The 144,179-nt window shown below is 45.8% G+C and overlaps 1 protein-coding gene across 1 annotated transcript; it reads right to left on the bottom strand.

Moving 5' to 3' along the window:
* Positions 1–42,969: 42,969 nt before the first annotated feature.
* Positions 42,970–142,098, bottom strand: LOC142803126 (cytochrome P450 2J6-like). The gene is made up of 9 exons (XM_075888229.1): positions 142,050–142,098; positions 122,553–122,847; positions 118,976–119,103; positions 83,408–83,514; positions 60,265–60,566; positions 59,266–59,381; positions 45,462–45,723; positions 43,699–43,886; positions 42,970–43,291 (listed from the first exon to the last, which is right to left on the bottom strand). Exons 2-9 carry the CDS (start codon positions 122,765–122,767, stop codon positions 43,101–43,103), a joined length of 1,509 nt encoding a protein of 502 aa, XP_075744344.1. The 5' UTR covers positions 122,768–122,847; positions 142,050–142,098; the 3' UTR covers positions 42,970–43,100.
* Positions 142,099–144,179: the final 2,081 nt, after the last annotated feature.

The following is a 144,179-nucleotide window of genomic DNA, read 5'->3' as shown; positions in this document are numbered from 1 at the left end:
GCTGCCCAGCCCACGATGGTCATGCATCAACCCAGGGAACCACCAATTTTTCATGGGTCATCGTTCGAAGACCCGGAGTCCTGGCTAGAAACATACGACCGTGTGGCCGCCCTCAATCACTGGGACCATGACGAAAAGCTGCGTCGTGTGTTCTTCTATTTGGAAGACACCGCAAAGACGTGGCTCAAAAATCGGGAGTCCACACTTCGAACGTGGGATGTTTTCTGTGGCGCATTCCTGCAAACGTTCGCGAGCGTCGCTCGCAAAGAGAGGGCCGCTGCTTTATTAGAGACCCGGGTTCAGCTACCAAATGAAAATATCACCATTTTCACAGAAGAAATGACCCGACTATTCCGTCACGCTGACCCAGACATGCCTGAGGAAAAAAAAGTTCGTTTCCTCATGTGAGGGATCAAACAGGAGCTCTTCGCGGGACTGATGAGAAACCCACCAAACACCGTCCGAAAATTGGTAGCCGAAGCAACCACTATCAAAAAAACCCTGGACATGCGCACCAGACAGTATAATCGTCGCCTGACTGCAGACTGCGCTGCTGCTCAAGCCAGTAACTCCGGAGACCTGCGTGAAACGATCCGAGCGATGGTGCGGGAAGATCTGCGCAAGCTGTTTTCTTCGGCGCAACCTCAAGTGGATTCGATCGCCGACATTGTGCGAGAAGAAGTTCGGCAATCGCTTCAAATTCCTCAAGCACCGCTGCCCGAGCCGGAAGCTATGAGTTACGCCGCTGCACTGCGCCGCAATGCTCCTCCGCGTGCACACCAAAACGCCGCCCCATCGCACTTCCGTCGACAGACGCAACCCCCGCCACCACCCCCACCGACGTCATGCCGTTCGCCAGCGGCCCAACGCAGTGCACCGAGGAAGACTGACGTCTGGCGCACCCCTGACCATCGCCCACTCTGCTACCATGGCGGCGAGGCCGGACACATACCGCCGTTGCCGGTACCGACAGATGGGACTCCGTGGCTTCGCCGTCAATGCACGGCGTGCACAGCCACGAGAACGACCACGTGACATCGCCGACTACCTGACAGGAACTTGGTGGACACCACGAAGCCCTTCGCGTTCACCGTCGCCCAGCCGCCGCACGTCACCGCACCACCGGCAGTAGTCTGGCCCTACGCGGGGCCGGTCTCTTAGCGCGTATCCGGGAAACTAAGGGCAGCAACCGGTGTAGGTGCGATTGCTGTGCGACGAACTACCGAAGATCCTCCTCCGACGACGACGCCGCGACGGAGCTTTCCGAACATAACGCCAACCAGGCAAAGCCCTGATGGTGAAACCTCACTTACCGAAGGTGACCTGACGACTCCACATGGAAGCAGCGGAACAAGCCGACGCAGCCGTGACCCGACGCCACGCCCTAACCTTAATGCGAGACGGCGAACTAGCGACCTCGACGTTCTTATCGACGGCCACTGTGTCACCGCTCTCGTCGATACTGGAGCCGACTAGTCCGTGATCAGTGGGTCATTCGCCGCGAAGTTAAAGAAAGTTAAGACAGCTTGGCAAGGCCCTAAGGTACGCACAGCCGGAGGTCATCTCATAACGCCCCCAGGAATCTGCACAGTGAGAGTCACCATTAATGGCCGTATTTATCCTACAGATTTCGTAGTCCTACAGCGTTGCTCGAGAGATGTCATCCTTGGCATGGACTTCTTAGGCCTCCATGGTGCTGTCATCTACCTAAAAACAAAGTCGATAACGTTATCCACAGAAGAAGCACTACCGCCGCGCAAGCCGTCAGGAAACCATGCCGGAAGAACAGTCACTATTCCGCCTCGCTCAAGCGTCATTATTTCAGTCGGCGCTCCTAAATCACCTGGCTTGGAAGGCGTCGTTGAAGGCAGTCAGCATCTGTCGGTCACTCGAAATATTTGCATCACAAGAGGAATTGCAGAGCTGCGGGGAAGCCAAGCAACGGTTCTGCTCACGAATTTCAGCAATGAGTACAAACATGTGAACAAAGGAACAACAGTCGCATACATCGCAGCAGTTGTCGAAGCCACCAGTGCTTTCGCCCTTGCCGATTTTGCGGAACCTGCTCAGAGGAACCAAGCCCCTCCCATAGCTTTTGATGTCAATCCCAGACTTCTGAACCGTAAGCAAGAACAGCTCAAGGTCCTGCTCCTGCAATACGAAGATTGCTTTTCGTCGTCATCAAAAATTCGGCAGAGCCCAATCACGAAAGATCGCATCATAACCGAAGAAAATGCGAGACCACTCAGTCAGAGTCCGTACAGGGTTTCGACGCGAGAACGTGAGGCCATGAAGAGACAAGTTGATGAAAAGCTGCGGTATGACAATATCCAGCCGTCCAAGAGTCCATGGGTATCCCCCGTGGTGTTAGTGAAGAAAAAGGATGGGACCCTACGTTTCTGCGTCGATTATCGCCGCCTGAGCAAAATCACAAGAAAGGACGTGTATCCTCTCCCACGAATAGACGACACACTTGATCGGCTCCATAACGCCAAGTACTTTTCGTGAATGAACCTCAAGACTGGCTATTGGCAAATCAAAGTCGACGAAACAGACCAAACGAAGACGGCGTTTATAACACCGGACGGCCTCTTCGAGTTTAAGGTGATGCCCTTCGGTCTTTGCTCAGCGCCTGCAACCTTTCAACGCGTTATGGATACAGTACTGGCAGGATTGAAGTGGCAGACTTGCCTTGTGTACTTGGACGACGTCGTCGTGTTTTTCTCGAGTTTCGACGAGCATCTTCGGCGCCTTGAAGCTGTACTTCAAGCCATCAAGACGTCCGGACTCACACTGAAGCCAGAAAAGTGCAGATTTGCGTACGAGGAGCACTTGTTTCTGGGGCACATTATTAGCAAGTCTGGAGTTCCTCCCGACCCACGGAAAACAGCCGCTATCGCCGACTTCCCGCCACCCACTGACAAGAAGGCGGTGCGCCGATTTCTGGGCCTGTGCGCCTATTATAGGCGGTTCGTGAAAAACTTCGCCCGCATCGCCGATCCTCTCACTAACCTTACCAAGGCCGACGTGGAGTTCAAGTGGGAAACGCCACAGGAACACGCTTTCCAGGAGCTTAAACTTCGCCTCCAGACGCCTCCGTTACTTGCCCATTTCGACGAATTTGCCGAGACAGAAATACACACTGACGCAACTAACGTAGGTCTTGGCGCCGTTCTTGTGCAGAGGGCTGACGGACTTGAAAGGGTTATTAGTTACGCCAGCCGATCGCTATCCAAAGTAGAAGCCAATTATTCCGCAACAGAAAAGGAGTGCCTCGCCATCATCTGGGCTACGTCGAAATTTTGCCCCTACCTGTACGGCAGGCCCTTCAAAGTTGTGAGCGACCACCACGCCTTGTTTTGGCTAGCCACCTTGGAAGACCCTTCAGGTCGCCTCACGCGATGGAGCCTGAGACTTCAAGAATATGACATTACTGTCATTTACAAGTCCGGCAAGAAACACTCCGCCGCCGACTGTCTCTCTCGTGCGCCTGTCGACCAACCACCACCCGACGACCCGGATGACGACTACTTCTTGGGAACGATAACTACCGACGACTTCGCTGAACGACAGCGGGCCGACCCGGAACTTAAGGCCCTAATAGAATACCTCGAAGGTAGCACCACCGAAATTCCGAAGGTATTCAAGCGCGCACTTGCGTCGTTCTTCCTGCGAAACGGTCTTCTACAAAAGAAAAACTTTTCACCGCTTCGAGCTAAGTACCTCCTTGTGGTGCCTTCAGCTTTGCGACCAGAGCTCCTGCAGGCCCTGCACGACGATCCGACGGCAGGGCACCTCGGTGTTTCTCGCACGCTCGCGAGAATACAAGAAGGGTATTACTGGCCACGTCTTACCAACGACGTTACTCGTTATGTGAGGACATGCCGGGACTGCCAGCGACGCAAGGCACCGCCGACAAGGCCAGCGGGACTTCTGCAGCCAATTTAACCACCTTGCCGACCTTTCAAGCAGATCGGTATGGACCTACTGGGGCCGTTCCCGACTTCGGCTTTCGGAAACAAGTGGATCGTGGTAGCTACCGACTACCTCACCCGATATGTCGAGACAAAAGCCCTTCCCAAAGGCAGTGCATCCGAGGTAGCTAAGTTCTTCGTCGAAAATATCGTCCTACGTCACGGCGCCCCGGAGGTCCTTATCACCGACAGAAGAACGGCATTTACTGCCGACTTAACTCAAGCGATCTTGGCATACAGCCAGACAAAGCACCGCCGGACGACAGCGTACCACCCACAGACCAACGGCCTCACCAAGCGGCTTAACAAGACGATCGCCGACATGCTGGCAATGTACGTCGATGTCGAACACAAGACGTGGGACGTCATTCTTCCGTACGTGACCTTCGCATACAACACGGTGGTGCAGGAGACGACGCAGATATCTCCATACAAATTGGTCTACGGAAGGAGCCCGGCAACGACGCTCGATGCCATGTTACCCAACGTCACCGACGAAGAAAACCTCGCTGTAAGTGAGTACCTTCAACGCGCCAAAGAAGCCCGACAACTCGCGCGTCTCCGTATCAAGAATCAACAGACGACCGACAGCCGCCGTTACAACCTTCGACGACGCTTCGTGGAATACCAGCCCGGTGAACGTGTTTGGGTGTGGACGCAGATACGCTGACGTGGAGTAAGTGAAAAGCTTCTGTGACGGTACTTCGGACCGTACAGGGTGGTTCGACGTCTCGGCCCACTTGATTTCAAGGTTGTCCCTGACGGCATCACGAACTCTCAACGACGCCGATCGCGACCTGAAGTCTTCCATGTCACGCGCCTCAAGCCGTTTCATGCGCGTTAGCTGAAAAAGTGTTTTTTCGTATTATTGTTGTATCGTAATTTATTCATTGTACTTTCTTGCATTATTGTTGCACCTTCATCTTCAGCTAAAGCATCGGGACGATGCCTTTTACAGAGGGGGGCAATGCCACGTTCCATTTCCCCAGTTTTGTTATCGTCCGAAAACACTACACAATTCTCAGCGCAAACCGCGCCTGCATTTTTTGAGAAGCTTCCGGACGGTAGTAGATCATTTCGATAAGATCAAGCCTACCCTGCGAACTGTACAGACTAATCTGGAACCTACGCCACCGCCAGCGATAACGCTAGAACATTCAGTGGCGAGAGTATAAATGCCGACGCGCTTCGCCGCTTGATTGATATGTGGGGTTTAACGTCCCAAAACCACCATATGATTATGATAGACGCCGTAGTGGAGGGCTCCGGAAATTTCGACCACCTGGGGTTCTTTAATGTGCACCCAAATCTGAGTACACGGGCCTACAACATTTCCGCCTCCATCAGAAATGCAGCCGCCGTAGCCGGGATTCGAACGCGGGACGTGTAGGTCAGCAGCCGAGTACCTTAGCCACTAGACCACCGCGGCGGGGCACGCTTCGCCGCTTGTCAGTAGTTGATCGACGGCCGACGCTCCGTTCACTGCTATCTGTGCAAGACTGCTACTGTAATCGAACTTCCCGTTTACCGGGTACAGGTTCGCCAAAATAAACAGTTATATCCCAACATAAAGACTCCTGTTATTGGACACGTCACGACCCCGTGACAATATATTGTACAATGCAATAAAACGGAATAAAAAATATTGTTTTTGTTGCATAGCAGACTTCTGTGTAAGCATGCGCTCCATTGCACACGCTTGTCGGTTTTTTTTTGCTTGTGATTCCTCCGTCGTTACTACTGCTTGTTATAAAGTGACGTAATTTTTGGGTGATTTATGCAAATTCTTTCCGGTATTTTCTCCTCTAGTATTTTATGTGTTTTTTGTAGTCTACTGTTTCCTGCATGTGTTTTACATGCTGTAATTACTGTTCAAGACAGTCTTCATAATCGTTCTACAGACAAATTTTTTTTTCAAAGTGTATTCTTAGTTTGTAACTATTGTCTCCACTCCTGCGAATGGCTTGCAAACCAAGCTGACAGTAAAAAATAAATCAAAATAAATACATAAATAAATAAATCTTGCATCGCCTTGTACAAACATGCGAACGCCTGCCCTCAAAAAGCGTGCGCCCTGTCATCAGTCACTTAGCTTCGCAAGTTCACTTTTCTTCGGAAGATGGCGCTATAAGGGCGCACTAGCAACTTCAAGGCGTTGAAAGGGACACAGAAGCGCACGGAAAGGTGCATGTTCCTATATGTTTTCTGATTTACATTGTTTCGCATGCACCATTATTGTTTTGTTACGGAATCCTTTTTTTTCAAGCTCCCCGTGTACTGCCACTCTCCTTTTTGTTACCAGTAGTTCACTTAAGCCATGTATACGCCTGAACTTATATTAGAAAAACAATTTTTGTTTTTTCAAAATGCAAAAAATACTTTTTCAAATACTTATGGTTGTGAAATCAACGGCATTAAAGTTACCACAGATCACGCTATCAGTCTAAACAAATTCGTCGTTTCATTTTAGTGTCCTTTTGATTGCTGCTTTTGCTGAAATTCCAGCACCGGTGCCATTCGTTTGGAACGAATAATAATAATCTTTTCCTTGACAAACTTGTCAAGCAACTTGCAAATAAAATAATTTATAAAAATATTGGTCCGATTGAGAATCAAAGCCCGGGCATCCGCGAGGCAAGCTGGTGTTTAACAACAGAACCGCATCACTATTTTTTCATTAATGGTACACAAAACCGTGCGCTACGTGAAGTTTAAAACTTAGGCCGTATGGCTAGCATCACAGAATAATACTTCGAAAATGAAATATTAAATGCGTCCAAACGCTATGCATATTAGCCATTCCTTGACATTATGCAGCAATTTACGTCCTACAGATATTCCTTCCTATGTATATACAGTGCGTAAACGACAGGCTATAATTTCAGAAATGGTTTTGTGTGTAAGCACTTACTAGCACAAACTTGCTCTTCGAATTTATAACATCCTCAACGACTATACTCTAACCATAGATCTCCTAAGTTCCGTAATGAGGAAGCAAGCATATCAAAAAGTAATAAACGAATTATTATTTTCAAAAGACTATAGTTAATTAGTGGTAGTCCTCTCAAACGCTGGTAATGAGCAGAAACTGTTTCCTTGTTTTCCAGGGCCTAATTTTATGCATTTACATGTGCTGCTGAGGTCTTTTAGTAAGAGGTCAGAAGGACAGTATGCTCACTTTTGTTGCAGCCACTTTCTTTCCTTGCTGTGTTTTCTAGAGATTGAAGATAACTGTTGTAGTGGTCCTTGACAGGCTTCTGCGAATAGTATTGTTTAGGTTTGAAGCAAATTTGAAGTGAATAGTAATTTTGTCCTAAAGTTTTGAATTTGTTTCGAATAAAATATATAATGTACGAAGAAAAATGGGCATATTTATTGTGACGTAGCTGACCTGCACAGTAACTTTTTAAAATTGGAATGGGGCCTCTATGTAAGTGCTTTCTTTTTTTTCGTTCAAAGGAAGTCAGAACAAGTTTGATAAGTAGCAGGATTTGACTTTAGGATGCAAGGGATAACGTGTGGAATACGTAGCAATATTCGTTACAGTTTGTGTGTATAAGTATGCAAAACAAGCTTGTAGCTTAGAAAAAATGATCAATCCAATTGAGGATCATATGTTCTTTAAAAGGGTTTTTCAAGAGCTTTTCAAGTAGCCATGGAATAGATTCACTAAATAAGTTCATTGCCTCACGAATTAGCCAATGCCTTAGCTTTTAAAATCTGTCCAGTATGAGTGGTGTTTTGTGATTTTCCACATGCTGCGATTGCATCCTCTCTTTTTGTCCTGACGAAAGCGCTTGGAGCAAAACCGGGATAGATGGCATGGGGAAAGAAAATACATGACGTGCGCGTCGTCACCTTGACTCATCTTTCTCTTTTCTTTTCCTTTGAATACTTGAAGACGCGGCTTTTCAATGTAATCGCGCATGTACGTGTGGAAAAGTCGCGGCCACCCGCGGCATCCTAGTAACGACCGAGCGCCCCATTCTCAAATCAGCCAATGGCTACTACAGTGGCTGTGAGGAGTGATTTCTGACATTGTGGCATCATTTTCCGGGAGAAGAGAGCAATTTTTATCTGATTTTGAGAATTTATTGTGAGAACTAGGTCGCATGCTGCACTATAATATATAGCTCACGTGTTCTTGGTAGCCTTGATGACCGATGCTTGCTGAGCAGGCTCAAAAAGTGTTTCAGGGCCCCTTCAAATTTGAAGTGAGGCTTCACGGCAGAGCAAATTTTTTTTTCACAGGTGCTTTCACGGTTTAGCACTGCTAAACGGCAGGAAACTACCCTTACAAGCAGTTACATGAGAATTACTACAAACCTATTCGTTCCTATCAAATACTTCGAAATATTCGATAATTTAAATTCGGATAGAAGTGAATTCGAATACTCTACTACTCGATTGAATATTCGAAGCATTCGAATATTCGCACTTGCCTAGTCCTTGATGTTATGAAACCTTTGACATGACTGTCTTTTTCGCAGTAAATGTTCATAAATGCTATGTATTTTTGGCCTGATTTTGTGATAGAAGCGGCGATGGCGTAGTGGTTATAGCATCCGCCTCGTATGCAAAATGTCCGTGGCTCAAATCCTGGTGCCACGCAGTTCCCAACCAGAAAAAAATCCGTATCGTGATGGAACTGCATTAAGAGGCCTGGGGTGCGGCCTCACCGGTCACCACCGCCGGTAACGCACTTCCTCACCAGAGCAGGATTGGCCCCCCTTGTGCAGCACCTGGCCACTACCTCCCACATGCATACGTCTATTACCTCATGACCCTCAGTTTTCAGCAGCTGCGAAGCAACTGACCACGGTGGTGCTCAGATCTGCAACGCAGCAGAGGGTGCTAAGAACCTCTGGTTCCGGACAGGCCACCATTGGAACCTGAACTTGGCGAACGTTTAACTCTAGAACCTTATCTAGTGAGGAAAGTCTAGCTGTACTATATGACGAGCAAGAGGGTGTTAAATGGGATATAACAGGGCCCAGTGAGGTTAGAAGGACAGATCAGGCCTATATGGTGCTACAGAATGGGCACATTCTTTGCTAACGGGGCTTGGCTTGCAGCAGAGGGCTGGGAGTGGGGTTTCTAATTCACAGAAACATAGCTGGCAACATAGAGGAATACTATAGCATTAAAGAAATGGTGGTAGGTATCGTAACTAAACTCAATAAGAGATACAAGATGAAGGTGGTACAGGCTTATGCGCCTACATCTAGCCATGATGATGCTTCAGTTAAAAGCTTTTATGAAGACGTGGAATTGGCAATAAGTAACGTGAAAACACAGTGTACTATACTGATGGGAGACTTTAATGCAAAAATAGGGAAGAAGCAGGCTAGAAACCAGGCAGTAGGAGATTATGGCATCGGTACTGGAGACGCCAGAGGAGAGCTACTAGTAGAATTTGCCAGACGCAATAATTTACGGATTTTGAATACCTTCTACTGAAAACGAGGAAACCGTAAGTGGACATGGAGAAGCTCTAATGGCGAAAATAAGAAAGAGCACACCCAGGCATCGTGCGGAATGTGGAAGTAGTTGGAAAGGTACCATGCAGTGACCATAGAAAGGTACAGTCTCAAATTCGCCTTGACTTGAAGAAGGAACAACAGAAACTGATACGCAAGAAGCCAATCAATGAGCTAGCACTGAGAGGGAAAGTACAAGAAATCAGAGTCTCGCTTCAGAACAGGTATTCAGCTTTTATTCGGGAAACCAAACTTACTGTATATACAATGAATGATAATCTGACGAGTATCACTACGGAGTGTGCAGTAGAAGTTGGAGGCACGGTAGTTAGACAGGACACTGGCAAGCTTTCCAAGGAAACGAAGAATTTCATTAAAAAGCATCAAAGCATGAAAGTCTCAAGCACAACAGACAAAATAGACCTGGCAGAGCTTTCGAAGTTGATTAATAAGCGTATGGTATCTGATGTAAGAAGGTATAACCTGGAGAGAATTGAACACGCTCTGAAAACAGTGGAAGCGTCAAAGCAGTGAAGAGGAAACTTGGGATAGGCAAAAATCATATGTATGCACTAAGGGACAAAGAAAGCAAAATAGCTACCAATATGGATAGGATAGTTAAAGTAGCGAAGGAGTTTTACAGAGATCTGTACAGTAGCCGGGACAGCCACGACTTTAATACTATAAGAACTAGGAGTAACCCAGATGACACCTCACCAGTAATGCTAGGAGAAGTCAGAAAAGCCTTGGTGAGCATGCACAGAGGCAAAGTTGCTGGTGAGGATCAGGTAACATCAGATCTGCTAAAAGATGAAGGACAGATCGTGTTAGAAAAACTAGCCACCCTGTTTACGAGGTGTCTCCTGACAGGAAGAGCACCACAGTCTTGGAAGAATGCTAACATCATCCTATACATAAGAAAGGAGATGACAAGGACTTCAAGAATTACAGGCCAATCAGCTGGCCCTCCGTGGTATACAAGCTATTTACAAAGGCAATTGCTAAGAGAGTTAAGAAAACATTAGAATTCAATCAACCAAAGGAACAAGCAGGCTTTCGAACAGGCTACTTAACAATCGGCTACATTCATATGGTCAATCAGATAATAGAGAAATGCTCAGAATACAGCCGATGACTAGACATAGCCTTCATTGATTATGAGAAGGTGCTTGATTCAGTCGAAATATCAGCAGTAATGTAGACAATGCGGAATCAGGGCGTCGATGAAGCACATATAAACATCCTGGAAGAAATCTACAGGGGATCAACTGCTACCATAGTGCTTTCTAAAGAAAGTAACAGAATACCAATAAAGTGGGGTGTAAGGCAGGGGATACAATCTCCCCAATGCTATTTACCGCGTGCTTACAGGAGGTTTTCAGGGGCCTAGAATGGGAACAGTTAGGAATTAGAGTTAATGGAGAGTACTTTAGTACCCTGCTCTTCGCCGATGACATTACATTGCTGAGTAACTCAGGGAACGAATTGCAACTCACGATTATGGAGTTAGACAAGGAGAGCAGAAAGGTGGAGCTTAAAGTTATTCTACAGACGACGAAAGTAATGTACAACGACCTCGGAAGAACGCAGCGCTTCTAGATCGGTAATAGTGCATTTCAAGTTGTAAAAGACTAATTCTACTTAGGGCAGGTATTAACCACGAAGCCGAACCACGAGATTGAAGTAACTAGAAGTATAAGAATGGGGTGGAGTACATTTGGCAAGCGCTCTCAAATTATGACAGGTAGGTTGCCACTATCCCTCAAGAGGAAGGTATATAATAGCTGTATCTTGCCGGTAGTTAGCTATGGAGCAGAAACGTGGAGATTTAGAAAGAGAGTTCAGCTTAAATTGAGGGCGACGCAGCGAGCAATGAAAAGAAAAATGGTAGGTGTAACCTTAAAAGACAAGAAGAGAGCAGGGTGGATTAGAAAACAAACTGGGGTTAATGATATCATAGTTGAAATCAAGAAGAAGACATGAACATGGGCCGGGCATGTAGCGTATAGATAGGATAATTGCTGGTCATTAAGGTTAACTAACTGGATTCCCAGAGAAGGCAAGGGGTTAGGGGGAGACAGAAGGTTAGGTGGGCAGATGACATTAAGAAGTTCGCGGGTATAAAGGTGCAGTAGCAAGCACAGGACCGAGTTAACTGGTGGAGCATGGGAGATGACTTTGTTCTGCAGTGGACGCAGTCAGGCTGATGATGATGATGATTATGATAGTTAATTAAAGAAAGATGTGGTTCCGTATTACTGTTATCTGTTGTTTTGTTTTTTTATTTCCCTACTTTTCTCTCCTGACGTGTGGCTTGCGAGACCTACAGGTTCTGTCTAGTTGCATCCCATTATTTATTTCTCAAGTGATTTCGTTATATTTGTGCTTATGTTTTCTTTTTTTAGCATTTTATACCAGTTAAACTCTGTAACATAGATATTGTTGTCTCTTTTCATTCTTTGCGCTTACTTTGATAGGTTATACACCTATGTGAACAAGTGTGGAATTTGATTTTCAAGTACACTTTTATATTTGTAAATCTCTCGCTGCGGCTGCTGCTTGCTGCTGGGTGATTGATTGATTTATATGTGGGGTTTAATGCCGAAAAACCCCCCATATGATTATAAGAGACGCCGTAGTGGAGGGCTCCGCAGATTTTGACCACCTGGGGTTCTTTAACGTGCACCCAAATCTGAGCACACGGGCATACATGGCGCCTCCATCAGAAATGCAGCCGCCCCAGCTGGGATTCGATCCCGCGACCTGCGGGTGAGCAGCCAAGTACGTTTGCCACTAGACCACCACTGCGGGGCTTGCTGCTGAGTGGCCTGCCCCAGTCAGGCAATGTTTGATTTTAGCCGTCTCTCCTTACACAATTTATGTAATAGTTCTTGATAAACTAATCAAGCAAGCAAGCAAGCAAGCAAAAAATTCAGCTTATACATGACAGTAATTTGATACGTGGCTGCATACCGATTTGAAAAGAGAACAGAACATGAAAGCCATAGGCAGAAATGAGTCTCCTTAACGGACGTAATATCATATGTGGCAGAACCGTAGAATAAGGCGAGACATCGAAACAAGTTAATTACACAATGAGTGCGTGTTTTGGTAACCCACGAAGTAACAAATGCTTAAGCCATATATATATATATATATATATATATATATATATATATATATATATATATATATATATATATATATATATATATATGTTTGCATGTGGCCTCACGAACATGTTGTAGGGCGTTAACTGATTCGCAAAAGAAACTATTCCGACATGGTGGGACCTTAATAATTCTGCTTACAGTATATGTTCTACGATAGTTTGAAATGGTGAATGGAATGTGCAGACTCCTTTGTTTTCTTGCGATACGGTTTAAGAATGCACCGGGAGCCGAAGCGACAAAGCAATTGAGGATGCGCACAGAAACTATAGGCGCTATTGCGTTCTAAACTTCAAATCAAGTGTATCTCTCAAGCTTTTTCGAGGACCATCCATCCATCCATCCATCCATCCATCCATCCTTCCGTCCGTTCGTCCGTCCGTCCGTCCGTCCATCCGTCCATCCGTCCATCCGTCCATCCATCCATCCATCCATCCATCCATCCATCCATCCATCCATCCATCCATCCATCCATCCATCCATCCATCCATCCATCCATCCATCCATCTATCCATCCATCCATCCATCCATCCATCCATCCATCCATCCATCCATCTATCCAGATATGCACCACAGGTAACCGACAGCTTATGTATACCTAAAAGCAACTTTGACATTACGTGATGGAATGAGGGTGACGTGAGGGATCGTCTACGTCCGTGGCATCGTTCTTGAAATGAGGGTGACGTGAGGGATCGTCTACGTGCGTGGCATTGTTTTTGAAATATCAATCGACCTTGTGGGGCTGTGTAAGGAAAATGTGCACTGAAAATGTGTGACTTATGTTACAGGTAGCTCCTGATGCAGCCAGCAGGTGTTTGAAAGGGAACGTCCACGCGGCATTCACTCACTAGCTCTCGGCAAAGGCGGCAAAAACTGCGGAGTACTAGCGCGATGCCACTAATAAGCGGTGCCACCACTCCCCGCGAACATGTATATGGAAAGCGACAGCAACAAGAATAGAACGCGAGAGAGCAATCGGGCCATGTTGATATTGTTTTCCTATTGGGTTCTCGGTGAAAACCTAAACATATAGTTTTTCCAGCGGCTTCAAGGCTTGTCGGTGAACCCTCAAGCAGGGCCGCAGCGAAAAAAAAAGAATGACTGATCTATGTTTTAAGAAATCGGTATAATACGAAAGTGAAACGTGCCCTTGCCGAGGTAGTTTAGCGTTTTTTGTTCATTGTTTCGCCACAAGGTTGAAGAAATGAATCCTACAGCAAGGAATTGTAATATCACGCGAAGATTGACAGGTAGCTCCAAACTTGTAGTGCACACCTCAAGCAGAAAGCACGCACAAAATGAGCATACATAGGACGAGCGCGAACAAGCAACTGGCGCAGCTCGACACTTAGAGCACGTTGTTCAAACAGATATAAAGACGCACAAGATCTGCGCACTTTATACACAAGAAGAGAGTGAAAAACTGACACAATCCCATTAGTTCTTCGTGTGTGAGCTGCATGTTCCTTTCGTAAATGCGACCGCGGCAGCAACGGGAGTGACCTTTGTGCTCTATCAAATCGCGAGTCTGATAAGCGCGTAGATGAGAGGTCCGTGGGCGCAGCGCTTACCGAAACGCGATCAGCGCCGGGCGAAGAATGCACCCAGCTCGTTCTCGTCGCGCCATTTTGCTATTAATGGCGAAAACACGCTGAAGCTACGAAGGTCAGAGGTCCGCTAAACGGCGTATGGTGTATATAAATTGCTCACCGTCAACTTGTGGGAGAAGGTTCGCTCTATGGGGCACACTAGGGGTTAGCATCACGCGCTGAGGAGCGTGTGGTGGCTGGTTCGACGCACCACTGCGGAACTATTTCTTCTCAATTTGTTCTTTGCAGTCAGCTAGTGTATATTTCAGAACGTTATATCCGTGGCGGAAATACGTCAGTGGAGCAGTGGTAGACCCCGGCATAAAACACTTCCGTGTTAAAATCAGGACTCCCTTGTGCTCACATCTTTATTTACATTCACCTCCAATTTTGCTAGCGGCAAAATCTACTCTTTCTCTCACAACCAAAGACACCACCGCCACCAGAATTTCTGTGAAATGAGCTGTATAACGCTGTCGTCCAATATACAAATAGTTTAGTTGCTGAGGTGGTGCATATAAGTACTGCTACGACCGGCTCGATAACGCTTGCTGGCAGGCGCCATTGTGCGGGGACCTGTCGGTCAAACGGTCGGCGCTTAAACGGATGCGTGCACCGCCACATTTTCCCGGGGAGGCTTATGCCTGCGTATTCAGGTGAGCCAGAAAGGTCGACGTGGATGGTTGCAAGCATAACGACGGCACAGTCTTGCACACTCATTTCTGTCGTAGTGTTTTAAACGTGGCATGACAGTTCTAGAGAGGTTGCGACCAACCCACAACATTTTTTTACTCGAACGCAGACATAAAAGCTGTGAAAGATTTAGTCTTTTCCACAATTTAAAATGAGATGGTGCCAATTCGTTCATGCCTTGGTATCAGGCGTTCGTGGGGCAGGAAAACTAAACTATCAGGGTACGCAGGAAACAAGAACCATAGGATAACAACCGAGAAAAGGCAGGCGACGATTGGTAGGCGTCGCGCCGCTGGTTTACAGGTGGTTTGACCCGTACCCGAGACGAAACTGGTGAACGCACAAGCATACACGTGGAGCGGAACAGCGTGGACACTACCTTGTAACAAGTAAGATACCAGGTTCAAGCCTCTTTTTTCAACTGAAGAAAGTGTTATAGACAGTGTTTTGCCACCAATGATACTGAAGAACAAGCTAAAGAACATTAAAGCGTACAACTACGGCCTCTACACTTTGTTTTTACCCCCCTTTCCAGCTACTTGCTGCAATAACTTCTCGTTTTTACGTGCGATTCTTAGCTCATGCGTGCCTTTATCTACTGGTGGCCTTCGGAGAACTTGTCTAGGGAACGTTGTTGTGCCTGTTTATAGTACTTGCACGGCGCACAAGCTTTATCTCGCAGGCTACTATATGGTGCATGCTTGTAGCTATATAAATCGTCAAGCTCACTGGAACGAAGAGAAAGTGGTAGGACACACCTTAGAAATGATTGACGACATGACTTCATTTTTTTCTTAGCCTCTACGTAGTGGTTGAGGCATGTGCCTATGTTTCTCTTAGCCCTCAGCTTGTTGAGAAGACAAATAATGCTGAGTGCGATATTACTTGAATAATTATGAATATAAAAGGTCCAACACCGTTTTTAGGAAACCCAGACAAATAGTAATAACAGTGTAATATATTAGCACATTGGAGGAAAATAAATTAAAAACAAATGAAGATACAGGTGCCGATGAAAAATGCTGAAGAACACGTGTAGATTTGAACCATAGTCTCTGTGGTTGTGAATCAGGTTACACTTATGCCGAGAACGAGTAACAGAAACCGAAGTGTTAAGAAAAGTTTCACTAGCAGACCAGACCAACTTCGGGCAGTCCAGGAGGCCCTCGAGGCGGCGGAAAGCTTCGGGCTCTCTGTGCCAAAGTGTTAGACACCTTCTACAATTGGCGTCGAGCCGATTGTGCTTCAGGAGCGCTTTTGGGTAATAAAGTTTCACGACCACCGTCACCGAGAACAGTGAACATTGATTATTTTATTGCACAGAAGGAATAGCCATTCGCAGATTTATTGATGCATTGAGGAAGACTATATTCTTTTTAATGCGACGATGTGATAGAGACAGTGCGTACGGATTTCTCGTTTTCTCTTCTGAGAAATGCCTTGTGCACTAGGAAAGTACGCGTGGGCTGGAAAAGTTTGATCTGCCCTAAAGTATTTAACAATGGTTAGCTAAATCACCGGCTTGTGGTATTAAGCTAACGAGAACATGGTGCTACGTTAATCTGCCAGTGATAAGACGTGTATGGCTTATGCACAACAGCCACTTCGGCCTGCAAAGGCTTTCCAAAGTTGCGATGAACTTTTTTCATTCAAACTAATTTCCAAGAGAGCAAATATATGTTGCAGGCTCCTAACGAGAAGTGTCTGATGCGTGCAGAAGTATTTGGACATATTCAACAAATACAATGAAAGAGCCATCAATAGGTCTTCTGCTGCGAGCTACTTCAGAGCAGACGTGAATAAAATATTTTATAAGACTGTTCTCTAAAACACTAAAAAACTATTGTCATGTCTCATTGGGTGAGTGAATCACTGCATTTTCTCGTAGCTATTTTGACAGAATATATGTGTTTCAAGAGCTTTATGGCCTAATGTATCTATGGCCTTGATTAAGATTCAATGAAGGCTGACTTTATTGCATTTCTTTATGAAAACCCCTGTAAACAAATATATATGCAAACGCTGTGACAATCACCCATGTGCTGCCAAGCCCTTGCATAAAATCTCCGGCTGGATATGGAGTTGTTGAGCGCATTTTATTTTGCCTTGTTTCTTCCGCCGTAAAAGATATTTTCGCCATTTCTCAGAAAAACTTTCTTGCACAGCTATCCTCTTTTTTTAACGCATCTTGAGCACCTGCATATATTCATCTAAATGGGAATAGGGTTATCTGGCTGAATAATTGCTCTCTAACACATCATGCTGAGGCAAGTCATTGGAAATTTTGTGGGAACACATCCTGACTCACTGAAATATCAAACTGGAATACGGATACCTAGCAATGTCATTGAAGAGTCCATACTCGAACATGCGATGCCAAAATGTCATACTCTGCAAGCTGAATCAAACGTGTATTAGCAGCTAAACAGGCACCCAGCGAAGTGCATTGTGAAGGTGCTTAGTCTTTTCTTACCTATACGAAAGAGAGCGCCACAAGTGATGTCCTTCTACTACTGTTATTTTATTTAATCTTCAAATGCTCGAATCTGTTCCATCACGACGCGCTGTACAGCGTATGTCTGCTGGGTGCATTTCTGCGCACCAGCAGGTGAAACTAGCAAAAAGCCGCGACAGTGAATGCAATACACAGCTGAATGAAGCTAATTAATTCCTGTGCATAGGTAGGTTTGAAGTGACATCAAGTGACTTACATGAAGTGACATCAACTTTAGATGGCTTACATTAGTTCGCTATATTTCATGGTGTCAATTTGCAGTCCGAGTGTTTCACTTTCTATATCCTGCAAAACTAAGAAATGGTGTTTTGTGTTACAAAACTGTTTCTTTACTGCCCTTTCCCCTACGCGTACGTGTCCGTGTCACGAAGCGGAACATTTGCATAGTTACACCTCCTAAAGAATACAACTCGGTAATCCTCACATTCTTGAAAAACCACTTTTGTTTGTTTGTTTGTAGCATCTAATCCACTTTCCACCCACGTGCTAGTACGTTGGTGTCATGTCTTCCTCGCCTTTGATACCTATCCTACAAGCTGAATCTTCTCTGTACCACTTATTTATACTTAAAAACATCAGTAGATATCAGTACTAAGCGTGGAAGCCATCGAAATTTCGCGCTTTATTAGACGGCTGCACACTGTTCATGCGGCTCCACTTGTGCAGTTAGAAACATAATATCTATAATATTAGAATTAGTAGGAGACCGTCCCATAGAGATGTCGTAGTGCACGGCTCCCGAAAGTTAAACCACCTGGGGTACTTGCTCTACGTGCACCTAAATCTGAGTACATTTGCATCGAGCATTTTCGCTTCCATTGAAAATTCGGCCGACGGCCTGGATTCGATCCCGGGACCTGCGGCTCAGCAGTTGACCACCACAATACACTAGACCGACGAGGTGGCTCAGTGAGAAAGACAGCAAATGAAACGAAACCAACAAAACGAGTTGATCACGCGTAATATAGTTTGCAAAACAAGCAAAAAAAAAAGAGTCAGCGTCTACTTTGCAAAACAGTGTGGAAGATAGTTACCTATTGGTGTTTTGCGTAGAAGGTCCGATGGAGACTATATACTACAATGACGTCACCTGAATCACTGTCCTTGCGCCCCGAAGTGCACCAAAAAGGAGAGACAGGCCAGGAACAAATAACATGCTCGTTTTAGTTGCGAAGTTTTTTGTGGTCGAGGCTTGTCCGTGAGCGTTGGTGTTGAGCGCCGTAGACACCGCTGACAATGACGATGATGCTGATTACGATATTGAACAAACGCGTTTAAGACCACGTATTTCATTTCTGCCATCCCTGCACAGCACATGCAAGGTACCCACTATGCACCATGACGATGATGCTGATGATGTTGATGATTCTGGACAATGACTGGCTTGTGTAGTGAGTGACGTTTTGACGTTCTCCGCGATGCATTTCGTATGACCGGAAAAAACCAACAAACACCAGGAAAACGTGTCGAGATTTCGTCTTTGCCAACTTCAGGTTAGATCCGATACCACAAAGCAGTGATGAAGAAGGCAAAATGAAAATTCACAACTAAACATGACATATCAGTTATCACCAATAAACGTTGTATATAACTGCACACTACTTGGCACTCATTCGTTTGCATGGGTGGTCAATGTCACGGGTGACTTACAGTAACACCAAACGATCCGACTGCTTCGCCCACTCATCATCATTGACTACTCGTGAATAGTTCGTGATTTTTGTTTTCTTTTTTAGAGACTGGTGAGGGGCCGTTTGTGGAGAATGCACTGTCAAATATATAAGTGCAGAGGAAACGCACGTCCTCTTTTGCATTCTCGGTTTTCTGCTCCTTATTTTCTTTTAAAAGCACAGCGACAGTGAACCCTTCGCATAATTTGCAAGTGCGCATCTTTGCACTGCATAGTTGAACCGGCAATGACGGCACTTGTCATGCTTCAAGGAGAGCCGTAGTTCTAGTTGGAGGTGTTGAGGCTTCTCTAATGTAAGTGTTTATCTCACGACAGGTGACTACATTTTACATGTCATTGCGTAAGCAAACGGTGCTTGAACAGGCTATTTGAAATAATTTAATAGTCGCTATTATTGTCCAAACTACATCCCAGAAAAACGCTTTACAATTTTGAAAATGGCCTATTCAGTACGTGAACAAGAGTTCATGAGCTTTGTGAGACTCCTGGAGCCACATTTGGATTGCAAAGGAATAAGAACACCCCGCTGTAGAGCTATATACTCCCGCTTATGTTTGTCAGCCCAGTCTGTGAAAACATCACAGAATCTTCTGTTGTCACATGCCTATAGGGACCTTGTGGTAGTTCTGGTAAGGAAAGTCTAAGATTCAGTTACCTGCTATTTCGCGGTACACAATTCACATGCGACATTCGTGTGTCTGTTTTCATCGCTTTTCTCCACGTGGGCGCAAACGTTGCACTATTTGCATTGTGCAAACTAGCCATAGGGAATTAAGATTGCCAAGTGAGCAAAGGCAGTGCGACCACTAACTGGCTCGTGGTGCTCAACGACACAGATCTATATCAACCCACTTGTTCTGCGTTCTGTTTTACGTGAAATATGCGCCATCACCCATGCAAGCATGAAGCAATGTTTTCTCAAAGCGCTGCCGTCGATCACTGTTTTTGGTTTCCACACATTCAGTTTTTATTCTTAGAAAGCTAGATTACACAGTAGTTCGTTAGTGACTCCACCTCTGCCGCAGAAGACTTGCCATTTTGATTAACAAAAACGTGCCCGATTACTGAATCTATTAATGGCTCGTCTAAACGGGCTTATGTGGACATGTGGACTTCCATCTTGCTTGCACCTGGTCTTGATGTATGTATTCCGTAATACGGTCTTGTGGGGTTTAATAGGTGCAAATTAGGTTCTTACTCACCCGCCTGTACGTGAAGCCGAGAGCAGTCTTAGTCTTGATAAGCCCAGCTAAATTAGTCGTGTTTATCAATGGCTTATTGTTGAGGATGTGTTTGAGTAGGTTCCTCTTATGCTTCTTCTCATGTGACTACCCCTTTTAATATACATGTCATTCGACGTATTGAACAGCAATTTGTTTGGTGTAGATTTTCATTACTTTGCTAAGCGAGATGAACTTAGTCTTGAGTGTACGACTTAGTGTTTGCAGTTTTCATTTATTTGTTAAAGCATGCTTGGACACTAACAGGTGTGCAACTTGCGAGTAAATTTTTAACCTCAAGCTGTGCCACTACTTTTTGTAGCACTTAATAAGTCTTTTAAATTGCGTAAATCAGCGTAGCTCCCGACTGGCGGAGCTCTGTCATCTGTGGTCTTTGAAAAAAAAATGATCTGAGTTGATGGATTCATATTCAATTGGTAGTTTGAGTTTAGCCCAAATATTAATCTTAACAATGAAATAGTCGCATCCTAATTGTTTCGGAGGGTTGCGCCTATATGTCCTCGGTGTCTCGTTCTTCAAGTTCTTTATATCCAATGTGGCTCACCTTTCTTTTACCTCCACATTTGATTCACTGTTAATTAACATAGAAATATTTTACATCACCTTGGAACTCTTGACGCGTTTCAATTACGTTTAAGTTTAGACGTTTCTTTAAAGCTTTTAATCATTTCGCACATTTTCACTAGTAATAATCCCCAAACCTACTCCCTTGAGAATTTCTGCAACTCACAGTCTTCAGTAAACCTGCTAGACCAGCCAACATGTCGGTACCATCCATGCTCACGCCACGTGGAATTGAATTTTCACGGGAGAAGCTCGTTGGAACCTGGCTTTTTCTGCCGTTGTGGTCATGGTGTGAAACCGCTGCTATAGTCGAAACATATGTGAGACACAATAAAATGTTTAACAATAAAATTCAAAGTAGACCTGGGATATTTGTGAGTTAGGAGATTGCTGTTCACGGAGTAAATAACCTATATATAAAAGTATTCATGAGTTTATCTCTACTAAAATGTGCCTAGAGTGAAGCCGCTGCCCCTCCAATTAGGGACGCGTTCGCTGCTTCTGTTAACATCTTAGCTTGCTCATATATAGAACAGCAATATACCTTTATTTGAATAAGAATAAGTATTCTTATTCATAATAAGATAATATTAAGTATTCGTATCGGTCTAGTAAACTTTAAAGTAATGAATGTTGTTTCTCAAAAGACAATAAACTTGCTGGTCAATGAAAAAGTTGTAATGGAGAGCCCAACATTGTTGTTGTTCAAAATTATTTAAATTGTTCCGACAGACCACAGAATGGTATTCCAGAAAGAAAAACGAGTTGCAATATATTCACCAGAAAAAAAATTACAAATGTCCAAAAATTGCGTTTTCAATAACCTTGTCACTATTGCGCAAGGGGTGTATCTCGTAACAATACCATTCATTAACAACTTTTTTTCTTACTCGGAACCGACGGGATATAGAAAGCACAGTGGAATTAGCCCGCTGGTGCAGGAGTCGGGTAAGACATGAACAATAAACGCACAAAACTGATTATCATAATATTTTTCATAGATATGTCCTCGCGCACTGCGTATAAAGCCTTTCAGCCTGTGGGCTTCCTGGACCATAACTAAGAGCCTTGGCAACGTAAGTATATTTTCAGTAATTGCTTTAGTGCTCCACAGGCCATACACCCACTTGCCACCTACGAATCGGAAGTGGCATTTATCGAGAGTAACTGCTGCAGCCTTGTGCGGAAAGGCAAGTCCTGTGATGGCGCCCATGCGTCTGTCGGTTGAATGGCGGCTCACAGTTTTGCTTTCAACTTTATTTGAAGCACCTTCCACTTCTTCCTGTTGTGGCGAGCCGACCGTTAGACCTTAATGTTGTCGAATCACTTCCTGAACTGCAGGCGTAATGCCAAGGCTGCACACTTGCAAATGATGCGGAAATATAGATACATGTGTGAGCCGTTAATCTTGCTGAACTCTGAGACGGCGAGATAGCTTTCCGTGTTCATGCTTTTGCCATTGAACTGCCTGTATTTATTCTCCCTATACTTTCGCTTCAGTGGGTTCACCAAACACCAGTTATAGCTTGCGCAAACTATTGACGTTAGGCTGCTCGGGTACTTTGCGCTGTCCTATTTGCAGCATTAGGGCATGCAGTTTGCTTAGGTTCTTAAACTCGTTTATTTCACGCCTCTAGATGGCCTCTAGATGCATTATGTTAAGGGAACAATGCATGAATTTTTGAGAGCGCGTACAGTGTACGGAAAGAACAGGTATAACGGCATAAAGAATTGAGAACAACACAGATGTTATCGTAACATGCGGCAAAGTCGCATGTTTTAGGTGCTGTACCACACAGAAGAAAGGAAAAACACAGTTCAGATAACAGCACCGCATTTGCACGTTAAAATTTCGCAAATTTAAATGCGAATATTATAATTAAGACACACGCGTAACATAACTTGGCTATTACAAAAATATTCAATAGTTAAAGTGCAAAATAATAACAATAAAGGCTATGAAAACAGTGCAACAGAAAATAGTTTTAGCCAATATTTACTGAGCGGATGCTTGAAGTTTTCTAGGTGACCTACAAAATATATTGCGCTTGGAAGGTCGTTTTATTGTGAATAGCTCTTGAAAAACCAGAACGTATAAATGATTTAGTGTTCTCGTTATTGGCCACGAAATTGACCTTATTTTATAGACGTTGTATTGTCGATCTTCAAGATGCGAAAATAATAAATCAGTGTTGTACTTATATTTATCAAACAATGATACAATGATATCCTAACGATCACACATTGGATGAAGTGATAAGACGGGTTTAATTTGTGTGATGCTGTTGTGGGTAAATGAAATGAAATGTGCAGCTATATTTTGTACACATTTAATTTTTTCGAATAGATAATTTTGATGGGAAGACGAAATGAGCGCTGCCCATTCAAGCTAAGGTAGTACGAATGTCATGTAAGGTAGTTCACAATTATTGTTAGTAGAGTGATGTAAATTCCGGCATCTCATCCTAGTAAAGTGAAAGCATTGCCATAAGCGTATCCAATGCGGGTTGACCGCGAGACCGTAAAGTTAAACACCAGCATATTTATATTTTGTATCATTCAAGGTACTCGTGATATTTATATGGTGAAAAGTACTAGTACTTGTAGCTAGCAAGGACGACGAGACAACATGATGTCCAGAACAAGAAGTGATATCGGTTTATTCAGTCACTGATTATATAGACACACGACAGCGCCGTGAGTATCTGCGCAGGTCCGATGCGCAGTCGAGATGCAAATAGCCTTGCCAGATACATCCTTTCCGTTAACAATGAAATTACATACCCACCGAAACGGTGGTAAGTACATGGCATTTCAAAAAATGATATCATACACTTGGTTAAAGTCCTTGTCATAATGAAGACGCTGTGGTGGCTTCACGGTTCGAGTCGACCTTCTCAAAGCTGGCGTCGGTGGTGAAGTTGACTGACGCACCACAGGTGGCGAAGGGTCGTCCGACGTCGGAACTTCACGACGTCGGCCATTCGCTGGCGAGGTTGAAGTTGCCACTGTCGGATGGCTAGCAACGTTGTTGTCCGCTGAGCTGGTATCAACGTCGTCGTCGCTTTCCTCGATGAACCGTTCGCCAGTTTGAAGTAGGTGACGACGGTTGCGCCTTAACAGCTTCTGGTTTTCCGTTTTTACAAGGTAGGGCTTTGGATATGGCGAACCTACCACTTGAGCTTTCCGGGACCATGCAGCGTCTCTGAGCCTCACAACGTCACCCTTCTGCAGAGGAGGCAAAGGTCTTCCCCCTTGGGCCTGGCTGTGCTTTTTGACGTCGCTTGCGGTCACCGTACTGAAGTCTGGGAGCTTGGCGCGAAGGCGCCTTCCTTGCAGTAGTTCACCAGGGGATCGCCCGTCCTCCAGTGGGGTAGAGCGGTAGGCAGCAGGCCCAGCTAGAAGTCGTCGCCCGAATCAGCAGTTTTTTTAAAGATGCGCTTCACAACCTGCACACCTTTTTCCGCAAGTCCGTTTGACTGCGGATAATGAGGGCTTGAAGTGACGTGCGTGAAGTCGTATCTCCTTGAAAACAAAAAAAAATCATGGCTGGAAAATTGTGGGCCGTTATCAGTGCATACTTCGACGGGCACGCCAAATCTGGCAAAGATAGCGCTCAGTGCTGCGATGGTTGATTGCGCCGACAAGTCAGGTAGTTTCTGAACTTCCGGAAAGTTTGATAAGGCGTCAAAGACAACAATGTACGATTGATTGATATGTGGGGTTTAACGTCCCAAAACCACCATATGATTATGAGAGACGCCGTAGTGGAGGGCTCCGGAGATTTCGACCACCTGGGGTTCTTTAACGTACACCCAAATCTAAGCACACGACAACGATGTACGAGTCCCCCGCAAACGAAAAAATATCAGCTCCAACTCTGCCATGCACAACCTGGCGCGGGCCGCATTTGAAGTGGTTCCTTAGGCTGTTTGTAAGCATACTTGCGGCATGTAGGACAAAGTTGCACCATGGAAGCAATCTCAGCGTTAAGCCCAGGCCAAAACACGAAGCGTCTGGCCCTTTGCATTTTTGCATGCCGAGGTGACCTGCATGGATTTTTTCAAGCATAGTTTTTCGCGTGCTTTTCAGAATAACAACCTTCGACGCCTTTAAAAGTATTCCGTTGACAAATGAGAGTTCTTGCTCAAAAGGCTTTAGTTCACCTTGTACTGGAAGCCCCGCCGACAAACTTGCGATCACCGACTGTAGGTAGCAGTCACGAGCCGTTGCCGCTTGCAGTTCTTTCTGCGTTGCTTCTGTGACACGGTAACCTAGAAGCTGGATTGCGTGAACTTCCACGTCGGTAGTAGCACCAGCGTCGTCTTGGTTGTCAGCAGTTGACCGGGACAACATGTCAGCAAGAACAAGGTGCTTCCCAGGAATATACTGCAAAACAAAATTATACTTGAACAACCTCAAAAAGAACCGTGGAAGGCGAGGTGGCATGTCACTAATTTCTTTTTGAGCAATTGACAAGAGTGGTTTGTGGCCCGTTTCAATTTCGACTTTCTGGCCGTAGACGAACTGATGAAATTTTTCGCATACAAAACAAATTCTTAGGGGCTCCTTTTCTATCTGTGCGTACAGTTTTTCTGCCTTAGTCAGTACTCGATATGCGTAAGCTACGGGCCGCCACACGTTATTGTGACGTTGCAGAAGGGCGGCACCAACGCCGTCCTTCGATGCATCGCAAGATAACTTTTTCCCGTCGTGGGTCAAATATTGCGAGCACGGGAGCGGTGGTCAGAATTTGCGCGATGCTTTTCCACTCTTTGGCGTGGTTATCTGTCCACTCAAACTCAGAACTGGCCTTGATAAAAGTTCTTAACAGAGCCGTTCTTTCAGATAGCTGAGGCACGAACTTTCCAAAGTAGTTCAACACACCCAGCATACGTTGAACATCGGCCTTGCATGTTGGCACTGGCATTTGAACCAAACTTTTTACGAGCCCTGGATTTGGGGATATGCCGTTCGCACTTATAATATCACCCAGAAACCGTAGCTCTTTTATGCCAAACTTGCACTTGTGCAGATTAAACAGCTATTTCAGCAGTTTTGAGGACTGCAACCAGGCGCTCATCATGCTCTTCCTTCGTTGAGCCCCAGACCAGGATATCATCTATATATATGAGCACGCCTGGCAGACCGTCAAATATCTGACAAAGTGCCTGCTGAAACACCTCGGGTGCAGATGATGTGCCAAAGAGTAGCTTTAGAAAACGGTATCTGCCAAAAGGCGACGAGAACGTACAGATTTTTGATGTTGTATTGTCTAAGGGCACCTGATGAAAGCCGGCGTTTGTATCATAACAGCCAAAATAAGTAGCACTGGTTAGCCGTGCTTCCAAGTCCTCGCGTCTGGGTAAAGGGAAATGCTGCCTCTTGATATACTTGTTCACCCTTCTGGGGTCCATGCAAACCCTTAGAGCACCGTCTTTTTTTTTACCAGTACCAGAGGGCTTACCCAGTCGGTTGGCTCATTTTCTTTGACGATGATGCCCCCTAGATCATTCGCTGTAGTTCCTTCTTCAGAGGTTCCTGAAGTGCAAGTGGAACCCGGCGAGCAGGCTGAACGACTGGAACCGCGTCTGGATCAAGGACCATTCTTTACTGCGTTTTCAAGCAGACGAGCCCTGAGAACAGGTGCCTGAAATCTTTCAAAAGTTCATACTCAGACGAGGCATTGACAGCGTCCACCATACGTCGAACCAATCCAAGCGCTTCACTGGCATCGAGCCTAAGGATGGCTTGGCGCCCATTCTTTACGACGAAGAATTTCACGCTTATCTCGGTGGTTCCAACAGACACTTTCTGTGACGTTGTTGCATAGCTTGAAATAACGCCCCCGTTGTAGGCGCGCAACACTGACGTGGTAGGTTGCAACGCTTTTTTGGATCCAAGCTTACGGTACGTTGTAAATGGAAGTAAGCTTGTCTGCGAACTGGTGTCCACTTTGAACGTCCCTTCTCTGCCATTTACTCGAGCCTTGATTGTCCAGTCTTTCTTGCGACAATTTTCGGAGCCGATTTAGAGAATCTCAAAGTCATTCTCAACGAGATTAGCTACTTCGCTAACAGCGGTAGACTTCTGGCAACAACTTGCGAAGTGGTTGCATTTGCGGCAAGAATGACATAATTTACCATACGCGGGGCTTTGCTTAGGTTTATGTTTGCGGTTGCACTTTCTGCAGCAAATATCTTGATTATCGCGACTCTGCTTTTTTTTCCGCTGCTGCCGTTTTTTTCGTCACCGTTTCGCCACTTGAAACTGCGTCAATGCTGTCTTCCATCCTATTCGAAACTAGGCTCCTTAGTGCCGCTGCTTCTGCCGCTTTACACATTTCCTCGGCTTTTAGTAGCGTCAGGCCTCTCTCGGCAAGCATTCTTTCACGCAGCTTTGGGTCGTTCGTACCAAACACAATTTGGTCTCTAATCAGTGAATCGTGCTGATCCCCTAAGTTGCACTGTGTCGCCTGCTTCTATAAGTACCGCACAAACTTCTCAAAAGGTTCTTTCTCCGCCTGGCTTCGTGTACGAAAAACATATCTTTCGTGAATTTCATTGCTCACCTCAGAGAAGTAGGCGTCGAACTTCCGCATGACCGTGTCATAAGATTCCTTGCTTTCTCCGGGCCCGTACTGAAAGTTGTTGAAGATGTCGAGCACTTCGTCTCCCGCGAAGCTCAGCAAGAGCGCCACTTTCGAGGAGTCACTTCTCGGGGACTTCTCGGCTGCCGTTGCTTGCAGAAAAAGCTCGAACCTTTGCTTGAAGCACTTCCAATTTTCAGACAAGTTGCCCGATAGGCGCAATGGCTCCGGCGGCTTCAGTAGGTTCATGGCGATTCCGCGCCGTTGCTGCCGTGCTTCGGTCTGCGGTGGCCACTTCTGACACCATGTAGCTAGCAAGGACGACGAGACGGCATGATGGCCAGAACAAGAAGTTATATCGGTTTATTCAGTCACTGATTATATAGGCGCACGATAGCGCGCCGTGAGCATCTGTGCAGGTCTGATGCGCAGTCGAGATGCAAATAGCCTTGCCGGATATAGTACTCATGCGATTGAAACAATCGATTTTAAATTAAAAAAAATGTTAAAGCGGCCCTGCAACACGTTTTGAACATGGTCCAAATACGCGAGCCAAATATTAATGCGCAGCATGCGGCCTCGAATGCACAGTAAAGTCTACAAGCCAGCTAATACCTGCTTTCGCTTCTCTTAACAAATGACGAAAGAAGCTAAAATATTACTCATTACAGCCGCTGTGTCAGTCATAGGCTGACTTGAACATGGCGTGGTCTGGCGCTACATAAATCGCCGCGGGACGCCGCCACTGAAAAACCACGTATTCGAAGAAAAAAAGAAAAGAAAAATAGGGCTGGAGGCTACGAGGCGCGCATAACATTTTTCTTTCCCCGTGCTATCCCTCCTTGTTTAGCTCCCAGCGCTTTCGTCGGAACGAGAGAACATAGAATCCGATTGCAGTGTGCGACAAATCTTTGTAACTACATTCGCACTGGGTTGTATGTGAAAAAAAATTGCGGCGGTGAATTTCTGAGGCAATAAGCTCTTTTGGTGAATCAAATGCAAGGCTACATGAAAAAGTAATGCAGGGCCCCTTTAGGTTTTAATATCATCATCATCATAATCATCATCATCATCATCTCCAGCCTGACTACGTCCACTGCAGGACAAAGGCCTCTCCCATGTTCCGCCAGTTAACCCGGTCCTGTGCTTGCTGCTGCCAATTTATACCCGCAAACTTCTTAATCTCATCTGCCCACCTAACCTTCTGTCTCCCCCTTACCCGCTTTCCTTCTCTGGGAATCCAGTTAGTTACCCTTAATGACCAGCGGTTATCCTGTCTACGTGCTACATGCCCAGCCCATGTCCATTTCTTCTTCTTGATTTCAGCTATGATATCCTTAACCCCCGTTTGTTCCCTAATCCACTCTGCTCTCTTCTTGTCTCTTAAGGTGACACCTACCATTTTTCTTTCCATTGCTCGCTGGGTCGTCTTCAATTTAAGATGAACCCTCTTTGCAAGTCTCCAGGTTTCTGCTCCGTAGCTAAGTACCGGCAAGATACAGCTGTTATATACCTTTCTCTTGAGGAATAGTGGCAATCTACCTGTCATAATTTGAGAGTGCTTGCCAAATGTGCTCCACCCCATTGTTATCCTTCTAGTTACTTCAATCTCGTGGTTCGGCTCCGCGGTTATTACCTGTCCTAAGTAGAATTAGTCTTTTACAACTTGAAATGCACTATTACCGATCTCGAAGCGCTGCGTTCTTCCGAGGTTGTTGTACATTACTTTCGTCTTCTGTAGAATAACTTTAAGCCCCACCTTTCTGCTCTCCTTGTCTAACTCCATAATCGTGAGTTGCAGTTCGTTCCCTGAGTTACTCAGCAATGTAATGTCATCGGCGAAGCGCAGGGTACTAAGGTACTCACCATTAACTCTAATTCCTAACTGTTCCCATTCTAGGCCCCTGAAAACCTCCTGTAAGCACGCGGTAAATAGCATTTGGGAGATTGTATCCTCCTGCCTTACACCCTTCTTGATTGGTATTCTGTTGCTTTTTTTATGAAGCACTATGGTAGCAGTTGATCTCCTGTAGATTTATTCCAGGATGTTTATATATACTTCATCGACGCCCTGATTCCGGAGTGTCTGCATGACGGCTGATATTTCTACTGAATAAAACGCCTTCTCGTAATCTATGAAGGCTATGTATAGTGGTTGGTTATATTCTGAACATTTCTCTATTACCTGATTGATAGTATGAATGTGGTCGATTGTTGAGGCTTCAATAGCCAAGTCTTAAATGAGAGAAATCAAGTTCAAGATTTTTCTAGAGTACTGTGTGATCGTCGACGCTCCGTTTAAATCACACGATAAATAACGCAGTCATCTGTGCAACTGACCAAACGTGGGAAAACATTACTGGGCTAGTAATTATTTTATTTAGGAAATAGTAAAAGCTCAACCCTTCCTTTTGACATGATGATAGTTATAGCATGAGAACAGAACGACGACAAAGGGACAAGAAAAAGACGTCGTTCTGTTCTCGCGCTTAATCATCATGTCAAACGAACTAGCTCAAACAGCCCCACTTCTAAGTATCTTTTGGCAGTAAAGTGAGAAAGTCTAGGTTTAGATATAGTCATTTGAACACTCATGTACGATGTGCGACAACACTCAATGCTTTTGAATAGTGCTGGCAAGCACAGTCTGTTCATGACCAAGATTTGGGGACGTGCTGTAGCGCCATCTTTATGCAACTACAGTGGTGACCTGCCGTGAATTATTGAAAAATATGCAACAAATATTATGGCTGGGAAAATGATGTACTTACCAAAACAACTTGTGGTTATATACAGTGCACACCCTCTGGAACGTTCTGTGTAGATCACAATGTCGCATTCGAAACCGCGTGGCTCCTCTAGTATTCAATATTTTACGATGCGAACCCACGTGTTTTCAATGGGATGTGTCAAATTGTCTTGAGAAGGCACAATCTTTCTAGCGTGATCAAGGACACTCCGAAGGGTCTGTGTTGTGTATAACCGGTAGTTGTCTTTGAGAATTAGCTTTTTTCATCACATATGATTTTGTTTTTGGTAACATTCCATCTAGTCAAGGAAGGACGCTGTTGCCAACCTACAGATACCACCACGCACAGATGTCCCTAAATGCAGCTTAACATGTAAAGCGGTTGGTCATAGCGTATTTGCGTTTCGCATGAGAAATTTCTTCGAAAGTTTGTTAGCTCCCAAGTGGCCACAGACGTTGCATGATGTGCTATGTCCTCGTATTTACAGCAAACAGTGTCACTGATATTGAACGGTGATTTACCGGTGAGAATTTGTTACTTGACCTAAATATGGACATAACCCTAGTTATCTTCCAGGGTAAAGGTAGATTCCAGGTGCCTGTAGGCATTGGATGCAGCAATGATCTGTTCTATCACTGCCACAAACTAGCGCTCAAGAAAGCGCGCGGCCCTAATTTCCAGCAGCTGTGTGAAAAGCAGGCGCCTGGCAGACGTGACTAAAAATTTGGGGGACCCTTAAGCTTCGCATTTAGGAGTTGAACACGATAGCGAAATCCAGCCCCTAGTGCACCCTTACACTGTTAAGTGCATACTTATTATGTGTTTTGTTACATACACACGCACGCACACAAACACGCACACAGCAGATTGGACCAGCGCGCGCTATTATCGCCGAATGGGCTCGTTTCCGTCATGACACCTGTCGAACAAAATGCGTTAAAGGGGCCCTGAAACACTTTTTCAAGTAAACATGGAATGAATTCACCAGAAGAGCTTATTGAATCGCGAATTCAACGCCGCAAAAATTTTAGGAATCCGTCCAGTGCGAGTGGAGCTAGAAAAGCTTGTCGCATGCTGCCATTGCATTATTTCTTCTCTCGTCCCGACGAAAGCGCTGGAAGCTAAGCAGGGAGGGGTGTAAGAGCAAAGTAACTACCGTGCCTCGCGACCTTGAACACTTCTTTTTCTTCGAATGCGCGGCTTCCTCAGTGTAATCGCGTGCACACGCTTTAACAAGTAGCGACCGCTCACAACTATCTCGATAACTTAATTTTTCGGTCACTGATACACGAATAATTTTTCGCTTACAACCAACGGGGCCGATGCCAGCGGCGGGTTTTCTGCGAGACGAGCGTTTTACCGCTATCGCGTTAAAAGCCGGCACCACGAATAAACAAGCATAAAAACATGCTGCGCGTGCGTCTCCTCTCATCCTCACAACAGCCGCCGCCACACCGACCAAGTCAAGGGCGAAATGCCGAGTGAACCCTAGAAATATCTTGAAGGAAAGAGCGTGGTGCTGCAGAGTTGCGTTACGTTACCAGAATGGTCTCAGCCTTCCCCAACCTTCGCTGGGTGGCGCGCCGACGCAACTTCAGAAACCCAGGGCGAGTGTATATAAGCAAGCAGCAGAAGGTGACGATCAGGAGATGAAGAGGGTATTCCGGCTGGTGTGAAGGCTTGTCCTACGGTGACAAAGCAGGAGATTATGTGCATTTTCCACCAGAGGGCGAAGACGCACCTGTAGTAGCAGTGCGTGAGTGGCCGACGTGTTACCGGCGAAGAAGTTTTGTTTTCGAAGTGTGGCCAGTTGACGACGCGAGAGTGTTCTGGAAGGGAAACCTCGGACGCAGTGGTACGACTACCGAAGCTGGACTTCAAGTGTTCTCTTGAAGAGAAGCATTCAAGCTTTGTTCCATGAACTTCGGACAGAATATGTTTGACGAACATTTTAGTCTATAAGTTTCTTGGTCAGTTAAAGCATGGAACTACATTGTAGCCTGAGCTATTTGTGCTTGTTTGATTTTATTGGAGTATTTTGTGAGTAGTTTCTTACTGCATTTGATAACTGCCGAGTGAGAATGTTTGTGTGTCCTTTCTTCTGCCTTATCTGAGAATATATTTGTTGCCTTATGAACTCTCGGCACTGCTTCGTTCTTTAGGCCAAAGCTCGTGCTTGCTGAGACGTTAGAAGAACCAACACTAAATTGCCAACGTTTTTGTGCTGAATTTTGGGGGCCCGACACGTTCACTCAAAGAATTAGCCTGACGATCGCCTCCCTATTTACGGGACTAGTGACAATCATTTTAAAACAGAGAGATGTTAGTCGTATAGAACGGTTATCTATTATTGTTTGTTACTTCACCTAAATATAATATGACTTCAAGTATGGCTAATGCGTTAACTATATTCAAGTGTAATGGTAGCAGGCATGTTTTAATTATTGTATGAAATTGTGGGTCAGAGTTAGACTATACACTATGCCCGCGTTTGCCAGGATTTTGAAATGAACGTCATCGATGCCACATGATGAGGTTAGTTCGACGCTCTGTATTAGGCTTACCGCGCCATTACTTCTGTAGGTGACGTACAGGCATAACTCAATTCTCCGACTTCCGAAAGTTTAAACTGGTTTTTCATAGTGAGTAAAAAAAAAACGGTTGAACTCTTCCTTTATGAATCGGTATAAAAGCAAAATGAAACGGTGTCATCGCTGAGGTAGTTGAAAATTCATTGTGCGCTGTTTCGCCACAAGGCCGAAAGAGTGAATGCTGCCGTAAGAAATTACAATATGACGCGAAGAGCGGCAAGCAACTTGGTACTTGCAGCGCATACCTTAAGCAGAAAGGATAAACTAACTGACTACAGGACGAGTGCGGAAAAATAACTGCAACAACTGGACATTTCCAGCACGCTGCTCAAGCAGAAATAAAGACGCACGGAATGAAGTCACATGTATACACAAGCATGACGAGCGGGAATAGCGGTCACGATTCTTACTTCGTGTGTGACCAGTGCGCTCATTTCGTGAACGCGGCCATGGCAGCGAGCGAAGTCACCTTCGTGACATCTTTTACTGCTGTAACTTCAAAGCAAGCTTGCTGTAGCTGCAGAAGAGGTACAAAGCACCCGGATACTGAGGTAAGCCCATGCGCAAGTGAGTCACCACGCGACAGAACATCGATACGATCTTGACCAAGCCTTCTAGAGGCGCGCACATGTAGCGACGTGCGGGGTGGCGCGGCATGACGACCTTTTGAGCCCGCGCAATCAACGTGTCCCTGTCGTGGCCTTTTGCTACTGAAAACAAAAATGCGCGCAAAGTTCTGAGCTCTGAGGACCGTGTAAAACGGCCCGCCGTTAACAGGTCGGGAAAGGTTCGCTCTGTGGTTCAGTGCTTAGAGTGGCGTGCTGTGTGCGCGAGGTGATTAGCTGGACTCCCCCCCCCCCCCCGTGGAACTTTTTCTTCTCATATTCTTCTTTGTGATCTGACAATGACAATACTTTAGAGTGTCATATTCATGACAATACTTTAGAGTGTCATATCCATGGCGAAAACATGTCATGGAGCCGTAGTGGACCCCGGCATAAAACACTTTCGTGTTTGTTAATTTTATTATTCTCATTTTAAGAAGTAAAAGCAGGAGCACTGCCAACATCTGTGAGCATAAAGAATGTTTAAAAACATGCTACCGTAGTCATGATGTGTGCTTATGATGCGCCAAAACTTCAAAAGGCATGGTGTGTACCGAGTAAAGCATTGATACTTAGCTAAATTTAGGGAAGAACAGTAAACATTGAGGCTTTTCTTGTACATGTCTTAAGCTGCTTGCCTGTGCAAGCAGCCTTAGACAAGTTTTTTTGTGTTGCAGATTAAACGTATCAACTTTCTGGAAGATGGGTGCGTCTTGCGATTAGTCATTTTTACTGGGGGAACACGCTCGTTAACGAGGGCAGTTTCTCTTTAAAAGAGTCGAGTTGTCCTTAACCAATCATCTGTTAAATGAAGGCAGTAGCTCGTTCAGGTAAGAGCACTGCAATGCACATTTCTCTGGAATAATTTAACACCCTGAAGGAGGTGACAAAAACGTCGCTTCAAAAAACTGTTTGTGGTGATGTGACGGGTAAGCTGGCGGGACCAGAGGCAGCGAGAAACGAATGTGGTGCGAGGGCAACGCAAATCTATGTATTTTTTTGTTTTTCATGTTCTTTGCAATCACCCATAGTATTTGAAAGGAGCAGCTCGGTGCCTTGATATGAAGGCTATGTCATCATTGAAAGGTCAGTTACCCTCAAACACGAACTCCCTTTAGAATTTTCAGTGGCATGCAGGGAATCACTGGATGCGTTCGCTGAATGGCAAAATGAGGCTCATTTTCCTGAGGTATCTTACAAACAGAATAAACAGCGTAGACAGCAAAAACAGCTGCTGAAGTGCTATCGCGACAGGTGTGCCTTAGAGATGTTTGAGGTGTATGCAATAAGCGAGAAAGGGGAGACGTGTATCAGCGTATCGTCTCTTCAATTATTATACAGCGATATCAGCTACCCGACATCTCGTTTACGGTTCAAAAGCAATGCGTATTATTTGTTCATGCTTTCTTTCGTTTCTTCTGCTTCCTTTCAACAAAGCTTAAGATAAGAGTCTGCGCCAGTCCTCGTATGTCTATTCGGTTTTGTCTCGCATCTACGCTGTTTTTTGCTGCCTTGAAAAATGTTGGCAAACTCCACGTCCAGTGGGAACCGATGGTATGCGAAGCACGAATGAGGAAGGTTAATATGTCACTTTAACATCAGGACAGCGTTACCAGTACGCAGTAAACACAAGAAGAAATTTATATGCATACTCAGGTATAAGATGCAAGTATGTTTTTTATAGTTGCGTAACGACGGCACCATTAACGTTTGCAATACCAGTACCAGCAATGATAGGCATCTGAGTTATGCCATGAGTGACTTCTATGTCATGATTGTCGTATTTGCGCCTGGCATTTGTGGTCATCGTTCTGCTTCCACTTAATACAAAATGCCACTTAATACAAAATTTGTTACATATGAAGCTAGCAAAGTGACCGCGAGCATGCTATGAGCGTGGCATGTAGTCATCTTTTACGTGACAAGCATGTCATGATTATCATGTCTGAACGTGTCATTTACCTTCATCAGTCATTCACGTCACGTAATACCAAATTTAGTATATGTGAAGCTAGCCAAATGGCCACGAGCGTGCTGCCAGTGCAGCATGTAGTCGTGTTTCACATAACACGCATGTCATGATTATCATGCTTGGACATGTCATTTACTTCCGTCATCTAGTCATGCCACATGAAACGAAATTCTTCATTGTGAAGCTGGCGAAACGACCCCGAGCGCACCACGAGCGTGGCGTGTGGGCATGACTTACAGGCCATGGATGTCATGAGTTCTACCTTAGCGTTTGTCACGTTCACCATGCAGTCATGTCATACAATACGAGTTTTTCAATATATCATGTAAACAAAACCACCACAAAAGCACCAGGACCATGGCTTGTAAATCATGACATTCAAGACATAGATATTGACGCGCGTATGTGCCCGTGGCGGTGACAACGAAGCAGCGCGAGTATCCTTGGCCGAAGGCAGAGACGAAGAAGACGTTGCAGTCTTTGTCGTGTGATCTATAAAGCGCATTTGTTCGAGGGGTTTTGTGTGCTCGTTGATACTGCGTTGTCACACTGGTGGAGGTACGGGGTAGTCTTCATGCTTGGCACCCCTTCGCGGACCTGACATTTGAGCCCGGAATCGCTACCACGCGTCGACACACCAGTCCACCGTTTCAGTCGCCATCTGCTAGGCCTGGCTTCTGAGCTCAATCCCTTGCGAGAAACTGCCAGCAATCGCTTGCCTCCTTCAACCACCGCAGCCACTGCAGCTCCAGTGCACATGACACTACAGAATACCATGATTTCAGATTGTTTTCATGGTGAGACTTGTGAATACGCCCAAGACTGGCTGGAGCAGTTCAAACGCTGTGCGAAGTACAACCAGTGGGCCACCCCAGAAGACAAACTCGCGAATGTGTACTTCTACCTGAAAGACAACGCCCAGACGTGTTACATAAACAGGGAAAGAAGCTTGGCTACGTGGGACGACTTCCGCAACCAGCTGGTTGACACGTTTATCAGTCTCGACAGAAAGCAAAATGCGCAACGCCTTTTGAAAGTTCGATTTCAAAAACCAAATGAGAGCGTTGCTATGTTCGTCGAGGACATGACCCGTCTTTTCGGCAGGGCAGATCCCGAGATGACGAAAGAGAGGAAGCTGCGATATTTATTGCGAGGCTTGAAGGAGCAACTGTTTGCTGGGCTTGTGAGAAATCCACCAACTACAGTAGCTGAGTTCACGACAGAAACCACAGCTATTGAACGGGCCCTACAGCAACGGTACCGCCAGCAGAACCCGGTCAACTTTCGAACGAGTAGTCTTGTTACGGCTGCGGCGAGCCTCTCCGACAACGACAGGCCTCTTGGGAAGTCATCCGGGAAATTTTTAGGGAGGAGCGTCGGCAGCTTGGTTTAATTCCAGCAACCGAACCGACGCTGGCACAGTCTTTTATAGCAGATGTTGTCCGGGATGATGTCCGTCAGGCTCTCTCTTCATACGGCTATGGCGATGTGCGACGGCATCTTACTTATGCTGATGCAGTCCGACGCCCCGTCGTCGTGCCTTCGGCACAGCGAACTTCAATGACTGGACCACCACCAACCCTGCAAACACAGCCACTCTCAGCGCCGACCTTTTTCCAACCTCACCGATTCCTCCTCCAAGACGAATGCCGCATAGCCAACATGCCCCACAACGTGGCCCAGTAGTGAGTCTCCATTTACCTACCAGGGTCAGAAAACCGATTTGTGGCGTACCGCTGACCGGTATGCTTTCATTGTGGCGGAGCTGTGCACGTCTACAGAAATGGCCGTTATCGCGATGCTCAGTGCTCGAGATTTCCTCGCTACCCTGATTACGCTGCGTACGACGATGGACGCATGTACAACGACGCTCCTGTGAACACACCGTCACAGAATCCAGTAATGCCCAGATCACGTTCTCCATCTTTTGCACGGGCCAGTTCACCTGATCGTCACAGTTTTGCCGGCGTCACCAGGGGCAGGTCCCCTAGCCCGCGACGGGGAAACTAGACGCAGCGACCTCGGGGGGGGGGGGGGTTGCCAACATTCGAAATTCCGAACAGCCCCCATTGCAGATAAATGACAGCTCGAAGCCACCGATACCGAAGGAGACGACAGCAACGACTAATTCGACGAATGAGACAACTGCCGACGTAACCGACGTTATCAGCGCTGACCTCGTCGTTCACATTGACGGCCACCAAGTGACGGCTCTTGTGGACACTGGCTCCCACTTTTCTATAATAAGCCTAAAGCTAGCCGAAACACTAAGTAAAGTGAAGATGCCATGACACAGACCCAATATAAGAACTGCAGGAGGTCAGTTGATGACACCGGTTGGAAAGGGCACTGACCGAATTTTCATCGCTGGTTCCGCCTTTGTCGCCACCTTCGTCATTCTTCACGAGTGCTCTAAACAGCTCATATTGGGAATGGATTTCTTGCGCAAATACTGGGCTGTGATTGACTTCCGCGACAGAAGCGTAACGTTCGTTATAAGCTCGCACACTGCTACTAATGAGGAACACCAGCCACCTCGTTTCCGTATTGCCAATGACGACGTCATACTGCCGCCACGAAGTTGCTCCCTCATATCCATGCACTGTGACATCTTACAAAACGGTACTGGCATCGCTGAAAACTTCAAGGGGCTCGTATTCACTAGCGGCATTTCTATTGCCAGGGCTGTCGTCACTGTCATTGACGGATGCACTGAACTCTTGTTGACAAATTTCAGCAGAGAACGCTGACACATAGTTAAAGGCACGGCTATTGCCTATTTCGACGAACTCGCTCAAATAGCAAATTGTCATTTAGTAGAAGGAGCAGCAGCCTCTACTATCACTACACCGACATATGTCGAAGTTAGTCCAACGTTATCTCCCATTGAGCGAGACCGCCTTTTCACGCTGATAGACAAGTTCCTCAGCTGCTTCTCATCCACATCAAGAGTTCGCCAAACGGCACTGATGAAACACCGCATCATCACGAATTCCAACGCCAGACCCATCCCGCAAAATCCTTATCGCGTCGCTCGAAAAGAGCGTGAAGCAATTCAAAAACAGGTGAAAATGATGCTGGAAGATGGTATTATTTGGCCATCCAACAGTCCTTGGGCATCACCAGTAGTACTCGTCAAAAAAAAAGGACGACGGCTCGCGTTTCCGCATCGACCATAGGAAGCTAAATCAGATCACAAATAAAGAAGTCTATCCTCTGCCACGTATTGATGATTCATTCGATATACTACGAAACGCACGCTTCTTTTCGTCCATGGACTTGAAACGCGGCTACTGGCAAATTGAAGTGGATGAGAGAGATCACGAGAAGACCGCATTTGTTATGCCCAACGGACTATGAATTTCAGGTACTTCCTCTCGGTTTGTGTTCTGGGCCAGCAACATTCCAGCGTCTGATGGACACGTTTCTCTCGGGACTTAAGTGGCGAACCTGCTTGGTGTACCTCGACGACGTGATTGTCTTTTCGGTGACTTTCGAGGAACACTTACGAAGGCTTGAAGCAGTTTTTGAAACCATACGCTTGGCCAGTCTTACTCTGAAACCCAAAAAGTGCCACTTCAGCTTCCACGAACTTCAATTCCTCGGTCACATCGTGAGCAGCCACGGGATCTGACTCGACCCGGATGAAATTGCCGCCGTGGCAAATTTCCCGATGCCAGCAGACAAAAAATCAGTGCAAGGTTTTTGGGACTCTGTGCTTATTACCGGTGGTTTATTGCCAATTTTTCGCGCATCGCATGGCCATTGACAAAGCTTATTCGAGAAGATATTCCCTTCACATGGGGCGAAGACCAGCAGCAGGCATTTCATGAGCTTCGTCAGCGCATGCAAACACCACCCGTGCTCGCCCACTTTGATGAAGACGCGCCAACAATACTTCATACAGACGCTAGTAATATGGGTCTTGGAGCAGTGCTTCTACAGCCAAAGGACAACATGGAAAAGACGATCGCCTACGCCCGCAGGACGCTGTCCCGATCAGAAGCTAACTATACTACGACAGAGAAGGAATGTCTTGCAATGATGTGGGCAGTCCTGAAATTTCGTCCTTATTTGTACGGCCGCCCATTCACCGTTATTAGCGATGACCACTCGCTCTGTTGGTTAATCAACTTGAAAGATCCATCTGACCGTCTTGCACGCTGGAGTCTTCTGCTCCAAGAATTTGACTTCACTCTTGCCTACAAGTCAGGAAAACGACACACCGATTCCGACTGTCTTTTTCGATCTCCTGTTGGGACGGCATCGCCAGATGACGACGACGACACGGCCTTTTTGGGAATCGTGGACTCTGCCGCCTTTTCTCAACAGCAGCGTGACGACCCTGAACATCTACCACTCATAAATTACATAAAAGGGCGAACGAATAGCGTGCCGAAGTGATTTTTGAGGGCTGCCGTCGTACTGATTGCGAAATTACGTTCTTTATAAGAAGAACTTTTCACCCACCGGCAGCAGCTACTTGCTCGTCGTTCCTTCTTCGCTTCGCCGTGAGGTACTGCAAGCATGCCACGACGAACCTACCATTGGTCATTTGAGCTACGAAAGAAAATTGGCGAGGATAAGGCAATACTATTACTGGCCAAGACTTGCCGGAGTTGTCAAAACTTACGTGCAGGCATGTCTAGATGGCCAGCATCACAAACCACCATCCATCAAACTAGCCGGCCTGCTGCAGCCTGTCCGAGTGCCGGCGACACCGTTTGGACAAATTGGCATGGATTTTCTGGGCCCCTTCCTAAAGTCTGCCACTGGAAACAGGTGAATAATTGTCGCCACAGATTACCTGACTCGATACACGGAGACAGGCGCTCTGCCACGCGCAACGGCAGCTGAAGCGGCGCAATTTTTCATCGAAGCCATCATTTTAGGACACGGTGCTCCCGCAACATTCATCACCGACAAAGGCTCTGCGTTTATGGCCCAGCTTTTAGACACCGTTTTCCGACTAAGTGGTACAGCTCACAGGAAGACAACGGCGTATCATCTCCAGACCAACGGGCTCACCGAACGTCTCAACAACACACTAGCTGACATGATAAGCATGTGCGTAGATGTAGAGCACAGGAACTGGGATGACATATTGCCCTACGTCACGTTCGCGTACAACACGGCTCGTCAGGAAACCACTCGGAAGACACTCTTGAGTTTCCTTCATGGACGCGAAGTCACGACAACGTTAGACGCGATGCTCCCTCATGAAACAACACGGCTCGTCAGGAGACCACTCGGTAGACACCCTTCAGTCTCCTTTACGAACGCGAAGTCACGACAACGTTAAACGTGATGCTCCCTCATGAAAATGATGGTAATGAAATGACGCCGATGTTTACCCAGTGAGCAGAGGAAGCCAGACAACTTGCCAGGTTCCGAATAACCAATCAACAAGACGATGACGCCAAACATAACCTCCGGCACCGAACCGTCACATACAACGTGGGCGCCAAAGTGTGGGTCTGGACACCTATTCGTCCGCGTGGGCTCTCCGAAAAGCTGTTGCGTCGCCGAACCTTGTAGGGTCCGAAGTACCTTCGCATCAGTGACGTCAACTACGAGGTTGTTCCGGACGGCGTTCAGTGTTCAAAGCGCCGCAGACAATCACCAGAGATTGTTCACGTGCTTCGGATGAAGCCTTAGTTTCAGTGACTAACGGTGCAGTTTTGGTTTTACCTTGATTTTAGAAGGTTTAACATCGGGGTGGTGTTTTTTTAAAGAGGGAATAATGACGCGCGTATGTGCCAGTGGCGGTGACAACGAAGCAGCGCGAGTGGCATTCGCCGAGAGCAGAGACGAAGAAGACGTTGCAGTCTTTGTCCTGGGATCAATAAAGCGTATTTGTTCGAGGTGCATTGTGTGCTAGTCGATCCCGCGTCGTCACAATATTATTTGCATGTTATGACTAGAAATTTATGTTCGTCTTACGGCCATGTTATGCCATACCGATTTTGGTATAGATCATTTCTCGAAACAGTAGGAGAGCTATGTGTCGTAGGTGCCTAGATAGATAGATAGATAGATCGATAGATAGATAGATAAATAGATAGATAGATAGATAGATAGATAGAGATAGATAGATAGATGCAACGAATGTCACCGAAATTTGCTAAGAAATGCGTCAGTTAAAATAAATCAAGTAGCTCACCTTTAACCGTTCTTTCAGTTGGTACACCTTATTGGTAGCCTCAATGCGTGTCTGTTTCAATGTGGTCCTACTTGTCAAGCACGTACTTCTCTCAGTGCACACATTAAAGCTGCTCAACAAGTAATACTATAAATGCGGGATCAGCGTATGGATAAGTAAAACAACAGCTACTGTTGTCGCTTATAGAGATGCCAGTGTGAGAGGCACCATCATTCATACCGTGATTGTATGTCCATTATTTCCAGAGGCTGACAAGACATGCTCATATTTTGCTGATCCTGCCCCACCAGCTCACCTTGCTGAGCTGGCCGCCATACGTGATGGACTGGCAGCGCTGCTACCTCTTCTACAACCAGGCAGACGCTCTCAGCTCATCATTCGTACGGACTCGACGCAAGCTATTCACGATATACGATTAATGTATCACTCTAGGTTACTCCTGGATACTATGCACGTTTTTTATGCCTCCGCATCTGTGCAATTACGTGTTCAGTGGGTTCCACTGGCCGCTTTGCAGGATCTTGTAAAAGCTGATTTGGCAACCCACCCTCAAGCTACACCATACTTGCTATCGCATTTTCCTGATGACGCTCAAGGTCAGATGCTCCGGGAAAAGGAAATCCTCCGACGTGCCACGTGAGCTCTTATACCTCTGTGTGGATCAGACCTCCCTGGTAGTTTATCCTGCCGAGAGGAGGTTACGTTGCGGGGGCTTCGTGTTGGTGTGGCGCTTACCCCATCCGAGACCACCCTTTGGTGCGCAAAAGTACCGAGGCCCGTATGGCACATCATGGTGTGCGAACGCACTGCGTACTCTGAGAGGGCAAAACAGTAAGTGGAGACTAACTTAAAGAGTGTGATGAAGTTCAGCTGCAATGCAGATAGCTATCAGCAACTTCGTTGACTGGTTAAGCACCCGAGTTTAGTCTTCTGAGCAGTCATGATAGACTTCAATCCTGCAGTCACAGCTAACTTCAATGTGCTGAATTTTGATCAAAATAATTGCAGCAGTCAGGAAACATATCTTTACTTATTGTATTCTAAATGCAAGAACAGACGTTTTTTTCTTCTTTTAAAGACTGTGTACAGTTTTAGGTGTTGACTGTTTAAAAAATGTCTCGTACTGTAGGCCGGTTTCCGAGAGATGGTCACATAGCGCATAAAGCTATTGCCAAACAGCTTACGCTGGCGTTTCCAGACCCAAGCGTTGTCTTGAATTTTTCATTTAGGTTGGAGCATCGTAATATGAAAAAAACATATTATCAGGCACGGTTCATTGTTGGCGATTTAGAGTTTATTGTTTACTTCGCAACATTTCTTCAATGGCAAATCAGTCACTTATATCAGGGCTTCAAGTTATCCTAGTTATTGGGCGTTTCTACGTAATAAATTGATTACAGCAGGGGTGAATATTTCATGACGTGCACTGAAACAAGAACGGCGCGAAATGAAGCAAGAGTTCACGAAGGCATCAGATCTCATGTGGTGTACTTTATCGCACAATGCACTAATCAAGTGCCTGGATGTCGAAGTCGAAAGATGAGTTTTTGTGGCTTCGGTCGGAGGGAAATACCAGCTACTTCATCAAACACAAGACCAGGTCGACTAGGCGGTGCTTCAACGACAAAGTTATTCAGCACGGTGGTCAAATAGAGAAAGGCTTCCATGCTGGCAATTGATTCCCCTGGGCAGGACCGCTTGCCTGCAGAGAAAGTGTTCAAAGTGAGCGCTATATATGAAACGGGCAGTTATAACCAATGAAGTTGCGAGATTCGGCTGGTTATGGAAGTGTAGAGTTAAACCCATCAGCAATTGAAACCCTCGACAACGATATGCCAGCGACTACCAAATATTTTCTTGTCACCGGTGAAGGCCCACAGGAACGGACGCCTCTCGCATTTCTAAAAACGAATTGTTGCGAAACGTTAGAGTCTTTATAACCAAACAGAGTTAACTGCCACGTTCTTAGTCTATGCGTCTGTATTTTTGTAACAAAAGCTGCGATTTCCAATATCCAGGGGCTCTCCAAGACCAGTTGAGCCTTGTTGTTGTGGTTGTCACTATTATTCTTTAAATGTTATTTCAGCGACAATGCAGAAGACATCGTACCGCATGAAAAGGGAATGAACTGTTGCGGCTTTACGGCACGAGTCCCACCATCGACTAGGAAGCGTTCTGGCCTGAATACCTCTGGGTCTCCCCAGACCGACTTGTCGTGGAGGAGAGACCAGAACGAGACGATCACAATGCTGCCACGGGGGATGATGTAACCTCCGACCTTGATGTCTGCAGTAGCACTGCGTTGAGGAAAGAAAGCAGGGCGTCAAAACATTTTCATGACAGGTGCCCTGCAGTGTAAAACAGCAAACCATCAGCGCAGCCTTTTCCTGCAAGCATCATTAGGCTGGTTCAATAAGTGAGCCATTGTAGTTTGTCAGTCTCATAATTTATTGTGCATTATACTTTTACATTCACGAAATGATTTTCAGGATTGGTACTTAGGATTTACTGCAATATACTTTCTGTTGAGTCGACTTTGGTATATTTATTGGGATATATTTGCGTTATTGTGTTCTGTACAACCGCCATCTACACTATCAGTAGCCGCACAAAGAGTGCTGCAGCCATTTCTACGCACATGGGTCGTAATATAAACCAAAGGCAATAATAAATAAAAGATCGCAAACCGGAGGCTCACTTTGAGTTTTTCTTTTTGCACTCTCGCTAAAGCCCGTGCCGAAATACGATGAATAAAATATGCTGTACTAGCACATGCGTGAGAAAGCCGTCGATTAGCTCATACAAAGATTAAATCGAATGCTTTAACAGGAATTGTTCAAGTGCACCGCCGCGTTTGCCGGCTTGATATGTTCGCCTATTGCATGGACATGCGCAGAAGAATATCCGGTGCTCTGTTCCTTTCCGCCTTCGGGCGAATCTTCAAATTTTACTGAGCGTTCTTGTTGCCGTAAGTTATTTATTGTATCCGTGTCTGCACGCCCCGTCTTTATGAATATGTTTTTTTCGCATCTGTTTTCTATCATGGGTACAAGACATTCGTGCGGTTCAAATAAACATATTAGTATTTTTTTAAAACATGAGTGGGCTGTAGCTGATTGGCTAAAACACTTGTCTACGAAGCCTGGGGGCCCAGTTTGGAGTGAAAATTCATTTTAACGTGATAGCTCGAACGAGCTCGTATCACAGAAGTTCCAGTGACCAGTGGTGTCAGCGCCTAGGGAATGTGTGTGCGTGTGTGCGTGCATTCTCCGATATCATTGTTGAGATTTAACGTCCCAAAACCCTCATATGACAATGAGAAACGCCGTAGGAGAGGGCTCCGGAAATTTCGAACAGCTGGTATTGTTTATCGTGCCCATAATCTAAACACACGGGCCTCAACAATCTTTGCCGGAATCAAAAACGCTGCCGCAGCAGCCGGGATTTCATTTCGTGAACTGTGGCTCAGGAGTAGACCATCGCAACCGTAAGATCACTGTGGCGGGTATTTTTGCAACTCGATCAATTGCGTGGTCAAAGTATTATACTTGCCTAGGTCTATGCACATATTTATCGGACACAGCTCACTTGCGTCAGATAAAACGATGGTGGGTTTGGATACCACTGTCTCAACTGCTCGGATATCACTGTCGCGTTCAAATATACAGGCGAAGCTTGGGGATGTGAGAATTTGTTTCTACATCTATTTTCAAAGGGTATGTGACAGAGTGATAACGGACAGTTTTACTCATCACGTAGGCCTACTAATGTATTAGACAAAAGAAAGAAGCAAGCAGAAGGGTAGAAGGCAGAAGGTTAACCAGAAACACTATTTGACAAACACTTAAGAAAGTATGTCAATGAATACTCACTGTCTCATCGGGTTCAGTGGCGTTGGTGGCTTGAATCGCATGGTTTCCCATATAAACGCTTGCGTGTACGTCAGCTCTCCGCGGTCTTCCCAGCGGACGTGCGCACGCTGACTCTTTACGAGCAAGCAGTCGATTTCTCTCTGCATCCGATGTTGCAGCTCAGGCTTTGCCGCACACATTAGAAGCAGCCACTCCATGGTCGAACGAACTGTCTCACTGCCAGCGCCGAAGAACGTGGCTACGTTACCCTTGAGAACGTTGCCTGCGTGAATAGGGTAGGGTGCGACAAGCATTGTTTTTATTGAAGCTTATCGGTGTAGACAATAAAATATACTCATATTTCAATTCGGTAGCGCACCCCATGGCTTCACCATCATCATAAACGTGCCTAAGCTGTCGTTATTTGGTACCTAAGTGCTCACGTAATTTCGGCATCTAAGCGCTGATATAGGTTGTTGCGTCGACAAAAGTACGTTCTTTTTAGCTGGCTGTCCCGTGAATGTTGTTAAACTCTTTTGATAAACTTTTAAACACACTTCCTGTGCGCAAGAGCATTGGTGAACCCTGCTTTTAATAAAGCATGCTGTGGATGTGCGCAAACAGAATTTTCGTATTGGACAATATAGGGTATAGGGTTGTATATTCAAGAAAATAGGGCGACAAAATATAGCCGAGAAAACTCAACATGAGTGCTGCTAGCTTCGATCACAATCATAGCTTATTCAGCTGCTCAAAAAGCAAGACCTAAAGTAACAGCTGATTTTAAAGTAAGAGTTGCTAATGTGGTAATATCAAACCCACTGTGTGAAATTCAATGACGATGTCAAAAAAATTATGATGAAGATTTTTTTTTGCAGACCACAACACACTACAATGCATACTTAGCCCAGGCTGGCTTTCGACTCACAAAGTCCTTCAAACTTTGAGTGAGGTGAAACACGCTGCAGATACGGAACCAGTGTCTTCTCTGTTATTTTTAAAGCTGACAATAAGCGAATCTTCATATCACCACAAGAACTGGAATTGTGCGCAGCGCCTTTGTTGTAGCAACTCTTGATAATAGAGATGTTGCTCTTATGCAGAAGAGCAGTGGAGCCGGCTCCACTATTCTTCTGTGTCCTGTACACTCGCGCATCTCTATTGCAAAATTATCAGTTAAGCGTTGCCAATAGGCTCCCGCTTCGTAGATTAGCCCAATGTAGATTCCATGAGGATGCATATTCTGTATATTCCAATGTATGTTTCGTAAGGTATCCGATGTAAGAAGGTATAACATGGAGATAATTGAACACGCTCTGAAGAACGGAAGAAGCGTCAAAGCAGTGAAAAGGAAACTTGGGATACACGAAAATGAGATGTATGCACTAAAAGAGAAGGAAAAGAAAATACCGACCGAAATGCATAGGATAATTAAAATAGCGAAGGAGTTTCACATAGATCTGTGTAGTAGCTGGGACAACCACGGCCTTACTATAACAACTAGCAGTAATACTCATGGTGCCCCACCAGTAATGATAGAATAAGTCAGGAAAGCCTAGGAGAGCATGCAAAGAGGCAAAGATGTTGGGGAGGGTCAGGTAACATCAGATCTGCTGTAAGAGGGAGGACAGATTGTGTTAGAAAAACTAGCCACCCTGTTTACAAGGTGTCTCCTGACAAGAGGAGTACCAGAACCTTGGAAGAATGCTAACTTCACCTTAATACACAAAGAAAGAAGATGAAGTTTTGACCAATTACAGACCAATCGGTATGCTCTCCGTCGTATACAAGCTATTTACAAAGGTAATTTCTTACAGAATTAGGGCAACTTTAGAATTCAATCAACCAAAGTACAAAAAGAATTTCTAACAGGCTACTCAGCAATCGACTGCATTCATACTATCAATCAGGTAAAAGGAAAATGCTCCGAGTACAGCCAGCCACCATACATAGCCTTCATAGATGACGGAAGGCGTTTGATTCAGTAGAAATATCAGCAGTCATGCAGACACTGCGAAATGAGGGCGTCGACAAAGCATACATGAACATCCCGAAAGAAATTTACAGGGGATCAACTGCTAGCATAGGGATTTATAAAGAAAGCGACAAAATGTCAATCAAGACGGGCGTAAGGCAGGGAGATACAATCTCCCCAATGCTATTTACCACGTGCTGATGGGAGGTTTTCAGAGGCCCAGAATGGGAAGAGTTAGGGATAAGATTTAATGGAGAGTATCTTAGTAATCTGCGCTTCGCCGACGACATCCCATTACTGAGTAACTCAGGGGACGAATTGCAACTCATGATTATGGCATTAGACAAAGAGAGCGAAAAGATGGGTCTTAAAATGAATCTGCAGAAAACGAAAGTAATGTACAAAACCTTTGAAAAGAACAGCGCTTCGAGATAGGTAATAGTGCTCTGGAAGTTGTAAAAGACTATGTCTACTTAGGATAGGTAATAACTGTGGAGCCAAACCACAGGAGGTAAGTAGCTAGAAGAATAAGAATGGGGTGGAACACATTTGGCAAGAACTCTTAAATCTTGACAGGTATATTGCCACTATCTCCCAAGAGGAAGGTATATAACAGCTGCATCTTGCCGGTACTTAGCTACGGAGCAGAACCGCGATGACTTAGAAAGAGTGTTCAGCATAAATTGAGGACCACGCAGCGAGCAAAGGAAAGGAAAATGGTAGGTGTAACTTTAAGAGACAAGAAGAGAGCAGAGTCGATCAGGGAACAAACTGGGGTTAAGAATATCATAGTTGAAATTAAAAAGAGGAAATGGACATGGGCCAGGCATGTAGCTTGTAGACAAGATAACCACTGGTCACGAGGGGTAACTAACTAGATACCCAGAGGAGGCAAGTGGGTTAGGGGGAGACAGAAGGTAAGGTGGGCAGATGAGATTAAGAAGTTTGCGTGTATAAAATGGCAGCAGCAAGCACAGGACCGAGTCGACTGGTGGAACATGGGAGATTCCTTTGTCCTGCAGTGTACGTAGTCAGACGGATGATGATGACGGTGGTATTTCATGACATTACAGTTGATCGAATGGGCACGGGAACATTTGGAACAGAATTTCATACTTTACCACGCTCCCTCCGTACTAAACGTCTTGGCCCTGGCACCCCTCTATTGAAAGTCCTACGAAAGGTTTCCCTCATTATTGTTATTCACAGCTAATTCATGAAAAAAAAAACACTGACGGCACCTACGTTACCTGGTAAATCCCTCTCCTCAAAATAGAATGTGTGACTGCACTTTCACCACTTTACATGTTCTGAGCAAGAGCGTGCGACCTGGTTGCCTATATATTCCCGTACTCGGACGTGCGTATACGCCGTTATTCCATTTTCTGAAACTACCTACGTATAGGTAATTTTTTTTATTCCAGGCCTCCACGTCATTTATGCTAATTTTATGCGGCCTCACCATTATAAACGATGACAGTTTTACTCTACTTTTTCCTAACGTCTTCTCTTAATCACTGCTGCACGCGTGAAAGAAATCCTATTCGTGCCAGACAAATTTTGTCTCGCATGTGCTCCGGTCACCTTGAGTGTGACAGTAGGTTGCAGTTAATTTTGAATCGTTGTACAAAAGAAAAAAACCAGAACGATGAAGACCCATTATTTTCATTCACTTTTACGTCTCGATATTGAACGGAACCACTCTAGTGGCTGGTACACCTACCTGCCTAGTCCTACCAGAAGAAAGATGTGTGTGTAACGACGAAAATAATTTCTTCTTTGCAAATCACACTTCTGGACTTCAGAAGGAGGACTATGCACTACTGATGAACTTTCACGGAAGGCGTAATTAAGGACGCTATTTCGTCACCACTATCAAGTCAAAACTTAAGACATTGCTACTGTAGATTTAATAAAATTTTAAGAGTGAAGCTATGAAAGCTCGAGGTTTGAAAAAAAAAGAAAACAAAACGGTGGATTCCACGTAACTTGAGAATCGATGGTATGTGTAGAATACAAATGGAAGGCGAGTGGTTTTTATTTTTTTGATACACAGCGAGACGGTATGAAGTGGCGCTAAATATATGCACATATGCAAGCACACGTATAAGCCAAACAACCGCTTATGTTTTATATTTGTAGTTGTTCACTGTTGCGCTATATTACCAACAGCAATATAGACACTTGCAACACTAGAAGCGGCAAGCTGATATAAAGTGCTGGTGTTTCCGCTGAGACGCGTGATTAAAGTAACCCTGAAAATTGCTGCACCAATCAACTTAAGTGGATGACACCTAGCTACAATTTACGTTGAGCCGAAATGAAGGCTGTAATTTGGAAGTATACTTATGTGTGCAAAATGAGATAGGCAGTACTTCAACCACCATTGATGCTATCCGAACATTAAGGTCCATTTCAAGAGTATATACGAAGCCTGGCGTGGCTCTACGGTAAACGATATTTCCACGCAGAACGCTAGTGTTGGATTCGTGAATACTGCTGTAATCGTCAATTGATTAAGTTCCAACAGAGCCCACAGAAATTCTTCCCGCTTTGCAAGAGCTGCTCCCCAGTAACATAGTCGTGACCACCATTGACGAAGATTAACCTCAACCAGACCTCGCTCTTTTGAGACTCAGGGCGAAGCGACATCAGGCGGAGCTGTAAGCGTCGAGGAATCCAGATGCACCAGGTAGCGGCACACATGCCAACCATATAGCAGCAAAGGCGCGTCGGCGCGAAAAGCAGCTTTCTCGACAGCGGTGGCAGGAGTGGTGTGAAAAACTTGGATCTGGCATGGGAAACAGAGCACTTTGGCGTACGTTCAGGTAGATGGAACGCGGTTACAAGCAACCTGACTCTGCAGCGAGCATTAGGTTATCGATGCAAAGTACGCCACAAGAATATGCAGAGCAGGCTGCAAGAGCATTTTTCCCGAAGTATTATAGCGCATCTTCTATAACCTGCCCCGAAATCGACGAGATTGATCCATGTGCCAAATCCGATATATCCATTCTTTTCGGCATGGCCGAACTAGTAGCGGCGATTCAAACTTCTCACCAAGAAACAACACCTGGTCCTGACGGTATTCCATACGAAGTTTTCAAGAACATGGAAGGTCAAGCTTTTGATGAACTTCTGCAGGCTATTAAATTATGGAAAACTGGGGGCCTCCCATCTGATTGGAAACACTCAGTTGTCATCCCGATTCCCAAACCCGGAAAGTCTCCAAATAGCCTGCAATCCTTACGCCCAGTTTCATTGACTGCTATTGTCTGGAAGCTTGCTGAAAAGATGCTGACCACTCGTGTTTCCTGGTGGCTTGAACGACACACCATAGCTGGACGGCTCGTCCACACAGCTCTGCAACGAAAAATTTTATACCAGACGCGATTTCAACAGTTAACTTTGGCCCAGTTGGCACAGTTGGAGACTAATAACCGTGATGCTATGCGCACATTAACAGTGTTACCTCGCATCACTCCCATACAGACTTTACAGGAGCACGTCCAGGTTAACACAATTTCAGAGCTGGTTTCGCAAAGAGAAAAAGCTGGTGAAATCAAAAGGCAACTTGTACCGGTTGTTGCTACGTTGCATGCTCACTTTCACCATGGCTCTTGCATTGACATCCAGCCCGAGTCTATGGATCCCTGGGAGCCATAGACTCGGGCTGGTTGTCAATAAAACAACAAAGTTACGGCGCTTCGATACATCATCTACAATTAACGAACGCTCCATCATCGAGGCCCCATGCTCTAATACCTGCAAACTATACACAGATGCTGCTATCCTACAAGACGGAGAGAACATCATTCCTCAGTACTACGCATAATTTCGTCAGAGGCCACCAGTGCTATCTATCTACGGAATCCACTCCTCTTGTGATGGAGCTTCAAGCCATCCACGACGCAATCCAGGATGCTACCTCTAAGCTGCCCACAATTAAGCAGGTTGACGTATACACTGATTCCTCAGGAACTATTAAGGAGCTCAAGAAACTACACAAGGCGATGGAGACCTGCGAGGCGATTCATAAGCTGAACCATGATACAGCTGCTTGCGTAAAAGTACATTCGATTCAAGGCCATGCTGCGAACCCACACAACATTGCTGCTGACCAGCAGGCGCACTGCCCTCCAGACATAGACCTTCCAGCCATTCCCCTTCCACCTCAGCCCGTAAACTTACTCCATACCCGTAAAAATGTTCTCTGGCAGGATACACGCGCTCTGATTCCACCATGTGTCTGCTCTCTCCCTCCTAACCTTACTAGGGCGGAGGAAGTTGTGCTTAGGAGGCTTCGGGCAGGGGTGGCCCTTACACCAGCCGTTATATTGTCATGGAACTGGTCACATTTACGAGTTGGTGATACGTGTCCATATTGTCCCTCTCTTGCGATGCAAGCAGGTACATACCACCTTTATGGACATGTAAATGGTTGCAACCAGAAAGATCCCGTAACCTCGCTCAAGCCGGCCTTCGCTACAGTGAAACAACCAGTTACAACCGCTAGAAACATGAAAACAGATTCCACAAGACACTACTTCAATTCATACACAACACCGGCCTAACAGCAGACATTTATAAAAAATATCATGCCTTAAAGACAAATCTTTGTCGCAATAAATAAAGATTCGTGCTGGGACACTGAAATTTACTGTTTGTATTCATCCGATCAAGGCTGCATATGGCGGCTTTTTGTTAACGCCCAAGCGTTAAAGTTACTCGTGTGTTCTCACAGCTACTCGGTAGAAATAAAATGTATCACCTGTGACACCCACATACCAGTGGCACATACCCACCCCCGAGTATGCGCCACTATTTTTTGGCAAAAGTCTGACAACCTACGCGACGAAATTGTAATTTATAACACAAATTGTCGTTACTAGTGAGTCATATTAGACAAATTGTATTACCCTGCCGTACAAATTTTGGTGTAATCCAAGTTAAGGGGGTGACAATGAGATCACCCAGACGTCGGCAGATAGCTAGATAGATAGATAGATAGATAGATACCAAAAAGTACCTATAGTACGCAAAAAGTTTTTTTCACACTTACATACTCAAAGCCGTTGCTATCATAATCAATGTACACTGCTCGGGTGAAAACCCGGACAAGAAGCATAGAAGGAGAAGCGCAGACTATCAACACAAAAAGATCGCGCCCTACACATATTAATGGCAAACCGAGAAAAAAAGAAAAGATATTTTAGCAAACAAAGTTTGAAAAGCGGAATGAGGCAGAATAGCAGATATATTAGCCACATGCGCCATTGGCCAGATACTGAAGCTCTTTATCTAAAACAGCAATCGATGATTTGCTCACGCAGTTGTCAGGATGCCGCGCCATTTTTTCTGCATCAATGATTATCCGGGTATGATTGTATTTGTATTTATGCAATACAGCTGTATTTTTGAACTGCACATGACAATCACACCCGCTGACATGCTGAGCCAAGAAATCTTAATTGCCATTACGTACATTACGTCCATCAAGCAGAAAAAAATGTCTCTGGAACCTGACAACTGTGTGAGCAAGTTATTGATTCCTCTTCTAGATAAAGAGGTTCAGTATCTGGCAAATTGCTAATGTGGGTAATGAGTCTTCTATTCTGCCTCATGCATGACCTTGAATGTGCTTGTCCTTGTCTGCTGGAGCACTGCACGGGCCCAGGCTGGGATGGATAAGGCCTGGTCGGGCCAGGGTCGCGGTCCGGTGGAGTCCGGGCCTCAGTCAGGCCCATATTAGGCCCTGGTCTTATACACAGGGTGTTTCAAGAAATGTATGCAATTTATTATTTTTAAATTACAGATAAAAGGTATCTCCATATTACCTGCGGAGTTCCCTTTACTTTGGAAGCAGAAAACGTGTGTACAGACAGTAATCAAAGCACTAAATAAGAAAATCAGGCAATTAACCTAATTGTGGCCATTAAGGAAGTGATTGGTGAATGCGCTGTTTGGTGTGTCAGTTGCGGTTTGGTGATCTATATTACCCAAATTTCATCGCTTCGCGGTGATTACCAGTGGCTGCCTTTTGAGAATTAATATGCGGATATAAAATATTCGTAGAAGAAAATTTCATTTCACCCTTTTGACTGGACCGGCTATTTCCAGTCGTTGAAAAGTAATTGCTTCAATTTCTCGTATTACTGCCGCGATTATCGCGGGTGAAAGCTGTGGTGGTTTTTTCATCTGCGGTGACATCACTGAAATCTTCCAAGATGAATAAACTAAATAAAGTCATCATTGCAGAAGGTAAACAGCTGGTGGATGCACTTGTTTTCTGTTGCGTAACCTTCGAACCCGGAGTAAATCTTCTGATTGGGTCGCACCGATTGAGAAAGCAGTGCCAAACAACAGCAAAGTCCGATGGGTGTCGAATAACAAAACGTTAATCTTCATTGACACGAAAATGAAGTGGACTCTCTAAGGACCATCATTCGTCGAGGAGAAAGGTGGACAGTATTAAAACAGTCAAATGTGCGCCCTGTGAACAGATGTCTATCAGGAGAAAAATATCGCTTGCTTATCACAAGGGGTTGCGGAGCGCGATACCTGTGGTATTTCAGAAAATACATTACCGAAGCAAGACATCGACATAAGAATGTTCACTGAAACCATCGATTTCCGAAATGATCGCGATGAAGTTGCACTACGAAAATACATCAGCAGAGGATCATAGCAGTGTTGCCATTTCGTTGGAGAAATGAACAGTAGAACCTTGTGTAAAAAGTGTAAGACCATACAAAAGACGATAAGACACGCAGAGACTATCGCTACTGATCAAATGTCCGAAGTGATCCGTGAAACAGGCACGCAAGAACCGCTGATGTGCGTGACGCCCCTTCAAAGAAAGCATAAGAGTGTCCTTCACTGTACAACTTGAAGACAAAGGCACACTTGCATTACCTCTCGAGAACGCGATAACTTGAGAAGATGCCAACTGGCCTGCATTGCTGCCACAGTATCATTATTATGCACACCTCAATTCCAGTGGACTACATAAACGCCGCCGTCATGGTGGCCTTCATGACATTCTTGCTGAGCTATCAAACGGTTCTGCTCACTAAGACAACACCCACGGGGTAAACAAGTGGGTAGTAATTGCCATGCGTGCGCGCAGTTTACCCTCAATGCTGCCTCAACAGTCACAACACCTCTCTAAAAGACAGTGTGTACCGATCAAAGGTGCTTCAAGTCAAAAGTGTCTTAAGTGTTGCGCCTGTGGCTGCGGGGGGAAGACTATAGTCAAAGGGAATATTGTCATCGTTAAATGTGTACCGGTTAGAGTAGGGGACCTACTTGAAGTATCATGCTTGCTAACAGATCTCTGAAGGCTTTCTGTGCTTTATTCGTTTAGACCTTCACGTTCCTACAAGGAAGTAACGATGAAGGTAGATAGTCGTGTAATGAAGTCGAGCCTTTTAAGACATTTTAGGACTGCTCAACACTCGTTCAAATAAGGGGAAAATTATAGCTGAGCGTTATCAGTTGTGGGAAGGGTTTGTGGAAAGATAATACGGGCGGTAAAAGGCACCTGTGGAGAATATTCAAGAAAGGTTAGTGAAATCGTCTGTGTGGCCGAAATAGAAAACTGCGCGCAACACGGACTGAAAAGACTAAGAAGGGTAGTGCGGCAGAGGATTGTTTCTTTTTGGACTGTTCAAATGTACACCACGTTGTTGACGTCACCACACTGAGTGGCATGAAAGGTTCCAGACTGATTTTCACACAAAGACTATTGCACTGTTAAGCATCAATGGCCGTAACACGAAGACGCAATATGTATCTTCAGGGAAGAACTAAAAATAGTGGCTTGCTTGCAAATAGGTGTGGCACGCTTTGATATATTAAGGAACTTCGGTGGCTGCAACTCGAGAGAGTGGGGAATATAACTGTCTGGAGATCTAAATCAGTGTACGTTGAAGACAGTTGAGTAGTCGACACAATAGCTTTATTATGTGAAGCTGCCCATCCTTGTCTATACCTCTCATCAGCAACTGTAGTACGTTTTTTATTGCATGGCATAATAAATGACGTTTGGAAGAGGCGTCTTACTTTTACTCAACAGCCCCGGCTCGCATTCAGTTTATGTAGACTATGACTACAAATGTCAGCTACTTTTCCCACTATAGGGGGGTAGTAAATATAGCTGTCGTTTTCGAAATACAAAAAACTAATTGCGTGGTTAGCATTGCATACACGAGAGAGTCAGCTACTGCCAGAAGTATATTTTACATCACCCCGCAATTTCTTCGAAAAGTGTCAAAAACATTATTACCCCAAAGTGTACAGAGTAGTGACACTGAAAAACTTCCAAAACAGTTGTGACACAAAAAAGTGGTGACACTGAAAAAACTTCCAAAACATTCAATATAAAATATTGTGTGTGAGGAACGGATCCTTACAAGAACCGAAGAGTGGACAGTGCCTCGTTTATGTTAAATGCCTAACTGGCTGACACGGGCCGAGCCCAAGCCTTGCGGGTGCTTGCCGAGTACGGGCTGTATTCAAAAACACTCGGCCGGGTTTGGCCGGCCCAGAACATGACGTTTTTGGGCCGGGCCATGCCCGGGCCACAAAAATTGGCCCGTGCAGAGCTCTAATGTCTGTTTTAGTCCGTGTTTTAGTACCGTGCAGAATACATAATGAATCAGCAACTGGTCCATTTGACGTTGCTATCAGCTGCACCCATCAGTGGAGACAGTCAGCCCAACCACCTCGCGGTTGTTAGCCGCCGCGCGAGCAGAGTACGAGTAACGAAAGGAACGCGCTTATACCGGAGTGCCACACAGAGTTTCCTAAAAAACTTAAAGGCCCCGCCTCCGCTCAGGGAGGTCAGTCAGCCTAAATTCCCAGGACACAAGCCGGCAACACTGAGAACAAGAACCGCTGTTAATTTACGACTCAAAGAATCACGATCCCCCTTCAAAGAATCACGATCAAAGAATCACGATCTGGACTAATAGAACGCAGCACTAGCGCACATAGAGGAACCAAAAACCCAGAACAAGCAATCCCCACAGACTGGTGCTCAAAGAAACATATGCAGTGAAACAATGGCAGGAAAGCCAACGCGAAACATAACAGCAGAAAATCAAACTCACACGCAACTCGCCGCAGAGTACGAGCCATCGACTCGCGTTAGCCGATGCCTCCAAACCAGCGTGACCTCCCTCTGTAGCCCGAACGGAGGAAAGCCCCATTGTGCCTAGCGCGACCGACACAGCATCCCATCGCTGGCCTGCCTCCGAGAACACACCCGGGCTCGTCCCGCACCCCTTCATATCTGCGTGCCACTTTCCCACCCCCTGTGGCGTTTTTAAATGCTGACGCTCTTTCCGCGCATGTGTAATGCGCATGTGCTCTCCTCGCCCTGCTTACACCGTGCGTGCTGCAGATAAGGGCCCATCGGCCCGACAATCTAGAGGGGACTCTGGCGCTGAGATCGTTCAGCGACCATGGGAATGATGGGCAGTGCATGATTTGCCTAGTCTTCGTACTTGCGGGCGGCGAATCACACTTGCGGCTTCATTTATTGCCGTGTTTTGATTGATTGATTGATTGATATGTGGGGTTTAACGCCCCAAAACTACCATATGATTATGAGAGACGCCGTAGTGGAGGGCTACGGAAATTTCGACCACCTGGGGTTCTTTTACATGCACCCAAATCTCAGCACACGGGCGTACAACATTTCCACCTCCATCGAAAATGCAGCCGCCGCAGCCGGGATTTGACCCCGCGACCTGCGGGTCAGCAGCCGAGTACCTTAGCCACTACCTTTAGCCCTTTGCCCCTGCAGTGAGCTCTTTATCCGGCTTACTGTAAATAAAACTACTGCTACTACTGCTACTACTACTACTGCTACTACTGCTACTACTGCTACTACTACTACTACTGCTACTACTACTACTACTGCTACTACTACTACTACTGCTACTACTGCTACTACTGCTACTACTGCTACTACTGCTACTACTGCTACTACTGCTACTACTGCTACTACTGCTACTACTACTGCTACTACTGCTGCTACTACTGCTACTGCTACTACTGCTACTGCTACTACTGCTACTGCTACTGCTACTGCTACTACTGCTGCTACTACTGCTACTGCTACTACTGCTACTGCTACTGCTACTGCTACTGCTACTGCTACTGCTACTGCTACTGCTGCTGCTGCTGCTACTGCTACTGCTACTGCTACTGCTACTGCTGCTGCTACTGCTACTGCTACTGCTGCTACTGCTACTGCTGCTACTGCTACTGCTGCTACTGCTACTGCTGCTACTGCTACTGCTACTGCTACTGCTACTGCTACTGCTACTGCTACTGCTACTGCTACTACTGCTACTACTGCTACTACTGCTACTACTACTACTACTACTACTACTACTACTACTACTACTAGACCACCGTGGCGGGGCTATTGCCGTGTTTTGGTTTTGTTTCAAAGGAAACAAGGAACTTTTTTGAACTTTCTCACCCGATTTCAAATTGTAAGCCTAAAAGAATAAGGTGGTGAAGCGCAACCGCTGAATATTTCCTCATTTTTGCTTCGCGAGGAAACAGCTCCAAACCAAATGAACACACACGGAGCCAGAAGTACGAAGATTACACCGATCCTTGTTTACTACCTATCATTCCCATGTTCGTTGAAGCGCCTTGCGTTGCTGCTCCTGTAGACGCTAGTGCCACAGTTCTAAGGTGCCACCAGCAGCATGGCACGTTAGTTCTAGCGCTGCAGTTGGCACATTGCTGCATGGTCTGTAACAGTCTGCAGTTTAAGTCCGCTTCCTCTACTCCCACGAAAGACGCAGCATCAGCCAAGAGGGCCACGCGGAACCCGTCAAATCAACCTTCTTCGCTCTTGCTTGAGTTTTACACCGCTTCAGCAGACTTCTTTTTTTTTCTGCACACTGTGATACACAAGAATAACTTTTTGTTGCCTTGATACACATTGTGGTACATTCAAAATGTTTTTTTGGGAGTTTGCACTATTTGGTTGTTTTTTTCTTCCTTCACTCTGCATAAACCTAAGCAAGATTTGCAGTGTTGAAAAAAGAAAGATGGTCTCTGCCGTATGTATAGCGCATGAATCACGGAGAATCTCGAGTCCCTCTCGTTAAAGGGGCCGTGAAACGCTCGCTCTAAAGCGACAATGCGAAGCCACCGGCGTCCACACGAACTATAACTAGGTGACGTCATCATAAGTAATCCTTTGCCTATCGACAAACGCGGAACTTTTCGGTACTTGCGAGTGCGTGCAACTAGGACGCTCATCAGTACCTTTGTCATACGCAATCAGCGCTAACATAAACTCTGACGTCATATTAAGCAGCATCTTTGGGGGACGCGGTTCGCGTATGGCAGACGCCGATGAGCACCTCTTGCGCGTGCTGGATATGCCATTGAGTTCCGCGTTTCTCGATAGGCAAAGCTTCTGTTCAGGTCCACTCGGGCTGATACAGTTAGCGCATATGGCTGCCGTTGGAGCCGCATTGTCGTTGTAAAGCGACCATTTCACGACCTTTTTACATCTTCGGTAAGAGTGCAGCTAAAGAGGTGGCAACACTGACAATCTTTCGGTTTTGCGCAATGGCGGCTGGGCTGCCTGTGTTTTTTCGCCTATGTGAGCATATCTTCCAACTTACCTCCTCGCTCACTTAAAGGCAATCACTTTTTTCTATGCTGATATGATGTCGAGTAAATTAGCAAACACGTGCACTATCTGCGTTGCATGAGAAGGTCAAATTTCTACAACAAACTTAACGTGAGCTCATGCAACTTCATTTTTTCAGCACTCTATAAAAGGTAAAAAGACTTCTTGCTCCAACTCACGAGTGAATGTGTTGTTTCGTTCGTTTTCTCGTTTTGCCATCTCGCTGAGGAATCCGTCTATGTAGTCTCGAACAACACCTTCCTTGTAGGTAACATGGTGCTCGTCAATCTTTGACCTGAAGCAAAACGTTTTAGATACTTACACGCAGGCAGATCACTTCTTTCCGCGAATAGACCTGGCCATAGAAAAATCTGGCATATAACGTATTTTAGTTATAATTTCTCATGACATGTAATCAGATTGCTAAGGTAAGATTCATCACCACCACGTGCGTTGTATTATTGTAAAAATACCCGTTGTGATATATACGTAACGAAATTGTGTGCAAGTGTTTCAACGACTATAGTGAACATGCATTTCAGATTTGTCAGCATTACGACTTCTGTTCTGAATTCAGTTGATTTCGACAGTGAACAAGCTTTGCCCTAGCACAAGCAGTGCGGCATCAATCCGCACGAACAGGAAGTAACATTTTGCTTCAATGACCTTGTAGAATCGCTATGGAATTTATAGCAAGAGCTTTTATAACCAGGAATTATAGTATATTAGTACTCTATAGTGTATGCAGTTATAAAGCGTGAGGACTTTTATGGCAAAAAACTTTATGAAAACAGGAAAAGGTTCTTCTGGCTGCGAAGTTCATAAGTACCCCGTATACGTCAGAACAGTTCAAACGCATTATCCTAAGCAAAGTCCCTTAGTACGTGCGTGTAGGCACAAAACTTTATTTCTCGCGCAATGATTGTTTATTGAGCTGGAGCAGAATAAGTGCAGTTACATAATAAAAAATCTTCAAGTGACAAAAACAAATTATGCTGTGTGCGCTGTTGGTCTAAGCGGCCAGGTCCTCCATTGTTAGCATCAACGATGCTTAATTAAGCGTAAACTTCATGACTCATCTCAATCAAGCACAGTCAAGCTCCATAAATATAAGCCATGTGTATACATCCTAGAAACGGAACATTCATGTGATACCTGTTCATTTATAATACACTTACTCAGCGAAATCTTCCCTGAGCATGAGCGCTTCTCTTAGCTTTTCGCAGGTTCCCACGCGAAAGAGCCGAAGCAACTTTCTGACCCAGGGGAAGAAGTACACAGTTGATGTCTGTGCCGCCAGCGCTGGGATGACGTTGATCAGCTTGTCCAGGTAGACACGCTCTGGGTCATCGTAATCAAAACGACGGCCGAACACCAGAGTAGAGATAATGTTGGACACACTCGGCGTGAGCATCACCCCGGGAATCACTGGTTTCCCCTGGAGTGACAGAAGCTTGTCGACGAGGTGCCCTAGCTCTTCCTGCGAATACGGTGTGCATGCAATGTTTTCTGGTGTTGGTTTCCAGAGTATCAAGACTTCATCGCGTACTTCCTCTGTGCAGCACTTCAGGGATGTCAAACACCACTGATTTGGAGCGCATTAGTAACAGTCAGATTGACTAGGAGGAAAAAAGATGGGACATAAAAACCTACTATTTAGAAGCACGTCACGTTTGTGACAAGGCGTACAACTTTCAACACTTTCAAGTTAGGCGCAAATTTGACAAAATATTAGGAAGACGAGGCTGTAGCACAAAAAGAAACATCCCTGAAAAACTTAAGAGCCAGTGCTACATAACGAGAAAGCTTTTATTGCAAAAACTGGATAACTACCAATTGTATTTTCAATAATAGCTGTTCTACCAGCTTCAGAAGGTGAGTGAAATGGTCTTAGGAAAATGTGGGCGGAAATTAAAAAAAAAAACTAGGAAGTGCAGCCAGCGTAACAGATGTGCGGAGCAAAAAAAAAAAAACAGTAGCGAGCTTTGACTGTTTATGCCGAAGAAATTAAGAAAGGTTGTACGTACCACACACCATTCGCTCATTGTGAAAAAGAAGGCCCGTGCTTCGCACTGCTTTTTTTTTTTGTCAGGTTTGTCGAGGCGCGGAACGTGCTCGTTAAGTTTTCTACAGCTACTCTCGGTATTTTTATCGCTGGTCCAAATATACTGGGCGCTCAAACAAAATATTCGCCGGTAAGCTCACGCAACCTAAAGTGTTACAACGCTATATTTGTCGAGTGGCCGTAGCAGCAAAGTTGATTATTTGTATAGGGTTATTCAAAATGTAAATTCAGTTTGGTTCCCAGAAAATGAATATTCATGAATGAAAGTTTGTGTTCGTAGATTTACATCAATACAGGCATGGTTCACTTTTCTACGCAATCAACGTAAGGTCTGCATAAAATTGCGTGGCTGGAGAAATTTGGAATTCCGAGTTGTCTGGTTATCATTTTTGCTACCCCTCTTGAAGGCAGTTTGTGAACTTCGAGACTTTTGGTAAAAGTCATGAAATTTGTAGAACGCTCAAGGAAAAGAAAACCAAATCTGAGACCATAAACTGTCAGTCGTCCCCGTAATTGTAATTCACGGTTAAATCTTTAACAGTTTGTTTGGTGTTTGCAGAGCCTGCACATCTTTGTCGCACGAACCATGCAACCATTTGTGAATTATTTGTACAATGTTCTCCCCTTTTTTCACTCATCCCTCTAGAAAAATGAACTCAGCAAAGCTGGTCTATGGATCTAAAAAGCTCTTCACCATTTTGTCGCGAAAATCGAATTACAGCTTGCACTTCCCAACTTTCACGAGCAACGATTCTGGCGGACAGTTTAATTTCCGTCGCCCGTCAAGCATTCGACTACAAAGCTAGAATAGCAATTTCAGCACCTGGCTTAAGAATGAGCGAATGGCTCTGTACACATATATCTTTATTTTGATGCGCAAATATTTCAATATGAGCAAACGGATCTCACTTTCTGAAGCACCTTTGTACTTAGCAGTGGTATAGGTCTTCTTCACCGTAATGCCTTTCTGGATAAATCAATAGATAGAAATAACTTTATAAAAACAATATCAAAGTAAACGGGCAGCCTCCAACAAGAAAAATGGAGGATTAGGAATAGCTCAGGGTAGACCCTATCTCCTTTCTGGACTTGATTGTGTCTTCACGTGTCACCTGATAGTCGTGTCAACTTTTCTTCTCTCCACGTTTTGATGCCTTGCTTCTTATCTAATTTTCTGAAGCTGCTGACGTAGCGCTGGCCGAATATGTGGTAGATATTGAAATGCACTTTGCGTGAGTCCTAGGTCAACGTTGCATGAACACGTTTCACAGCAAAGACCAGCCTCTATTCAATTACGTTATCACTAGAGAATTGACTGAGAAGAAAATTCAGCTTTTGATCCTCCGTCCTACTAGCTTGTAGGGCATGAAAGTGAAACTGCTTTAAAAATATCTTGATTGTTCATTGCGAATTTAATGCACACCTCTGTGCTTACTGAGCCGGCATGGCTCTGTTTGAAATGCCTGCAGGAACGTTGACACCTGGCGGCCCTCCTCCATCCCAACGACTAATGTTGATGACTAACTAGCACCCCTGTTGCTGTTCATTGCCTCATCTGCAACTATCAGGAAATATGGGTCGATGACTACCTCGCATTTCTCGCGCGGCATTGTGCTGACTAGCGGCGTTGGGCTGATAGGTTGCTTCGGCGAATGTACGACCATGATTACAATGTGACGCGCGAAACATTAGAGAGGCCTTTCTGAATGCCTTAGAATAGTGTACTGTACCCCCACCACAGACGTGTGAGAATATTTATTCATAATTTCCTCCTTTTTTTTCTCGCTCTTCTCTCTCACGTTTCCAGTCCCTTTCCCCTTTCCATTAACGTTGGTTAGCAGACCAGACTCGTGCTTGATTAACCTCCCTGCCTTCCCGAATTCGCATTCTGTTTGAAGAACGACAGAGGCTGATGTCAAACTTTGAGCCGAGAACGCACGAAGATGTGCCGTTTCTTCCTGGAGCATGGTGAAAGCTGCACTACGTCGGTGGCTAGGCGTCACACGTTAATAATACACGAAATGCAAAGCTCCTAATTGCTCCGTCACTGAATCTCATCAACACGTACACGGCGTTGCACTAATAACATCTGATGGTCGAGCATTTCGTCAGTTTACAAACATAAAAAAAGGAGGCGCTGGCTATGCTATGATTATCGAAACCCTCTTCTGGTGCCATGACGTTTCAGATTTCGTGTTCTAAATCTCGTCGGCCGTGATTATGATGCAGTCATTGGCTTCCCTGCTTCTTCATTATTGGCAATACCACCCCTGCCAAGCAAAAGCGCAGTGAGAGGCAGGAGGTGCGAGCCCTACAAGACGCGTTTTGCAGACCTCCCTGCTCCTGTGCCAATAGCGCATTTCGCAGAGCACCGGGCACCAATAGTCACGGATTATGAAAGTGCGTAACACGCAAACTGATACATTGCATTTGAAAAATTCCGCAATGTTCGCTAAAAGTAACGGTGGCAAGAAATGTTGCTGGCTTCTACAGCCATATAACTGAAATCGCTGAGCATTTGGATTCTATGTGAAACGAAACCATCATTAGCATCAATTGTGAACGGAGCTAACAGAACGATTTTTTTCGCTTAGATTGTAGCCTACGAAGCAGCCCTAAAGACCACATTTTTACCAATCGCACAAATATTCGCACCACGGAACTCTCATTGTTGGAAACCAGAACCAGTGGTGCGGAATATTCCACCTTACGGACGTGAATTCAGCCATGCATTAAGGTTAAAGCATTATGGCGCATTCACACTGGAGAAGTGAAGATAACCTAAAACCCCAGAGAGGCCGGAAAACCACGGCCGCGTGCGTCGAAGATGTTCACGTTCATTCTGGCCCATCTTGCCGCCGCTGCCGTCGCTACCTCGACAAGTAATTCGATTTTGCCTGGTTTCTGAGAACTGAAGTTCGTAATATAGTTATTGACACAAAGTAGCGAAAGGGAAGAGCTCGCACCTTTTCAAACGTTGTCTCGGGAGATACGCCAGCAGAAACGACACAAGCGAACGCACCTGCAGCGGCGGCGCAGTTTCACCCGGCTGTACGCAAAAGAAAGACATGTTGGGGCATGCTTACTCGCTGCCGATGTACTCTATACTTCCAGAGTTCTCGGCGACTGTAATTTAAGTCAGACTCTCGATGAACACATCCTCGTTGATGCCATCAAGCTTCGTCGTGCTGCACGGGTAGTTTGCGATTTGAGCCTACGCGAGCCACCGCTGACGCCTGTGTCGCCATGTTCAATCTCCAATCAGCTAGTTAGTTCACGTGGTTTGATCTAGCACAGCCAAGACTGTGAAGTGGAATCCGGATCTGGTTTCGCGTGGTCGCAAAATCTGTCTCGGAGCTATTCTCGTGCGCCAGCCGTAGAGCGTGGTTTTCCGACCGCTTCGGCGGCGAAACGAGTCAGTTTCCGGAGAGTTTCACCGGTTTCGCTCTCTTCGAGGCCAAGTGTGAACGCGATTTCAGGGACCTCACCGAACGTGAACATTTGTTATCGGCATTCCGCAGCGTCGTCGTCAACGCGATGGCGCGAAAGTAATAATCATATAAGCACGCTAGCATATGACGCCAATGTGATGCTACAAATCGCCCGAATTTGAGACCTCCTTCTTTGGTCAAAGGTGAGCCAATCTTGGAGGCCGTTCAAAACCGGTTGTGGTGAAGAACGTTTGCAGTACTTGTGGAGGCTGTGCGAAACCACATAATGTGAACAGAGCCTTCGGAGAGGTGGTGATGGAAGATTCCTACATCGACTAAGTATAATGATGTCGTCTTAGGCGAAGGCAGAAGATGGCCTCTGAACTTTGTTAAGAAGTCGCCCTTGAGCTCTCTTTTGTAATGTCTGTAACTACATGCCTCCGTAAAGCCTTGACCAATCATCGAATGTGTATATAAGACAAGGCTTGCTGAGGAACTCCCGACTGCCCTTGAATCATGCTTTTGAATCAGCGAAGGTAAAAGAGCCCCTCACTTACACTGCAACCACCAGCGTCACCAAGCCCAGCAACCAACTTCTCGTCATCGAACCTTTCACATACCACCTTTCCCGCCTCTCGTGCCTTTGCATAACTCTTGGAATACCCTGAACAAACGTGTAGCATTTGCCAAGGGCTAGTTACTAAACGTTTGCTGCTACTGCAGTTTTCCTGAGCATTCTGCATGCCATTGTCACCCAACCAGACTGTCGTTTAGAGGCGCGGTGCTGCTCGCGACTCGCCGGGCTCTTATTCGAGCCGTTCCACATTCACCTCGAGCCAATGTTTTCATACCCGATGCCCCTCTTTTTCCGCAACGCTCCGCTGCTCAGCTCGGTACATGCAGGATGAAATATAAGAGCCACAGTTCCTCGATCTAAAATTGCTTAAAAAGCTTCAGGGCCTTGTTTTTACCTTCCTAACGCGTTCTTTTTCCAGATGGTGTCGGAGCCTACGTTTTTAAAGGTGATATGGCTGCGGGTTGTGCAATTTTTGAACTGGTGTGCGAACTGTCGTTTCTCGTCGTCTCGGATAACGGGGCAGCTTAGTATTCTTTAAAAAGTGGAGCTGTGCAGGCGTGGTATCAGGCCGCTGTTTCAGAAGTAAAAACTCTTCTCAATTAACTTTAACTAGGGGATAACCATGTTTAGTATTGTAAAAAAGAGAAGTAAGTGTAAGAAATACTGTAATGGTGAGAACGAAGAAAAAGTTTGACAGATCCTACGTACCTTGGGAGCAGATGTTATGTGAGCAATGGGCGTGCAGTCTGACTGTGTTTAATTTTTTATTCATCGGGGCGTTACGCAGTTGCGGTAAAGATATGTACACGTGTACGCACAGGCATACGTTAAACAGCCTCATCTATCTTATATAACCACTCGTTTGCAGTTGTGTAACGATGCTAACAGCAACATGGATATCAGCGATCCCAGAAACGGTGAGCCGATACGAAGCACAGGTACTCACAAGGATCGTAGCCCTGGACACTGCTACATGAATAAACTTAAGTGGATGACTCCTATATACACTTTGCTAACCCGACAGGACGGCTGTATCCTAGAAACACACATGTATTTAAAAATTGAAACCTAGCACTCCATCCACAACTGAATTTTTCCGAAGATTAGGGTCTATTTGAAAAGTAGTTCCAAGACATGGCGTGACTCAGTGGTAACGTTTTTTATTGGGGTTCGATTGCTGCGGGGGCAATGACATTTAATCTTTACAGTTGTCCTATGAATGCTCCCTCTAATGATCAAGCGTTAAAATTACCCATGTGCGCTCTCGCCTTGCCGGGGTAGATAAAAACTGTCAAGCATCTGTGACACATACCGGCATACCATGGGCACATACCCGCCGCTCGCTATGCCACTAATATTTAGAAACTCTTTGACGACAGCCCTGAGTCGTCGCTACGTGAGAGTGGCCCGCGATCCTACCCTTTTAGAACGGGGTTGGAATTCTTCAGGATCCCAATAAAGTTTTTCATCCCTTCACCTATCTTTGACGACATGTGCAACGAGATTGTGACATTATTCAGGCCCTGACCAGAGATTCATATTCTTCACACTATGTTATCCTCCCATACTAAATTTGGTTTACCCCAATGTAAAAAAATGATGAGAACAGCGAGAATTACGCGGCGAGAAAGACAGACAGACAGACAGACAGACAGACAGACAGACAGACAGACAGACAGACAGACAGACAGACAGACAGACAGACAGACAGACAGACAGACAGGCAGACAGACAATTAAATGCTCACTCTACACAAAGAAATGCTTCACATTAAAAAAAAAGGCAGATCCCACGTACAGCAGGAATCGATAATATGCGAAGCACGAATGATAATTGTTGAAATATCGCTTTAAAATCAGCACAACGTTACGAGTTGGAAGGTAATGATGCCGTACATGACTTACGCGTCATGATTAAAGGTTCGAACGTGTCGTTCAAGTTCGTCATCTATTAACGTCACGTGATACCGAATATAGTATATGTGGAGCCAGCGAAACAGCCGTGAGCACGCAATGAGCGTGGTATGTCGTCATGTTCCTACATGACACGCGTGTCAGGATTATCATGTTTGCACCAGTCATATACTTCGTCATGCATTGACGTCACGCAACACCAAACTTGTTGTATGTGGAGCTAGCAAAATGGCAGCGAGCTCATTATGAAGGGTCCATTATACTCCTATGTAGCATTGACGCGCTCACGCTTGGCACAGCGACGCTATGTTAGCGAAACGCGAGCACTCTATAGTCAGACGCCAGGGGCGACCGGCAGGACCTGCGTCCATCGGTACGGCCCGATGGCAACCGCCGCGAAATGCGACATGCTGCATTTCACGCCGAGGCGCTACCCAGACAACACTGCGTCTCCCTCTTTTCGTTACGGAAGGACGCCGGACGCGCTGAAACGCGCATGCGTCAAAGCAACGCAGCGCGGTGCGTGCCTGCGAGTATATGGCAGGAACGGCACCTAGCCTGGCAACGCCGGCGTGACATGACAAAGTGAACGCCGGCGATCACGTGCACCGCGTCGCGTCGAAATGTATTGGCGTCTTGACTGTGGCATGTAGTGATGTCTTCACGTGACACGCATCTCATTATTAACATGTTCGCACCATTCGTCATGTTCATGTTTGCATTATCATGTTTGCACCTTCGTCGTCCATTGGCGTCACGTAATACCGAATTTAGCATATGTGAACCTAGCGATACAGCCGCGAGTGCGTCATCATTGTGGCATGTAGTCATGTAGTTACATGACACGCATGTCATGATAATCGTGTTTGAATGTGTCATTTACCAATGTTGTTCGTTCGCGTCGCGTATTACTGAGTTTGGTACATGTGAAACCAGCGAAACGGCCGCGAGCACATCATGAGTGTGTATGTAGTCATGTTGTTACATGGCACGCATCATATGATTATCATGTTTGCACCAGTCGCATACCTTCGTAATTCATTCACGTACTGTAATACCAAATTTGGTATATGTGACGCCAGCAAAATGGCCGCGAGCGCGTTATGAGCTTGGCATGTAGTCATGTTGTTACATGACACACATGTCATGATTTTCATTTTAGGGTCGGTCGCTTCTGTTCGCCATGCTATCATGTCATACCATAACAGTTTTTCAACGTGCCATGTGAGCAAAACCACTGCAAGAGCTGCGGGACCATGAAATGTAAATCATGACATTCATGACATACTTGTCATTATTTTCATGTTATGACTAGACAAATATGTTCTTCATACAGTCAAGTTTTGTCGTACCAAGTTTGGTGTAGATACCATTATTGAAACGGGTAGGAGAGCTAAAAGTCGTAGGTGGCTAGATAGATAGATAGATAGATACGCTCAGTCGCCGAAGTTCGCTAAGAAATGCTTCGCATATAAAAGAAGATGGGCTCAAGTCTGGTATAGTGTTGCACAGTATATGCTTACGTGGGCACGCATCAAGCAGCTCCTGCTTTAAAATGGCCAGGCATAGTACGAATAGCCACGCGTAGTACGTTTAAGCTGGTCACTCCGTATCCTCTCTATTATTAATGCAAACCGCATGCCTGGTTACATTCATCACTACCTTTCTTTTGCACCTGTCTCAGTTACACTACTAATGTACAAGACACTGGTTTGTAGCAAGATAGAATACGCCACTGCAGTATGGGATCCGAGTTCAAATAATTTAATCAGTGCCCTTGAATTATTCCAAAACAATTATGTTCATTCTTCACAATTACAGCCGTCACGCTAGCATTTTTGCCATGAAAAACTTACTTGAACTGCCGTTTCTTGCCTTTCGTCGTACGCTATTCCACCTCTGCTTATTTCACAAAATTTATCGTAATATTACAACTCTTCGTGAGGCACTTATTTTTCAGCCTTTTTACCTATCATCTAGAATTGATCATCCTAACAAAGTTGGTGTTATGTGATGTCTAATACAGGTGTCACAAGAGCACTTTTAATCATGATCAGGGTGATCCGGATCGGTTTTCTTGATCGCGATCAACATTATGACCACTGCTACACGGCCCCAGCTAATTCGGTTCGAGCTTGGGTCAGATGAAATGCCGCAGGTGGCATTTGTGTGCCATAAAATACGCCACATACCAAACTCGCCGTACGGTATATCTATACAGCCCTTTTTCAATAATGCTACTCGTGCAAGAACCGATCAAACGTCAAAATCTTTGTGGGCCACTACAATAGTTTTTTCATGAATCCATCATTCGTTAAGAATTCTCTAGCACTTACCTGTATTGCTGTGTGAGATTCTTAACCTTCGCTTTTATTTCTGATGCCCCCACTTGTAGCCGTGTAGTCGTAGCGAAACGTCACTCTCGTTGTACTTGCCAGTGTTTAACTTCTGGCACCTGATGTCTGTTCCAGTAGCTCCTGCCTGTGGTCAGTTACTGCAAAGATCTCTTCATTCATAACAAATTGATGGTGGCGCAACACATACTAGCAAGGAAATACTAGCGGAAATTTAGTCGTGGTGAGCAATTTTTCGAGTAGTGGAAGTGCTTTCCGGTACGCTTTCAGCATCGATGTCCAGGATTTATTTTATTCTGTGCCGCACGTTCAATTTATTTCCTGTGTTGGAGCATGCATTATTGCCAATGATAGCGTGGGCTTCATGAACTCTGTCGGTTTATCAGATGACAATTTCTTGTCCCTGCTTGAATTTTATTTGAGAAGCACATTTATTTGTTTTAACGACCAAGTCTACGTACAGCGCAAAGGCATTTCCATTGGTTCATGTGCAGCTAATGTCCTATGCAACATCTTTCTTTCATCTATTCACCAGACACTTGCTAAAAACCTCGACTCGAAACTTTGTCCCAAAGTTTTGCGATACGTTGACGATTTTCTTGAGTTTTTAAACAGCCCTGACTCTTTAACCACTTGTGACGATCTGAATATTATTTTATCAGTTTTTATTGAGCAGGATAAAGGCATGACATTTACGCAAGAGCTACCTGAAGACAATCATTTGCAGTTTTTAGACATCAACCTGTCATTAAACGCTACACATTTGTGCTGGATGTAGAGCCCCCGTGCAGACAAAGACCTCCTGCCTAACGAATCAGCACACTTAAAAACCTTAAAAAGAGCCATTGCGACAATGTGTCTCCGGTCGGCGTTGTTGAAGTCGTGCAAGCACACCATGAGCGAAGGTTTTCAAGAACAGATTTCAAGGCTGGTTGCAGCCGGTTTTCTTTCGGTGGTCTTAAACAGTGTGTTCGAATCTCTCCTCCAGAAGCTCAAAGGATGCAGCAGACAGCCCGAGGTGGTGCGGAAAAAGAAACCACTAGTTCTACCTTACATGCACAAAATTGCCCACAATTTGAAGAAAGTTGCAAACAGGCGTGATGTTATAATGGTCTTCTCGGCACCCGAAAATCTGTCGAAGCTCTGTGCCCGCATTGGTTCGCAGAAAGCTAACCTTTCATGCGAAAATAAGCACGCCCGGCCAGTTTTGCGTAGTATAGTGGGCGTTATTTATTTAATTATGTTGAGCTGTGGCAAGGTGTATATAGGCCAAACAGGACGCTGTGTTAATGATCGCCTTGGGGAGCATATCCTATCAATTAAGAATGGCGAGGGTTCACACCTGCCGTTACATTGTGCTTCGTGCGGCTGCACACCACTATTCCGAGAGACAAACGTGTTAGGAAGAAACAGGGATATGTTAGCACGTAAAGTACTGGAGGCATACCACATACAAAGGAAGGGGAACGAATGCGTCAGTGTTTCGTCGGTCACTTTGTACAAGAAAGAATACCTGTTTCAAGATAGATAGCTCTGTGCAACAGCTTTTTTCAGTTCAGGTTTTCGTGTGTGCAGAAAAATGGCCGCTTGTGCTGTGCCCCCTCCTTGTGCGCATACTGGAAGCATTATTATTTGAGTGATGCGAGGAAAATAAACAAGTTGGAAAACTGGCACTCTATCCTGTCTCTTTCTCTTTTCCTTACTAGTATCTGTTGCGCCACCACCATTTTATCAAGCTATGCACCAACTCGCCCAACGTGACACTCTGCGAAAGCATATCTCATCTTTCGACTACGAAGTGGGCGGACGTTGCCACGTAGTTGAAAGGCTTGCGACAATCATAATCACTTTGCTTCGAGGTGATCTAACAGCTCCGATTGGGTGAGAGTTTAACCAAGCGCTCAAGGCAACGGTTGACTGCTTGTCGTCTGATTCTCGCGTAACTACACGCAGTCGATACGAATCCTAACGTGTGCAATACTTCAGATGGTGTTCCAACTCGAACAGTTTAGAATTTGCTTTTTATAAACATCTTAAAGCTATTTTATAGAACTCTGCTCGATTTTCTTGTTTATTGTGCTTTCAACAAGCTCGGCTAGGGGGTGCAGACGACAGCAAAATCGCGATATCACAGGCAGATTGTGATGCACGGATCACGATAGTCGTGATGCTGATCACGCCTAATTATGATTAGAAGTAACCGTGTAGCAGCACATTATCTGGACCACGGTTAATCCCGACTGACACTGATCGCGATTAAAAGTGCTCGTGTCACACCAGTATGACCAAAATATGCAGCGATTCATTTGTTTCCAGAACATGAGTAGACTGGAGCCGCTTTCCCGGATCGGTGGCCATGTTGACCGATCACCACTTGTTTCGTTCAACGCCAACTAGCAATGTTTAAATGCCCACACTTACTTGTTTTGTTTGTACACAATGCTTACATTTTGTAATATTTATTTTTTATTTTTTAGTATAAGCTAACATTGTATGAGTACAAATCGTGTTTCACCCCCCCCCTCCATAAAGCCTTTGGCCCAAAGGGTATTACGAAATAAATTAATGAATAACAAGGGGGGAAGGGAAGTAGGAGAGAGAATGTATATAGAAATGAGGACAAAGAAAAAATGAAAGCGAGATGGCAAATCATAGCATAGCACTTTGTACTACAGTTTACGTCCCACAAACTGTGGGTACGTTGCAAGCACTTCCTCGCATAGTATAAGCCACGCTGTACTATACCAGGAACCTGGAGCGCACATTTCGAGTAGCTTCCTCAAGAAACGAAACTGCTCACATTTGAAACACTAATCTATCCAATCCTAGGATATGCATCCATTGTTTGCAATACATTTCTTAAAAACGATATTGACAAGGTTGAGTGCGTTCCAAAAAAGTTATTCGTTTTATCTGCCGTCGTTACGATGGGCACTTCTCGCCCTCTTAAAAACTCTCTGATCTCAGTCTTACTACTGTGGCCACACGTCACCGCAATGAAAGCTTGATGTTCATTCATGCCTTGATTGGGTGCCCGCGGTGGGCCCACTTAAACCAGGATTTTCAGTTTGCCCAACCTTCCTGCACTCGTAGCTGGCATAATCTTAATATGTTCCCGCCTAAATATAGAACTGATGTGTACAAATATAGCTAATTTGCTCCAACAATCAACTGCTGGAATGTCTTGCCTGGGATAGTTCGTGCTTTATCAGTTACCAATTTTTGTCTGCGCTTGACATGTGATGTTATCTACTCCTGCCATAGCCCATGATGGGCTGCAGTATGTATAGTCTGAACGAGGGAGACACCCGCTACGCGCTGTTTGGTTGTGTCATTTACCTTCATCGTCTATACAAGTCACGTGATACGAAATTCGGTATATCTGGAGCAAGTGAAACGGTCGCGAGCGTGCTTTGAGCGTCGCATGCAGTCATATTTTACATGACAAGCATGTCATGATTATTTTGCTTGCACGTGTCATTCACCTTCGTCGTCTATTCACGTCACGTAATATCATATTTGGGATATGTGGAGCTAGCGAAACGACCGCGAATATGCTGTAAGCGTAACATGTAACCATGTGTTACAAGACACGCATATCATGAGTATTATGCTTGAACGAGTCATTCACCTTTTGGCACTACTTACCTCACGCGGTCGGAAAGTTTGTATATGTGAAGCTAGCGAAACGGCCGTGAGCGCATCATGACCGTTGTATGTTGTCATGTTCTTACATGACATGCATGCCATTATTATCATGTTTGCACAAGTCATACACCTTCGTCATTCATTGACGTCACGTAACACCCCATTTGGTATATGGGAAGCTAGCGAAATGATTACGAGCACACTATGAGCGCAGCATAGAGGCCTGTTTCACGGGATACGCATGTCATGATAATCATATTTGGGCGCGTCATTTACCTTCGTTGTCCATTTGCGCCACGTAATGCAAATTTGGTATATGTGAAGCTAGTAAGATGGCCGCGAGCACATCATGGGCGTCGAATGTAGTCACGTTCTTACACAACATGCATCTCATTATTATCATGTTTTCACCAGTCGTGTAGTTTCGTCATCAATTTATGTACCGTAACGCCAAATTCGGTATATGTGAAGCTACCTAAACGAACATTAGTGCACCATGAAGGTGGCATGTAGTCATGACTTACATGACATGCATATCATGATTTCCACGTTAGGGACTGATAGATTCGCCATGCACTTATGTCATACGATCGCAGTTATGTAATATCTCATGTTGACGAAACCACCGCAAGAGCAGCAAGACCATGAAATGTAAATCGTGACGTTCATGACATACATGTCAAGATTTCCATGTTATTACTAGTCACTTGTGCTCGTCGTAGAGTCATGTTATGGCATACCAATTACGGAATCGATACAATTACCGATAAGGCCAGGAGAGGTAGAAGTCGTAGAGATAGGGAGATAGATAGACAGATAGACAGATAGACCAATAGACAGATAGACGTAGACAGATGGACCAATAGTCAGACCGATAGATAGACCGATAGATAGATAGATAGACCGATAGACCGATAGATAGACCGATAGATAGATCGATAGATAGTAAGGTAGATAGATAGATAGACAGATAGAATGATAGACACGCTCAAAGTCGCCGAAGTTTGCTAAGAAATGCTTCGCAGTTGAAATGAGGGTTCATGACATAGCGCGGCATAGCTTTGCATGATATAGTTTGCCACGGGAATGAGAAAGAAAAATAAGGGTGAGAAGGAATAATTTTGTGGTAATAAGGAGAGAAATAAGCAGGCGAGAGGATAAACCATAGCATAATCATGCACCGTATAGCATAGCAAAGTGTGGGAAAAAGAAGTGACGCTGAGGAGCAGTGATATGAGTGTAACGATGCCAAAACAAAAAGAGAGAGCAATATAGAAGGACAAAAAAAATAAACATTCAAGACAAAAGAAGTATAGAAGAAGAATTAGAAAGGAATCTGAAAGTAAAGATGAAAGAAGAGGATGAAGAATGCTGAAGGAAGAATTATCAGCGTTGGCAAGATGGTGGCACTTGCATGGCAGCTCTGCTCTGAACTTTTATTTCACAGGAGTGAAACTGGATGATATTTTTGGTGACTGGGCTAGAGCCTACACTTTGTATATTTACGGAAACCCTGCGGCTGTCTGTCACCGCACATAAGATCAGTGGGACATATCCTCCATGACAACTACTTTTGGCGCTTCTGCCAATCGCTCCACGACATAGCGATCATGTTCTTACGACCTGGCTCCACCAAGTAGGCAAATATTTTTCTTTGTTACCTTCGCGTATATATTATAGTCAAATCCAAATATACAGTTGCCCACCAGCTACAGCCCTAATTTCATTGTTTTGATAACTTAGCATACTTTTTAGCTTATGCTTCCTATAGCGCCTTCCTCGAAGCGCAGTTTGCAGATTCTATCGGTAAACACAAAACTATCCACGAAAAAAAGAAACGTTGCCGTGACAGTGAACTTTCTGGCATTACCTTACAGCATGAAAAGGAAATAGAACTTTGGATGCGTGTTTCCACCATTCCAGTTTGCCAGTAGCTCATATAGATGTTAATTGGTCCGTACACATTTCATCGTTATTCCGCAGTTTACTATTCAATCTTTACGATTCACTCGATCACTGCCCACCGTCTTTACAGAACCAAAGTTTTCATATCTCATGAATGTACCCTATTATTTACTGCACCCGAAATCTTAAAGATGAGACCCTGCTGCCCCCCCTTACAGCATCGATGAAGTTAGTGCAAGTACTCGATGTACTTAAACGTTCTTGTTTTTATATAATCATTCACATCCCTAAATCATTGTGAGGAACTAAGCCTGGGAGAGTCAGTGAGACATAGTAGTCGGCAAGCTTGTTTTGAGCGGTTGTCTTCAGTATTACATCGTATAAGGTTGCTTTGCAACAGCTCCTGTACAATCAATTGGCCCTGACAAAATTTACACGAAACTACAAATCCACTAACAGGTGTCAGTGTGCCAACTATCATGATGATGATGTTTGGTGCTTTGTGGCGCTAGGGCCATTTGATGGCCAAAGATTGCCAGTTCATGGAGCAATATATGTGGACAAGGATTGTGATTTGCGGCTGTATAAGGGCCTTAAACGTTCTTCGCCCTAAAGCGGGTAAAAACCTAGAAGTAATAAAATTATTACCATGCTGTGAAAAGTGCGTGGTGTTAATGGATGCCGAAAGTTTGATGATAAAAACCATGGTGGACATGTGTGGCATTAGCACAAGTGCCTCACTCATTCACACCCTTGCGTCCAAGGGCTGTGAGGCAAGTGCTTTTTTGAGTGTAGCAACTGCAGCAGAGACCTCTCTTGAGAGGTCGTGCTACGGAATGCCTGGGTATATGATATGAGACGTATCAACCTCTCTTGAAAAAGCAAACAGTGATTTATGTGTAAAAAGTGGTTTACTACCGATGAACATTGCAAGGTGAAGGGGTATCTGCTGTCTGTAGGGTAATGGAAAGTGTTTCTTAGCGTGTTTAATTCTTTACATTGCATCAAAATTTGAAGTATGGTTAGTGCTTCTCCACATCTGTCACACAAAGGTGGATCGAGCCCAGACAAAAGAAATGAATGAGTTGTGTGTGTATGTGCTGTTCTTAACCTTGTATTTTTTCTGTGTTGCGTGATTTTGATAGCGGCGGCCAATGACCAAGTTGCGGCTTGATGACATGCAATTTATTACCTGTGTGTGTCCCATGTGCTCTGCCAATAAACCCTCAGCTTTAGTTTTAGAAAAGGTTTCAAGTTGAGTGCAGAAACTGGTATCGATGCATTGGACGCGGGTTTGTTGGCGGATCCAGCTAGCTGGTCTACCAGAACGTTGCTTTGTTATTTGCGGTGTCCTGGCAGCGGACAGACTACCACATGCTTCTTGGATGAGTAGCCTGTGGATAAGAGCGAAGAAAGCGAGACAAAGACCGGGTTTTTTTGCATTTTAAGATTTTTCAGAGCTTTTACTACGCTTTGGAAATCTGTGTATATTATTGCCTTGGGTAGTTTCATTCGTTTATAGTGTTTAACAGCCGCAAGTATCGCATAAACTTCGCCGGTGAAAATACTTGAATCAGAGTGCAGAACGCTGACTTCCGAAAAGGATTGGCCGATGGTTGCGTATGAGACAGAAGTGTTGGACTTTGAAGCATCCGTAAGAAACTCGGGACTTGTGTATTTCTGTTTTAGTTCTAGGAAGTAGATCTAAGAAGTATGCGATAGTATAAAACTGTTTCCAGTCGGCTCTGTTTATGAGCCATTCGGGAACTCGTGGTGGACACTCACTTTCTGTAGTTGCGCTCAAAACTACGGGGAAGTCGTCACTTCCGTACGGATTACTGATGTTTTTCCACTTTAGTAGAGTCACAAGAGACGAAGATACTATGCTTAGGTCTATGGAGGAGTAGGCATTATTAGCGATAATATAATAGGTTGGTTCTTTTAAGTTTAGAAGATACGCGCTCGATGAAAGAAGGAACTGTTCAATCAGTCGACCTCACGCGTCGCAATGAGAGCCACCCCATAGCCTGCTGTGGGCATTCAAGTCTTCGAGGAGAACATCAGGCTCCTGAAGTTGGTCTGTAGCGCCCTCGTTCGGGCGGCGCGCAAACCGGAGAGCGCGCGATGGCGACAGAAGAAAATAAAGAAGGCGCTAGGCCGTGGCACGTGAAGCCATGGCTCACGTTCCTGGCTGGCATCGGTTATCGTTCAGGCGTGTATTTCTTTCGCTCCTGTGGCACAAGCCTACAAGTGGTGACCCGGACGTGATGGCCCAAGAACTCGAGCTCAGATGCGCCGAAAGTACACTTAGAGGCATTCACAACGAGGCCGTACTGCTGAAGACGTTGGAACAGAGCGCGTAGATGGTGCTCATGATCTTCAGGTGTGCGGCTGGCGATAAGGACATCGTCAAGGTACGCAAACACAGTAGGAAGACCCCGTGTGACCTCAGAAATGAACCGCTGGAAAGTTTGAGCCGAATTGCGGAGTCCAAAAGGCATCCGCGCGTATTCGAACAACCCAAAGGGCGTCGTGATGGCGGTCTTAGGTATGTCGGCGGGCTCGATAGGAATCTGGTGGTACGCCTTAACAAGATCCACTTTGCTGAAAATTGTGCAGCCGTCGAGGCGCGATGTAAAATCTTGGATGTGAGGTAGAGGATAGCTGTCGTGGACAGTCTTGGCGTTAAACGCTCGATAGTCCCCACAAGGACGCCAGTCACCAGGATCACGCTTTGGCACCAAATGCAGCGGGGAAGCCCAAGCGCTTGACGACGGGCGGATAATGCCGAGCTGCAGCATGTGGTCAAACTCCCGTTTAGCAATAGCTAGGCGGTCTCCTAACAGGCGGCGTGGTCGAGCGGCTGCCGGTGGACCCCGGGTGACGATGTGGTGTGTCACCGTATGTTTAGGCGGCTGAGTGAGGTTGCATGGTTTAGTTAACTCCGGGAAACTCGCCAAGATTTTTTCGAACGGTGAGGAAGGTATCAGCATGCGGATGGCCATTGGAGCGATGTCGGACAGGACTCCCGAGATGGAGAGACGAGTCTTACCATCTATGAGGCGGCGCCGCCGCACGCTGACGTCTAAATCGAAGTATGAGAGGAAGTCCGAGCCGATGATCGGTTGAACCACGTCTGCGATGACGAAAACCCACCGGAAAATGCAGCGAAGGCTGAAGTCGAGGGTGAGAGATCGGCAACGCCTCGTCTATAGCCCATACGTTGCTATAGACGAGGCGTTGGCAGCACGAAGCACTTGCCCTTGTGACTTTGAACGATCAGCCTTAGTCGGGGGCACAACGCTAATTTCCGCGCCCGTATCTATAAGGAACCTGGCGCCCGATAGCTGGTCCGTCACCATGAAAAGGCGGCTGGGACGAGAAGGGAGATCACACGCCGCCGTCAGTGATCCCGGCAGGCGTTTCCCTGCCACGAACATTGGGGTGTACACTTCGTGGCTCGGTGTCGGAAACGCCGGTGGTACCAGCAGAGGGGTGGAGGGCTGGGACTCCGAGCATCTCGTGTGCGTGGAAGAGCTCGACGACCAAAACGAGGCGAACGAGTCTCCTGCAGGGGGCTCCGGAGTGCGGCAATGGAGGCGGCGAGTTCGTCGATGCGGGCCTCAAGGCGCGAAATCGCCGTGTCTGCTGGTGGTAAGACAGCGTTGACAGATGGGGAGGTCGCTTCATGAACCTGATCGGCGAGCTCCGCCAGGCGGTCGAGATTGACGTTGCCGGCCGCCGCGAGGACGAGGCGGATTGGCTGAGAAAGGCGTTGGAGGAAGAGCTCGCGAAGCAACGCTGAGTCGGCAGAGACGTCGTGTTTCCCAAGAAGCTGTCGCATTCGGCGCAGTAGTTGGGAGGGGCGCCTGTCGCCAAGGTCCCCCTCTGCAAGGAGCTGCTGTAGGCGGACGCGTTCCGAAGGCATGAATCGTTCCAGCACCTTGGTTTTAAGGTGCTGATATGGCGTAGTGTCCGAGGGGTTGGAGAGGACGTCGGAGAGCTCGCTGGCAGCGTCAGGAGGAAGGACGGAGGCTACGTGGTAGTAGCGTGTCGTTTTCGAGGCGATGTGGTACAGGGAGAATTGCGCCTCGACCTGATGAAACCAAACTTGCGGGTCCTGTGGCCAGAAAGATGGGAGACGCAGTTGCACGGCCGAGACGTCCGTGAACTCCGCCATCTGGCTTATATATCGGAGTTCACGACTGACATCCGCCACGTGAAAGGAGCTGACAACACCGCCGCAGATGCCCTTTCTCGTATAGCCGCGGTTGACTCTCCACCGCCAACCATCGACTGGGCCTCATTCTCCTCAGCACAGCAGGATGATAGAGAGCTTGCCGCTTTTCGGGAGAACCCCCGTTCTCTCCGACAACGCCTGGTGCCTCATCCATTATCATCTGAGCGCTTGTGGTGCGATGTTTCAGCTGACCTTCCCCGCCCTTTCGTTCCCGCTTCATTACGACGCACCGTTTTCCACTCCTTACACGACATCTGTCACCCTGGCATTCGGGCTACTCAGCGTCTTCTCACCCAGCGCTATGTCTGGCCCGGAATCAACGGTGATGTGCGCGCTTGGACGCGCATGTGCCTGCCCTGCCAGATGACAAAGGTCTCCCGTCATACTAAGACGCCGCCCCAACCTTTCCTTCCACCCGGCCGTCGTTTCGACCATGTTCATCTCGACATTGTGGGCCCTCTGCCAGTGTCTCAGGAGTACCGTTATATATTGACCATGGTCGATCGCTTCACACGCTGGCCAGAGGCTGTTCCAATTCAAGATATCACAGCCGAGACAGTTGCCCGCGTTTTCATTTCTACGTGGGTATCCCGTTTTGGCTGTCCTGGCACCGTGACAACAGACCGTGGACGTCAGTTTGAGTCCTCGCTGTTTACTTGCCTTAATCGCATCCTCGGAGCCAGACATTGCCGTACCACGGCTTATCAAACCCTGCGCCAATGGCATGGTGGAACGCCTTCACCGACAACTGAAGACCGCCTTGACTACCCACCTCAATAGAGCCACCTGGATTGATGCCTTGCCACTGGTGCTCTTAGGTTTACGAGCTGTCATCCGGGCAGACCTTCAGTGCTCAACAGCAGAGCTGGTGTATGGAACTTCACTACGGCTTCCGGGAGACTTCTTTACGTCAACGAAGCTACCAGACCAGCCACAGCAATTCCTACAACGCCTCCTCGACTGCGTTCAAGACCTCCGGCCCACTCCACCCAGACCTTCCGAACACAAGACCACATTCGTCCACCCTGATCTGGCCACTGCAACACATGTTTTCGTGCGCCACGACGCGGTCAGACCACCTTTGACACCAGCCTACGACGGACCATTCCGCGTCCTTCACCGCACCCCCAAAACTGCCACTCTACTTCAGAACGGCCGTGAAGAGACAGTCAGCTTGGACCGACTCAAGCCGGCGTACCTGGAGACAGCCCTAGAAAGCCTCTCATCTACGACTGATCTTCCGTTGGAATACCACAAACGGCATGTCACATTCCGACTTCCAGTCTACACGGGGGGCAATGTAGCACCCTCGTTCGGGCGGCGCGCAACCGGAGAGCGCGCGATGGCGACAGGCGGCGCGCAAACCGCAGAGCGCGCGATGGCGACAGAAGAAAATAAAGAAGGCGCTAGGCCGTGGCACGTGGAGCCACGGCTCACGTTCCTGGCTGGCATCGATTATCGTTCAGGCGTGTCTTTCTTTCACTCCTGTGGCACAAGCCTACAGGTCTATAAAGGTCAGGAAGTCATGTTTTTGTAGGTGATAGCTCGGAGGTAAGTAAAGAGTACAAATTGTGATCAGTTTGTTGAAAAGCACAGCTAGAACAGCCACAGCCTTAAGCGATGATCTGAATTGAAAGTGTGTGCGTGCAATCTCTCGATTCTTTATAATGGCAACACTTCTGGTTGATGTCATATCATCACGGTCCTTTCAGAAAATAACGTGTTTGGCGTGTTTTGAGTTTAGGTGTGTTTCTTGTACACACAGAACTTTTGGTGAATGTTCATGTAAGAGTTATTGGACGTCTTCAAGGTTTCTGGGGAGGCCCCTGACGTTCCATTGTATAATTTGAGTGTTCATGATAAATGTAAAGTGATGCTGTGCGTACGAAAAGCGAGTGACTGTTTAGACAGGGAGTCTGAAGTAACAGGGCCGTCACCAGGTCCTGTTGTCTGCGTTTTTGTTTTCTTGCCGCGCTCCAAGGAGCCAAGCCGCTCTTTCGGCACCAAGAGTACCGATGTATCCATTGCCTCCTTGGAGGCACTGGATGCCAGCTCGCGCGAGCTGGTAGTTCGAACTCTTGGCCTCGCCTGGTGAGGTGAGGCCTTGAGACCCGAGGACTTTGGAGTCTCCGGTCTCTGATTGGGAGTAGGCGGTGTAGCCTGGGCTACAGCCGCCTTAGGGGCAGGTGCCACAACCACCGCCTCGGTATGCGCGGGCCGAAGGAGTGGCGAGGGCTGGTGCGGCGGTGCCCCCTGACGCGCCGCATCAGCGTATGTAGGTCCATAGAATGGTGAGACTGTTCGCCGTGCTTCTTATGCGAAATACTCTCCTTCACCTTCAAAGTAACTATCTCTTTTTCTTTCTTCCAATGTGCGCAGGAGCGTGAATATGCGGCATGGTTTCCTTCACAGTTTACACAGTGTGGCGGTTGTTTGCACTTCTCAGACACGTGGCCTGGGACTCCACATTGTGCACAAGTGTGGCAACCACGACAGCTTTTAGAGCCATGGCCATGACTTCTGGCATTGGAAGCACTGACGAGGATTTGGTTTGTACGGCCGAAGAGAGGTCTTCGTGTACCCTGTTTAAATGGATTCTGGCAGTTTACTGGAAGCAAACGTGAGTAATAGCTATTTCGTTGGTGTTTCTTTGTTACCTTTTTTGATGATGATTCCCTGTACATTAGTGACATTTTTGGATCTTCCTGCCCTCCAAAAGTTCATTTTCGGTCAGGTCAAGCAAGTCTGCGTCAGATACCACTCCACGAGTTATGTTCATTGATCTTTGTGGTGTTACGGTGATCGGTACGTCACTGAAAGTTGAGAGGCCGTCTAGTTTTTCATATTGTTCTTTGTCCCGAATTTCAAGGAGGAGGTTTATGCTAGCCATTTTTATTGCCTCGTATTCAGCCCCGAGAGTTTCGGTAAGACACTTGGCAGTTACGAAAGGAGATACGATCCTGGTTCGCTTTCCGGTTTTCTCACACTGAATGACGTGGAAGTGAGGAAGTGTTTCTATTAGCTGGTTAAAAAGATGTATGTAATCAGTGCGTACCCGCATTAGGCCGGTACGATCAGTAAGTGGGGAGAATGCTGCTTGCATGCCGGCCTTATTTTTATTCAGCAACATTGCGGCCACCCACCACGGAGCCCCACAAGGGGACGCTGCAAGTTTGCGAACTATGAAAGCTTGCAGACGTCAGCCGTACAACACTGCCGTAACCCAATGCACCTAGACCAAGGTAGGCTATTTGCACAGGGTTAACCCTTGCTGCCAGGAAAATTGGAAGTAAGCAGAAGAGAGAAGTAGACAGGACAGACTGAAAGTGAAAGATAGAGACAAAGTTGTAGGGCAGAGCGATGGGTAAAGACGACTGCCGATTTCCTCTGGGTGAGTCAGTCTAGGGGCGCCGTCTACGTGAAGCCGGGGCCAAAGGGGTGTGTTGCCACTGCCGGGGGGCTGTAAAGGTCCCATCACCCAGCGTCGGCATAACACCCAGGATCCCCTTTTCTGCGGACACCACGGCTCAGGCACGCCCGTATAGGCGTGGGAGGGACTCGAAACTCCCCTGTTAGCTCGGGTTCATGGTGTCGCTACGCACCAAACGCCTGCTCTCACAGACGCTCCTGCGCGGCACTACAGCAATTAGCTTTAACATTTACGGACTTCGTGGTGTTAATTGACACCACCACACATTTCTTCTAGCATCTCGGAAACGTAACCAATACTGCTCATTATTGGGGGAATATTTTTTCAATGGCCCTCACTGAAAATGAGATCAATATTGCGGCATGTTTGTAGAAGTTGCAGCCACAATGAAGAAAAAGCGTGAGCGAAGTCTTCAGCGAAGCCGAGGCGCGTAAAGTGACGCGGGGAAGCGCCATTTTCGGGACGTCGTACCGACGCTGCTTCAATGGGTATGAGGGTGACAAGTGAGACATTGGCTCCGATTTTTGTACACTTATGATTCGCAAGAGTAAACAAGCCCTTTTTCTCTATCACTAATCACTGAACCGTATAACCTAATTTGATGCCACGCTAATAATTCAAGAATGCTTGCACTAATGCCTAAATTTTTCTGTTTATGGTCTTCTGAGGTCCTTACTACGAGAAAAACACGCACTAGAATTGTATCTGACCCAAATAAAAAAAATCTAGGCCTAAAATCATTTTAAATTATTACTCACGCGTATATATCTTTCCATAGTAGGCTTGGTGATTCCGAGCTCATTGAAGAGCTTTAAGGAGAAGCGGCGCTGGATCTTCCACAGTGTTCCATTGGCCACAAGGAGCCCTGCGAAAACAATGCTCACTCGTAGTTGCACTGCAGTGGGCATAAGGCCAATTGCATTCGGTATGCAGAAAATTTATACGTTTACGCAAAGAATATAGCTAGTCTTACTCCATTACACAGCAAACAAACATCTTGCTTCTATTGTTTTTTGTGCAAAAGTACAGTTCACCACGGGCATCGCCAGGTGGGTGCAAAAGAGGTACTTGACCCCTCAAGCTTCACAAGCACTTGCTCTCACTCAAGCTACACCCGTGCTCTCCCGGACCCCCAGGCGCTATTCAACACTTGCTTGCACTCACCAAGAGAAAATCCAGCCAGCTAACATTATTGTCACTGCCACATTTTTATTCACAGAGTTAGAATCAGTTATAAGGTGCATGCTATTTTATATGTGCAATGAATAGATCTAAACACAACAACACTCCAAGCATTGGCAAAACAACGATGCAATAATGCCTCATAATAAACTCGTTAATCTATGATGCATTAGTGTTTTTATCTTTAAGTGTTACATGCATTAATAAATCACCACCCCAAGCGTTTCACATCGCGAGTTGACTCGGTGGCGCGGTTTGCCAGCTGTGCCGACCATCGACGCTTGCACTCCCGTTTTTGATTCAGCGTGACTTGGAAGGCTGCCGAGCATAGGCGTACCAGCCGGGGAGGTGGGCAAGGAGGGTGCGAGCCCCCCCCCCCACTGAAAAAAGTTCTAGGGGAGAGGTAGGGGTGCTGAGCCGTCCCAATTTCGACAGTGGTGACTTTTAGCGACACGCTGGGGAAACGAACAAGCATGGCGAAGTTTTCCGTCACAGCAGTAATCACTAAAATATGTTCTTATGGGAGAATAAAAATGTTACTAGGCAATGTTACAACATAGCGAAATTTTGCCAACATTTCTGCTGCGATGATTTTCCTTGTAGGCTCTTTGTGATGTGGGTCACCTATGCGGTGCTTTCGCGTCTTGTGCTCCCGTATTACAGAGCACGCAAGCACTGAACAGGGGTCCTATAATAATGCATCACTTTATTTATTTATTTATTTATTTATTTATTTATTTATTTATTTATTTATTTATTTATTTATTTATACATACTGCAGCCCCCAATTTAGGGCTATGGCAGGAGTGAGCATTTACAATAACAAACAGACAGGTCAACAGAGCAATAAAACAAAAGAACACTTAACGCAAATCAGCAAGGGCAAGTAAAAAAATTTTCCAGCGGAAGGGAGCGAATATCACCGGACAGTTGATTCCACATTTCGGCAGTGAAAGGAAAAAAAACTAAATTTGAATGTGTTAGTTCGACAATGGCAAGGCTTGATATTAAGGTGGTGATTACTTCTAGTTGTGGACGGCGAGGCAAATGAGATGTAAGTATTGTGGGACATGCGATAGACCGAGTTAATAAAACAGTGAAGCAGTTTCATAGAATCCTTTAGACGGCGCATGCGTAATGTGGTTAGTTCAAGAGAAGACAGGGCAAGGGAAGGTGAAAAGTAGCGATCATAGCGGTTACAAATAAATCTGATAGCTTTTTTTAATGGCCTCAATTCTATCGATTTCACCCTGCTTGTGTGGATTCCATACGGGGCATGCGTAGTCAAGTATAGGACGAATCAATGTTTTATACATTAGTAATTTAGTGCTTTTGGGGGATTGGAACAGTGTTCGTCTTAAATAACCTAACTTTTTTAAAGATTTTGTGCAGACAAAGTTAATATGCTGAGACCAAGATAAATTGCTAGAAAGAACAACACCAAGATATTTGTATTCTGTTACTTTTTTTAAGGTGGATCCGTTAAACGAAAACGTGAAGCAGGAAGGGGACTTACTATTCGTGAAAGACATAAGCATAGATTTGTTAAAATTTATACTCATTTGCCAGGTTGCACACCATTCACAAAATTTAGTAAATGAGTCATTTAGACGATAATGGGCTTTAGGAGAGTTGATGGGTTCATACAAAACAATCATCCGCGTACAGACGAATTTTACAGGTGATGTTATGAGGCAAATCGTTTATGTACAGTAGAAACAGTAACGGGCCAAGTACAGAACCTTGTAGAACGCCTGAATTAACACTAACAATGTCGGAGTCAGTTGAGTTATAACAAACGTATTGCGAGCGCTCAGAAAGAAAATATCCAGGTAACTAGTTGCGGGTTGTTTAATATGGCATTTAATTTGCATAGTAATTTAGAGTGAAGTACAGTGTCGAACGCTTTCGAAAAGTCGATGAATAGTGCGTCAACCTGATTACCAATGTCCATATTACTAGAAATGTCGTGCACAAATTCGGTTAGCTGCGTAACAGTACTATAACCTCGTCTGAATCCATGTTGGAAGCTAGACAACAAATTGTTAGATTCGAGAAATGCAATATTATGTTTGTGTATAATATGCTCTAATAGCTTGCAGGAATGAGGGGTAAGAAAGATGGGCCTGTAATTGCTGAAAACTTGCTTGTCACCAGATTTATGTAAAGGTACTATTTTGCCATTTTTCCAAGGTCTGGGAACGGTTCCAGATTTTACGGATTTATTAAAAATTATTGTAAGGTATTGAGAGGTCCAAAGGGAGTAGCGAACGAGAAACATGTTGGGGATACCATCGGGTCCATTACACTTTTTAGTGTCCAAATTAAGTACGAGATTTAACACGCCCTCTTCAGTGATCACTACATCACTGATTGGAGACGTTGGATTCAAGGTGGAAAAAGAAGGAACAACCAGATTGTCGACTGTAAAGACAGACTGAAAGAACGAGTTAAAATTGTTCGAAATTTCCGCCGGATCATCAATGATTCTATCGTTTATTTTGAAAGAATTACAAGAAGCATCGCGAGGCAGGACCGAGCGCCAGAACTTGCGGGGATTGTCGGATAGTAAACTTTGAAGTTGAACACGAAAAAAGAAATCTTTAGCTATATTTTGCTGCTCTCGAAGTTCCCTCTTGGCCTCAGTAAACCTGATAATGCTTTCTGGATTGCTCGCTGATTTGCAGCGAGCAATCCAACTTGTTCATGCTTTTATTCTGCTGTGACTTGTTGATGCGGCTAAGGATGAGAACGAGCAAACTTTTTTACGGACTCGTTGAACCATTTGCTGCTCCTGAAAGATTTTTTTTTCAAAAAGGATAGATCATCACTGCTGCTCCGTCGAAGCTGTTGCAAAATAAATGCGACTATTCGTTCTTGATGTTGGAGTTTTTCCGTACTAAAACGCCAAAAATTATTTCCGCTTTAATTTATGATAAACCTGATCAGCCTTGCTTACAGTAGCTTCGAGCCATAGAGACAGCTTCCAGAGCGGCCACGAATAAAATAGTCAACTCGAACTCAGTAGGAAGCTCAGCTATTGGTACATATCCATTCTGACGACTAACATCCATGATAAATTTATTAAACAAACTATTGTGGTATATGTAGATGTTAACCGCCAAGCCATAACCAGAGAAAGAGGCATGATATCAAGATGAGCTCCACTCATTGGACGTATAAATTGGGCGAAGGGCGCCATTCGTAGGGCTGTTAAAGTGTGATTCAACTTCGTGGTATTTAGGAATGCGCGTCGTGTCACCTTTGTGTATGCTAATGCATATCAAATGCCGAGCGTGTCGATAAAGTTATCTCTCCTTTGATATATATATATATATATATATATATATATATATATATATATATATATATACATTATTAAGACATCGTCAACGTGGAGCGCCTGAAGGCTTATTATGACCCGCTCATAGTAACGAGCTGTTAGGTGGCCAGGCGGCTCCCTCTTCGACCCCGGGGTAATTGTAGTGAAGCCTCCGAACGCTGAAATGGGTCGAACTCTTGAGTACCTTCTAGCGGGGCTACCCAACAAGGACGCCGCTCGCGCTGAGAGCCCGTGCTTGGCTTTGACTGTCGCCATTGTATATTCTCGCTCGTTGCCGGCTAGTAAATGCCTTAACAACATATATAAATCTACACACACACACACACACACACACACACACACACACACACACATTATATATATATATATATATATATATATATATATATATATATATATATATATATATATAAGGGAAGAGGGTGTATACTTAAGGGCTCCTTTTTCTGTGTTTTGATACAATATTAATGACATCTAACAGATACTAATGCTAAAGAAAGTATAGGGGAAATTATCAGACAGAATTTTATAATAAAGTGAAGAAAGAAAAGTGGGTGAAAAGATAACTTGCCGTGGGCAGGAACCGAACCTGTGACTTTCGAATAACCCGTTCCTCACTCTACCACAGAGCTACCACAATGGATATCCTCCTAGACACTTTATTGGGTACCAGTAGCCATGGCGGTGAGTGTGGCGCACTTTATGAGCCTGTGTGGCGTCACGTAGCACGTGAAATTATTACGAGCTGGCAGGTGACCAACAGTCTCTCGTATACAACCCGAGGGCACCAAGTCCACCAGTAGGACCCCCTCTTTAATGAATAAGAGAAGAAGTGTATAGGTTAGGGTTCGGTTTTTCGTGTTTTCACACAATAATTATGATGTCTAACGGACAATATTGCCAAGGAAAGTACAGGGGAAGTTATTAGACCGAATTGTAATGCAAATGTGAAGAAAAAAAAAGTGGGTGAAAAGATAACTTGCAGTGGGCAGGAACCGAATCGGTTCCTGTCCACAGCAAGTTATCTTCTCACCCACGCCTATGCTCTTCAGGCCACTTGAAACGAATGTGCCAGTCAGCCACGTCGGCTCGCCGACAGAGCTCACATGCAGATGTACGACGGCAAGGGGCATACGTGTCGACAGCGGAAGACTGCTCAACCTCGGATCATAGTGAGGCCTTGTACACTACGCAGGCCGTATTTCATCAAGAAGCAAGCATCCGCAACGTGAAGCCCATTTGAAATGTAGTAACCTGGGATAGCGTTCCTCTAATACTGCTGATGAACACTGGATCACCTGTAAGCGTTATTCCAGCATCAGTGTTTCGGAAGTACAAAATGAAGTGGCCACCATTGTGAAAAACGCAAGCAAGACTGTCCTGCCTATTGGGCAAACTTCCAGTGCTTGGACACCTACGCATTACAGCCAGATGTGACGACAAAGATATGCAAGGCACGGTAATAGTGGTTGACAGCACGAGACCATCGTTATGTGGCAGAGACACGATAAAGGCTTTTAACAAAATCGAAATTTCCATGCTGACAAAGGTCGTCGCGAACGTGCACCCCATTAAGTAGAACGAAACCAACACGAAACTAGAGGCCCTGTTCAGCAAATATGCTGATGTCCTTGCTCGAGGCCTTGGACTTTTTTAAGGGACCACCGGTGATATCGTAACTGAAAGAAAAAGTAGTTCCGCGGTTTTTCTATATCCGCACCGTACCTTAAGCTTTGCGGGACAAGATGCCAGATGCGCTGGATCAGCTAGTAGCCCAAGACGTCATCACGCCCGTGAAAACTACCGAGTGGGCAACACCAGTCGTACTCGTTATAAAAAAGGATGGGTTGCTAAGATTCTGTGGAGATTTTCGGATGACTGTCAACGTGGCCGCAGTGACGGAGCTGTACCCGTTGCCGCAAATTGACGACAATTTTGCAAAGTTGAACGGCGGGGAAGTTTTCACAACGTTGGACCTGCGCCAGAATTACAACCAGTACAACCGTTGGATGAAGACGTCCAGAAAATAGCAGTATTGAACAAGCAAAAGGGTCTTTCTGTTTGAAACGGTTACCTTTTGATGTGAGTTCCGTCCCAGCCATGTTTCAGAGACGGGTGGCCGCACTTGCGAACGATACTCTAAGAGTACAGGTTTATCTGGATGATATTATCGTCGCGGGAAAACAAAGTGACATGTCGCGGCTGAGTCAAGTCTTTCAGAGATTACGGGAATATGGTCTATGGTTGCACAAGGAAAAATGCAAATTTCGAAAAGGCGAGGCCGCTTTCCTCGGCCATCTTGTCGACGCTAACGGACTTCGGCCGACAGACGAGAACATCAAGGCCGTTCACGAAGCACCGGAGCCCACGTTGGTGATCGAGCTGAAAACATCTTTTGGTCTTGTGAACTATTACGGCAAATTCTTGCTGAACCTAGCAACCACGCTGGCACCGTTGTGCGCGATTCTTCAAAAAGGGGACAGATGGCAGTGGAATCAGGAGCACAAAGAGTGTTTCGGAAAGTGAAAGAGGCAATAGAAACGTCTAAATTTTCGGCCCATTTTGATCCTGATAAGCCGTTGAAGCTGGAGTGCGACGTGTCCCCAGCGGACAGCGGAACGGTTTTGTCTCCTCATGTCGATGAGGTGGATTACCCGATTGGTTTCCGTTTCAAAAAGCTTATGAAGGCAGAATGTACTTACAGTAGGAAAAAGACGCCCTAGCACTTGTCTTTGGGGTTGCATGGTTCAAGGACTATTTGTGCGTTCAGGAGTTTGTCTTGGTGACTGACCATAAACCTCTTACTGGGTTATTAAATCTAAAAAAAGGCGATACCACCCATAGCAGCCGCTCGGCTTCAGCGTTGGGCTTTGTTTCTAACTACAGCTATACGTTACAGTATCGTAAGGGCAATGAAGATTCAAACACAGATGCCCTCATCCGGTTGCCGCTGCCGGTTACAGAGCCACGAGAAGGCCATTATGATGAACGGAAGTATGTTTTGTTTGCCCAATCGATGGAGGAAACAGCTATGTGCGCTCGAGAGATGAAACAAATGACTATTCGGGACCCTACTTCTCAACAGGTCAGCGAGTGGATTTTAGAGGAACGGCCGCGGTTCCGACCCCGAGATCACGAGCAGTACCAGCCATACTTCATTAGGAGATGGAACTGACCGTAAGTGACAATTTGGTGTACAGGGACCATCGCATCGTTGTACTTGTAGCGGAAAGAAGACGCTCTCTAAGCCTGCTGCATGAAACTTATTATTACGTTAAGTTTAATTGGCGCAAAGGCATCTAAGGCCAAAGAGTGCCAGTACAAGTGCTGTTTTATTTCGGTTATTAGTTTAAAAATTAAAACAAACGATTAAATATGATTGAAAATTAAAACAAATATCTACGAACCATTTAAAAACAGTGCATTCAGAAATAATGTCACTTTGTTAAAACAATTCATTTTGTTGGCTGAAGTCTGTGCTAATAAATTAGTCTGCAAGGCCCAAGACCCTCGCAGCTGAAGTCCTAGCCTGAGCAAGAATTGCGAAGGCTCAGACATACTTTTTATGCACCAGGCACTACCTCACACTTGAGGCGCAGCGTGGTGCCTAGAATGGAATGATATCATTGTTAAAAATTTCACTTTCCCAAGATAATAAAGAAGTCTCTTTAGGTCAACCACTGCATCAAGTGATAAAAACAGCGCTGGATGAAGTGGGATATGATATCGATAGAGCTCCCTGAAATGGGTCAGTCGTGCTTGGTGAAGCACAGGACATTGTATGAGGACATGCACAACGGTTAGACTCTCTCCACAGTGTATACATGTAGGTGGATCAGTGCCTGTCAAAAGGTGTTTATGTGGGGCATAAGTGTGGCCTATTCTGAGCCGTGTTAGAGTGACTTCGGCAAACCTGTTGAGTTTTTTGGGGGATAACTTTTCTCAGCTGGGGTTTTACAAGGTGGAGTTTGTTGTCGAATTCTCTGTCCCATTCAGCTTGCCAGTGGTTGCGTAGACCTCTACGTACAACAGGTTTTAGATCTACACCCGGAACAGAGGTTATATCTATGGTTTGCCGACCAGCGGCTTTTCGTGCATTCTTTTCCACTATTTCATTGCCCGCAATTCCAGATTCCAGAATGACCTGGAACCCAGCAAATAACAATAGAAAGCTTTAGGTTGTAGGCTGCATAGATTTCGTTAGGAGCTTCTTGAAAGTAGGCTTCTTGGTGTACTTACCACAAGACAGGGCCCTTACAACACTTAAAGAATCTGTGTACACAATAGAATTTTGTATCTTGTGTTGTTTACTGTGTTGTATAATAAGCGGGGTACCATAGGCTTTCGCTGTGAAAATGCTGGTATGTGTATGCATGGTTCTGGTGTCCGAGAACATTTGTCCATAGGCTGCACAAGATACAGATGTTTGAGACTGAGCCATCAGAGAAGAACGCGGTTGAACGATATTTGTGTTCAGGGGCCAAGAAATGTTGCTCAATGAGTGCACTTGGACAATTTTCCTTTAGGATGTCTTTGAAAGACCAGTCACAAGTGACTGGACACTGCTGCCAGGGAGGGATGTGTTCGACATGGTCACTTTCCTTTAAGTCATTGAAAAAAATTGCAAGGATTTCTACTGCAGGTCTTATTGTCAATGGAAACGGTGGGGCGATAGAAGGACGGTTTAGGTATAGCTGGGTAGTAGACACATCGTTCATAAATGTTTTGCAAAGGTGCTGCTTCAGAGACATGATCTTAACTGCATAGTTGACTCCTAGATACGTGCGCTGATAGTCTAGTGGCCACTGATCTGGCTCTGCATAAAGGCAGTGAATAGGGCTGGTACGGAAGGCACCAAGTGCCAGCCGGATACCTAAGTGGTATACAGGGTCCAACATTTTCAGTGCTGTCCTTGAAGCTGACTGATATATTATGCATCAATATTCTATGCGTGACAGAACCAGGCTTCGAAACAGAGATATGAGACAGTGCCTGTCTGTCCCCCCCGACTGATGCGATAAAATCTTTAAAAGGTTCATGGTCTTGAGACATTTTAACTTCAGCTGTTTTATGTGCTGGATGTAGGTGAGTTTGGAATCAAAAATTACACCAAGGAATTGTTCTTTCGCGATGACTATGTTTTGTCCATTCATTAGAATGCAGGGGTCAGGATGCACACCTCGTTGTCTCGAGAAAAGCACACTAGTAGTCTTGTCAGGGTTAAACCTAAAACCATTCTCGTCAGCCCATTTTGCAAGTCGGTTAACACCTAACTGTATCTGGCGTTCGCATACAGTCAAGTTACACGTTTCGAAAGTAATTTGAATGTCGTCCACGTGTACAGAGTACGATATCGCAGGTGGAGTAACAGAATGAAGAGAGTTCATTTTAACTATAAATAGTGTGCAGCTTAATACTCGTCCCTGCGGCACTCCATTTTCTTGAAGAAATGTGCCTGATAACACAGTACCTATTCTTACACGGAACTTCCTTTCAGACAGGTAATCATTTAAGATGGTAATCAACCTGCTACATATTCCGAACGACAGTAGATCTTGCAGGATTCCGTATTGCCAGGCAGTATCATATGCCTTCTCAAGATCAAAGAAAACAGACAGACAGTATTGATTGTGTACAAACGCGTCACGTATATACGACTCGAGGAGGAGAAGATTGTCGGTTGTGGATCTAGCTGTACGAAAACCAGACTGGAACTGGTCCGATATGCCGTTGTATTCCAAGTAATAGACCAAGCGGCAGTTCATCATTTTTTCAAACACTTTGAGTAGGCAGCTTGTGAGGGTGATAGGCCTGTAACTATTTACCGAAGAGGGATCATTGCCCTGTTTAAGGATTGGTAGTATTATTGCCTCTTTCCAAGCAGAGGGTATTTTGCCGGTATTGAAAATCTTGTTGTAAAGTGCTAAAAGGCAGTTGACGGTTTCTTTAGAGAGATTTCTGGTCATTTCATAGGTAATTGTATCAGAACCAGGAGCAGAACTTCCACAGAAACCAAGGGTAAGCTTCAGTTCATATAGTGTTAGTGGTTTATTGTGTTCGTCTGATACAGACTTCTTCCGGCACAGAAGTACACTTTCAGCTATGCTTTTGTGGCGTAAGAACTTAGTGGTATAGTTTTGTGAGCTTGACATTTTCTCGAAGTGTTCGCCAAGGGCATTTGCCTGTTCTTTTATTGTATCACCGCAGTCATTCACCAAAGGGAAGGGATTTGGGCCGTGTCCTTTAAGTTTATGCACCCTATTATAAACCCTACTGACGTCTGTGTAGGAGTTTATTGACGATATATAGCGTGTCCAGCTTTCCCGTTTGGCTATACGACGAACACGCCTGCCATTCGCTTTGCAACTTTTAAAAGCTATCAAGTTTTCTGCTGTTGGGTAGCGAGAAGAAGTCCTCCATGCTTTATTTTGCCGTTTTTTAGCAATTTCACACTCCCGGTTCCGCCATGGCTTTGTGTTAACCTTATCATTCCTGGACTACGGTATGGACGTTTTTGCACAAGTAAGAACATATTCAGAAATATAGTTGGCCATTTCTTCTACTTCCAAGTGGTCTACCTCTTCGAGGTGTAGTGTACATAGCTATCTGAATTTCACCCAGTTTGCAACATGAAAGTTCCACTTTTTAGAATAAGACAACTGGTCATCCCGTTGTTTTGTTACTACAAGAGTTGGAAAATGGTCACCTCCATAGGAATTATTAATAACTTTCCAATATAAGTAAGGTAGGAGTGACGGTGACCCAATGGCTAAATTTATACATGACTATGTATTGTCTGTGGTACTGAAGTATGTTGGCTCTGCCTTATTGAGCAGACAGGCTCCAGATGTGAGAAGAAAGTTTTCTATTGCATGACCTATCGCATCACATTTGGTAGCACCCTATAGTAAACTGTGAGCATTAAAATCTCCAAATAACACATGTGGTTCTGGAAGCTGATAAATAAGCTTTTTGAATTTTGTTTCATTAAATGGTTCGTCAGGGGCTATGTAGATCGAGCAGATAGATATAAGACGGTTTAATAGAATAGCTCGAACAGCCACAACCTCAAGATTGCTTTGTAGCACAATGTGCTGGCATGCTACGCTTCTTTGTGCAATGATGGCCACACCTCCAGAAGAGAAATTGCCACCATTTCGATCTTTACGAAAAACCACATATTAATTTAAGAAATTCACATGAGTCGTCTTTAAATGAGTTTCTTGAACACAGAACACTTTTGGCTGATAGTCAATAAGCAAGTCTTTGATATCATCTAGGTTAATAAATAGGCCTCTGGCATTCCACTGTAGTATTTGTGTGTCCATTTTAGATGTGTTTTGTGTTGTGTGCTCAAGGATGGAAAGTAAGCTCACAGACCCTTTCCAGGGGCCGTGACACGAGATTTTTCTTTTTTGGATCAGTCGACAGAGTCGCGCCGATCCTTAGGCGCTTGCTGCGCCCTCACGCTAGGAGTTGTGTCTATTGCCTCTTGCGAGGCACTGGACAAGCGCTCTTGTGAGCGCTGGATTTGTTTTGAGGGCCTCGCCTCAAAAGACGAGGCCTTCGCGGCCCCCAGCCCGAAGGTTGGTGGGTCCTTCTTAGATGGCGGAGCAGCACTGGCTGCAACCGCCGAGGGGGCGGATGGCATCACCGCCGGCTCACTACGCGTGTGCCAGACAGCAGCCAGGGGTCGTCGTGGCGCTGCCCCCTGACGCACCACTTCGGCAAAGCTAGTTTCTCGTAGGCCTTCGTGCCTCCTTCGTGCCTCCTTAAATGAAATGTTTTGTTTTACTTTAATTGTGATAATTTCCTTTTCTTTTTTCCAGCATGGGCATGATCGTGAGTATGCGGCATGCTTCCCATTACAGTTCGCACAGTGAGGAGAGTTTTCACAGGCATCAGATGTGTGTTCTTCAGCACTGCATTTTGCGCAAGTTAGGCGGCCTCGGCAGTTCTGCGAACTGTGGCCGAACCGCTGGCGTTCGAAACATCGTAGAGGGTTTGGTATATACGGTCTCACTCGAATCCTGATGTACCTAGCCTCAACGGAGTCAGGCAGTGCACTTGAATTAAACGTAAGTATTAGGTGCTTAGTCTGGACTTCTTTGACATCACGTCTCATCCTAATTAGTTTCACGTTGATGACATTCTGTTCGCTGAAATCCTCCAGGATTTCAGCCTCAATCACCCCTAACAGGTCATCATTTGAAACAACGCCGCGGGTGGTGTTCATGGTTAGGTGTGGGGTTACTATGATTTTGGTATCTCCGAATTTCACTAGATTGAACAATTCTTCATATTGTTTCTGGTCACGGAGCTCCAACAGGAGGTCACCACTTGCCATTCTCGATGCTTTATATTCTGGGCCAAAGATTTCTGTCAAAGACTTTGAAACAAGAAAAGGTGAAAGTGTTCGCACTGGTTTGGCGGGTGTTAGCGTGGATAACGTGGAATCGGGGGAAGGATACTCTCTGGTAACCAAAAAACTGGAAGACTTCATCGGTGCGCCCTCTTTTCTGAGGGCGATCAGGGAGTAGGGGGAAGGAACTGGCCATATGCAAAGGTTTATTTTCGGCAGCGGCGCCAGCCACCCACCATAGAGTCCTTCAAGGGGACGCTGCAGGGTCTGTAAACACAGGCCCTGCAGACGCCAGCTGTACACCACCACTATAACCGAATATGGTGTATCCAAGGTAAAATAGCCACACAGGGTTAACCCTTGCCGCCGGAAACATGGAAGTCAACGGAAGAGAGTAGAGGACAGGAAAGATTTAAAGTAAGAGAAAAGACGAAGATGTGAGGGGAAGGCAGGAAAGGCGACTGCCGATTCCCCCTGGGCGGGTCAATCCGGGGGTGCCGTTTACGTGAAGCCAGGGCCAAAGGGGTGTGTTGCCTCTGCCGGGGGGCCTCAAAGGTCCAATCACCCAGCATCAGCTCAACCCCCAGGATCCCCTTTTCCCCGGACACGGCAAAGTCACGCACGGCTAGGCGTGAGAGGGAATAGAAACTCCCCCGTTAGCTCGGGTCCGTGGTGTCGCTACACACCAAACGCCTACTTGCGCAGAAGCCCCTGCGGGGGCTGCATAAAACTCATCCCGGCATAGTTGTCATGAAAAGTATCGCCAGGACGCTGTTATGGTACCCGGGAGTAGACTCTGACATTGAGCGACTGCTGAAATCATGTGATGTTTGTGCACAGGCTTCCGCGATGTCACCTGCTAAGGTGCCTGCATCCTGGCCAGCGACCGGTGAGGGCTGGAGCCGTCTGCATGCCGATTTCGCCAGGCCGGCGCACAGCCACATGGTCTTGGTCATCACAGACTCAAAAACGAAATGGACTGAAGTGGTGCCAATGAAAAACTACCATGCCTGAAGCTACGCTCAGAGCTCTGCGTTCAATATTTGTACGGTTCGGGCTTCCAGAAACGTTCGTGTCACACAATAGACCACAGTTCATGACCTCATGTTTTTGCGAGTTCTTGGCACGTAACAATATACAGCAACTAACAACAGCACTCTATCATCCGCAATTGAATGGCTTAGCCAAGAGAGCGGTGTGCACGCTAAAGGAAGTAAATCCGGTGTGTGACTTGATAACAAGGTTGGATCGATTTTCGTGCAGATACCGCCAAACTCCGGAAGAAGATGGGAGGTCACCGGCAGAACGTTTGCTGGGTTATCAGATTAGAACGAAGATAGACAGCATCAAGCCCAAAGGAAAGCATGCTGATAGTTCACCAACAGCAAGTCAAGAAAGTTCAATGAAGGTGACCCGGTTTGGATGCGCAGTTCCGGAAAAAGTCAAGAATGGATTCCAGGAGTAGTGCAAAACCATCAAGGTTCCAGAATGATGACCGTGAATTGTGCTCAAGAACTGCACCGACGGCATCTAGATCAGCTGAGACATCGAGCGGAATTGATGGACAGTGACCCTGGCCAGAAATAAAGGCATGAGCCTGTCGAAGTCACCGCCGAAACTGTGCAAGACAGCCCGAGAAAAAAGAAACGGTGACAGAATCAGGCCCAACACCACTCATGCGAAGATCAAGTGAGCCACGGAAACAACCTGAACGCTATGGATTTTAAAGGGGGGGGAGATAATGTGTCAGCGCGATGCAGTGTTATCAAGGCACGTCACGGCAACGTCACATGCGTTTAGTGTAAATAGAAGATGCTCAATAAACCATCGTTCTTGTTGCGTTATATGGCTTTCGTGTAGTCTTTGAACAGTGAAATAACAAACCATCGCCAAGCCCTAGGCATTCGAAAAATCTGTGCCGCATACATACGCCAGCGTCATCCACGGGCCCCGAGTGCCACCCACCATGCAGTTATATCAGCAGCCAGCTCGCCCATTGCGTTCTGCGACATGTATGGGACCCACGAACCAATGGCGCACTTCCGACAATCGCCCCATCTGCTTTGCTTGTGGTTGCGTCAGTCACGTAGCACACTATATCAATTGCGTGCAGCAACTGCAGGTCACCTCCGACCTTTCCAGCCAATGCGACCATCCCTTATTATGACCAAGCGCAGTCCATGTTACCGTCGTCCCTCCTCGCTCCGTGCACCCGCCGTTCACCATCTCCGCAACGTCGCTCACTGTCGCTGATGCGGCTACGTCCACTCGCAGGCGACCAGAAAAACTAGTCGCCGCCGTCCACGAGGCAAAGGCTGCGACCTTGTCGAACTGCGAAAGCCCTTAGGAAAGCTCATCAAACGTAACAGATGTGCTTGTGGATAGTGTCCGTGCATCTGCCTTTGTACATACTGGAACCTCCGTATCCCTCATGGACGCAAAACTTAGCCGATTACTGCGCAACGTGACCACGTCCCTTTTCGGGCTCTCCCTCCGTACAGCCAGTGCCCGAAGCATTCAACCTACACCAGTGTGCACAGCCCGCCTCATGATTCAGGACATGATGTATGCCCTCGAATTCATTGTAATTCTTGCATGCTCTCATGACGTCATCCTAGGATGGGATTCCGTCTCCCGCCACGACGCCGTCATTCGTTGCGCACTAGCTGAAATAGAGGCCTCACAATTCTTTTCATTGACGCCTGCCCACAGTCTATCGGCTGCAAGAAGGTAATCGTCAAAGACGACATGCAAGCCCCGCAAAGTCGTACATGGTGGTGCCGGTCTACTGCGCAAGTCTTTCGACACCGCTGCACTCCTTTCGCCATCTCATCATGTTTACATGAGGAAAGGCTTGCTGGTTCCTTTCGCGACCGTGCAAGTAACTCATGGCATCAACACTATTTTTGCTCTGAACTCACCCCTGTACAGTGTTACGCTGGTGCGAGGAGACGCACAAGTTATGGACAAACCCGATGACATGTACTGCCCAAGTTCCAGTACGTTCAGTGCTGTTTCTACATCTTCATCATCCGCTGATGTATTCGGTTCTTCTATTCCCGACAACCTCAAGCCGGGTCAGCGTTTCCAGCTCCTGGGTCTGCTGGAGAAATTCACCACAGTGCGATGACGCTTTCACAACGCTTCGTAGTTTCTTGACGTCCTCTGCTATACTACACCATTATGGCCCTAACAGAGGTGCACATGGACGCCAGTGGTGTCGCCCTCAGCGCTCTCCTTGCACAGCGCAAACCAGGTTTCCCAGAATATGTCGTGGCGTATGCAAGCCCTACGCTTACAAAAGCAGTGACTTATTACACTCTTATAAAAAAAATGTCTTGCAATCGTCTGGGCCCTTACGAAGTAGTGCGGTATTTGGAGGGTCATCCATTTGATATCATCACCGGCCATCACTCAATATGCTGGTTATCGTCATTGAAGGATCCTTCAGGCCACCTCGCCCAGCGGGCACTTCGCCTGCAAGGCTACAACATCCGCGTGCTGTACCGCAACGGAAGGCAACATGCTGACGCCGACGGTCTGTCGCGCTCTCCCTTGCCTGACGACAATGCCCACAACTCAGCGTCTCACCTTGCCATAGCTTCCATCAACATTTATACCATCGCTACTGAACAGCGCAAGGATCAATGGATTGCCTCACTGATAGACTTGCTGGCTGATCCATTCACTCCGAGCGCCGTCTGATCCATCCACTCAGAAGGCATGTGTCAGAGCACAGCTGCGCTCTGACATAAGCAGCTCTTTCATTCTGATCTGCAATGTGCGCACTCCGGGTTATCGAAGACTTTCCACCGCATTAGCCAACGGTACTTTTGGCGCGGCATGTACGGCTACGTACAGAAATGTGGTCGCTCCTGCATAGATTGTCAGCGCCGCAAAACTTCAATGCACCTGTCGCCGGTAGGTATGCAACCTCTAACTTGCCCTGCCAGGCCGTTTGGGCGCGTTCGTATCGATGTGTATGGGCCACTTCCACTAACGACGGCTGGTAACCACTGGGTCATCGTCACGGAAGACCAACTCACGCAATACGCGGAAACTGCCGCTCTCCCCACGGCTGCAGCAAGCGATGTGGCCTTTGTTTGTCCTGCTCCAGCGATTCATGCTGCGACATGGTCCGCCCCAGGAACTGCTCATTGGTCGAGGCCGTGTCTTCCTGTCCGAAGTAGTCAAAGCCATTCTCAAAGAGTGCAACGTTGTTCAACGCAAAACTTCTGCTTACCAACCGCAGACGAATGGCCTCACCGAGCGCTTGAACCCTACGCTCGGCGAAATGCTCTGCAAGTAGGTCGCCACCGATGACACAAATTGGGATTCCATTCTACTCTTCGTTAATTACGCATATAATACCGCCACTCAGAGCACTACAGGCTTTTCACTTTTCTTTTTATTATATGGAAGGCACCCGTCGCACATCATCGACAGGATAATTCCATAGAAGCCAGATCTCTCTGAGTGGGTGCTTATTTCTGCTACAGCCAAGCTTGCTGAATAGTGTCGAGGGCTTGAAAAGATCTTTACTGCGCATGACCAAGAGGGGAAGAAGGGCATTCGCGCTGATGCCTGCACTACTGCGCCCACGTTCCTCCTTGGAGCACTCGTCTGGCTTTCGATGTTTACCACTTTAACTGGCCTATCTTCATAACTATTGCCCAAATACGAAGGCCCCTACTATGTCATCAAACGCGCTTCCCCTATAAACTACGTGATCAAACCCACCAAACGATCTATGGACATGTGCCGTCGAGGGTGCGACATCGTCAATGAGGAGTGCTTCAAGGCCTACTATGACCCGCTTATAGTAACCAGCTGTTAGCTCGCCAGATACCCGGGGTTTTCATACCTGGGGTAGTTGTAGCGAAGCCTTCGAATAGTGGGTCGTCCTCTCCAGCGCCTTCGAATAGTGGGTCGCCCTCTTCGGAAGAAGAGCAGCTCGTGCAGAAAGTCGGTCCCCACATTGACTGTCGCTGTCGTGCATCATCGCGGAGTTTCCGCCAAAAATTGTTACGCTACGGCTGCCGAATCTTCACTGCGGAGTTGCTGCCGGAACATTGCCTCCCGGGCCTGCTTTTGTGCCAAGACTGCACCAAGGACCCGGTGAATGCGAGCTGTCTTACGTTTCCACTGTCAGTGTTTTTCTACAGTGAACCGTGGAACACCCATTTGGAAGATTTCCGTAGAAACTGATGCGTGTGGGCTCGGCGCCACGGCTTCAACGTTAAAAACGACGTCACTCACAGCAATGCCAATGGCGCGCATGCTAGGGTACGACGCTGAGAATGACGAAACTGATGGGACAGCCAATAAAGACCGCTCTCTCGTGACGCCACTGCACAAGATTTTTTCACGTTTCTCCTAGCCATGTACAGCTTCAATGTGAAGAATGCCATATTTGTCTTGGAAGGTCGCAACACTACACGCGGTTTCACACGGCATATCGTCCCTTGAGATTTAGTTGGTGACCATCAAGAAGTGCCAATGAGAGGCTGTCCTGCGTGACGTTAGAAAAAATACCTGAGGCCTCCTAACATTTGTGAACAAACCGGATTATGTCTGCTGTTTATTGACTATTTCCATGTTCCTAATTATTTTAGGGCAGAAGCTCCTTACGGCCTGGGCTTGTCCGGCATCCCTGGAAGTACCGGCGTCCGCACTCATATGAACCCCTGCTACACAGCAGCGAAAAAACAACCACTTGCGCTGATAACAACAAGTTCAAAACAAATAAAACGAGAAACTACAGCTATAGGCACAGCGTCATTATACTAGTCGGTGAATTCAACGCGCAAATTTTCGACTTTGGGGCCTAGCTTTGTCATCGAAGTTCATGTCTGCCGGTTAGAAAACCGTCCATTGATTGATTGATTTGTAGGTTTTAACGTCCTAAAACCACGATGTGATTATGAGAGACGCTGTAGTGGAGGGCTCCGGAAATTTGGACCCGCTGGGGTTCTTTCACGTGCATCCAAATCTGAGCCCACGGCCCTACAACATTTCCTGAAAACCGTCGATGTTGGCGACACTTGTTTGTGTATGTGAAGGTAAAAAGGGCTTAGCAATACATAAATCTCAGTCCTAATTGTGACGGAGCGATATAAAACACCTGCTAACAAACGCTTTATACTAGTCGGCAACGTAGACAATATGAAACTTAGCACCGAGCTCTGCCGTCGACTCATGTCACTCTATGACACCCCATCTACAATAATGGGGCAACGCTCATGTAGCTCATGTGAGAAACAAAGAGGTTTAACAATCGTGCATATAACGTACATATTAGAATCACAATGGTGCACACAATCCCTTTATACTAGTCAGCGACATCGACGTAGACATTATGGAGATGAATACCTAGCGTCGCCCACAGAAAATGAACCTTAGCAGAGGACGATGACGAGACGCCAAACACTAGATGATTGCGTTTGTTTCTGCTTGCATCTAACAAAAATGCCTTTAGAATTATGTACTTTGGGCCCTGCCAGTATTGAGATCCGTCTTTATGTTTGTACAAGTTATCAGAAGGAGACATAATGAATAACTGTCACAGGTGTGCCGAGAGTCTTCTCTGGTGCGTGAAAATGGTGCAGAGCCACTACAAACGTTGCGATTTTCGGGTACAATCAGCGTTAAGGTCCTTATAGCGCAAAAAAGCAGCATCATCTTAGAAGACATGATTACAGCCTGGATTTTAGGCACTGGCAAATTGAGGTCTAGGCATCAGAAATAGACAGACAGGACACAGTTATAGGTACCGAATGTTGTACATGTAGGCGCAATAGGTTTATGAAAATGCAAATATGTGGTGAAAGACGTGCGTGACGTTTATGCACGACGTTACAGAAAATACAAATGTTATAGTTTATGATGACACATAGGTGTCAACAGACCATGGCATAGCCATGCTATTGTGATTTTTCCCTGATAGTTTGCAGAACAGGGTCGCTCCTTTTCATTGATTGATATTTGATTGGTTGATATGTGGGTTTTAACGTCCCAAAATAACCATAAGATTATGAGAGATGTTGTAGTGGAGGGCTCCGGAAATTTCTACCACCTGGGGTTCTTTAACGTGCACTCAAATCTGAGCACACGGGCCTACATTTCCGCCTTCATCGGAAATGAACCCGCCACAGCCGGGATTTGAACCCGCGACCTGCTCCTTTTCATGTCCAGCATGGTAAGCTGAGTGTCGACGTCAAATAAAGTCGCTCAGGGGCCTTTTTAATTTTTGACATGACTGAGAAAAGTAGTACAGGAGAAAATAGCCAGAAAGCCCAAAGAAAAGAAAGGTATTTTGTCTTATTAACTGGTGCTAATCGAACACGGTAGATTTTTTGTGTGTGAACACCTCAATAGGGTTTCTCACCCGATTTGAGCATTTCGAGCTGACAAATGTGATGCATGCACAACGCGCTCACAATCACGTCTGCCAAAACTTGCAACACCACGTGCCCCTGAAGGAGGTGAAACGTCGCACTGAACGCCACTTGCCCTTTATCTCACGGGCGCATGTCCTAACATGGAGAACGTGACGTGCAACAATGATTGGTCATGCATACGTCACAGAAGAGTACAGGACACTGCATACATTATACGAGGCGACAAATGTAGCTTGTGCAATCTGTTCCTTGAATAGAAGGAAGTTGATATTTAAGAGGATTATTAGAACATAAACATGGAATCCTTGCACTTTTTTTCAATTCAAGTCGGGCGAGACAAGAGACTAAGCTGTGTCCATTTCGTTTATGTTCTCGCCGTTCTCGCGTCATGCCAGCGCCATCCCTGACAAGGCTTAACGTGTTTTTCGTGCATTATCTCTTGAAGTAGTTCCAGTGTTGTGGTGTGTATATCGCGGCAAGGATGCACGATGTATACCAGCCTCTCCAAACGTGCGCGTACAGAGGGATTAATCCCACAGAAAGAGGCAGTACACTACAGCGAACGCCAAAACGACACAACTCCGCTTGTATGCAGGACCTATCTTGGGCAAGTCATCAGAATGTAACTTTGCGTGCGCATGACGTGGTCATGCATCTGCATCTCGAGATCTTCCCGCTTCGACCTGCTGCATTACCAAAATGGGCAGGTAAGGAATCGGGCTTGCGAAGACTATACGGGGCGAGTGGCAGACGTTTCAAGCTCAGCTCCACGAATCATAATTATGCGTTGCGAATCATGATTGCGAATATTGTTGCGTTGCAGATCATGATTATGTGTTGTGAACTAATGAAAACTTGTTTTACAAAGGTCGTCATTATGCATGATTTCCAATGTCTAACTAAAACTTAACATTTAACCTTGTGATCGAAGCTTATTGAATATTGCGAACAAAAGAAAAGCCACGTAAATGTTTTTTAACCTACACATTACTTTCCCTTAACTGCACTCCATGACACTCTACGTGAAGTAATCTGTTGCGGCGCGTGTCTCGTAATGCTGTGGAAACTCACAGGGGCGCACCATCAGCGTTTCATGCATAGACACAGACACAGCTTAGTGTTTCACATTTGTTTGTTCCTTTTATCCTGGTGCAACCCACCATGGGGGATCGGCCATAAAATGAACGGTGTCTTGTTAGTTAAAAGCAAATATTCATAATTTCGAAATGTTAAGTTTCTATTGAATATGCTTGATTGTGATAAATTTTGTTAACGATAAACTTAGCATTCTATTTTTCTTGTCTCCCGAAGAAAATCGCAAACGGCTTCGCAAACGCTCCTGTGGCTAAAACCCAGCATGGTAGCCCCAAAGCAAAGAAGAACCGGAAGGGATAAATTTAATCTCAATCTTCGAAGCGGTTCGTCTAGAAGTCTTTTACTCTGATCGATGAATAACCTGCACATTAGAAAGAAATGATCAGGAGATTCACACTCATTGCAAAGGAGGCGTAAAGGTGACTGTACCAGACCAGACCTGTGTATGTAAAAATTCAATGGGGGGACTCGCATCGTATTTTGGTAACTGCGATCTCGGTTCTTCTAGAGGAACACTGTCGATTCTTCCAAGAATATTTGAGGTGAGGAAACTCAGAAACTGACAACAAAGACTTTGCGAAGTTGTCCGATACGGCAAACTTTTCAGAACGCGCCGCATTTACAAACTCTAACGTCGGCAAAATAGACATTAGTGGACCATTACATGATAAAAGTGCGAGTGCATTCACTTGTTCATTTAGAGGTATTATTTGTGCCTAGGTACCCATACCAAGCGAATAATACGTATAGGTATTCGAATGAGGGAATAAAACATTTCTAAAATTGAAAATTTTGATGCAGTTAAAGAGGAACAGACGGATAGGCTGTCTGTCAGAATTACTGCTAGTGACAATTATTGGTGGAGTTTCCGTAAAGGTAATATAATGACTAGTAATTCCACATGATCACTAGAAGCAAAGTCCGGTAATCGATTTGAAAAAAGACCAATCTAAATATAATGATGCAATTCTCACCCCTGCCTTTTCTTCACAAACTGAAGCGTCAGTTGCTATCACTCCAGCCGTTTCCCGTTTGACGTGCACGTAAAAAGGCGGAATTTTTCACCAATTCAAAAATGCGAAGAGTACAAAAAAAAAGAAATACGAATAACTTACTGGTGTCAGCTGCGTCTTGTCTGAAATTGCTCGACGTATAAAAAAAGGAGGAACATTTATATTTCACGCTGAAAATACGGGCTCTACTTTAGAAATACCATCAATGGCGGTAGGATACACGTGATTTGGCTCCGTAGCTTTCCCTTCAGTGCCAAGAAAAATTGGCTGATCCCACGTACAGTGGGAACCGATTATATGCGAAGCATGAATCGATATGTCACATTAAAACCAGCACAACGTTAAGAGTTGGAGTTAAACGATGCCATACACGACTTCCGTGTCATGATTATCATGTTTGTATGTGTCATTTACCTTCGTCATCTATTGACGTCACGTGATACCAAATTTAGTATATGTGGAGCTAGCAAAACGGTATTGAGCACGCTATAAGCGTGGTAAGTTGCCATGTTCTAACATGACACGCGTGTCAGGAAGAACGTGTTTGCACAAGTCATATTTTCTCATCCATTGACGCCACGTAACACAGAATTTGGTATATGTGAAGCTAGCAAAACGCCCGTGAGTGCATCATGAAGGGCTGATGTAGCGTTGACACGCGCGCACGCTGGGCACATCGACGCTACGCTAACGAATTGCGAGCACCTTATAGTCCGATGCCACACGCGACCAGCGTCCGTCGGAGCGGCCCGAGAGCAACCGGAGTGAAATGCAACGTACTGCATTTTGTGCCGATGTGTTACCCAGACAACACTGCGTCTCCCTGTTTTCGTGACGGAGAACGCCGGGAGCGCTGAAATGCGCATGCGTCAAAGCGAGACACCGCGGCAGGTGCCTGCCAGTATATGGCAGGACTGGCGTTTGGCATGGCAACGCCAGCGTGACGCGATGAAATGAACGCTGGTGAGCACGCACACTGGTTCACGTCAAAATGTATTGCCGCCTTGACGGTGGCATCTAGCCATGTTCTCACATGACACGCATTTCATGATTATCATGTTTGCACCAGTCATGATTATCATGTTTGCACCTTTGTCATCCATTGACGTTACGTAATCCCAAATTTGGTATAAGTGAAGCAAGCGGAACGACCACCAGCGCATCACAAGCGTTGCATGTAATTATGCTGTTACATGACGCATCTCATGATTATCATATTCGCACCAGTCAAATACTTTCGTCATCAATTCACGTACCACAATACCAAATTTGGTATATGTGACGCTAGCGAAATGGCCGCGAGTGCATCATGAGCTTGGCATGATGTCATGTTGTTACATGACACAGAGCTGATGAATTGAATGTCAGGGTCTGTCGCTTGCGTTCGCCATGCAATCATGTTATAGCATACTATTTTTGCAATATGTCACGTGAAGGAAATCAGACGCAAGAGCAGCACCGTCATGAAATGTAAATCATGACATTCATGACATAAGAGTCATTTTTCTCATGTTACGAGTAGTCAAATGTGTTCTTCGTACAGTCATGTTATGTCATACCAAGTTTGGAATCAATACCGTTACCGAAACAACCAGAAGGAGGCGGCTAGACAGACAGACAGACAGACAGACAGACAGACAGACAGACAGACAGACAGACAGACAGACAGACAGACAGACAGACAGACAGACAGACACGTTCAAAGTCACCGAAGTTCGCTTAGAAATGCTTCGCATTTTATGTTGTTGTCGAGCATAGGGGTGATGCATGAAGAACGCGCCAAGTGTTGTCAGGGCTGACGTCGGCCCAACACAATAACGCCGAAAACAAGAACACAAACGAAACACTAGACTAGAAAAAAATTAAAAAATACAAGCACAGATTTTGTTTTAGGGGCGTCCCTAGGTGTGGTTTGGTCCCTGCTCCATCTGTATGTAATACATATGCACCCACCCTATAGTTTATGAATTGCTCCCTACATGGTGTGTGTGTGTGTGTATACGTCCTTAGAAAAGTATGATGATGAATGGTGCGAATCGTCTGTAAATCGGTCCATCCATCCGTTCGTCTGTGCTTGCGTGCTTCCACTGGTCCGTCCGTTCGTGCTTCCGTTGGTCCGCCCGTCCGTGCTTCCGTCCATCATTCTGTCCGTCTGACCATCTGTCCCTCCGTTTATCCGTCCATTCATAAATTCGCGATTTCGCCCGTCTGTCCATCCGTGCTTTTGTCCATTCATCCGATCTTTCGTCCTTCTGACTATTGTCTGTCTGGCCGTCCATCTGTCGTTTGTGAAAGTCGCTCTGTCTGTCTGTCTGTCTGTGTCTGTCTGTGTCTGTCTGTCTGTGTCTGTCTGTCTGTGTCTGTCTGTCTGTGTCTGTCTGTGTCTGTCTGTCTGTCTGTGTCTGTCTGTCTGTGTCTGTCTGTGTCTGTCTGTGTCTGTCTGTCTGTCTGTCTGTCTGTCTGTCTGTCTGTCTGTGTCTGTCTGTCTGTGTCTGTGTCTGTCTGTCTGTCTGTGTCTGTCTGTCTGTCTGTGTCTGTCTGTGTCTGTCTGTCTGTCTGTTCATCTCCCAGTGTGCCTGTCAGTCCATCCATCTGTCAACTTTGTGCGGCAACATGAACGATACGAAAAGAATTAACGCCACTAATTGATATCTCCGAGGACACTAGAGAACAGTTATGCAGGCTCCTTAAAGGACCTATACACACAATGTATTCACCAATTCATAAAAAGGAGTTGGCTACATACTACTACTACTAGAGAGCAGGGAACAATCATATTATTGTCATTAGATGGCGTTAGAGTTTCCGTATAGTTGATGAATAAAGAGGGCAGATTGCGCTGTTATAATAAGAAATTCACAGCCTATCCACAGAGTGAATGATGAGTGGGGCGAAGCGTCCGTCACTTCTTCCGATGGATGCTCTAGTGTGTGGGATGGAAACAAACGGGTGGACGGGTGGGTGGGCAGAGAGACAGAAAGACGGGCAGACGAACGTTTCGCCCCATATGTTATCACTCACTCACTCATCCTATATATACGCTGTGACATCGTATGTTTAATTGCGATAGCAACTTTATGGACACTATTGGCTGAATTTCGCCGCCGGCGTCGCCGTCATTTACCGTATATATATATATATATATATATATATATATATATATATATATATATATATATATATATATATAATGAGATCTAACAGACAGTAACGCCAAGGATTGTATAAGGGAAGTTATTAGAACCAATTATATGTAAATAAGAAGAAAGAAAAGTGGGTGAAGAAATAACCAGTCATGAGCAGGAACGGCTGGTTATTTTTTCACCCACTTTTCTTTCTACTTATTTACATATACTTGGTTCTAATAACTTCCCCTATACAATCCTAGGCCTTACTGTCTGTTAGATCTCATTAATAAGTGTCAAAACACGGAAAAACGAGCCCTTAGGTAAACACTTCTTTCCCTTATATATATATATATATATATATATATATATATATATATATATATATATATATAATGGAGAACGCAAGAAAGAAACATAAACCAGAAAAAGACTCTGGCACGCGGAATCGAACGCCTGGCCTCTGAATTATGAGTGCTAAGATTTAGCCACTGAGCCACAAAGGAACTCCATCAACGTTCAAATGGCAAACTGTTGACATCCACCACTTACCGCAGCGATGGGAAGCTAAGGGGGGAGGACTATCCTGTTTGCAGCATTACGACCGAGATTATCGCCCCATCGTCCCAACACCGCAGCAAGCTCTTTAATCTCCCCCGCGTACTTTGCTCTGCGGAGAGGTTGCATGTTGGACAATCACGCGTGTGCTTGATTATCTCACGGTGGCGACAATCGTAGGCTTCATGCTTTCAGCAACGATTATGTGGTAGTTACCGGGCGCACAAAGTTCACTGCACTCGTTGCACATTCTCTGTTTACGACTAGGGTGCATTGTTTAGATAATCGCGTTCTTCTGTACCTGTGAGTACGTGTGGTGCGTCATTTGTGGGTGAGAAACACATTTGCTTGCCATTCTTCGCGCGACCTTCCAGTTTGTTTCTATCACGTTCATTGCTTCGCCTTTGCGGCAAAGCTGGAACGTTTCCAATATTTCTATGAGCTTTCATCTATACCAATAGGATTGCAGATATTACGCATGCTATTTTAAAATTTTCGCAGTATCACGTACAACTGTGACGAACGCAGCCAGCCACCTTCCTTGTTGTACGTCACCACTTCTACATCAGTTAGGACATGCGCCCGTGAGATGCAGACGAGGCGGCGTTCACTCTGACATTTCAACTCTCCCCGAGGCACGTACCAATGCAAATCTTAGGAGATGTGATTGTGAGCGCGCAGTGTATCCATTAAACTTTACAGCTCAAATGCTAAAACCTGGTGAGGGGCCCCTCAAGGTGTTCACACACGAGAAATCGATTCCAAGTGATTGGACCCAGTTAATACGAGCCTGAAAGACCATCTAGCCTTTTAGCAGTCGGGCTATGTGCTCTTGTGCTGCCTTTCGCAACCATGCCGTAACCAAAAAGACCCATGCTTATGTTGCGTTCAACATCCCGAAACCACCATAAGATTATGAGACACGCCGTAGTGGAGGGCTCCGGAAATTTCGACCACCTGGTGTTCTTTAACGTGCACTCAAATCTGAGCACACAGTCTTAGAGCATTTTCGCCTCCATCAAAAATGAAGCCCCCACAGCCAGGATTCAGTCCTACCACCTGCAGGGGCAGTTACCGAGCACCTTACCCAATAGACTACTGTGGTGGGGCAGAGAAAAAAACACAAGGCCTGCACAGAAGGTGCAGCGCAGTCACAGCCAAAACTTCATGAGTGGCCTTTCAGAGCTTTTTATAAACACTCATCGGGGAACTGCTACAACCACACTTGCTTGATATCCACTGTGGCATTAGTAATAAAAATGTATAGTAGACCGCTATTGGCTAAGCTATTTTTCGTCATTCTTATGAGAAGTGTGGTATCCGCTAAACACGAGCAGGCCCGTGTAAAAAAATTTTGTGCCAATTGTTCATGCAGTGGCTGACGACGACGAAGAATTGTGCCTGAAGTGGGTATGCGCCACAGGTATTAGGTTATCAAGAACAAACTTTTGTAGTTGGTTGGAGCATTGGACGACCCAGTCGTTACGCTACTCGAATTGTGCGACGACTAGTTGTTTTTTCGCTGTTTTAAACCTCTTTATAAGTCATGATAGCACTATGTTTTCCCGTCATCAAGCTTAAGCTAAGTTTACCAACAAGTTTCAAGTGCTCTCTGCTCTCTGCTGGAAACAGCGTATCGGCCAATTCCCGAGGATCATCGATTCGGTTTCATGATGAAGCCTCGAGCTCTAAAGTCGTCCTGCCACGTCTACCAACAGGTAACAATGTTTGGGTTTCATTTGCATTCATGCAGACCTTAGTGGTAGGCCGTATCGTGCCCCAGACTTCCGTGACGCGCTGCTTGAAGTGGTGACCACATAATACATCATAGCACCTGGCAAGTATCAAATGAGACATGTATGGATGGTTACGTGTGCTAGCAGCATGGCGAAACTAACACTTGTCACTTGAGGTGAGCTCCACGGGCTTACGTTCATGGTGCTAGGTCTAGAGACCAAAAATATTAGGCTGAAACTTCTTTGGCTTCCACTTCATCTTGAATCGACGTGTTGAAGAGGCGTCCCAAGCTTACGGTTTGGTGAAGTTTGTTGAGAGAGAGCGGCATGGAAGTGTGGAGGATTGGAACAATGGATGACAACAAACAGGGACATTGCCTTGGAGCTCAATGACACCATCACTGTGAGCTCAATACCGCCTCTCATATCTATCTACGGTCACCAATGCTTCGTACGTATTCTCGGTAGGCCTCTACTGTGCCTTTGTTGCAAGCGAGTGGGCATGTCCCTCGACAGTACAAAACGCCGAGGTGCTTGCAGTGCCATCGATTTGGTCATTCATCCGATGCCTGCGGGTCTACTTATGCCAACGAACTACATTTTGGCCAAGGCACTGAAGAGCCGCATCTGAATAACCTTATGGATGCCACTGAATAGTGTGTGTGACAGGAGAAGCAGCGGGAGCAGCAGAAGGTGGCTCAAAGGAAGCTGAGCACATGTTCATGAAGACCACCCTCAGTACGCAAAATAACATTGCTGAAGACCCCAGTGAACGCCTAAATGAATGCAATGATGCAGAAGAACACCACCTGCAAGACTTTAAAGACAAGGCTCCTGACAACGAGGATCTAGAAGCAATAGACAGCAGCAAGACAAGGAAGTGTCAGGCACCGGTCACCAATGAAGCAACAGCGAGTGCGCCATACACGACAAAGCAAGTGTTTTCATGGGGTGAACGTGTCGCCTCCTCCATTGATTCATATGCAACGAATCGTTATGATGCATGTGAAACTTTACTGCAGAAATTGATGAATGACCACACTTCATCTACGCTTTATTAGATGTGGGAGCACATGCGCCTTCCTTAGCGATGATTACTCAGTTTCAGGGCATCAATCATTCTCGGCTCGACCAAGTGCATCTATTAATTTTTTACATGTTTTTACGGCTCATTTCTTGGTCACTGTTTTATTGGGTCCTGAAAATTATTGTAAGGTCCCTCTAAACTGGGACTAATGGAAACTTAAGTTACAGTTGTTCCGCGAAGAATGTTTTGTAAGTGTAGTAAAAGAATTGGTACAAGAGGTAACACAGTGTTGACAGCTGGCTATCTTCGTTCAGTGGAAAAGGTTCAAAGAAAGAGTGAAGTATCAGGCAATTAGTATTTCATGTGGAATAGCTTGAAGAAAAAAAAAGCTGAAAAATGGTATCTTTATAATTTACTTATAAAGTCCGAGTTTCTGAAAGTCGCTGCCGGGATCGTTCGTAGATTAGATAAATGTGAATTAAGCAATGATACAAAAACATATAGATATACAGGGGAGCAATTATTCGTTCCCGTGTTACACAATTCACTGAAGAGGAAACCACGAAAAATCCTTTGGGGATGAAAAGAGATATGCACACTCTAAAGAAATACTGCAAATTGAGTCACGGGGTTCTTTTTGACAGAGACATGCGAAATAGGAACCACATTTGAAGAATATTACAAAAGTTTGTTTGGTGCGACGGAGCTTCAGGAGAATTTCGAGAAAGAAGCTGACCACTACATTGCCCATGTGCCTGAATTACAAGATGATGATAGACTCACTCTGGATGAACCCATAATCAAGGAAGAACTTATATTTGCAATAACAACGTTGTAGAAGAACAAAACTCCTGGTCAAGATGACCTTAGTGGTGAATTTTACATAGCATTTCAGAGAATGTTGATACCTTTCCTTGGGCAATTTTTAAAGAGGCATATGAACGTGGTGAACTTCCTGCTTTCTAGCAGGGCTGTACAACATCGATGCCGAAAAGCACTGATGCTGAAGCATTAAAGAGTTAACAAATATAAGTCTTTATAGTTATGTAACGTTCACTACAAAATATTTGCGAAATTGCTGACACATCGGCTACAGACAGTAATTGTAAATGTGTAGGAGACCACCAAACATATGAAGTTTGAGGTCACTCTATACAGACAAACGCTCATATTGCACGATCAGTTCTTAAGTGTATTGATAGTAGCATGGACCTAGTAGCCCTCCTTCAAATAGACCTTGCAAAAAATTTGATAAGGTATATCATGCTTTTTTGTTCCGCCTCCTAAGACACCTGCTGTTGGGTGATGCACTGTGCAATGGTATTTCAGTCTTTTATAAAAAACGCACAACCAGGCTAATTGTAAATAGCAAAATTTCCGATATCATAGAGGGAAATTCATGTGTACGTCAGGGATGTCAGCTCTCGTCTTTGCTTTTTGCGATTTATCTGGAACCATTATGTTTAAGTATGCTTCTAAAGTCAAGCTTAAGAGGCTACCAATATATAGCTAAGGAAGTTGAAGTTCTAGTTCATGCTGATGACAATGCCTCCTTTTGCGTTGATAAACCCAGCGTTTAAAAGCAGTCAACACTACTTTACGTTTCTGTAAAGCCACTGGCGCCAACGTAAATTGATTGATTGATTTGTGGGGTTTAACGTGCAAAAACCACCATACAATTATGAGACGCCGTATTGGAGGGCTACGAAAATTTCGACTACCTGGGGTTCTTTAACGTGCAGCCAAATCTGAGCACACGGGCCTACAGTATTTCCGCCTCCATCGGAAATGCAGCCGCCGCAGGCGCCAACGTAAATTTTGAAAAAATTAGAGTGTTCTGGCTAGACATGTGGGCCCAAACTATTTCGGTCTCCTCAGACATCCTTTGGAATGCGACCTCTATGAGATACCTTGGTGTGCCTCTCGGTAGCTACCATAACAGTGGCCCACACTGGACCGTTGCGATAACGATGTTCCACCGAAAGGTGGCAACATGGCACGGATGAGAGCGTTTCATTTTTGCGAGATTGAAAGCGTGCAATATATTCCTTGTGTTAACGCTTATTTATATTCTGCAGGTGCTGCACTTCTCTCATGTGCACATTCATATCTTTCATAGACAATTTGCCTGCTTTATTTGGAGCTCTTCCCGGGAACCCAATAGAAGAGGCCAGCTTTTTCTTCCGCTCTAAAAGGGTGGTCTCAGCTGGGTGCTTCTGTTTATGCGACAGCTCGTGTTACGATTTTTTTTACCTCAAGGATGTGTGCCATTCCTTTCTTTTAGCATTTCTTCGAAACCGTCTATGATACCACTTTACTCTTAATCATGTCACAACAGGCGTTGCTAAGGAATTGCTGGTGTGGATTTTCCTTGAAAAATTGTTGACACAGCCAGTTTGGGAAAGCCCGATTTAGTTTTGAGTATTTGTATACTATTGACAGAACAAAGTTAACCGCCCCACTTGTGAACGACTTTTTCCCTGAACCCATTTATCAAATGCCATATAGGTTTTTGTCTGATCACGATGTATTAAGTCGTCTACGTAGAATGTGGATATATCATCGAAAGCATTTTCCTTCATTCTGCATACTTCCACTCTGCCAGTGAAATCGTGGCTGAATCAAAAGTCATTACAGTTGCTCTGGACAGTAAATTATGTACCCTGAAAACAACCTGAGACAATAGAGCATTGTTTCATTTATTGTCGCAAAACATTTTATTTTTGAGACATACTAAAAAGAACAATCAGAAAAGAACTTCCAATCACAGCTTATGGTATTAGGTTCCTTCTTTTCAAAAAGAGCCTGACTGAATACTACCTATGACGTGTTTATGTTGTTGGGACTGTACTCACTATGAAAAAGTGGCATGATTGATAGACACGCCGAGCGACCACGGTAGATGAGAGCCGTCTTCCGAGAACCAGTCACTCAATTGCGCAGTGTTGTTAAAACTTCTGACACCGTTCCGGAGTGGCTTCCCCTTCTGGATGCTTCTGTGTTTTCTTGACTTCTCATGAAATATTTTGTGCCTAGTTCACCATTACTGGTGAGAATTTTATGAATTAAAAAAGGGTACTGGCGTGGCTCCATGGTAGAATACTGAGCAGGCACCCAGCGGACCCCATTTCACTCCCCACTGTGTCACCCGTAGTATGTGTTTTATAAGTTGGTGTGATGTGGTTACGGACACCGGTGGCGGTGGCGGTGGCGGTGGCGGACAACTACTGCACCGCACCTGATCCGAGTTTTGCGATCATAACAGCTTTCGCTGTATAAAAGACCCAAGAGCATGTTGATTCAACGCTGCACACTTAGCTCACTATGGTGGACAGTCTAAAAGAAATACGTTGCTCGGTAAACCGTGCGGAAAAAAGAGGCAATCGCATAGCTATGTCATTGTACAGGGACGCCTTTGTGTCATCGTAACTTATATCAATTTGTTTTTGTTTTCCTGTCACTGACACAGATGACTGATTGATTGCTTTATAGGGTTTAATGTGCCACAACCACCATATGATTATGAGAGACGCCGTTGCGGATGGCTCCGGGAATTTCTATTGCCTGGTGTTATTTAACGGGCACTCAAATCTGGAAACACGGGCCTAAAACATTTCCGCCTCCATCGAAAATGCAGCCGCCACAGCCGAGATTCGATCCTGTGACCTGCGGGTCAGCAGTCGAGTACCTTAGCCACTAGACCACCACGGCGGTGCGACACAGATGACGCACGTCTTTTAAAAAATAAACTTTCGCAAAAATTTGTTGTGCCCACATTTAAGATTTTGGTTACCTCAAAGTGTTCTTGGCCCCTTAAACTCAAGTTTCCAGTGCTTCAGAATTTTCTCTCTGCAAAATTTATTAAAAAAATAAGCGGCAATATTCGCGGCAATAAAACTTAGGTGACAAGTAATGAGATTAGCACGAATGCTTCGTCATTGCATGCCCCTGAGTCCAAGGGCTGCGAGGCAGGTTCGATCATTATTGTGACCACCACAGCCTGAATCTCTGTGCAGATATTGTGCTTCAGATCACCTTGGAATATGGAGTGAAAACTATGTTCATTCATCGAAAATGCGAGCAGTGAACGAAGTTTGAGAAGGGCATTACGACTGATCAATGTGGCAGGTTCTAATGGAAGTTACTGTCGGTAGGTTAATAAAATATGCTTTGTTCTTAGAGCATCTTACTCGTTGTACTGAACGAGTACGTGAAGAAGCGTAAATGGATTACCACATCATTCACAGAAAGGTTGGTCGCCGCTTGACAACAGATATGAATGTGTGCTGTGTGTGTGTCTTTTCTGTATCCTAATAAGTGCTATACTTGTGGTTTGCGTTACCTGGACACTGGTGGCCATTTTTTTGTTTCGGTTTGCTAACATATAACTTATTTTGCGTTTGGTAGCCCACTGGCACTGCCAACCCGCCTTGAGCTCCCATTGAAAGAAAGGCTTTAGGTAAAGTGCACCGACAGCTATTTATGTATTAGTGGCAGTGTTGTATAGGGTGGAAGCAGCTAAATTGGTCCACCAATATGTTCCTACTGATCCCGTGGTTTCCCGGCACCCAGCACACTACAACATGCTGCTTGAGAGCGTATATTGTGCATAAAAGAGAGGAAAACGACGAAAAGAGAGGATTTTTTAGTTTTTTTAGGGTTTTCAAAGTTTTTCGGCATTGAGCAAGTCTGTGTAGATAACTGCACATTGTAGTTGATAATATTTCTTATGCTCAATCGCCACAGGTATCACTCGAGCTTTTACGGTGAAGATGCTTTTTGAGAATGCTCAATATCGGAATTCGAAAAGGATGGGCCAACAGCTGCAAAGGACACACCATTTTGAGATTTCGAAGCATCTGTAAAGACTTTAAGACAAGGGTACTTGTGTTGGAGTTCGAGGAAGTGCATGTGGGTACATGCAGCAGGTGCGTATTTAGAAACTTCAAGAAATATACATCGCAGTATATTCCCTGCCACGGCTGCAGATATGTTGCGGGAGCCATGAAACACTGTTCTAGAAGTGGCACGCCTGTTTCCTGAGCGATGCCCCACACATAGAGTGCTTAGTTAGTGTAACATGCTGGGTTGGTATTTCTTCGTTGTCGAGTCGAATGACGATTCCTTTTATGTCAACGACATTTCAGATGCGGAGGAGCTGAGTAACCACCCTTACTACCTATGTGCAACTGCTGGCCTGAGCACTGCCAGAATGCACTCACGCGTTCTTGCCTGTGCAAGGGGCCGGTTAAGACGCTGTGGCCTCTCCTCCTTACACTCCCTCAGCAGTCGTGCGATGGAATCGGGGAACAAGACTCTGCAGACACGCTGAACCAACGCGTTGTGTACTAGTAAGAGCACGCTGACATGGGCTAGCGTGGTAGCGCCTGCGTAAGTGACTGCGTAACGACCCTTGCCTCAATCCCTCGGACTCCCACAGCAATAACGTGATGGCGTCGGGGAACGATATTCTGCAGACGCGCGATGAACCCACATGCTCCCAAGGGGCGTGGCGATGAACAAACGTGACGTTCTCCAGCAAGAGTACGAGACGAGTAAAAAAACAGAAGCTACAGTGAATTCATGGTGTGCTCCGCTTACAAAGACTGTGGACAGATGCTGGTGATGAACGGACCTTTCAGTCGACCCATGCACTGCTTCGCATGCTGGAATTCTTCGATTTAGTGGGATATGATGTTATTTTAAGGGCGAAGAATCTAAAGCAGTGAGTCTGTACATGCTTGTCTCTTTTGATATATCGCCGCCTAGTTCTACGACTCAATCATTAGGTGCGGACGCACGAACGAATGGACAGACAGGCAGACGGATGGACCGAAGCTTTACGGTTTAACGATAAAACCACCCGAAGCTCCGCCCCACTCGTCATAATTCACTCCGTGGATATGCTGTGATTTTATGGGCTTTCCATCCTTCTAAAAGTTCTTGTTCTGACAATTCAAGCAGGACTGTTTCCGAGACGACTCAGAGTGAGGCGTTCCTTGATCGTTGAGGTGAATGACACATGGGAACTTTACCAAATGTTGCAATACTGCCAAGTTTGTCAAAGTGGTGATTTTCAGGTAGCTCAAGCAGAAGGTCACCGCTAGGCAATTAGTAACCTTGTCATCATCATCATCATCACCATCACCAGCCTGACTACGTCCACTGCAGGACAAAGGCCTCTCCCATGTTCCGCCAGTTAATCCGGTCATGTGCTTGCTGCTGCCAATTCATACCCGCAAACTTCTTAATCTCATCTGCCCACCTAACCTTCTGTCTCCCCCTAAACCGCTTGCCTTCTATGGGAATCCAGTTAGCTACCCTTAACGACCAGCGGTTATCCTGTCTACGCGCTACATGCCCAGCCCACGTCCATTTCTTCTTATTGATTTCAGCTATGATATCCTAAACCCCCGTTTGTTCTCAAATCCACTCTGCTCTCTTCTTTTCTCTTAAGGTTACACCTACCATTTTTCTTTCTATTGCTCGCTGCGTCGTCCTCAATTTAAGCTGAACCCTCTTTGTAAGTCTCCAGGTTTCTGCTCCGTAGCTAAGTACCGGCATGATACAGCTGTTATATACCTTCCTCTTCAGGGATAGTGGCAATCTACCTGTCATAATATGAGAGTGCTTGCCAAAGCCGCACTACCCCATTCTTATTCTTCTAGTTACTTCAATCTCGTGGTTCGGCTCCACGGTTATTACCTGCCCTAAGTAGACATATTTTTTTACAACTTGAAGTGCACTGTTACCTATCTGGAAGCGCTGCTCTTTTCCGAGGTTATGTCAACCTTGCATCCTGGGCCAAAGGCTTCAGTCCGAGATTTGGCAACCACGAATGAGAAGATTGATCTGACTTGTTCTTCTGGATATTCACTGTTTAGCATGACACTTCGGAAAAAATAGTCCGAGTCGGCTGAAACACGCAAGGTAATCGCTGCCTCCCCTCTTAAGACGGAGATGATCAAGCAGACAGGGAAAGCCATTCTTTCCCACGATAATTTTTTTTCGGCAGCGGGGGCGACAACCCGTCCATGGAGTCCTACTAGGGTACACTGAAGCACCTAAAAGTTTAAGGCTGCAGACGCCAGCCGTGCATTAACACTAACCAAATATGACTACTCAAGGTTGAGTAACTAAGCAAGGTTAAAACTTGCCGCCACAAACAACTGGAAAGAAACAGAAGACAAAAGTAAACAGACAAGAAAAGGTTTGAGAAAAAGACAAGAATGTAGGCAGAGACTGAAAAAAGCGACAGCCGATATCTTCTAGGTGGGTAAATCTAGGGGTACCATCGACGTGAAACCGGAACGAAAGGTATGTGCTGCTTCTGCTGAGAGGCCTCAAAGATCCAAACATCTGACGTCGGCTCAAACCCGAAGATCCCATTTTCCTCGGACACTGCTCGGCATGGGAGTTTGTCATGTGCCTAAATTGCTATGGGCCTAAGCGTAGTAATTCTGATTATATTGCATATATACATACCTTGCGAATGTTCATTCACATTAAAAGGGAATTCCGGTGGACGGTTGAGTAGAGCATCCTGTGAGAGAGCCTCCTTCGCTGAACGGAAATCGCACAAGAACACCACGTACTGACTTCCAACGTGAAACCTGCGCAAATGAATTGTCATATGCAAAATGCACCAGTCGAATTACCGTAATCTGCAAGAAACAATACTGTAAAGAAGCAATACTCACTGCGGAAAAAAATTACGGCATATCCACGAGGTGAATGACGACGTGTAGGTTGAAGCGAACAGACGGACATACGCACGCGCGGACGAACAGATGGAAGTTTCGCCCTACTGATCATCATTCACTCCGTAGATATGCTGTGACACCGTTTTTATTAAATGCAGTGGGCTACTACGACAACACGGGACATACGACGTGCAGCATAAGGGGCTCCGTCTCAAAAATATCCTTGTGGTCAGCGAATTTAATAGACATTTTTGCTATATTTTTTTCATTTTCTGTATTTTTTACTGCATATGATATATTTTACAACAAGACAACTGTTGCAGTAACAGAATGTTAGAATTTTTCGACTTATTCGTCTATTTTACTCATTATATTGCCGTTGCCTTAGTAATAATGTTACCTGTGATTTCACATTGCGAAACCGCGATGTGATTAAGAGGGACGCTGTAGTGAAAGGTTTCGAAAATATCGACTTGTTGGGTTTTGTTAACTCCCACCAGGTGGTCGAGGTTTTCGGAGCACCCTGTTACGGTGTGTTTAATAATTATGCGGTTTGTTCATACAGCAAGAGTTTTAGTGCAGGTGAGAAAGAAGTTACTTCCATGTGTCGTATATATGCGGGAACCTTGTGTCATAAGTAAGAGTGGAGCTGAATGTATGTCTTGTTTCTACTTCTTTCATTCTCTGTCTTGTTCTGTGTGACTCTCGTATTTTCTTTCTATGCGTTCTTTTTACAGCCACGATTTCAGTTTGCTGCTGTGCAGTGTTACACGAGAAGTAATTATAATGATTCACTGCGCGCTTGCTTCGTCCTCTTCATCTTCTTTGTTCTCATACCATGTGGCTCCACGTTTCCGACGTTTGATGCCCTAACTATGACGGGCGAGTCTGTCCCATGCCTAAAGGTCACGTAACGTCTCCCAAAAACTTGTTAACGGACTGAAAATCACGTATATTATATACACTTGTCGCGGGACTGTATTTACTTAAGGAGACTAGTCGCGTCACAAAAAAGCGTGTATACCGTAACATTGAGTCGCCTCAATAAAACCGCGTAACAGCACGAAACAACTATATAGTTGGTTCCCTGGGATCACGTAACATAGCGCAATGGCTAGTCACAGACTTCAAATCGCAACACTAAGAAACAGCCTGTCGCGTGACATGCTCCCGTCTGAACCACGTGACAAGCGCGTAGTGCGGGAGACAGGCCAAAAGAGGAGAGTAGAAAACTGTAGTATCCCTATCGAGAGCTTGGCATCACTATAGAAAAACTGAGCGAAGTCAAACACTAGCTCCGCTGTATGCTTCCACCTTACGCCATTAGTGCAAGCTGCAGAACTTTTTTTATTATTTCGTCCTTTCCTTCCCGTTTTTCGCTCTTACTTCTCTCGCTATCTTTCATTGCTTCTACATAATTCTCTTTCTGTCTTGTCTTGTGTTTTTTCTCTGTCTTTTGTTGTCTTCCTATAACTATACGTCTTTGTTCTATTCTTTTCTTCTGCCGCTTTCTTCTTGTCTATGTTTCCTGCATCACTACCTCTCTACCTCTTTTTTTCCACAAGCGTTTCACGTGGTTCACATTGCCGAGCACATCTTTCGTTTAATGCACGCAATGGCTGCGTACTTTATAGCAAGGCCTGCACCATTCCTCCGGCACATGCCCACTTTAGCTGTCTTTCACGACGGAACATAATTTACCGATAGTGTAAACAGCATCGCTGTTACAAAGAATTCCTAAAGCTAAGGCATACACTTGTTATATGCAAAGGGAAGGTGAGCAATGGCTAATCAACCGAGAACAGGTTAGTCAGAATGACACTACGAGGTGAACTCAAGTATATTGACGTATAAACACGAAACTACGTGAGTAATGATTGACTCGACCAGCGCTACCGACCAATAAGACCAATATGTGCTCCGGACGAGCACAAATTTTATTCATTATCAGTTATTTATTTCTATTTCAGTATTTATTATTTGAAAACATCCTATTCTCACATGAGTTTAAGATATCTTGATGTGGTAAAAAACCAGGAATATTCTGTTCTGCCAGTATTTTAATATTTTTTTAAGCTTCCCGATTCTTGGCCGATTCCTCAGGATGGGTGTGGGCGAGAAGTTCAGGATCTCCATCTAGGAGCAAAGTGCCTTGCTTGAGTGTTTGTCTGTAGCGCTGCGTCAATCACGTAAGCATTCTTACTAGCCCAACATTCCATTCTACAACGTCAGTAATCAGGGCTACGAAGATGTACGGTACTACATCTGAAAGGAGGAGCTCTTTTTGTGATGAAATATGCACCGAAGCATCTTAAAGGGGCACTGGAAAGCAGAGAGCAATGATGCCAGTAGGCAGAAAAAAAAACAGTGTACTAAGCCGCATTAACTGAGAGGGTGTCTGGTTGCACTAGTGAATACCAAAATGTTTCGCTCGATATCTCTGAAGATTTCTTTCAAGAACCTTTGAACGCAATTTAAGACAGAAACAAACTGGGAAGCAACGACACAAGAGCTTAACGATTATCAGCTATTAAGTGTCGCTCCTAATAAACAAGGAGTTAAAAGTAGATATGGCGTGAGAGTGCCTGGTATTGCACCTAGGACGGTGCGCTTGCGCAGTGGTAGACGCGCTTGTATTGGTATATAGGTCTAATCTTGCCTAATAGAGCTTTCAGTTGATAGTAGTGCTGGTGTCCTTCCCTTTCTCTTTTTCCCTGTCATAGTTCACACTCAAAGTTTCTTAAAATGTGCATGTAGCAAGTAAATCGTCTTTTGTTCTAACTCAGCATTTTTTGCCCTATTGCAGGATTCAAGGGGTAGCACGTTACTTTCCCTCTTGGACGCACAAGCGTAGGTGTTGCATCAGTGAAATCGCCTTTGTGGCCGGTATTTCAGAAGGAAGGCTCTGGGTCTTAAATGAGCTAGTTCGTTTCCTCTTGGTAAAAAGGGGGATCAAAAAAGGCACAGACCCACAGGACATGCTCGAATTCTACAAAACAACCAACAACCTCAAATGTGGCAATCTGGGCTTGAAAACTATTAGGCGAGTTATTTTGGCGCCAAACGTTCCTCTATGAAGTCATATTCATGAACACACGCTACAACATTTTGATTGTTTCTTGAGTGAGCGAATTCCCCAATGAAGAGAGTAAGATACTTCTAAAGATAAGTTTTCCATGTGGGGTGTCTCGCACTCCCACTCCTATCCGTTATCAAAGTGAGGCCCTTTACGTCGCACGTATTCTCTTGCTAGGTGCAAATTAACCATGTGCCTGCACGACGTATTCTATTCAGGCCTTTCCTATCGATCAATCGCCAAGTGAATGTAAATGGCATTAAAAATTATATTGTATACGCACCCAAAAACACCACCATACTTGCTCCGGAGGGTTTCGAGACAATGATGATTTCGCGGCATATAAGGCAGGTAGCCAAGCACTGGCACGCCGAAAGGACCTGGCGGGAGGCTGCTTCGTAGACACCTTCTTAGCACGACCCAAAGGTACTGCAGCAGGAGTGCTAAAGCTCCCACCATCAAGCCTGTGATAGCGCACTCGCGAAGAACATACTGCATACTGCGTTTCAGATGTCCTTTGCCTGGAGCGTACTCTTGGTATTGCGCACCCAGGGTGGCTGTGAATCCACCTGGTAGCGCTGTAATGATAGGAGAGGCGTGTATGAATGTTGTGACATCGATTACAAAAATCGTCCCCAAGCGAGCGGGGCTGCAACAGCAGAAACCTTTATGACAATCATTTACCGTGATAATATATATTGCTGGAACCCTGAGATTCCGTCACGCACATAAAACGACTGGGAAACAAAACAAAACATGATGTTTCCCTCTGTCATAGGAATCAGCGTAACATGATAGCAAAACACTTCATTGCCGTAGCAGTTGAATGTTTTTCATAAAATGTTATGAGTGGTCTTGCGCAATGTCTTGGTTTTTGGCTGCTATGAGCAGTGTCCACAAACCAGAGGGTTCAGCATTGCTCGCAGTGGCCTGGTCTAAGTTCACTGATATTGGCCTTTAGGAGGCGCACCGAAAATAGGCGTGCGCATACATTCCCCCTCAAGCAGGTCCACGATCATAGCTACCTAAAGTATTTCTTATGTAGCTTTACTATAATCTGCTTACTCATTCAGTCATGCAGAGAGGGACGCACGTTTCAGGCCGACCCCGTACCATCATTGATTTGTTTCTGCGCTAGGATTCGCGTTATGGCGCTGCAATCATATTTGAAAATTTAACAGCACCTATAGGCCCCGCCACGGTGGTCTAGTGGCTAAGGCACTCGGCTGCTGACCCGCAGGTCGCGGGTTCAAATCCCGGCTGCGGCGGCTGCATTTTCGATGGAGGCGGAAATGTTGTAGGCCCGTGTACTCAGATTTGGGTGCACGTTAAAGAACCCCAGGTGGTCAAAATTTCCGGAGCCCTCCACTACGGCGTCTCTCATAATCAAATAGTGGTTTTGAGACGTTAAACTCCACAAATCAATCAATCAATTAACAGCACCTATAGAGCTTTTAAAAAACGCCTTCTTGGCGCCGCCATAGACCTCTGTGGGCTGCGCGAATTGGTGTGACCCCTCAAAAGTGCACTGACAAGGTTGAGCCCTTAGCCTTTTATCTCCCACGCGCAGCCCATCATGGAGGTGTTTCTTTTTTTTCCTGTGAAAAGGTGTATAGTGCCACTTAACGTGGATGCGCCTACGTTGACGCTTGGTACTGAACATTCATCCAGAAGAACAACGTCTATGATTATTGAATGAACAGATGCTTGTGATAGCTGTAGCCAACTGTCACAGCGTAATCAAAGTGGTGAGAGCGCTAGAAGAGCAGAGCTGACTGAACGCATACCTTGAGCTAAGATTGGCATGCCGCAGCATGTTCAAGACCACACTAAGGAGAAACGCGACACGTGTAGAATCTATTCAGTAGCCACGCCATGGTGAGTGTAGGCGTGCAACGCTCTGTTACAGCCAGTAGGGGAGGCAGGTGCGTGTCGCCGAGCTATTTTCGGTACGCATACATGCTATGAGCGAGGCCAACGCTTATAGTGTGTCTCGATGCGTGCGAGAAAACGCGCATTAAGGCACCCTAGACACTTCAGCCAAGATCGCCACCTCGCGGCGCCACCCAAGGCGTTGACAAAGCTGCACTTCACCCGTAAGAAACGCACCAAATTTTACGGATGCGCAGAAATCACACGTTGCAGGTGCTAATTGCTGAGGCATCAGTAATATTTCATTATTTCATCACCCTACAAAAGCAATGTGAAAGGTAAGTGCGAGATCCAGAAGACATGTTCGTTAAGTGCAGTGAGTTTGTTTGGAACAAGGTTGTGAGGGTGACCAGGCAAAAAAGCCGTCAAACAGAAGCATGGGGCACACTAATAAAAGAATAAACAACACAGTGGAATTTAAGAAAAATTACTTAACAAGCTTTCATACTATGTAACCATGGGGAAGCCGACAGCGTGCCCGGGAGCTGCTTTTGCAGACCAAGAAGTGATGGCAGCGGAACTTTCTTATTTCCGAACTTCTCAGGCAACTTTTTTCTACGCCATTTCCGTTGTGAAAATGCGCCCCTAATCTATTGGTGTACCCGGGCATAAAACATTTTTGTTGTCAAACGACCCATGTTTAGCTATGTGTAGTAAACCTAGTTATCACGAACCAAAAAGATGATTTGCCTTGTTTCGGAAAGGCCACACGGTGTTTTTAAAAAAAAAATGGGGCCACTGCGAATATTTTGGTACACCTACTTTCCACATTTCTTAATTCTGGCAAAGGTACTAATATGGGCCTTTTACACATTAGTGTACTCATGAATGCCTAAGTCGTTTCCCATTTATAAGCTTATGAATATGTCCACTTGTGGACGAGTCACCTTCCTCGTGACCTGCAAAACACGTTGTCTGGCCACTAAATTTCTCAATGTCGTGCCAGCTTCTTGTCCTCGCGCTTCCTATCTCTTCGTATTCATTCTATTGTTTTAATAACACTGCACGTTTTCCGTTCTTACGACGCTACCTGGAGAGGTTCACTTTTGCTTTAAAATGCAGTAACTTGCTGGCCGCACTTGATCCTTTCATGTTCCTCGTCTTTTAGAGTTGGGCCTTTCAACCTTCATTTAATTCTTCAGATTTCATTGTTCTACAGGCTGCCTCCTCATATGTTAGAAGTGGCTAAATACAATCACTGTGCAACTGGCGCTTTTCTGGTTGTTTGAAGCTACCGTTTGCGATCATACATGTGGTGGTGGAGATCCCAGGAAGTATGAAGAGTACTAACAAGATATTTAGCAAAAATAAAAATAAAAATATCAATTCATTAGGCCATACTTGGAATTAGAGGTAAGTGTTCATTAGAGTTTGAAGTCCATTAGTTTCGGGAATTGCGTTGAAAACATGTTGATTTCGCATTACTTTAATAAATTCTTCAGTGGAATCAGGTTAGGAAAAATTGCGGAACCCTCGAGCGAAAATCTGACTTTAAGAGTTGAACGAGATAATGATATTCTGTTCCTAGTTGGTACTTCAAAACAGTGTATGAAATCTTCTTGAAGTTGCTATGCATTTACTACGAGGCCTTAAGGAAACAGGCACAGTCAGGGGTGTGCCTATCGTAAAGGGTGACTGGCTTTAAACTATGAAGTCATTATGATAATCCCCTGTTCTGGCACCCGATGGCATTGCGTGCTTGTATCCCGCAATATTACTGCAATATTTCATGTAGTGTGAAGCATGTGTACCTGACGCATGTGTTTGTGAAGAATAGACGTTACTTTCCCTGCATTTCCAAGCAGATGAAGTTATTAGCGCTGTATTCACGAGCAGAGGCGTGCCTTTGTGGTCGAACACCCGCTTTCCACGCAACCAATCCGGGTGAGATCTCCACTTTGGCCAAAATTTTTTATGATTGCACTTTTCTCGGCTGTTCAGTTACGCAACGATGCTTTTTGGCTCACAACCAACGACACCGATACTGACTCAAATTTCTGCAAAACGAGCTCTTTAGCACTGTCGCGTTAAAAAAAAACGCTAGACCTGTGCACAATGCGCAGCACATTCAAATCGAAATCTGGGAGAGTGGCCTTTCAGACTTTTTAAAAGAACTTGGGGCAACTGCTCTAAGCGCACTTGCGGGGTGCCCACTACGCCATAAATCACCATGGCCTGTGAGTAAGCATTCACTGTGATATTCTTCGTCATTCTTCGAAGAAGCGTGGTGCCTGCTACGTACTTGCAAGGAAATTTTTGCAATGTTTTATACTGTGGCTGAAGATCTTGAATTATGACAAGCTTCAGTAATTGGGGTTACAGCACTCGACGACCCATTAGATACGCAATTTGCATTGTCTGAAGCTTGTTTGTTCTTCGACTCTTCTAAAACGCTTTTTAGTCATGTTTACACGATTTATTTCCCGAGCTCAAGCTCGCCTAGGGTCAGTTTGCAACAGAGTTTCGAACACTGACATGGGATTGAGAGGCACGCCTAGCTACCATGGTCAACGAGGTCCGTCTTCCGAGAAGAGGCTGCTCAAGTGCGTAGTGTTGGGGAAACTTTTGACCTTGTTCCGGCGGGGCTTCCTCTTCTGGACACTTGTGTGTGTTTGCCCGACTTCTGATGAATTATGTTGTAGGTAGCTCACAATTGCTAGTGTTCATTCCATGCATTAAAAAAAAACACCGGTGTGGGTCAGTGGAAGAACGCTGCACGTGCACTCAGGGAACCCAGGTTCCAATTCTATTGTGACGTGGCTAATTTCGTGGAATAGTGTTCATGGGCACTGGCGGTGGCGGCAGCAGACAAACATACGGCACACACGACAATTGTGATTTCATAAGAGCTTTCCCCGTAAAAGTCAAACTTTTTTTGGGCGACCATAAAGCGAAAAAAAAGAAAGTGTTACGTTCACATGCGTCATTCCTGACAAGCACTAAGCAAACTCCTAAAAGCAGTGCTGAAAATTCTGAAAAGTAGTAGACTTCATTTGCATGTCGTGGCAATGCTGACATAAACTTCTGCGTGAATAGCATCACATAGAAACAGGCATCATGGATAGTCACATTTGATTCTGTACAATCATCTCACCGCGCACGCTTTTGAGATTCCGCTGTTTCATCATCATGCAAGGTGGAACGGCAAGATTGCAACCCCTCCCCCTTCAAGGCGATTACTGGCTCTCGTGTAATCGCCTTCAAGGAGGAGGAAGTCGCAGTCTTCCCGCTGGTTCCATATCAGCAGCGAATGGTTGTTTTGCTCGCCGCGAGATGACGCAGAAACAGACTGTGGTTGCTCTCGCTCCTGCTTGAACGCGCTGCCAGCAGCCGCCGGAGTGCGCAGGCCACTCGTTCCCGTGTTCCCTTTCATAAAAATTGACACTGCAACTAGCATGCTCTCCGTTCTTCTGGGCTCTGACGCATTGGTCGGGCACTTTTTTTTTGCTATGACATCATGTTTCGCGACTGGTGCCTGTTGAGTCCTTGACGACGGCGACAAACGGCCCTTGAATATCATAAGCAGAGATTTGAGCTGGCCTTGTTGGTGCTTTGGGAGGCTCATATTGACGGTGAATTATGTTCTGAGGTATCGATTTCTCGAAACAGAATCGGCAGCATCGGAGAGAGCGAAAGGCGCCCAAAAATGCGTCGATGTAGGCGAACGTCGTACCAATGGTGAATTCGTGGTTGAAGTTTGTCAGCAATACCTTAGCGTTGCCATCGCGCAACTCGGTGATGCTTTTTGCCACACAATGATGACGGTTTACAAACAGATCTCTCTCGATGGTGTCTTCGAAGTCTGCGATGTTTTCGGTGTGGACAGAAATGATAAAGCAGGAGCGAGGCAGAGCCTTGACTATCTCTTCTGTCACGTTGAGTGCGTCATTCCCTAGTGTCGTCTGCATGGAGGCTGTGCTTCCACTGCGATGCCGCGCAGGCTAATCTGGTGGTACTGGCAGCGGCGGTATGTGTGACAGAGTTGGCAGTTGTCAGGGGCCAGCGACAATCTAGACCGCAACGTTGGCCAGCAAGTAGGTGGTATGTCGTCAGTGGTGGTGATATCTGGCGACCAAAATGTGGTTGTGCGACTTGTTAACGAGGATGTTGAGGTAGAGCGCAGCGTCGGGCTGCAGCAGCGCACCTTATAGCTCTAGATCGCAGCTGCGTTGTCTTCTATGACGATGGAAGCAATCGACGTAATTTGAGGCTCGCACGGTGGGAACATGCTGTGAAATTCTTCGCACTTTACGGCCCTTAAGGTCGCACGCCGGTCATAGTAGTAGCAGAGTGGTTGTATTTCTTCATAGTCAAGCTTAGCACAGCAGTTAAATTGTCGTGTGCGCATTTCTAGGGTACTTTTTATAGCTTTCGCTTCCTAGACAAGTTATTGGGTGCTGTTCAATGGGCTCCGCATCGCTCCCGCGAAAGGCCCCTGCTTCATGTCTCGCATTTCTTTGTGCTCGGGCATTTCGAAGCCAACGGGGTGAAAAAGTTTAGTCATGTCTTTCGTAAACCCGCAACGTTTTGATTTGGCAGCTGCACGTGGGTGCCGAGAAAAGCTTCAGCTTTCTCCTTGCGATGGTTGATTGATTTATTGATTTGTAGAGATTAACGTCCCAAAACCACCATATGATTATGAGAGACGCCGTAGTGGAGGGCTCCGAAAATTTTGACCACCTGGGGTTCTTTATAGTGGACCCAATCTGAGCACGTGGGCCTACAACATTTTCGCCTCCATCGGGAATGCAGCTGCCGCAGCTGGGATTCGATTCCACGACCTGCGGGTCATCAGCCGAGTACCTTAGCCACTAGACCACCGCGGTGGGGCAGCTTTCTCCTCGCGGACCAATCACGCTTGCAAAAGGGGTGAGTAACCTAGAGCAAAATACGTCCCACGTTTGAGGTTTCGCCCTTGGTTCGCGAGCAAAGTCTGACTGGTGTCTTTTAAACGAAACAAACATGCGCACGGTTGTCGTCATTGCTTCACTGATTGAAAGTGGCGAGCCAGTCGTATCCTTCTAGGCAGCTTGCCGATTCTTTGACTGAGGACTTGCGGAACGTTGGCGGCTCTTTGAGCTGCCGGAGCACGATTGGTGCAGGCAGTGCGGAAAAGGGGGGGGGGGTGGCTTATCGTGCCAGCGGTGAAGTCAAACTCTTGCCACACCTGATGTTTGCCGACAGAAGCCTGTGTTCCAGCTGTAGTCCCTGCTGCCTGCGGCTGGTTGGACAATGGGGGTTGCCTTCTGCGTCGTCTTCGCTGCTTGCGCCTGGTTAACTGCTTGACGGGGGCGGGCGAAAGATGAATGAGCAGCACCTCCGCGAGATGTCAAGTGGTCGTGATGCTGATGAAGGCAGCAACCAATATTTTCAACATAAATTGATTATTTGGCTGATCTTATGGCCAGTAAACGGAAAGTTGTATAACAGCAATACACGATGGCACTGATAGAGCCGTCGAGAGCGTAAGGCTGCCAAGCAACTGCTATGTGGTGAGGTGCGTCGGCATTTATATATGCGGCAGTGAACATCCGAGCACTGTCACTCGAGGCTCCATCTGGTCGATCATGCTCTCCGCTGTCTGCATTTGCGGGTCCAGGCTTACCAGATGATAGTAAAATTATCTGGATTGTTTTCAGACATTCTGACGTGGGTTGCGTAATGTTGCATTAACAATACGTGCAAATGGCCGGCAGTGTAAAACATAAAAATGGGCGTGTGAGGCAATTGAATGGAAAGATCAATTGTCAATTGTCTCCCACTCTGCCTTGCCACGCAGGCAGCCGCAAGTTCTTCGTTGCCTTGCATGACTGTATCAGGCGCGATCAACGAATTTGGCTCCAATTTGCACGTTTTCGACTGCGCAAGCCGAAGTAACAGGGTCTATCAGAGGCTTGAAATCCTGATAAGGTCAACGCTGAATGTTTCCTAAAGCTCGAAACGCGTGATTTACGAGAAATCAAGGAACCAAGTGGCATCGCCTGTAAAGATGGTAGTTAAGGTGCCAATGAAACAAGTGAAAAAGGCGCCAGATGATTTCCTTCCAACTACGAGTTTTTCGCAGAGATGATGTACGACTGTCCACTAAAGAAAGGATATATATATATATATATATATATATATATATATATATATATATATATATATATATATATATATATATATATATATATATTGACGCAAGGCGAACGCAGTATTCAAACTACGCGCGCTAGTTCGTGCGCCCCCCCAAGAGATCAGCGGCTTGATGATCAAACAAGAAAAGGCCGTGACGGCGCGCGCTTCCTCAGCATAGAATTTTGATGAAAAAGAAGTGGGCCACCGCTCGAGGGTTTTTCTCTCGGAGATTGATCCCTTTTTGCTGATCGCCTGTTAGAGACGCCGCTGCTTTTCGGGCACAAGTTCGCCCCAATAAACAGTTATTCGTACACCATTTGGATTGTACGTAACAATTCTGGTGGAAGTGCTGGGTAATGATCCCAAACCCAGTTGGACTTCGAGGAAGCAGCCCGGAACCACGAGCAGTCGAACCAACTGAGCTCACGCCAGTTCATCAACGCTCCAGCCGTCGTCTACGTGGTGAGCCGCCAGAATTTCCCCTGCCACTAGAGCCCAGAGTGCCTCCAGGTGTCTCCGGTGAGAGTACCGAAATGTCGTCTCCAACCGCTGCCGCACACGCCGTTTCGTCTCCAGTCGCTGCCACGCACGTCGTTGTCGATGAGCCACGGACGCCGGACCCTTTTCATGACGATCCCCATGAAGACGCCGAGGATTGGCTGGAGGGTTTTGAGCGTGTCGCTAACTGCAACGGATGGCCCGAAGAACGGAAGCTCCGCCGAGTTTATTTCGCATTGCAGGACAGCGCACGAACGTGGTTTGAAAACCATGAAGGTACCATTCGATCGTGGGATGATTTCCGACGGGAGCTACTGGCCACATACCCGAGTACAGACCGCAAGGAAAGAGCTGAAGCTGCCTTGCAGGCAAGAAACCAGCGCAACAATGAAAGCGTCGCAATGTATGTGGAAGACATGTGCCGGTTATTCCGCCGGTCTGATCAAAATATGAGCGAGGACAAGAAACTTCGGCACCTGATGCGTGGGGTGAAGCAGGACATTTTTGCCGGTTTGCTCCGATGTCCCCCGCTGAACGTCGCCGAATTTCGCACCGAGGCGACAGCGGTTGAAAAGACTCTGCAACAGCGAGCGAGGCACTACAATCGAGATGTTAACGTCGCATCCGTAGACGCGGTGTCAGCAGTCTTCGGGAATGGCATCGACGTATTACGAGAGCTCATTCGATCGGTGGTTCGAGAAGAGCTCCAGAAGCTAAACGGCAACCCCTCAACGGTCTCGTCTTTAGGGGAAGTTGTTCGGGAGGAGGTGAGACAGGCAGTCCGTGAGCAGCAGCCACAAGCCCAGCCTGTTCAAGCGTCGGTTCCGATGCAGCCCGCAGTCTCGTACGCCGAGGTACTGAGAAACACCCCTGTACCTCATTTCGCCGCCCCTGGACCTCCTTTCGCCGCCCCTGGACCTTATTTCGCCGCAGCAAGCACGCATCTGCCGAAACCTCGATTTACGCCATCCCCAGCCGAGACTAGGATCCGAAAAGCTGATATATGGCGCACTCCTGATCGAATTCCGCTTTGTTATCACTGCGGCGAAGCTGGCCATCTTTACCAGATGTGTGCATATCGCCGAGCTGGACTTCGGGGTTTTCCCGTAAACGCTGCCTGTCCACGGAATGGGGAGCGACCTTTTGAAATCGAGGAGTACTTGGCAACGCGTCAAGGGGCTCACTCCTCGCAGCAGCATCAGTCTCGGTCGACAGCGCCACTGAGGTATCGGTCACCAAGTCCGCGCCCATCTTCAAACTCTCCGAGGCGACTTTCCAAAGCCCGCTTCGGGAAAACTAGAATCGGCGACCTGGGGAGGTAAGGCCGCTGCCGACGCAAGAAAACAACCTCCAGTGCCGATTTCAAAATCTGATGATGGACACGAGACTACGTGCGGAAATGGTAACGTCGCTTCTGATTTGTGGTAATTATAGACGGCTACGAAACGAATGCTTTAGTAGACACAGGCGCAGACTATTCCGTCATGAGCAGGGGACTTGCCAGAACGCTAAAAAAGTGCTGACCCCTTGGATTGGACCACAAGTGCGAACCGCCGGGGGACACCTTATCGATTCAGCAGGCATGTGTACCTCTAGAGTTGGGATACGCGGCTTCACCTACGTCGCCAGCTTCATTGTCCTGTCGGAGTGTTCAAGAGATGTAATTATCGGAATGGACTTTTTGCAGGCCAATGGCGCAGTGATAAATTTGCAGGAAACGTGCGTCTCGTTCTCGACGAAACACGCCATCGCGACTTTCGAGAGTGAAAAACGATTCGATGCGCTCCAGATTGCAGGTGATGATGTAACAGTACCTGCAAGATCCATCATCGTTGTCACCGTAAAAATCAATGTGTACAACGACTATGAAGGAATGGCAGAAAGCAATACTGGGCTATTACTCGAGAAAGGGATCTGTGCAGCAAGAGGTATTGTACGACTGCGTGATGGGTGTACGAGTGTCTTCCTGACAAATTTCCGAAATGAGGTGCAGCACCTTGCGAAGGGAACTGTTGTTGGTCACTTGCATGATTACGTTCCGATTACGGATTTCAATTCTTCCGAGACTGCACCACTGCACCCTGACGGTATAGATTCCATACTCGCATCTATCCACATTGAAGCAGCCCTATCACCGAACCAGAAACAAAAAATCGAGAGCCTTATACGGGAGTACGCCTCATGTTTTTCCAAGTCATCGAAAGTGCAAAGAACATCTATCATCAAACACCGCATCATAGTCGATCAATCTGTTAGACCTATTTGCCAGCACCCGTACCGATTGTCACCAAAAGAGAGAGAAGTCATCAGAGGCCAAGTTGCAGAAATGCTCAGGGACGACGTAATTCAACCGTCGGCCAGCCCATGGGTCTCACCTGTAGTACTGGTAAAGAAAAAGGACCAGACCTTGCGCTTCTGCGTTGACTACCGAAAGTTGAACGTCGTCACAAAGCGGGATGTCTATCCACTTCCAAGGATTGATGACACCCTTTACAGACTACGAGACGCGAAATTCTTCTCCTCTCTAGACCTCAAGAGCGGATACTGGCAGATAGAGGTGGACGAACGAGATCGCGAGAAAACTGCTTTCGTGACCCCAGATGGGTTATACGAGTTCAAGGTACTCCCATTTGGCCTGTGTTCCGCACCCGCCACATTTCAGCGGATGATGGATACTGTGCTGTCCGGGTTAAAATGGCAGTCCTGCCTTGTTTATCTCGATGACGTCGTGATCTTTTCGGCCACTTTCGATAAGCATGTGGAACGACTACGTACTGTGCTGGAAGCGATTAGTTCAGCAGGGCTGACGATAAAACCCCAAAAGTGCCATTTTGGTTTTCATGAACTGCTTTTCCTCGGTCATGTGGTTAGCTCTGAAGGCATTCGACCTGACCCCGAAAAGACAGCAGCTGTAGAAAAGTTTCCTAGACCGACAGATAAAAGGGCTGTGAGACGATTCTTAGGACTTTGTGCCTATTACAGAAGATTCGTTAAAGATTTTTCGAATATTGCGGAGCCACTAACCCGACTGACGAAAGAAGACATGCCTTTCACCTGGACAAGCGAGCAAGAAGAGGCGTTCATTGAGCTACGACAGCGACTCCTACACCACCCTGTCCTGGCACATTTCCACGAAGAAGCCGAAACAGAGATTCACACGGACGCAAGCAATTTGGGACTAGGCGCCGTCCTTGTGCAGCTGCAAAACGGAGAGGAAAGAGTGGTCGCATATGCTAGTCGCACTCTTTCGAGAGCTGAAATAAATTATTCGGCGACGGAAAAACAATGTCTGGCGGTAATATGGGCCATACAGAAATTCTGACCATACTTATATGGTAGACCATTTCGAGCAGTGAGCGACAATCACTCGTTGTGCTGGCTCGCAGGCCTAAAGGACCCTTCTGGGCGACTTGCTAGATGGAGCCTCAGGTTGCAAGAATACGACATAACAGTCGTATACAAGTCGGGTCGCAAGCACAGCGATGCTGATTGCCTATCACGCGCACCAATGGAATCTGCACCTGGGGAAGATGGAGACGACTTTCCGTTTCTTGGGGCCGTCAGCACCGCAGACATGACTGAATATCAGCGATCTGACGCGGAGTTGCTTAAACTGATCAAGCATCTGGACGGGCAACCCGTGCGTGTTCCTCGAGTTTTCGTCCGGGGATTGTCCTCGTACCTCATGAGAAACAACGTTTTATACAAAAGAAACTTCGAGCACAGCAAGGAGAAATTCCTACTCGTCGTTCCTTCGGCCTTGCGACCCGAAATCCTGGTAGCCTGCCACAATGACCCAGCAGCAGGACACCTCGGAGTGAGTAGAACATTGGCTCGCATCCGCACAAAATACTACTGGCCAAAGTTACTGGATGCTGTACAGCATTATGTAAGGACATGTAGAGATTGCCAAAGACGCAAAACGCCTCCATTGAAACCTGCAGGATTTCTCCAACCAATTGAACCACCTGAGTCTCCGTTCGAACAAGTAGGAATGTATCTACTTGGTCCATTTCCGACGTCATCAATGGGCAACCGATGGATAGTAGTGGCGACAGACTACTTAACCCGGTATGCCGAGACAGCCTCTCTTACCAGGGACACGGCTATAGAAGTAGCTGAATTTTTCGTCACTAACATTATACTACGGCATGGTGCCCCAAAGGTGGTTATCACGGACCGAGGAACTGCACTCACAGCCAATCTGACGCAGTCCATTATGAAACTTACCCGCACAAGTAATAGGAAAACAACGGCTTACCACCCCCAAACGAATGGGCTAACCGAGCGACTCAACAGAACTCTAACCGATATGTTGTCCATTTACGTTGACTTGGAGCACCGTGCGTGGGACAAGATACTGCCGTACGCCACTTTCGCTTACAATACTGCTGTACAGGAGGCTACTAAAGTGACGCCATTCCAGCTAGTCTATGGTCGAGTAGTTACCACACCATTAGATGCAATGCTGCCTCTAGGCGACAATACAGAGCACAAGCCTGACATCAGCGAATGCATTCAGCGAGCCGAAGAAGCACGGAAGTTGGCGCGACATCGCATAAAACAACAACAACGCGTGGATGCAAACCGTTACAACCTTCGTTGTAGAGGAGTCGACTACGCACCAGGCGACCTAGTTTGGATTTGGACTCCTGTGCGGACGCCTGGCCTTTCAGAAAAGCTCATGCGCCGCTATTTCGGCCCTTACCGAGTCCTTCGTCGCGTCAGCTCCTTGAACTACAAGGTCTCACCGGAAGGACAAGTGAGCTCATCAAGATGCCGAAGGAGCACAGAAATCGTGCATGTAGTCAGAATGAAGCCATACTATGACAGGCAATGAACATCGAATTATACACACCCGATTATGAGGAATACCTATTTTTCCATTGGAAATCACGCACTCAGACCATCTCAGCAACACAGTTTTTACGCATCGGGACGGTGCGTTTTCGGAGGAGGGATAATGGCGCAAGGCGAACGCATTATTCAAACTACGCGCGCTAGTTCGTGCGCCCTCCAAGAGATCAGCGGCTTGATGATCAAACAAGAAAAGGCCGTGACGGCGCGCGCTTCCTCAGCATAGAATTTTGATGAAAAAGAAGTGGGCCACCGCTCGAGGGTTTTTCTCTCGGAGATTGATCCCTTTTTGCTGATCGCCTGTTAGAGACGCCGCTGATTTTCGGGCACAAGTTCGCCCCAATAAACAGTTATTCGTACACCATTTCGATTGTACGTAACAATTTATATATATATATATATATATATATATATATATATATATATATATATATATATATATATATATATATGCCAAAAAGCAATTGAAAGTATATTTTGGACACGTTTTCGCAGAGATTAATGCAATGCACAAATTAGCTCGCACGACACACGGCAAGTACTGGAAATGAAGGCAACATGTGTTGAATATTGGGTGAGTTGGTTCGTCATACTTGAACTAGAACAGTGCATTACAGGGAAAAAGAAATACGAAGCAGTATGACCTAAAAGGATAGAACTGAGCTTTATTGGCAAATTGCGTCAAATATGTGGAATTGTGGGAGCATACGAAGAACACCCGAACTTATCGCAAGGATTAGACAACACCATCGCAACGTCAAAGGCAAATAATCGTAGATGGTTCACCTGATTATTAGGTACATAAGATGATGATTTGTGGGGTTTAACGTACGAAAACCACAATATGATTATGAGAGACGCCGCAGTGGGAGGGCTCCGGAACTTTCGACCACCTGGGGTCCTTTAGCGCGCACCCATATATAAGCGCACGGGACTACAACATTTCCGCCTCCATCGGAAATGCAGCCGTCACAGCCGGGATTCCAACCCGCGACCTGCGGGTCAGCAGCCGGGTACCTTAGCCGCTAGGCCATCGTGGCGGGGCGGCATTATTCCTACAGGAAAAGCTCATTGTGCTCATCATTGATGATGTTTTTGTAATAAGGAATTTGGATAGAATGATTAACTTTTTTGAAAAGGAGGACAGCGGCTTAACAGCTTTTCCTGTCAACATGAAGGATCTATACTACTGCGTACAGCATAGAAAGTTGTTACAGTCTGTTGACGATAAAATTACTCATTTGGTGCTGTGGCATTCCAGAATCTCGCGAGTGCACAATATAACTTCTGTTTTAAATCTAGTCGGCTGCGCGTGGCGTGTGGGGGCTTATCAGTTCGTTACGGAATGCAGATCAAATGACCCTCACCTTTATTTTTTCTCTCCTCCAATCTTATCCTCTCTCTGTATTTTATACCCCAATCTAGTGGCGACCTGTTGAGGTGTCCTCGCAAAGAGACAGTTACGGGTCGGCACTTGTTTCTTCTTTTCATATGTTATGACCACTTATACAATATATCAAGTAAACTTTTGTATATTTTAATGATCTACAAACATACACCATATATGGTGATCTCTGCATCTGGTTATGCCTCAACCTAAATTTTCTGACATATACTTTGCATATCATGATTGATTGCTGTTGAGCATGCTCCACCAAAGTATTGCCGTGAAAGTATGTCTTTACTTAGACGACTTTTTGGATTTTAATAATTGTATTGACGCTGCCTGACAGCACCTAACCGACGACATGGACTTTTAAAGGATGCTTCAATCCACTTGTATTGAATCACGAGGTGCCTCTTGACAGCAGCTTACATTTTGTTTTAGATTTCAACTTGTTTCTTTCATCTTGCCGTGTGTGCTGGCTACATAAAACTAGAAATAGAAAGTCTCTTTTACCTTTTGACTTCTCACATTTTAAATGTGTTAAGCGAATAATAGCCGCTTCTTTCATTAACCCCTTATGGAAATGATATCACTTTATGAAGCTCATCTTTCCAGCTCGAGAAGCTGAACGGCTTGTTCTTGCTGGGTGCCCAGAAATCCAACAGTCATTTACAGCTTACAAGCTATTAAAACAGATAAAGAAGGGCTGAAATTCTGAGGCCTAGCAGCAATGCAATGAAGCGACCGTAAAAGACCCGCCGTTTTGCCCTAAAAATGACTGACATTTCCCACTGACTGAAAAAGATAGCTGGAAGGGTCGGCGTGAAAATGGTTTTTTCGGCTCTGGATATGTTAGAGTGGCTTTGTTAAGCAATCAATCCTCTCTAATCACGCAGACCTGTTTGCCCGATCAAGGGCGAAAAGCGGTTTCCTCCATTTGAAGCAAGTGTTTACTTGGTAACACTCTCATGGGCTAAGCGTTATCGGGGCTAAACGGGGCGCTGCCTAATGGCAATTCCAAAAGAGCACCGCTGGGATGTGCGCCCAAGCTGTCAAATGACACTTTGGGAACCACTGCCGCGATTATGCATGTTCTCTCTTCCTTGATCCATGCGAAGTCATAAACAAGCATCCGTCGTAAGTCAGTCTAGTTATAAATTAAGCGCATTGTATACTTAACCTGTATTTACGTCGTACCGTGAAACTCTGGGATATGATCTTGGTATGCGCCGCCATGGCCGAGCACGTAGCAGCCGATGACACCAAGTCAAACTGTGCTGCACTCGCATCTCTCGTAAATGCGGTACGTCGCAATGGCGATTTGTGGGGTATTTGGATGCCGTGCGCGAAGCAAGTGCAAATAGCACCGGGATGGACCCGACGTGGGAATGTTTTGCTTGTATAAGGTACCTAAACGGCATTGCGACCACGCAAAAGAGCTGTCCGAGAGGCGAAGGAGGACATGGCTTGCGCGCATCAATCGGAAGCACATCAAGGCACTGAACAACGTTAGTGGGTGTGGGCGTCACTTCTTAACAGACAAGTTATGTTCCGGATCTTCCTAAATTTTGCTGAGTAAGTCACTGTGAATGGGCTCTTCAAGCGCAAAGTAAAATTTTGTCGAAGGGTGAAGCATCGCATTGAACACAGTAAACGTGCTTTGCTAATCAGGAAGGCCCGCTAACCTCTTAGATGACATGAACCCTCACTCGTAGCCGAACACATTGTTGGGTCATGGCTTGTCGGAACAGCTGGCGTCGAGATCTGCATGGTTTGAACGCCGTAAAATGTGGGCGGCGCCAAGCGCCACTGTAGGTTACTCAAGCGAAGTTGCTTCACCCAGTGCTTGTGACGCCATGGACGCGGAAGAAACGGAAGATGCGTGTCGGTCAGCCAGTACCGCAGCCGCAGGATGCAATTTTACTGTGTGAGAACCAGAGCGTACTAAAACTCACCTAAGTACGACGACACGCTCAGAAGGTAAAAACTTGGCTGTGATGTACCGGACCCCTCCGCTAGTAAAATCATTTTGAAAGTCTAGCGACTTGTACGCTTTCATCTGGTCAAGCAAAGCTTAATTCGTCGGCAGTACTAAGTAACATATAATGTTGACGTGGGTGACCGTCGGAAGCAGGCCTGTATCGAGGGCGGCTTGAGCACCAACCGGCAGCTCGTACGGATTCGCGCCGTCGCACAGGGCTGTTTCCCGCCTGTATCTGACCCGCGTTGGCGCGACAAGTTCGTCAAAGTAAGAAGGATAATGTCCTGCACGATTCACCATAGCCAGAGGGGCAAGGCGAACGATGGAAAACACACGCACTATGCCAAACGACCCACCGCGTGGGCATAAACACGATGCGGAGACAGACTTATGTGCTCGATCATAGTGGACGCAGAACCGGAAGACAGGAGCTGACATCACGTGCAAGTTATGTATAGAAAGAGTTGGCGTCACATGTGTCACTGCCCCTTCGTTGCCTTTATCGGAACATGAAACGCTTGGTGAACCGGCTAGAATATTTGGTGTATGACGTTAGAATGATGTTGTCTATCTTCACAATACATTTGCGTGTTGTTTGTACGTTCGCGCAAGTCTACATATTTAATACAATTTTCCAGTAGCGCTCAGTTGGAAGTTAGCGGTCTTTTGCCGGTCTGCTGGGCAATAGGTTTTTTCCCGCGACGTGTTAACTTGCAAGTTAAAGTACTATTTAAGGCTATCGCGTAAGAAAGTGGAATCTCTCCCTCTATCGATGAAAGCAGGGCACGGAGGTTATTGTTCTTATTTGCCTTCTCTAGGGACTGATACCCGCTGTGGAGGATTGGCCATGCCATTACCTGCTATTTCTCGCTGTGTAATATTCTGTCTGGCACATTGCGCAACATTCTTATCATGCCGCGAATCAGATCTTCCACGTGTGTGGCATGAAGGCGCTTCTGTTGCTGCTGGCAACAGCAACAGTCATGCGTGAAGCGAGGAAATACGACAGTGAAAGGCAACAATAAAATGCGGCCCAGTGAAGTGACAAGTAACCTTTATTAAAGATTTGATTGTCACATCAGAAACGGGTGATCGCCAATGAGCCCGCGATCGAGAGAGCAACAGTTATTGCAACACGGCCCACAAAAATGTGTATGTAGCTGCGCACGTTCGAGGGCCGCGTTTGTGTGCACCTGCACTTCTGTACACACAATGCCGCTGCCAATAGTGGCTTCGCATAAAAAAATAAACAAGAAACTTGCAGCGAGAGAAGTCACCGTGAGAATAAAGGTTCGCGTCGTGTTTCGTGTGATGCTTAGATTATGCCGAATGGCTTTAGTATGCGTTTTACATAACCTTTTTTGAAAAGATTATGTAAAAATGAGAATACCATCGGATTCTAAAGAGCCAATGAAGAGCGAGACAATTTTTCACGTACCACACAAGTACAGTTTCGCAATTACAAAAACACCACTCTTACCAGGACGCGATGCATGATAAGTGGCAAAACGCGCGAGTACAGCAAACAGGACAAGATGCTACCTTGAAAATTCCACATCCAACCTCAATACGTCATTAATTTGGAAGGTACCTACTGTGTTGTACGTCGTATTCGACAAGTTTGAAGTACATTGTCATCTGCAAGGGACAGAGACCTAGCGTACAAGTTTTCAGGAAATGTCGCCGAGTCATTATGGGCAAAAAAAAATACAGTGTGCAATTTTTGACGTTAAGCGTGGAGATTATGGCGCAGCTTTCAAAATGAAACTTCAACCTTGACTGTCTCCGCTAATAATGACTTTACAATAGTGAAAGATATCGCATTTAAGTTTCCAGAGTGCAGTTCGTCAATCTAAACAAATTCATCATTTCTCTTTAGTGTTCGTTGGAAGATGAAAGTGTCTCTTGTGATACTTGAATTAAGAAATTTCGGTCTATTTGTTTTTCTGTGTGTCTGTTACTCAATCAGCCAGCCACAAAACAAATGTTTAAGCGCCAGCTGAACGCCCAGCCATCTTTTACTGGAGGCTGCGTCCACACTTGCGAACATTGTCATTCGAAAAGCAAATTTTCATTCTTGAGGCCGGATATGAATACACAAGTATTAGGTATTGGGTTCCTTCACTACGAAATGCATAGATGCGTAATCCGAAAGACCCTGCGACTTTTTAAGGTATTAAAACTGCGACGCTCAGCATGAAAAAACCCTGTGCCCCACAATATGGAGCTGCTGCCTGGCAGGACAAATGTTTCGAGAACAGCATCACGAATGGTTGCGACGGAGACAAGGCCTCACGAAGTATGGCTGGTAGAACGCCATCGTCTTTCGACGATAACTGCAGCGAAGCGGGCAGATACGTGGCCAAATTCTTATTTGTTGTTGTGTGCGTCATGTTCGAGCCTCAGTGACATAATTCTTCACACCAGCTTTACAGAGAATGACAGAAGCCTGACGTCACTAGCAATAACATCAGCTAACAGTGCAATTATCAGATGCATAGACAATTTTTTTCGGGCATGGACACCTTCATTTTGAGGGGGAGGGGAGGGATCCTAGAAGTGGGCATTTTCTGCTCTGTGCGCCATGGCAAAAAAAAAACAAACTTTTTGGCGGGGCACGGGCTCGATGTGCCACCCCCCTGGCTACGCCACTACACCAGCTTGAGTTAGAATGAATCTCGAGCTTTGACCGTGCTTTTCGATGAACACATTTAAGCTTTAGATTTTCTTTCTATGCCTCATTAGTCAACGCTTTTTTGGAATGAGATAGCTGCCAACGTAGTGTATAGGAAAAACGCTTCCCGGCTCTTTTACGCCATAAACGTTTATTCCTCGTTTTCTTACGTATCGCGTTGTAGAAGGTACTGCACAGTTAAAAGTGCAGCATATAAGCAGGAAACTAAGAGAAGCCTGTACTTAACAGTGAATAACATTTCTAGCTAGCTAAGCACGCATAACCAAAACATGAAAACACATTTCAATAAGAAGTTCATAAATAATGTACTTACCTGCAAAGCTCAGAACAGCTAACTATTGGCGTGCTGCTGCCTTTGTCACTTCTCTCGGAGTGGAAGTGAAAACTGACGCCCTCAGGATAACCCGCTGACGTGATAGCAACGATAACACTTTGTAGATTCGGCCAGGCTCTGGTAGATGGCATGCTTTGGCGTTATGGGTTACACCGCTTTCACTTTCAGTTTCGCTTTAGTCGGCCATTTCTACAGTTGACATGACGTCGCCACATAGACAATGATCTCAAAGTATTGCCTGTAACCATCGGCATAGAAAGTCACAGCGAAAGCTCCAGAGATCGTACAAGTAGAAAAAAAGTTTATTACGTGACATCTACGTGCACCACTACCTTTGTCATGGTGCAGTGGCTTTGACATACTCGTCTCTGACTTGAACTTGGCTTGCATTAGCGCAGAACATATTTTAGGCAAACACGACGCGAGCTAAGTGCATAGATGCGCCCCAACTGGTCGAAATTTCAGGAGCCCTGCACTTAGACCTGTGCGTCGATAGCAATATTGCCGGCGGCGCGCTGGTGTGTGCACCTTCGGCCGCGGCGTGTCAAGGGCGCGGAGTTCAAAGGATCGACGGCAGCGTGGCGCGGGTAGGTAAAAAAAAAGGGGGGGGGAAGGGTAAGATTACAAATCAAGAGTAGGTTCTTCCTAGAAGTTCGAAAAAAAAAATGTCTCTTTCGTCGAAAAGACGAAGCAGTTGAAGTGACAGCAGTATGTTTTAATGGTATTTATTTACATATACTGCTCTTCCGGTTTTCGAGGCGTAGCAGGTGTAAATAAAATTTTCAGCGCCTTCAGAAATACACTTTAAGAAAATAAACGTTATGAAAGTTTTTTTTTCCAATCACTCAAGACAGAGTGCGCGCAGGTGCCCATCAAGCTCATTCCAAACATAGACGTTTCGCAGAAAATAAAACAAAAAAACAAAGAAAAACGAGAACAATTCCCAATTGATCCAATGGGCACAACATTTGTAGAAATTTATCGGTAGTACTGTGTTCAGAGCGGTAAAGTGAGAATTCATTAAAAGGCAGACATGTCGGCCTGTGTGAGTTCACTCTAGCCTGCTACTCTACGCAGGGGATGAACGAAGGAGGAAAGAAAGAGGAATGAAGGCTGATGATGGGGACAAGAAGAGGTAGTGCGTATGTACAGTAGCCACTTAGTATTGTACCCTACAGTCTAGTATCTTGTCCATTGCTTTTGATATTGTCTAAAGCAGCATTTGTAGCAGTTTTTGACCCTGTTTTCTTGTTCATTGCTGACCACATGTGGCTGTCACTCGGTGGCGTTCGTTCGATGCATCCCAACGTTGAAGTTAGCATGTTTCTTTGCGCCACGTATAACGGGCAGTCACAAAACGTATGAGCTAAAGTTTCGCGCACTTCGCAGCGCTCACAATTCGGGCTGTCCGCACGGCCGATTAGGTGGGGGTAGTGACGAGTGAACGTGACGCTTAGGCGAATACGGTGGAGTATATTAGCATGTCTTCGGCTGATTTCAGCCGGGAGACGAAAAGTCATATAGAGGTCTGTTTCCCGCAGACGCTTGTTCCGATGATCTGGTAGCGACCAGTGAATGGCAGCGCCTTCGCGCATGAGCAATCTCAACAATGTGCTGACGTCACTCCGTGAACAATGGAACCAGTGTGGACCATTCCATTCACACAAAAGGATGACACGATTAAAAGTGTGCCGATGATCGAGAGAGGCTGCAGCTAGAAAACACGCGCATTCCATGTGTTTACGAGCAACACTGGTCATAGTGACGAAGTATGAACCTTATTGATTTTTCAAAAGTCTATCACTAGCTATATCATGCTCAAGCAGAATCGCAAGTTGGGCGAGTTGGTGGATGTTCATCGAAGAATATTTTACAGCGCTACGATTTGGAAATGAATCGAGAAGGAAGACAACGCTGTTCGCCTTCAACCCGTTGCGCTGTAAAGTATTGTACAATACCTATATCATGTCTGTGGTCACGTCACCAAACAACCAACCGTTATTCAAGTTTGGCCAAAATTTTATGCACTGTTAGCCCGCATCCTTTTCTCTAGTTGCTTAACGTGTTTCGGAGATACCAATGTTTTCGAAGATGCCCTACTGTTCCGAA

The sequence above is a fragment of the Rhipicephalus microplus genome, chromosome 3, assembly GCF_043290135.1.
Source record: "Rhipicephalus microplus isolate Deutch F79 chromosome 3, USDA_Rmic, whole genome shotgun sequence".
NCBI lineage: Eukaryota > Metazoa > Arthropoda > Arachnida > Ixodida > Ixodidae > Rhipicephalus > Rhipicephalus microplus.
Note: the sequence above shows the minus strand (reverse complement) of the source record. Positions and strands in the feature narration are given on the sequence as shown.

Bases quoted from the DNA above. Each gene is read 5' to 3' on its own strand.
- LOC142803126 (XM_075888229.1), bottom strand. From the start codon at position 122,767: ATGCAGTATGTTCTTCGCGAGTGCGCTATCACAGGCTTGATGGTGGGA. The intron at 59,382-60,264 runs GTAAGTGTATTA...GTTTTGCTTCAG, and splicing joins CTCAGGGAAGATTTCGCTGA to GTCAAAGATTGACGAGCACC. The intron at 43,292-43,698 runs GTACGATGTCTT...CTTTCTCTGCAG, and splicing joins GTTCATTCCCTTTTCATGCG to GCAAGCGGTCCTGCCCAGGG.